General features: G+C 38.7%; 4 protein-coding genes and 2 long non-coding RNA genes across 8 annotated transcripts; 3 read left to right on the plus strand and 3 right to left on the minus strand.

The window, feature by feature from the left end:
• The first annotated feature begins 5,496 nt into the window (after positions 1-5,496).
• On the plus strand, positions 5,497-12,287 carry LOC146161237 (sodium- and chloride-dependent betaine transporter-like). Of its 2 annotated transcripts, XM_083383873.1 has the most exons (12): positions 5,497-5,718; positions 5,924-6,055; positions 6,205-6,445; positions 6,978-7,110; positions 7,913-8,047; positions 8,392-8,495; positions 8,654-8,747; positions 9,464-9,607; positions 9,817-9,954; positions 10,302-10,508; positions 10,901-11,077; positions 11,285-12,287. In XM_083383873.1, the coding sequence occupies exons 1-12, from the start codon at positions 5,562-5,564 to the stop codon at positions 11,354-11,356; spliced, it is 1,734 nt and encodes a 577-aa protein (XP_083239999.1). In that variant the 5' UTR covers positions 5,497-5,561; the 3' UTR covers positions 11,357-12,287. The 2 variants fall into 2 exon arrangements, with proteins under 2 accessions (XP_083239999.1, XP_083240000.1); XM_083383874.1 differs by lacking the exon at positions 7,913-8,047.
• A 4,640-nt stretch (positions 12,288-16,927) lies between these two features.
• Positions 16,928-97,073, plus strand: LOC146161238 (uncharacterized). Its single transcript, XM_083383546.1, has 47 exons — positions 16,928-17,092; positions 18,257-18,554; positions 18,775-18,903; positions 22,592-22,782; positions 22,965-23,128; positions 23,548-23,665; positions 24,539-24,609; positions 24,801-24,938; positions 25,546-25,865; positions 26,092-26,199; positions 29,147-29,383; positions 30,191-30,291; positions 30,641-30,681; positions 32,443-32,521; positions 33,955-34,086; positions 34,645-34,814; positions 35,837-35,978; positions 36,457-36,561; positions 36,916-37,023; positions 38,304-38,516; positions 39,142-39,276; positions 40,042-40,149; positions 40,712-40,822; positions 41,690-41,794; positions 43,077-43,217; positions 44,668-44,829; positions 45,176-45,337; positions 46,064-46,216; positions 47,430-47,594; positions 48,307-48,474; positions 49,299-49,466; positions 50,064-50,231; positions 50,908-51,075; positions 51,668-51,823; positions 52,668-52,835; positions 53,686-53,853; positions 55,092-55,259; positions 55,626-55,784; positions 56,423-56,572; positions 84,115-84,285; positions 86,322-86,489; positions 87,318-87,455; positions 87,894-87,983; positions 93,666-93,796; positions 94,251-94,359; positions 95,167-95,315; positions 95,894-97,073. The coding sequence occupies exons 1-47, from the start codon at positions 17,012-17,014 to the stop codon at positions 95,961-95,963; spliced, it is 6,855 nt and encodes a 2,284-aa protein (XP_083239672.1). The 5' UTR covers positions 16,928-17,011; the 3' UTR covers positions 95,964-97,073.
• LOC146161239 (uncharacterized) lies at positions 27,014-29,094 on the plus strand. Its single transcript, XR_014494637.1, has 3 exons — positions 27,014-27,607; positions 27,769-27,825; positions 27,912-29,094. It is a non-coding gene; the product is annotated as an uncharacterized LOC146161239 (long non-coding RNA).
• On the minus strand, positions 64,330-67,834 carry LOC146161240 (uncharacterized). Its single transcript, XM_083384462.1, has 2 exons — positions 67,524-67,834; positions 64,330-66,212 (listed from the first exon to the last, which is right to left on the minus strand). The coding sequence occupies exons 1-2, from the start codon at positions 67,703-67,705 to the stop codon at positions 65,087-65,089; spliced, it is 1,308 nt and encodes a 435-aa protein (XP_083240588.1). The 5' UTR covers positions 67,706-67,834; the 3' UTR covers positions 64,330-65,086.
• Positions 95,231-98,650, minus strand: LOC146161241 (uncharacterized). 2 transcript variants are annotated; one of them, XR_014494639.1, is made up of 5 exons: positions 98,531-98,650; positions 98,414-98,462; positions 97,759-97,808; positions 97,266-97,490; positions 95,231-95,292 (listed from the first exon to the last, which is right to left on the minus strand). It is a non-coding gene; the product is annotated as an uncharacterized LOC146161241 (long non-coding RNA). The 2 variants fall into 2 exon arrangements; XR_014494638.1 differs by lacking the exon at positions 95,231-95,292 and having other exon boundaries at positions 97,154-97,490.
• Positions 98,651-115,835: 17,185 nt separating this feature from the next.
• On the minus strand, positions 115,836-118,581 carry LOC146161242 (uncharacterized). Its single transcript, XM_083385117.1, has 4 exons — positions 118,356-118,581; positions 117,646-117,763; positions 116,810-116,924; positions 115,836-116,051 (listed from the first exon to the last, which is right to left on the minus strand). Exons 1-4 carry the CDS (start codon positions 118,579-118,581, stop codon positions 115,836-115,838), a joined length of 675 nt encoding a protein of 224 aa, XP_083241243.1.
• Between the last annotated feature and the right edge of the window lie 2,602 nt (positions 118,582-121,183).

A 121,183-nucleotide genomic window follows, 5' to 3' on the forward strand; every position in this document is an offset into this window, starting at 1 on the left:
TGCTTAGTCAAAGCAAAGATGAATATTCCCAAACGTCGAAGCCAGACCGGCCGATGACTGAACCGTGGCACCCAATCATCCCATTGCATGTTCTGCGGTTTTATATTGTACTTAGATCTTCTTGATCCAGTAGTGAGCTTAAAACTTATTCCCCACGGTTTAGGTCTTATTTTGTCAAGAAACCTAAGGAAATTTCGCTTCAGATATTGTTGTTTTATGTGTCTTATTGTGTGTCCCCACTCCTATATGCTTTTATTTTGTTTTGCAGTGTAAATAGATAATCTAAGAAAGAATACATTTTTCGCCGAATTTGTTTAATATCCAGACTTTGTAAAAATGGTGCCAGGTTTCAACTCAGATTACTAGATTTGCAGATACAAAACATGTGTATTAAAATCAGGGCCCCTGTAAGAACTGGGATTGATTGTAAAATATCGGTAAATAAGAAAGCGCGCCATGTTTTGTTCCAAACAAGTTTTATTACACAAACTTGTACCAGCTGCCTCAACGATTTGTTTCCATCAACGTGATCATAGTAATTTTCTCTCCCCACTTACCAATGGCTGGTAGGAGCCATTGGGTAATTTTGTGAGGAGTGCTTGTTGACCGTGTTCTTCACTGGCATATTTGGCAGAAACTCAAACCATGTCAGCTGTGCGAGCCTTACGTAATGTTCGTCTGGGTCTGCAAATCTAAATCTGCCCGATCACATTAAGGTCGATGCAGGCGTTGAGGCCGTGTTGCTGATAAAACAACTATAGACTTTAATTATTGCTGTTATGAATATTACCAAGGCAAATCTTATTTCGCGGAATCAATTTTGACAGCAACAAGCTAAATCAACTTCCGCAAACAATTTAGTTTAAAACAGATCGAAAAGAAACTAAAACAAAGCAATATTTAACTAGACAGGGTGTGCGGTCTTTGTATATTTTTCCAGGGGGCATAGCGCGGTTCTACTATATTATATCAGGGGGTATGGTGCGGTTCTACTATATTATACCAGGGGGGTACAGCGCAGTTCTACTATACTTTACCAGGGTGTCATTCCTTAGTTATTCTATATTCTTTCAACGGGTCTTATTTGTCAGTGTCCATATACTCCCAATGTTGTGCTTCCAGTTTCGGTGCTTTAGCAGGCAAAAGCGGATGTGGCCCGAAGTTGCGTGGTATAGGTTGGACATGGTGCACTTTTACAAGAATGATTGTCAGTGGTCTTAATATAAATTTGGCTGCGAAGCAAACCTATAACTTGTCTTTATAATTAAAAAATATTTGACAATTTTTTCTTGCACCCCTGTACGCCTCTCATTGGGGACAAAAGTCAATAGTGTGACGTAATCGATTTAGTTCTTTACAGCTATATACTCTAACCTAGCGGCAGAAAACCTTTAATGCTGAATTTGTTCATATCGCTTGCTTTATTCTGGCCGCGAAGCGTCTGGCTGCCTACTGTGCTTTTTTTGTCCAGCGCGTGCAACATTCATTGTGCGAAGTGGCTTGTCTCAGGGAAACTAAGCGCGTGCGACTTGCCTTTTAAAAAGAGGCTTCTCTTGGTAAATTAACTTATTGCTTTTACAAAACAACATATTTTACCGCCGCAGATTGAAATGAAAAATTGTGGAGGCAGTGTACACCACTCTGTTTCCAGTTTTTATTCTATGAATGAAATCACTTTAATTTCTATATTTTTGTTTAGTTGTTTTCCCCCATAGGTTAATTATTTTAAATTGAAGTTCAAAATTGGCCTGAGGAGCAATCTATAATTTGTCTTTATAATTGAAAACTATTTAACAATGTTTTCTTTAGTTTTTTAGACACCTCTAAACACAAAAACGGCCGAATTTTAATTTTACCCCCCTAAATTACTCCCCTTTTTTTCAAGAGGTAAATTGTTTATTTTAACATCAGCTTTAAATGTTTCTCTAACATTTGTAAAATTTTCAGATGTTTATGTCATTTCCTTCTAGTGTAAATATATCATTAAAATTTCCTAAAGTGTTGTGCATTTTGACCCCCCGGATGAAAAGTTCAGGGGTAAGGTTTAAAATGTTGTTACTTAGCATTGTATATGTCATGTAACAAAAAGTTTGGTTTGCTCTGTAAACGAAAAAGTTAAAAATTGCTTTGCATGTTCTCGCTAACAATAGCCTAAATTTAAGTGAAAATTTAATTGACGACAACGTTAATCTGCTTGTCTTGACATTGCCGGTAAGAAGTTGTTTCATGCATTGTTAGTTATGATTTGAAACTGTTGTTAACCGGTGGTCATTTTAAACGTAGCTAAGTGGAATAATTATATTCTCAGTGAAAAAACGTTGACGTAGATTCGAATGATTTATATGTTGTACTTATTGAATGTCCTGTACTTATTGAAAGTTGCTATGTTACGCAAATATGGCTTGTTTTTACTGTAGTGATTTTTGTTGCAGCGTTTTGGCGTCTGCGACAATTGACCAGTCACATGTTGCTTAGCGTGGACAGATCATAGTTGGTGTGTATAGTTGTGTTACTTGCTATGTGTTGATCTTGTGTTGACGCCCTTTCGTTGTCTTAATAGAAATGCGCTCTACAGGAGAAGGCGTGCGCCTGTTTACATGTTGAGCTGCTGTCTCAAGCCACGCCATTTAGTATCGGGCGACGTAACATATCTACATAATAAAAGAGAAAGTTTGTGAGATGTGTGTGTGTGTGTGTGTGTGTGTGTGTGTGTGTGTGTGTGTGTGTGGCAAGATGTTCGCCCAATGTTACGTCACACTCAATGCGATTTACAACATGGTACAATGTTACCATTTACAACATGTTACAATGTGATTTTATCATTTACCAAGATTGTGTTTAAGCATGTATCCCAGGCCCCAGCGTTATTATATTTGTGCTACATCACAATGGAAATGTTACGTCACACTCAATGCGGTTTACAACATGTTACAATGTGATTTTATAACTTACCAAGATTGTGTTTAAGCATGTATCCCAGGCCCCAGCGTTAGTTAATTTAATATAGGTATATTTAGAAGTTTTTGTGGACCCCCTGAAAACGTTTTACGGACCCCCGGTTGAGAACCACTGTTATAAACTATGTTAACAAACGTGTGCAACGTTCCAAGTAAAGACTTAAGTTTAACAATGCCAAATTTAGGCAGAGTTTGCAAAATATCGCGTTTGTTGTCGCAGTAAGTAAAAGATAGTCCAAGTTTAACGTATCCGCGCAAAACTTTTTTTCAAGCGCAATTACCTGCCGGGAAATAAAAAAATAAAACCAAGTATATTTCCTTAGTAAAGTAAACTTGTGATGTTTCCAACTAAGACTATTATGTTTAGTAACTTATTGATGCTTGTTACCGCGTGAAATTTAGGTAGAGTTCGCAAATTACGAAGAATTGAATTTTTATTTTTAAGCCGTTTGTTAGCGATAGTGATTGAGGCCAAAGCCTAATGACTTCTTACAATGTGTTTACCCACACAATACTTAGAAGAGTTCGCGAAAAAAGCTTTATTGCAGCAGTTAACAGTAAGCATTTGTTTTTTCAATGAGGATTTTTCTCACGTTTGACGCAGTTTAGCACCGGGATTACGTATTTGCTTAAATATGACGCCATCAAGCAAGTCTAAGTAATTGCTGCTGCAACCTAAAGTTTTACGTTTGGGAGTTATTCTCAATTGACAAATGTCACGGGTTTTCGTTACTTAAAATATGTATTACATGCTTAGCCAAATGTTGTGCGCAATAGTCGATTATTCAGTTGTACTATTTCAAAAACATCACACAGCATTGCAGTTTGGTTGCATGTCAGATCCAAGTTTCGCGCGTGCGACTTCTCGCAAAATATCTTGACGAAAAGGGTAAAACGTTTTTAAACATTTATCAGGCAATAATCTGAGTGACCGTTAAAATCAAGCCAAGTACGTTGCCTTGGTAAAAATAAAATTTCATGTGGCCCTTGGGGGTTCAGGCTTTCCACTAAGACTGGCCGGCAAAACCTTACGCCTTACTGTATATACCCTACTTAACCTGGGCAACGCCGGGTATTTCGTCTAGTTAAAAATAATGTACAAGTTTTAGTTATTTATTGTGTTGTTGAAACTTGGTGTTTTTCATTGAACGTTGATGGGCCGACGCCATTTTTTACTAATTTAGTGGGCCATGCACAAAAAAAGGTGTTTCGGGCGATTTTAATCGTAGAGGAATTATAACTGGCTTTACGGTCGAAACGACCGTTGGTGGTAAATCGCTTCCTACCTCATACTGTGGTTGTTTGAACAAACTAAAGATTTACATGCTAAAAGGTGACCCATAGTTGGGTCCACAATTTTTTTTTTTAAATACAATTTTAGATCGTTTTAGCCCGGTTTGTTTATTAATTGATTTTATATAGGTCCCTTAGGCCTTAGGGCTTAAGACACAATGGAAATAACAAATCCAACTGTAAATATGTCAAATTTAAAATATCGTGTCTTGTCAAACTTTTTATATCACAATGCAGAAAAAACGCTAGACATTTCGAGTCACACACGCTTCATGGAAACACGGTTTTGCGTTAGATGCGTTTGACGACGTGGAAACCATTCAAGGTGTTCGCTCCCATGAAAAGATTAGGTCAACACAATATTAAGAAGCGCTATAATCGTCTGGTCATAACTTACTAACGCAGGAGCCTGGAACCTATGGCTCGCGAGCCATGGCTCTTTTGGCGACGCCAAACTATTATTCTAGCTTGATGTGAACAAGACTGCACGTGGCCCAAACCCATTTCCAAACGTATTTTTCCCTTTTTAAGACACGACTAGCAATTTTTTCAGCGCTTCGCGCGAATCCTATTTGTCTCTTGGTGCCCATTTTTCCATTTTACGGAATTTCTTATTGTTTAAAAGGTCATTTTCGTATCACGGAACTCCGTAATCTACGTTTTGAAAACTTAGTCAATGCACGCTTAATAAGCCCTGTCTTTTAAATAAAACAAAATAAACCGCCCTATTTAAAGCAATATTTGTTCCAGAATAAACATCTAGAATTCTAGATGTTCAAACAAGTTATATTCGAAATACAACCAAAAGTATTGAACATTAATGGCTCCCTTAGATAAAACCAACCCCTGTTAACGAATACAGCTTGCTTTGCACAGCTGTGCTAGGATTAACTCAAATTAACATACGCGCTTAAATGTTGCTACTGGAAAACACGAAGCAGTATTTTATTTTACTTGCATTGGGGTAAAATTAAATACAACATGCTTTGTAAACCGCTACCTCCGGTTTAATCATATGGCGATGGGAGGCTTGCCTTTATATTAAAAAAAACGCTTACGTCTTGACATTTTCTTATGATCTCTTTATACTGCGTTTTCGAAGACAAGCGATAGAAACATTATTGTACGTATAGTATATCATTTAGGTTTTTGATCATAACAGAAGTTGAGCGATGAACAAAATAATAAAGTTTTAAAAGCTGTTTATAATTCTTACTTTTAAATATTTTTTTGTTAAACAGCTTTGATGCACTGAAGCTACTCCATAACGGTACTCTTGTATTTACAAATTTTAATACAAGTTTTATTAATATGAGTACCGGTAACAAAGAAGTAACTGACAAATCTGTAAAGTTCAAGCGTCCAAGTTGGCGAAATTCTTGGGACTTTCTGTTCGCGGTGGTTGGAAGTACAGTGGGTCTGGGAAATATTTGGAGGTTCCCCTACTTGTGTTTCAAATATGGTGGTGGTAAGTCGGCGTATTCCAAATTAGTCAAAGTTATTTGCGCAATAACCATTTTTACGCAGAAACACTGGGTTTGTGAAAACTGCCCGTCATATTAAATACTTGTAATTGGTGTGATATTTTGCCCACATGAATGATTTTTCTGGTAAATATTTTCAACTTAAAAAACAACAAAATAAATATGATTTCAATTTTTTCACTTATTTAGGAGCGTTTCTCCTACCCTATCTTTCATTTGCTTTGCTGCTGGGAATTCCCCTTCTTATTCTGGAAACTTCTCTCGGACAGAAACTGCAAGTTGGCCTTACTAAATGTTGGGGAACAGTGCCCATTTTTAAAGGTGAGCTACACCGAAAAGTGTTTTTTTTCCACGAATAAATATATACAAAGAGCATATAATATTTGTACCTGGTTAGAACCACTGCACATTAGCCAACAAATACTTACACTTAAAAAAAAAAAACTGACGATTTGATGTTTTGATTTCAGGCATTGCGTTTGCTCAAATGTTCACGCTGATGTACGCCAACGCATCTTATCCCATCGTATTGGTCTGGTCGCTGAAATACTTTATCAGCAGCTGCTATTCTACCCAGCCTTGGTCCACTTGTGATAATCCTTGGAACACGGAGCGGTGTGTTACGCCAAACAGGACTTTCCAATCTTACGAAACTAATGGTTCCGCTTTAGCTTCGAACAAATCAATTTCGTCTGGCGAAGAATATTGGAAGTAAGTAATAAAACCTCACTAGAAATGATTTTTGGGATAACATCATGGCATGTTTATTAAATTGCTAGATTTCAATTCAGTTTTGTTCACTTTTACCAGAGGTCGCCAAGTTAGGCCTGTGAACAGGTACGACCGTTGGCCTAAGGCAAACTCTGGCGGCCGCGGCATATTGCTTTAATTAGACTGAAACAAGAATAGTGTTAGTTTAGCAAAAAATCTACGGCTGCAAATCTAAACAAATTCTAATGTATTTTCGCAAGAAGCGCATGAATGACTTTGTGTATTTTTTATGTTTCCCTTGTTTAATTATATTCAAGTCCATAGAGATCGACGCAACACTTTTTATATCTGAAATTATAAGAAAGTTTAAAAAATGATGTGCAGCAACGCTAACCTTTGTAAAATAAATACATTCGATACGTTTACAAGTTTAATGTCCTTTAAACAGAAGGGTCAAAACGCAAAACTGTTGATACGGGTTTTGCCAATTTATTGCTTGACGTTGTTTAACTTGCTCTGCTTGCATTTGCAGCCTACAGGTTTTGGGTATTTCTGGTAGCGTGGATAAAATCGGCAGCCCACGACTAGATTTGACTCTACTACTGGTGGCCCTGTGGATAGCCATATACTTCTGCACGTTTAAAGGCATTAAATGGACGGCCCAGGTAAAGTTACATTTAGACATGTGCAATAATTTCGTAGCAGAGCGGATACCGGTGCTAATTGGTAGAATCGGCACTCGTCTGATATAGTGTGGTGGTATCGCTGTTAATTGGCAGCGATATGAATTTGTATATTTAGACCATTACTTGCCATCCTTTACAGAGTTTCCTACTTTTAAATTTTTGTATATGGCCGTATTTGTCCTAATTCTAAATAGAGAAATCAGGTGGCACTGTATAAAGACAAATTGTATTTTGTATATGGCCGTATTTGTCCTAATTCTAAATAGAGAAACTTTATACTTTTATACTTTGACCTGATGAAGCACGGTTGTGCGAAAGCTTGTCGAGAATCAAATACAATTTGTCTTTATACAGTGCCACCTGATTTCTCTACTTTTAAATGAAACTTTCATACGAAACAAAAGAAAAATTTTAGGTCATTTTTTTAACCTAGTAAACAACGTATGTGCAAAACGTTTTATGTATTAGGTTTGCTTATTTAACTAATAGTATTAACGTTATTTGGTTGTGGATCTGACGAATCAAAATGTTTAACAAAGTATCTAATAAATGTTATACTTAAAAAAAATGCTATTTAAAGTATCCTACATCTGTATAGCTATATGGGCTATATCTTATTCCGTAGGTTACCATCGTCCATTTCTCTAACGCATCAGCAACTATTTGTATTGCAATGACATGAACTATTGTTAAGCCTGCTACCTTTTTTCGGGAATTAGAGGATATAATAACCTCAAAAAGCATAATCGATTTAAATATTTCTTCGCTAACGGTGTTTTAGATCGTTTACGTGACTGCGACTCTTCCACTGATCTTTATAGTAATAATCGTTGTTGTGGGAGCAGTACAAGACGGAGCTCTTGATGGAATAACCTTCTACCTGAAACCGGATTTGGCGAAGTTGAAAGATTTAACGGTTGCTTAACGTTGAGAAATTCGTACCAATAATTACGTCAGAACATCAAGTTTCCAATAGTATTGTACCTATAGATGTTTTGTTATTTGAAAGAAAATATAATTCTAAACAAAAATTATAAAATACAATAGGCTGTCAATATCAGCAGTTTCGTTTTGAGCCAGAGATAAATGTTTAAAGGTAATCTAAAAACACGACAATATTTGGTGCATGCAACCTTTTAAAAGGGTTATTTAGTTGTGTTGGTTTCTTCGTCAAAAAGCAGTTTTTATTTTAGGTAAAATTCAACAGGCAAATCATAACATGAAACACTCTTACCAGAAAAACACTCGTTCTGTATGTAGGTTTGGGCGGAGGCCGGCTCGCAAGTTGTTTACTCCTACTCGGTGGCAAACGGCTGTTTGCCTATCCTCGGAAGCTACAACAAACGGAAACACGATTTCTGGAGGTTCGTATTTATCTAATAGTTTATGCTGCGCATTTTTTCAGGTATTTATCAACTAGCCCGGTCAGCCGGCCACTGTATCCTATCAGTTCAATGAAAAAATAGGTTTTTCAGGATTTCTGGCAATTTGACACTGTATTTAATAATGTTTGTTTTCAAAGGGATTCATTTCTGATCGCATTCTGCAATACGCTGACAAGTTTCATCAGCGGGTTTGCCGTGTTTTCAGCACTTGGTTTTATGGCGAAATATCAAGTAAGCACTGTTAGAATTTGGTTTTAGCACTTTAGAATTTGGTTTTAGCACTTTAGAATTTGGTTTTAGCACATTATATAGCTGCAAAGCTATAAAACTGTGACGTCATAAAGTTTTAAAATCACAACGTCAAATTGTAATACTTCATTGGCTGCTTTTAATCAGCTTCAGTGTAGCCTAAACCAGGAGTTCTTAGTCTCTCATAATTCGTCGCCTCTATGCCAAGAGAATATAACAATATAGTTACTCAAGGTTACTCAATTATAAAACATTGGAGCATAATGGTTGGAGGTTGTAGTAAGACGTAATAAGAATTATAAAACAGATTTGTTTTTTCTTATTTACACATGTTGTTTACTTTTTCATCGTGCTTGTTAAGGCAAACAAATCTCATCTATAACCAATCACAATGAATGCAATATTGGCTCTAGATTTTTTTAAATAATGATCAAGACAACAAATTAACCAAAATTTAATGACCTTTCTATACCAAACGTGTTTCATAACAATAATTCGGTACACAGAAATCTTAAACGCAATTGACGCGAAAGCCGAATAGGACTCGGACGCAGAAATAAGCTTATTAAAAGAATAATATATCTAAAATGTTCGCTGAATGTATTAGAATCTTCATATAAAATGTCTCCTACCATTTTTCTTAATCTTGTCTCTGGTGGTTCCTAACAATATCATCAGCGATAACCTGTGCGTCGTAGAACACTACAGTCGACCTCGTGGCTTCATCAGGACCAGGCTTGGCATTCATCGCTTACCCAGAAACTCTGTCTCTACTACCTATTCCGCAGTTCTGGTGCGCGCTCTTCTTCCTTACTTTGTTACTGCTCGGGTTTGACACTCAGGTGAGAAATAGTCACTTTCTACGAAAAGTCCTGGTCTAACCTAATTTAAATTAGTTAGGCAAAGCAGTTGCATTTGCACTTTTTTCTTTCAGCATACTTAAGATAATAGCATCTACCTTGACTAATGCATTCTATGAGTCCCCACGTCGCTTTGCAAACCAAAGCGTAACCAGCTAAATTGCCGGCTAAATTGTGTGCTCACTTTTCAGTTCGTCCAGCAAGAGTGTGCAGTCAGTTTCTTTATGGATTTTTTTCCACGAGTGAGAAAGCGTCGTTGGGGAAAGGAAATCTTCCACGCCGTTTTCTGCTTTTTGGCCTTCCTTGTTGGCCTTTCAATGGTATCTGAGGTTAGTGGTAAAGCGGTTTTCTTATAAAACAAACGACTTGTTTTAATTATTTAAACCTAGGTTTTGTAAAACGTTACCAGTTGCACAAAGGATCAAGTTACATCAAATCCCATTTAAAATCTAAATTTATTCTATGTTTCTAGAACGATTTTATTGTTTTTTTTTCCTTTCTAACCTTTGTTTTGCTGTTAAAAACATTTTTTTCACATTTTGCCGTGTCATTACCTCGTGTTATGCGTCAATAGTGAAACTAAAAAAAACAGTAGTTAAATGGAAGTTGACCACACCATTTTTAGGTATAGTGCAGAGTTCAGCGGCCTATTTAATGTAAAAAGTTTTACGTGCAGGGTGGAGTGTACGTCTTCGAGATATTCAATGGATACGGACTGGCAGGATGGTGCAAGTTTCTCATAGCCTTCTTTGAACTGGTGGCGATAGGCTGGTTTTACGGCATGGACAGGTACTGGGATGAAATGTCGTTGATGGTGGGCGAAAGGAGGGGAAAGTGGTGGATCAAGATATCTTGGAAATATCTGGGACCTTTGGTTTGCACGGTATGCGATCTTTAGTTATCAAACCACGTGTCTAACTGCGAACCACGTGTCTAACTGCGTCTGGACTTGAACCATTAATGAACACAAAAACAAATGTTTTGCCACTAACTAGGATTTTGAGCAAAGTGTTTGTTTAGACTAGAGACTTATACTTCCATTAAAAGAGAAACAAGGCATTTTTTAGTTTTATATTCCCAGAAGCAACTCGTTTTTAATAAAATATTTTTGATACACTAAAGTAGTTTTTTTCTATATACTATTAAAAAATAATGGTTTATCTTTTAATCGAATTCCACTGAAAAGCGCTAAATTTGGTTTAAATCTTGTAAAACACATTCACATCCAACAGGCTCAGTCTTTTAAAAAAATTGATTTTGGTCCCTGTAACGCAGGCTTATGTCGTCTACTACTTTTTCACGAGCGCTCCACTAAGCTACGGCAAATACGAGTATCCCGCTTGGGCGCAAGTCATCGCACATCTCATGAGTCTGTCCTCCGTCGTCCTTATTCCACTCTACGCAGTGTACAAGATAATCAAGACTTGGAACAACGGCGGAAACATTAGAGAGGTTAGACTCTGTTCTGTCTCGCGTTGCATTACCAACTAAGTTAATGTGACTTCTGTTTAAATATTGTTTTCGGTTAAGATTTTTACAAATCGTCCAAAATATATATGGTCTATTCACTTACTTTCTTGTATTAAAAATTTCCTTACTTTTGTTTGCTATGGTCGAAGCAAACGCTGCATTTTCATACAAAAATTTTTTTCTTTGCAGTTGTTCCGTCGCACATTGAACGATTCCGATGGTCACTTACCACCCTCAACCTTCAGATTATTAAATAAATAAGCATTTGGTGTAAAATTGTGTTTTTGTCACTTTCTACAAAAAAACATTTGATGTGTTATATATGTACAGTATCTACCTATGGATTTTAGTAAGACGATTAAAATGATATTAATGGTTTGTTTACTAGCTCGCGTTTGTTGACTGTTAAGGCGAAGTGCTAATTTATTGTAGTACACTTTTGTTTGAGATATTTGTTGATCTGTGTTATGTCCAAACTCTTATATAAAGCCTCGAAATGCTGTATAAGTTGATTTGTCAAGCAATGTTTTTATTATGCAAAATAAGTTATTTCTTTTAATCAAATGTCGTTTTTACCCATGCTAGCCTAAATTGATATATAAGAATCTCACTTATCTTTCAAGTATGTCTTAGCCAATTTGTGTGTCTCATCACATCTTTGTAAAGTAGCTTTTGTATTAAAAGTAACGCCTCTCCGATTTAAAACTTTAACCAAGTATAACATTGGGGTGTTCCTAATGTTACTTCTTTATAACGTCACGTTGTTATGCAACTTTGTGACGTCATCTCTAAAAAACGATATGGCCTTCTCGAAGAAAAAATCCTTAAACCATACGCTCGGTACCGAATCGACAATAAAAATTGTCAAACCAATTTTTCCGCCTCTTGTCCAGCGTAGTAATCAAGCCGTAAGGTGGCAACCAAGAGCAACTTCGCAGTATGCGTTTTGTGACATTCAGATGATCACCAGCCCCTGGAGATAACGCAGGTGTGGTGGTCTGCTGTAAGTTGTTTTTGGTGAGTTGCTTTCTTGTGAGCTGCTAGTATCACTGTTGAAACCTGTCGTGCGCCGTCAAATGCTTTAGTGTTCAACCAGAGTTTTGGTTATTCGAACCGCACTGCAGTGTTTTACGGGTGTGTATTTAGCAACTTTTTGTTGAACATAAAAGTATATCGTTTTATGATATTACAAACTTATGGATACTATGTGGTTTGTTTTAACAACGTTAAAGCAACGCTGCGTACTGTATGTGCTTGAAGTTTATACGGGATTTAGGTTACTTATCATCCACCTATTAATTCGAGAAATGGATTATGTTTGTGCACAATTAGCGATGTTGGGCTAAGAGCTAGATTTACTTCATAAACACAGTTAAGGGCAAGAGAGAAAAGATAATATCACTTCAAACATTTTAAGCTTTACTTCGAAACTTATACTATTTTTAGTTGCCTATATCATTTTAAGTAAGTTATTTGTGAGTTCAAAAGTTGACCATATCTAATGCATTACGCGTTAACGTGACTTTGTCGTGTTAGTACCTTGTTATGTTCCCAGTGGTTTAGGTTACATTCTTGCCTTCATAACCATGTAGTATTGCTCAAATATGTGCAAATCAGCAGTTTCTATAGCATTAAACTATAGCTATACCAGGCAGTCGCAAGAAACCGAAACGCTTGTATAAAGGCCTGGAATCAAGGCTGTCGTACAACTCAATGTAAACAACTATGGGCTGCGCGAGGTCGTCCGTGCAATGGCATGTAAAGCCGCGTACACGACAAGCTGGTTAGTAAATGTTTTACTCACCACAGTCGTCCAAGACATGAAAGGTTCGCGAGAGAGACTGGGGCGTGGCGAAATCGCGGCGACCGAAAAATATTCGCTGTCGCTTTTATATCGCAGTTCACCAAACCTTACTTAAAATTCTCGCTCTCGCTACATTTCCTGTTTTTTGTTAAGCTGGTCGCTCGAGCTTTAAACGAGACACTTCTCGCTGGTCACGCATGATTTGCTTGTGACAGTCCCAGTATTGGTTTTCCACTTGATTTAAGTTGGCATAGCCCTAAATCCGCTCTCAGATAAAACAAAAGTTTGCTCTTCTGGCAAATTTATTCCCCCTTGGTTGTTATAAATACAAGACAACCTGGTTTACCAATTTAGCACGACTGGACATATTTGTGTTGTTATGATCCGTTTTAATAATTTTTTTTTGTAACCAGGCAGGTTGTACTTTTGGTCGTGCCTTGGTCACAGAACTGGTTTAAATGTTAAAATGTCCTGAGTGAATGACGTGACTTATGTAAACGTATATTACCGCTTTTTACTAGTCTTTGTCACTCGGACAAAATGATTAACTACGCCTTTAATATCATATTTTTTTAGGAATATTGGTTATTAACCTCGGTTTTGTTAGTAGGATTACTTGCATTTTTGTGTTTTTAATACTAAATATTAAGCGGATTCTAATAAATTTGGCAACTTTAAAAGTTTAATATCAATGTCCTATGCTTAAGATCTTCGACCAATACTTCAGGTTTTAAAAAAATGATTTTACTTATCGTTTAAAAGTGCAAGCAACGTGTTGTGGTTTATTAAAGTTTGTCACATTGGTTTGTATGTTATCGTAAAATAAATCCTTGAACGATTGATCACTTGCTATGTCGTTGTACCCAGGTATATCGTATATAGCCGTAAGCTCTATATATTCTTCACTCGAGTTAGTTCCTCATCTGTATGCTTTGCGGGGCGCGTTGTGTGTTCAATAAGCTAAAAACACTCCTCGATTTTGTCGATGACGAAAATATATTGAGGTTTAGCCGAACATCCAGCACTTCGTTTTTCTGGCCGGCCTTTTTGCCCGGCGAAAAAGAAAGAAAAATCTTATATGCGAGCCTGTCATTCAACGCCTTGGGTGTGTTAATTGGGCGCGTAATGAAGCTTTCGTTTAATTTGAGCGAAAATCGATATGCCTCGCTGTGGCCGAGTCATGTATTATCGCTAGTTGGCCGAAACCTGAGATCGTGAATGGCAAGCTCGCGTGAGGAAAATCCTAGCCCACCCATGGGAATAGATTGGCGCGCGTTTTTGAAAGAACTTGTTTTGAATTTGCACCACGTGTGTTGGTGTGGTGAGGTGGACCGGCGACGCTGATAAACTTACCGTCAATCAACGTCATTTGGTTATTTTGTGTCTGACATACGTTGGTATGCATACACCAAGCGGAGATTTAACCTGTACAAAGTGGAATTTCTTTGAAGAAGTTATCACTGAATCTTGGTAATAAAAAGTCAACATTTGTTAGAATGTTAGCCGAATTTCCTTACTTAGATGGTAAATCGAATCATAGTTGAAGCAGCTTCAATCCAGTTAGAAATTCAAGTTCTTGTGATTTATGTCATCAAAATGACTTAAGCTGGTCGATTTTAATTTTAAAGGACATTGTTCGAAGATCGAATATTTGTTTTTCAAAACCGCGATTGAATAAGAAACAATATTTTGTTTAAAGTGTTTTCCTAATTTGATTTTTTTCAGTCTTAGTAATCCATAGTGAATTGCATTTAAGGTCTCACCATCAATGCTTTTTATACAAATATAAGTAACCATTTTTTTTGCAGAAAATACAAATCTTTTGTACCATGTTAAACTGGCTGTCAAGTAAAATGATTGTCATAATAGTAGTATCGTTTTTACTAGATGGCCTTATCGTTTTCTGTTTTGGTTGCATCATTGCGCAATCACGCCGACAGGGGCTCTATCATATCGGCCTACGTCTGTATTTGTTTACATCTGACAAACAGGGTTTTGCCGGGTCGGGAACTCGTCTTCTCTAATCGGTGGTAAACAGGCTGCAATTACATGAAGCAAGACAGCGAGCGAATCTGCCACACGCGAATCGTTCACAAAACCTGGTCTTTACTTTGGCAATGCCAATTACCTAACTCGTCAGGTCGAGGTAAAAACGAGGATGATGTATAGTTAAGGCCATATCTACCAATTTGGAATGTCCCATACTTCGTATTTTATTCCGATGCCTAGCCTGCAACACACGTTTAAAGAAAAAATTATTAGGCCCACTTGATTATTTGTTTTACCGAAATTGATTAAATTTCACATAAATTTTGTTTGGTTATTGAAACGGTACCAATACCAAACACACAGAATCCTATGTATGACTAATATATGTACCAAAAGTAAACAACCAGTTGAGGTAATTCACTTGAAACCAATTTTATCGGACACGCAGGATTGGTAAACATAAGAATTTTTTTAAACATCGACAAGTTTGGTCTTGGGCCTTCAAATTGTTCATTTTTTGTTTTTATATGACTTCTCAAACACGAAGGGTTTGCGTTTTTAGCAGGTCAATCAATGCCACTTGTTTAAGTTCTTATTTACTCCCAACGCTAATTCACGATTGAGTTTTCGGTAACGTTATCCCGCATTGACAAAATGACCTGAAGAAATCTACGCTTCAGTGGTTTCCCTTTCATCCAAAATGACATCATCGTAGAATTCCCAGACATCCTGGAAAGCAAATACGTCATCAAAACATGTAGCTTAAATGTGTCGAAATGTGAGATGTAGGCCACTACAACAACCTAAAAGAAAAAAATCTTGTGCGCGTCAGATTTTGTCGCCAATGATTAATACGAATACAATTACCGGCATTTCAGCCTTTCCGATCCAACGGTATTTAGAGCGGATTATATTTTGTTGTATAGCAAAGTATGCTTCTCCGGCCGTAGGCTACGCAGCGTTCCACCACTCCATTGCTTTTCTTTGCGGCTTAGCGCTTCGGCTGTGACGTAATCGCTGAGCTGCAGACTTACAAGTTGGAGTTGCCAGTGCGAAACCGATGGTTAAAATTCCTTGGTCGCCTTCGTTGTGGCTGAGCGATGTGCCGAGGCCAGTTCTTCACGCCCGTCCAATTGCTGTCCATTTTCTTGGTTACGCTCGAGTGCCCGGCAAATGACCTAGGCGACGTCCGATTACAAACTGCTGGGACTCAAGTCGCTTCCACAAAATTCACTTAACCGGCTGCTTTTAGATATTTACGATTTATCAATACAGGTTTACGGCGCTCGTAGGTATGCGAGCTATTTCACGGTGCTCGGTATTTTGAGCACAGGAAATCGAAGCCACCGTACAATTGTCGCGATTGAACGTCGCGCTTTGTCAAAGGCAACAAGTGTTTTTTTTGTTGTGTGTTTTCTTTGCAAGTGTAGGCGCGAAGGCCACCGATGAAACTTGGTTTGATATTAAGCGGCTAATTATATGTTTGTCGGCGAAATTTACATGTTTGGGTTGTAAAATTCGGGTCTACGTGTTGACTCTTTTACTGTCTTCTTCCAAGTTCTAAATGGAGGCCTAAGTTTGTGTTATCTTCAAACGGCGAAACAGCGGCGTAGATGTCCCGAGGCGGTGCACATTCTTTTATAGCTTTATTGAGGCATAAACGCGTCGCGGCGGCCGCGGGAGTCCAGAGAACTCCTTATTGTTGTTATGTGCAGTTAGTTAGTGCTTTCCTATCGGTTTGGTAGCTCCGCTAAGAGCTATTTGCTAATTGCGCTTTTACGAAGGGAGTTGGAAAAGGCGTGTGTTGACATTTCTCCAGCGGCAAGAAAGTACACTTCGTATTACATAGCTGTTATAGTATAATATAGGATTTGACATTGCTCGTGGAAAAACTACAACTTTTTAAAGTATGTTTCAACAGACTTGGGCGCTGTATAATAAAAACAAGTTGAAGTTCTCAAATCAGATTACAAGTTACTAATAATCACAAATTATATTTTGTGTTTCCAGTTTTAATTAGTGGGCATTTATTTGACATTTTAAAGTACTTCCTGCAGAAAAACCATTTGTTCCAAAGATAGTAGATGCATTGAATTGCATGTGGATTTTTTAGTTAATGGGACATGGAAACTATAGAACTGACACCTGAGCTTGTGTTTGAGCGAGTAAGTGAAGTGGGTTCTCCTCCCTCATCAATGCTGTCGGTAGGTCATGTTTATTTTCACTTGTACAATAACAAATAACAAACTCCTTGGTGTCTAACTGGTGGCTAAGTAAATAGCGCTGAATTGTAGGTTGTGTCACCCATTTTTTGAAAATTACAATAAGCATAGAGCATGGTAAATGGTCTTGAACCTTTGGTTTGGATCAATAATAATTACACTTTTTGAGGTATATAGTATTATAATGATGTGAGAATTTACGTAAGTGTCACAACGTGTTTAGCGGTAAATATATATTTGAATTAGTGTGTTATTTGCTTGCTACCCACACGTGACACATTATCAGGTAATTTACTTGCTTTTAACTAACTAACTATTGTGTTTTTCAAATGTAGTAAAACTGTTAAAAAAACAATTCAATTAGAAATTTAATTTAATAAATGTCTGCTGTCTTTTTAATGCTTTAACAATATATATATATATATATATATATCTTGAGAAAATAATTCATTGGTTCAAAATTATACTGATGTTTTTAGCTTTGCGAACAAGTTGATATTTTTTAACTGTTTCCTTTTTAAATTTGTCCGCATAATTTATTAGATGTGATCTCTTTAAGTTTTTTAATAATTCAGAAGCTGAGGTGGCCTAGCACTGCCATGCTTCCCTTCCCTTATACTAATGCATTGTTATTCAGATATTACTTAAAGTTATCTCAATTGAAAGATTTTCTGTTAAGAGACAACTTTATTAACTTGCAATTTATGTCTATTTGTGAAGAAGCTAATTTGTTGTTTTAACTCTGTGATTCTTTAACTCCTGTGAACTTTTTCAGTTTTGTTCACCACTTCACCCCCTACCACAAAATGCATTCAATTCACCTGTTATATCCCAAATATACATACTGATGTTTTATGTTTTTTGTACATTGTACCAAATCTACCTAACCTATATATTGCAATTAAAAAAACCTCCTTCATATGTATACTTAAGAGGATACAAAAATCGCTGAAAGCAAGAAATGTATCATCTGGTCTATTATTGGAATCCATGAAAATTGAATTGAAATTAAATCATTCACCCAATATTCACCTCTATCGTGCAAAAAATTCTTTAACCTTGGGGTGAACCATTAACCCGTTTATAAAACAGGTTTTTACTAATAGCATCTATAATTTTATAACTATATTTGTAATTGGTTTTCAGTATAATTCAGCAAGGGGCAGTTCACTGAGCGGCAGTGGCTCTTCCCGAAGACACACCGACACTATGCCTTCGCCACGAAGTGATCGTCACTCGCTCAAAAAGAGAGCACTTTCACCCCTGGCCTCGGATTACTCCCCAAGTAGAAACAAAACAGTGGAAGATGCAGTCCCGAAAGTTCGCCAGGATCGCGGATACTATTCTTTGGGTTCTGGGATTGCCAAGGCGTCAAAGCTTAACAAGGCAAAAGCAACCAAGCCTTCCGAATATGGAGTCGCCATTAGCATAAAAGGGATAAAAGGTGTTTTTTAGAAAAAAATTACTCTATTTTTTAAATCTGATTTTTATTTTAACATAGCAGAGTTTTTTTGTTTAATTTTATTTAACTTCCAACGTCCAACCCCAGTTTAACACATCAGTTGAAAGATTACAGCAACCAATTTGCAAAACCAACATTATATCCATCTAAATTTACCAACAGTATTTTGTTCTTACATTTTGTCCACCCTTATGTTCCACAGGCCACCCTTTTGTGATACTTGAAGATAAGGAGAACCACCGGCACATGGTTCCAGCGCCAGATCACCAGCAGGACTCTGCTAGTGATAACTCTGATAAGAAACTACACAACGGACATGTGTCTGAGCCAGGTTTGTGTGATTGAAAGTTTGTTTTGTAGGTGCTTGAATAAAGGTGGTCCTTGTAATCTACATAATTTCTAAATTACAGACAGCTGTGTAACTCAGCTAAATAATTAACAGTGAATTTGTAATTATGAAGAATCTCAAACAGTTCCGGTACTTACATATATTTTTTTTAGCATCTACATATTTCTAGATAAATATATATATGTTTATTCAAAGAGCCCAAATATTTCCATGCCAAAATTTTGCTTTTTCCATATAGATATATTTAAAGAATTGTATAAATTATTAAATTCTAATAAGTTAAATAATTAATTTACATAGCTATGTATATTTGCCTTGTTGAATATTTGAACCAATAATAATTGGATTTATCATCAGTATTTTATTACCAAATAGGTTTATTGATTTTTCCTTTGACTTCAAATAAATTGCGCCTGCCTACTAAACTAAGTGGTAAAAGATCAATAAAGAAACAGGAAATTTTGACAGGCAATAAGCTTCCTTAATTGGCCATATCTACATGAGAAAACCCAGCAGTGCAATCCATCAGACAAGCTATTTGTCAAATAAGTAAAGCTTATTACATTTATTTCCATGGCACACCTAATACATGATACAAGTTTTCCATTTATTTCTTTTAAGCTACATAGGTTTGACACTAATTAAATTAAAATATATATTTGTCACTTCACTTGTAATGAATTGTTGCACATAAATATGTAGATAATCAAATAAGATTAATTGTTGTCTATTGCTTATTGTACGAAATGTTTACTGCAAATATGCTTGAGTGTGGTCAGTTTTTAGCTGTTATGTTTTAAACTTGATGTTTAACCACTCTAATTATTTAATTTAGGAGTTTACATAAGTACTATTCTCAAATAAAATTCAATATAGATAAATCGTCGGTGTAGAACCAAACAGGGCTATGTCCAATTTTAATAAAAAATTTTTTTTAATTTTATTGTATTGGACATAGCTCTTTTAAAAAAATATATTTTCATAGCCTATATCTCAAGTTTATAAGGTCTATGTCAAAATGTAATTTCTCCCCCCAAAAAAAATTCAGATCCAAACTGGTCTATGTCCATGTGTGGACATAAACCAATGTGCTATGCAAAACATGTTTGTCTTAAAGTCCACAAAGTTTAACTTATTTTTGGATTTGGTGACCAACATTTGTTTACATTGTGGTTTTAAGCATAGTATCACAATCTACATAAATTGTATTTATACCATTTAATACTTATGTACACTGTACACACAATTGTCATATTGGGTAAAATCCGACAAATAATCTAAATCAGTGGTTTCCAACCAGGGTTCCGCAATTTTTAAATTGTTTAGCTAATTGAGGCGTGTTTAGTACACTGGGGTTCCTCGAGCCAGTTGAAATATTGCACTGGGGTTCCCCGAGCCAGTGAAATGTTTCCATAGGGTTCCACTCCAGCAAAAAGGTTGAAAAGCACTGATCTAAATCAGGCTTGTTAATGTTAACATAAAACATTCAGTGCCATGTATTAGGTACATTTTTTTTGTTTTTATATCTACACAAACCAAGCCACCCTGTGAGAAAAGATTAGCAAATTGAAAACTGAAGAAGTTATGCTGGCTTTTGTGTACGCTAGCCAAATTCCTCTATTGCAAAAAATCCCCAAATATTATCATGTGGGTCTTAGTTCAAACAGGTCTTGCGTTTAACAACTTTTTTTCTCGGGTTGTCAAGCCTTATTGGTAAAAATAAACAATACGTGAGACAACAGGTGTGGGTATTACCCTGGTTAAACAAAACTTGACTGAAATTTTTGTAATCGAACAAAAAATAAGAATTTAGCATAAATAAGTTTGAATTTAATTGATGATCCACTTCGTACGCATCCATATGTTTTTACAAATGTTGGATAATTTTTGTCCAGAAATAATCCTAACAAATCTAACCATGTAAGATTACTGCGGAATGGAAAGCACCTTAAAGTTGGAGTCAGAAACGAAAACGTCAAAATTAAAAAATAAGTTTAGGTTGTGAGACAACAGGTGTGGGTAGAATAGATTAGTGGTTCCCAACCTGGGGGTGGCATATTTTTTTTATTTGCGGTAAAACAGTCGTTAAATATATCTTAAACCGCAAATTTAGGTACTTGTGCATACTTATGGCTTAAATCGGGACATTCCGGATAATAAAATACATTTTTTCCGCCTTGGTACATGTGACCGGACTCAAAATTTCATTTGGGTTGTCGACTCTAGTTGTATATATTATATAATTAGAAGTAATGAAATTGGTTCTGGACAAAATTTTTCAAAATTTCAATAAATTTCAGACGCAAAACGTACATAATATGGTTCATGTAATTAGGTTTGCACTGTAATGATATTAATGCTAATTTGTTATGTTTTGTTCACTTATATAAAAGTTCAGTGTCAAAGAGAATTTTGTCGCTAATGGAAAACTTATGGAAAGTGAGATAGCTTTTATTTATAAGTTGGCAAACTTGTAACACTTTTTTATGTTGATATTATTTGGGTCGCAGTGAAAAATGGTTGAGAAACACTGCGTTTCATTTTCAGTTTGAATTACAAATCCTCTGTTAATTGATATAGTTTGAGTTTTTTTTCTTGCCTGTATTTTTTACTTTTTTGCCATTTTCATTTATAAATTGTGATATTCATTTTCAGTTTGAATTACAGCCTTCTACCTATTTACCTTTATTGTTTATTTACAATGATTTTTGCAGTAAAAAATATTTTTAGAAGAAATGCATGTGTATCTGTCGTTTGGTTTCACTTTACATCTCTGGTTTGCATCTTCCAGGTGTAAAATGTTTGTGACATATTCCCCCAACAACCCAGGTGTCCTCACGGGCGTCAGAGTGTTAATGTCAAATGTGTAACAATCTTATTGTTTAACTGGTCAGTTAAAAATACCATGCATAACTCTTTATTTACAACAACTGGTTTTGTGTTAGGCACCGGCCAGTGTTTTTTTTAAAAGGTTTTTGGGGGACTGAAACGGTCCCCCAAATTTCTCCAGCGGTTTCCCAAATTTTGGACTTGCAACTTTTTGGTATTTAAATGAAACACTTGCGGTCTCTTAAAACTACTTAGCGGTCACCTAAACCAAACCTTACAAAAACCCTGGGCACCGGTAATGTATTCAGTATTACTTGGTAAATGAAACATAGTTAATAGGTAGGTATAGTGTGATTAATGCGGAAATTTATAAGTGAATAAAAATTGTTCAACCCAAATGGCACGGAGCACCCATATGTATTTCTGAAGGTTTATTTACATAACAGCATTAAAAATTTTTTGAAACAGTTATTTACTAAAATATGGGGCTAAGTCCTAAACCAAAATTATCCATTTTGAAAAATTTTGGAACCAAATTGGGCTATGTCCAAAAAGGGGGCAAAAAAAAAATAAGGGGGGTCCGACATGGTATGCATTGGTAACCATGAATAGTTTCATTGGCATTGCTTTTGAGTGGATATTATAAAACAGACATAAACCGCTAAAAAAAACGTTTTGTCGTTTAACTCAAAACGTTGAAAATGGACATAGCCCAGTTTGGTTCTACACCGACGAAATATTCAAATGCACTTTATTAAAAGTATTTTCCATTGCCATTCTACATTTATACACCGACTAAGCTCCAATGTGTAAACAGTTGTGGTTTTGTTGTTCTAAGCAGAAGAACCTACTCCAAAGGCGCCGCCGCGTAAATCTGGAACTTTAGGCAAGGATTGGAAAAGCAAACAGCCCGACAACCAACGCAGTAAACCTGATGTTGTGCATGAACCGCCATCAAGGGCCAAGTCATTGACACGGCCCGCTCCAAAAACAAACAACAGCCCTTCTGAACCGCCAAACAGATTGGTGAAGGTAGGCAGACAGCTTTTTGTACTTTGTGGTATAGCTGCGTTTTGGGTGTTATAGCTGTATGCTGCATTAAACTTAATTTGGAAATGTTCTATGGCTATACACTACAGTGCTAGCCTATTTTAAATCAGCCCTTCCAAGGTTAATTACACCTAGTTTAGAAATCAACAGATATATCTTCTTAGCCATCAGAAATTAAAGCCCAACAGAAGGCAAACAAATCCCCAGCAACATCCAGTCTACACATGCGCTCTCCCAGAGCCAGAAATGCCCATGATAAGGGTCCTGCCTCAATTCGATCCAGGAGTTTGTCACCAAACCGGGCTCTGGCCAGCAGCAAGGCTAACAGGTTAGATTAATATTCCATACATTGCATGTGATTGTGTGTGATGTATGTTTATGTTAATTTATGTGTTTGAAACCTACCTATTTTTTTATATTAAAATAGATTAATTTATTTATAGGATATAACATATAATAGTATATATTTATGGTGTGACCCCTGAACTATATACTGTATATATATTGACTTGTTATAAAAACATATTCAAAAGTGTTTTATGTTATGTTAAGGCAAAATATAAAATATAACAATCTTGAAAAAGTTGTTTTTTTGAAAATCTACATTTGGGTGGAAATGTGAAGATTGCTTGAATGTCAAACATTCCCAGCATTTGTTTGCTTAAGGGCGCTGCATCGTTTGTTTTGCGCTAGAAGAGCTTTAGTTGTAAAGGTGTTCCCTCTCCCTACTGCAATGTTTGCATGTAGGTCAAGAAGCACGTCGCCACCACGAAGGGGCCGCAGTCGCACCGTGGACCAAAATAACATGCAACCTGTGTCCAACTTGATTGGGTTTTTTGAAACCGGCGACCCAAATGAAGTAGTTGTAAGTTAAGTTTACAAAATTCTTAGGAAAAAACTTAAGCAAAATATATAAACAATGGTAATTTACTGTTTTAATGTAGTTATGAAGCAAAGGTGACATGTTACAGGGTAACTAGCAAATTTATTTGGCCTGTTCAACATAAATGTGGACAAAAGTCAGAACTATATATCAATGTAATTAATTTTAGTTAAAAATATCCAGAAAATTTTCACTGGTGTTTTTACCTTATTCTTAACTTCTATGTGGTAGAAAAAAGGAAAAATTCACCTTAAACAAGATCTTTGTTCACCTGGTAAACTATCACTCACACCCCAACTGAAAGGGTGTGCGGTCATACTGTCATAGGTCACTTCTGTTACAGTCTGCCTATCGCTGACTGTACTATGTTCAGCCTACTCAATCAAAACAGTTTCCATCTGGTTGCCTTTCTTGGGCTGTTGCCTTTCTTGGGCTGTTGCCTTACCTTTGTGGTGTATTTTGATATTTTTGTTTTTCGTTGCTTTGTTTGGAAACACTTAAACACCTCAATTAATGTTTAGTGTTTGCTTTTGCCTGCAATTTTACGGTTTCATGGGGTAATCCTATCCAATTCCAATTCGGTTTTGCTAATGTTTACTTATTTCTTATGTTTGACGCTCTAATTTAGTACATTTTCCATTTAGATTTTTTAACACAACTTTTGGCAATTTTAACTTATTTTTGCAAAAATATAATATTACTTAAAACTATTTTGTCACATTTCAAGAGTTAAAAAAGAGAGTTTTTAGCAAAGTCAGAGTACAACATTTAAAGCAGTTATTTCATAAACATTTCAATTGCAATCGTTGTCATCAAGCCATCTAAAAAATATATTTTTTAATGCGTTTATTCCAGCCTCCAAAACCAAAGGTTGCACAGTCAAGACCTGGCAGGGTTTCCCAACGTCCAAGATATGAGAGCCCCAGGTAAGTTGCTTTTATTTCTTTTCCTGTAAGTTGCATTTCTTTCCTCCCATATTTTGTAGTGAATATTTAATTTTGAATTTATATTTTTCTTATGGTACCCTTTTTAATTTAAATTCAATATTTTTCCTATTTATTGTTTAAACATATTATTTTTTATTTATTTATTTTTAAGATTTTATAATACTTTGCAGCAAAAACACGTCACCCTTTGAGCGTAGACCTCGCATAGACAGCAAGGAGGTGGAGGTCACTCCAGCATCAAAGAAGACCGGCCTTACAGTTACAACAGCCACCGTTCCATCAAAACCAGGAACCACTCCTGTTGGCAGGTATTTATCTAGTTTTATTTAAGCCATTTTCTATTTGACCGATCACTCGTTGATATTTAATGAGGTTTAGTATATTGAAACAGAAGACTACTCTAGCAAAGCTAGCAATTCAGGTCAGACAATACTACAAGATCTTAAAAGATTAATGGTGAAAATAACGGCCCAAATAGACGTTAAAAGCGACATGCTTTATTTTCAAACGTTTCGGCAATTTCTAATGCCATCATCAGTGATATGAAGGCCACATCGGTTGCACCCGTTTATACACACTTTGGTCGCACCAAGAAATGATAAGAATGATAAAAAAGTGCGAAACAAGCGTCGCAAAAAGATAGATAAAAAGGTGCGCAGCAAAAAACGATCTTAAAAGATATATAAGATAATCGCCAGCAAAGGAATCGTCAGTATATCTTAATAAACAAATGCAACATTAAGTGATATTCAGATACATTAAAGGTAAACAAAATAAAGTAAATACAATAAATAAAACATACAAAATTATAAAATTGTAGTAACATCCGACATGTAGAACCCCTGACCAAGTATATGAAGTAAATATTTTTCTTGAATTGCAATTGTTTGTAAAAGATTTTCATCTTGCTGCTAGGTATTTTGCCCTCACCTCTCCAGCTACCAAATCTCCGGTGAAATCACCCTTCGGCGGAACCACCCCGACTCCCAAACTTGTTCCTCTGAAGAAAGAGGAAGCAGGCTCCACTTCATCGTCCTCTTCTGACACAGGGATGTCCACCGACGAGGGAACGCTTAATTTGCTGAGTGACGACTCACGCTCCTACCTGGATCGTGGAGGGGCGAATAAGTACAGCACCCCACAGCCATGGCAGCGACTTAGAACAGGCAGTAGCGGAAAGGGAGGTGATTCTCCTCCCAAAACGAGTGAAATAAATGTGCCTTCCCAGCCAAAAGGTAATAACCTAATCTTAAAAAAGTGTGTGCTTTTATTGTGCTAGAATACGTATTACCTATTTGTGCGAAGGCTCATTTTTCGTTTTAGGTAAATCATATGCATACATTCACTTGAACTGTGAAAATTTGTTTACTGCTTTTCATTTTTTCTACAACCTAACATAGAATGTAATATGAAGAACTCAAACAGTGAAAAAAAAAAGTTTATCAGTAAATCCCATCACAGGATTTAGACGGGTAAGCCCCGTTGTTGTTTCCCAACCCAAACAAAGAACTGTCAGCAAACAGTCCCCAACTTTCAGCTACACCCAACTACTAGTGCAGGATAGGACAGGTGAAGCGCTTTGCCGATAAAAGTGGCTTCAATATCACAGCTGCCCGTATTAAAACCTGCTTTTGAAATAGCTGTCTGACTTATGAATCACAGACGGCTTTGCTTTTATAAGTTGTTTTAATGCATAAAGTTGGGTTTTGTTGGTGCATGTTAAAACTACCAGAATTAATATTGCAGTTCTGAACAAATATAGTCAACACTTTGGTTGTTTAGTTTGTTACTTTCTAGATATACAAAGTGTTGATGTAAAACTTTTCTTAACATACATAAATTCAAACTGCTCTCGCCAACTATATTCCACAGATATTAATTTTCGCACCACAACTTTTTCTCATAATTTGTTCTACTCTGTTATGGCATGTTTGCATCGGTGTGAAAACTGACCAACTAACCCATGTACTGTGTTTTACTTTCTTGCTTGTCACTTCTCCCTTACAACACGGCTGTACAGTTGCCGCTACCAAAAGCTGGAAGGCGGTGGCTGAACGTGCTCTCGCAAAAGAACGCCATATTGTGCCGGTGAAAGTTAATCGCGAAAAACTGGCCTTGTCACGGTGGAAAAAGCCCCTTTACCCCCTGCTTGCCATGAGAAACTGGCATGAAATTGCATCCTTTTTTGACGAGTCCACTGTGACAAACAGCAACCAAATAAAGCGCTCTTGGCGCAGGGCTGCGAAACGCGCGCTGGCTGACGAGAAACTCGTGGTGCCGGTTACTGTAAAGAGAAGCTCAGCTGATAACCAAGGTTCTCCAATAACTGACTTAAATTTGTCTAATTACTTCTGAATTATTAATTTTTCTTGCCAGAACTACATAATGAAATAACACTTTGTTAAAAAAAGTATAAGCATGAAAGCTAAAAAATAAATTCATAGTTAAGAACTTTTTAACGTTAGCACAAAAAATGTTTTTTAAGCTCACTAAAAAATTCTTCGAAGTAAACTTCTTACATTTCCAAGCAAAACTTGAATGTTCACTAATACATAATATTGCATTTCCAACACTTTTTTATTTCAAATAATCCCCCTGTCAAAGCATTTGTGCTACTTCAGAACAACCAGAGCGTGTGACTCCTGTTCAAGAGGAAATTGTTCCTAAAACAGCAGAGAGTGACCCGTTGACTTTCTCTACTGTAAAAGGTTAAGATAATTTATCTTCTTGTTCAAGTCAAGTACTTTAATGTCTAATTCAAGATACTATAATGCTGCATATTAACAAGAATCTTTTATAAAGATTGTCCATTTTTAAAACCTTTTTAAAATTGTTTCTTAAAGTTCTCAATGATTGATAGGTTCAAAAATAACTTCCTTGTTGAATTTGGTGAAGCGAATGTCCAAGCCTACAATGACTGAACCAATTGTTGACAAAAACACTGGCAAAACACTTTTGGCTTCCCATTTATCTATAGGTAATTTATTCATACCATTTCATATAAGTACAACAGATTTTACAACACAGTAATTTGCTAATGCTTAATCCAAAACTAATTTCAAAGAAAATTATTCAAAAAATTTGAGTAATAAGTCATACAATCATTAGCTTGATACTACCCCTTGTGTTAAAATGTAGACTACAAAAGAACTTGGGTTGATAAGGAGCAAAGAAGACAATTTGACAACCAAAGAGGTGAAAAAACGCATATGCATTTAGGTTACTTTATAGCCCGGACAACCATTTAAACATTTTCTTTGTTGTTCCTTTACCTTACAAAGGTCGAAGGCCAAGGTTAAGGCAAATGGTCGAAGATCTCATAATCCCTGCAAAAGTTGACTCTTTTTCGCCTGTTTCTGAGTATTCAGAAGGTGACCCTTTGTTAGCCAAATTATTAAAGCTTGCAGTTGCCTGATTTCCTTGTGCTTGCTGTGTTCCCTTGTTTTGTTAGCAGAACTTTTGCAGATAATAGCTTTTGTATGTGATTTACCGGCGATGTTCGGGGTGATTTAGGTATGTGGCATGTTGGCTGTGGGTAAAAATTTTGGTTTGCTAAGGAGTAATGTATACTGTGTTTTCAACTCATATTTGAGGAATATTGGTATGAGTTCCAGTAATTGCTTCAAAGTTATTCTTTTGCTCAAAGCTGTTTATTGTATTTCTAGGGCCTTTTATGTGTAACATTCTGCAAAACATGTTCGGTGATGTTTCAACTAACTGTAATTATAAATCCATAGCCATGGCTGCCTTTGCCTGGTCAATAGCACATCTTTGTGACATTTTTTTAACCGGGCTAGCTTTTATAGCTGAACTCTTTTTAGTTTCTTCAATAATTTGTCAGACTTGATTTTTCTGCATGGGTAATTATTACATTTGTAAATAATTTGATTTATTGTGCTTGGAATGTATTTTAAATTGTAAAGATGCCTTACTACATAATTTTGCATGCATTTGCTATCAAAAACATTAATGACTTAATTTCTTGCAGCATTAATTGACCCTAATGAATAAGGCCTTTCTAATTACAGCTAAGAGTAATTATATCATTGTTGATTACTCAACAACATTGTTGGATCAAAGATGCAATCCACCGAAGTTTTGCTACTAAATGATACTTTAACTCAAATCTTGCCTAGTCCATCACGACAAATACCTGCAGACCTTTTTTACTTTAAGACATTGAAACAACGTCATTTAACCGCAAATAACTAAGCGCATGCTATGACAACAAGCAACGCGAAATGCATGAAAGCGCTTCAACTAGCAATAACGCTCTGAAATTAATGATTTCATCTTAAATTAAGTGCACATTTGCGCCGTCGTTGTTTAAAATCACTCGAGCGTTTTATAGCTAACGTGTTCATTTGCCCGCCGCCTAAATTATTCATCGCCGCTTGCAAATTCGAGTTGATAATAATTTCCCACCCGTCACTCGCATAACAAAACCTAAAAAGGGCCAAAAAAGTCTCCACTCCGAAGATTCGCTAACCCCGCCTTTGTGCCGACTTGCCCTTAGCCTTGGACAAACGGGAACCAGCGCCTGTGAGCGAGCGGGTGACGCGTGCCGACGGAAGGCAGCCTCCCGAGGCCTCCAACCGTTTCTCCTCCCCCTCTCCCGTTTCCTCCCCTCCTGCTCCTCCTCCTCCCAAAACCGCGGTGAGCACGGCCAAGATAATCGGACCCAGCCACCAGTTGCTGCGCAAAACCAGACGAAGGCGAAACGCCCAGCGACTGACCTCTCCCGGCGGCCGAGGTTAGAACCGCGCGACCGACCAGTCTTTTCGCGGGACGACGTAACGGTCGATGCTGTTTTTTTGCCATCTTTTTTTGTAGGCCGGCCTTTGCAAAAGCGTTCTGTTTTAGGAGCTACCCGGTCCGGATGCGACCGCGAAAAGAAACTAATGCCCTAAAAGTGTGCAACCAATTCCCTTTTTAATCATGGCTCCAGGACTTTTTTTTAAGAAATTTAATGAAAACCAACTGAAAGATCCTTGGGTAAAGTTCAACAAGCTTATTACGGAAATAAGACCGTCTTGCTTCTCTTGATCTGTCACTAACCCCCGTGTTATTAAAACATCGGTTTCCACCAATTTGTTGTCGCATATAGTATGTTGGATGATTTGGGCTCTAATTTTAGTTGTCCAGATTTTCGCGGTCGCATTCGACATTCTCTTAAAAGATGGCCCAAGTTATACTGTAAGTTGTGCGTCCCGCTATGGAATTCCGCCAGTCACGATTTTGGCATGATTTATTGTGACAATCTAATTGATGTCGCGCACATCGTTTGCCCTTAACTGCCGAAACGACGGTTTGCGAGATTTATTTTACTCTCCCCAATGACTGGTTTAAACCCTAATTTGTGTTTAGTCGTAGATTCTAGTTTTTCCTTTTTTCTCTGCAAATCTATGCATGAAATCTATATCTTCCGTTAATTTAGTGTGCCTTAAATTTTCCTGATTTGTTTGGTCTTTAGACATGCCCCTAGAAACTTAATCTTAATTTCTTTGCAATTTGTTGTATGCTTTGCCCTTTCGCTCTTTAAAACCTCGATTGTACTTAGCCTTAAGTGGAAGCGAGTGGAGCGAGTCCGAGTACTCGGATGCTGAGTCGCTCGGTGCCCCGTTACGCATCAGCGACGACGAAGAAGATGAACACAACCAGGTTTGTTCTTTTCATCGTGTTTTCATCGTGTTTTATCAAGGCTTTCAATTGACGCCAAAGCTGAAGATTTAGGGTACATAGATCCAACCTGTTAAAATTTAGAAATAAATACAGCCAATTGAATCGGCGCATGTTTTGCGAATTGGGACCCTCATAATTAGGAAGCTCATAAAGCAACTGTATGTACAATTTGTTTGTAAAATCGACGCTTTGTGGTCGTTATAAATGACTTTTGGGCCGCTTGTTACACCTAAACCAATTGAGTTTACCTAATTGACAGTATTTTAAGCTTTTTCATAATATTTTAATATCGTTCAACATAACAGTGTTCGTTTTTGTCACGTTTCAGGTATCCAAGGTGGAGACGGACGCCCCCTTATCGCCCACAAGGTAAACTAAAATCTATCGAAGCTATCTCACGGTATTCCGTTTCAATTTAAGTTGCGCTTATTTACATATAGACAGACAGAGTCGTCACGTCACGTCACGACTACTCACTTAAAACAAAAATACAGCTACTCAGTTCGATGTTCCGCTTCAATATAATTTCGTTGGGTTGTTTACTTTTCAGAAATGTATTTTTTTAAATCTGTTTAAACATGTCTATATTACATTTGAAGGGAAATCTGTAGAAAAATTCGTTTTGCGGGTATTATAATCCTGAAAAGCGGCACTACAAACACTTGTTAAATACTATTAAGTTAAAGCCAAAGAATATCGCTGCTAAACATACCAGGCGTCATTTGCAGTCAGCCACTACTGAGATAGCTGTCAGAATCGCGTCCTCATACCTTTGCGCACAAAAGACGCGACTAGATCAACAAGATTTCGTCGTGTCGACCGCGCAACTAACCATTGTGTGTTCGTCCCCATAACTTGAGTTTTCTTGTTTATCTTGGGCTTGATGCGCGTTTCATTACGTCAAGCTGAGGAAATGCTGCGTTACGTACTACAACTCGAAAACCGTGGTGCTATTTTGATTTTGAGCTTTGCAAGAATTGCTTCCCATTTCTGGTCTTGGTAGAAATGAGTTGACATTAGTGCAATTAAGTCATGGACTCTGGTACATTAAAAGCGAATAAAATTATCTTATGATAATTATTCATATTAATAACGATTTGGGCAGTCATTAATATTATTGCTTGTAAATAAAATACGGTTTAATGCAATTTGGTACTAATAGTGATAAAGTAATGCTGGTATTGTCAAGATTCACCATTGACTGCTGGTGTGTGAGTGCCCAGCATTTTAAATTGCCGTAACTAGGCGCAAGGCTCGGAGAAAGTGTTTATATTGAAAAAAAAAGCGTTTCGTGTTTAAATTCAAACATTTCCTTTCAGCCGGTTTTCGCGCGCAGCGACGTTGCTCGATCGATTTTAAAAATCAGTGTACACTACCCGCCTCCCCAATACACCTTTTCCCGGCCCTTACTTGCACTACACACTTGACAAGCACTCACAGCATCTCGACTTTGGAGATAATCGTTGCCGATTGCCTTGGTCGAGTGGCAATTGGCATCACTTGGCGGCCGCCTCTATGTCCCTCTTTCCTACTTTTGATATCCCTTTCCCAGATTTCAGTATCTATACTAGAATCGCTGTGTTCTCGTATACTTTGGTTGAAAATCAGCTTCTCTTTGCCAATTTTTTAAGGCTTAGTGAAAATTTTAACAATTATTTGTATACCATTTTCTTTGCGTTTTTAGTACAAATTTCCAGCAGTTGAATAAAGACTTCACCTTCCAATCATACTATGTTATTTTTTCTCAGAAAATGTTAATTCTTTTCTTTTTTTTCTGTTTTACCTAGCTAAATTAGGTAAACGCAGTAACGAGTAACGCGACATTTTTATTGTTGAATTAAAATTGACGGCTTGATTTGTTTTTAAATTGTATGTCATACTTTACAATGTTGTTATTTCCGTCATAATTTAGTACCATCTACACTGAACTTTCATGCGAACAAACAATTCTTCACCCCCGCCCCTCCCCTCCCCCAAAAACAATTATTATTGGGGGTCTTACTCAGTTCAAGTTACAGTCTCCCATAGGTAAAAGCGATATTCACACTTTACGTTTGATCGCATTCTTTGTTCTGTCAATCATGTACGCTTTGCCTTGTGTTTTTAACATCTTGTTTTATTACGTCATAGTACAAACAGCAACCTGGATGAACCACGACGGTCCCACAAGAAATCTTCCAGCATCGTATTTGGCAAGATCAGCAGTCAGGTAAAAACTCTTGGTGCGCTTTGATGTTTATGTGAAAGAAAACACAACTGCTAGAACATTTAGGGTCAGTGGTTAAATAACTGTGTTTAATGCCAAAATATTTGGTTTTAATTTGTCTATACCAGGGGTTCCCAACCTTTTTACGTTCTTGTACCACTTGGATGCTTTGTACTGTCACGCGTACCGCTTCTTGCAGAACAACTAATTTGCTCGAATCATATCTTTATATATGTTTAGCTTTATTCAACGCTATTTGTAGCTTAAGCTATAAAACAGTAGATTACATCTATCAAGAGCAATCATTTGACATAATTAACGCTCACTGTCCCACGGCGTTGTACGCTTTACAAAGCAACTGTGTTTCTTGTCGACAATCGACATGGCCTTTATTTTGAAGACTGTAACCATACGAAACAACAGGGATAGGTACGTGATAATGAATGGGCTTTGGGATGTTTTTTTGTAAACAAAACCAGATTTTGTAAAAAAAACGGAAGCTACTCGCATATCACAGTGGTACGCGTACCACAGGTTGGGAACCCCTGGTCTATACAATATGCATACCACGATTATTTGAAATAGTTTATTCCCAATTTGAGATTTGGTATATTACAACTAAAATTCAGATTCAGAATCTGTGGTAGTGCGAAACCTAGACTTGGTATACTAAAAATATATGTGGCAATTTGTTTAAAAAATTTAGGCAGCTGCCCGTTTATCTAACATTGTGTAGTTTTGCTGCATACATTTTCCAGTTAGTCTTAAAGTACTGGTTGTGCCTTATTGATTTGGAAATTATGAGTGTGTATAAAACATCTATTGCTGTCGTTGAAAAGAAAAAAAATCCGAACATGTTCCCCCACTTTTACTGTTTCATGCCACCCCGGCTCGAATAGTCATAAACCGACAGACAAACAAATATACGATATAACGTGGCTTGTTTCTACATTTGTCGGTAGAACAAAGACAACGCGATTCTGACAGAATCCATACTCGTTTGTGACCGCTTTGATTCATTTTAAGCAACGTTGTGAAAAAGGATCTTACTGTTAAAGAATCTGCCGTGTAAATTTTCCAAATGTAACTTAGCAAGCCTCTCAACGCCATACGCTGGGCATTTAAAGGCAACCGTGTGTAAAATTTTTTCAAGTGTAAAATTTAGTCTTTATTATAATGTGTTCTGGATTTTTTTCGATCAAACCCAAACTTTCATGCTTATTTAAAAAAAATGGTTTTCCAGTTATTTTAAAAATTATTTTTAAAATTAATTTTACTTTTTGAAAATAGTTCCAAAAACGTAAAAGCGTAAAGAAAGTTTTTTCCACTTCTTTCATTAACACGTAAACAAGTGTCCAGCTTCCAATATCCTTCCCAATGCTATTACTATTGCAGGTTGCTTACATATATATTACTGTATTAATCTGCTCAAACAGAAAAGCGACGATCCAGTGACGCAATCCACCGCCGATCAGCAGGAGAACTCCGCAGCGCCGTCGGTGGCCGAGTTGCAACAGCACATCGCTGAGTTGCGCGGCACCGTCAAGCACCTTCAGGAAACCGCAGACGTATGTAGTGGCATGTTTTTTGTCTTGTTTAGTGGTAATTAAGTCACATTTTATGTTGTTCCGACATTCTTAGGTGAAGTTTTTGAGCCTACTCTTTTTACTTTTGATTAAACATGTTGCAAAGGATTTTTGTTTAAATTTTTGGCAAAAAAACTTTTGCTTATTTGTAACTAGAGTTTTTTAACATTACTTGTTTGAAACTAGAGTTTTATTAGCTACAAATATAAGCGAATGTTATTTTCGCACCCAGACCAAACGTTTTCAATTCAGATTTCCATGATTTTAATTTCCTTTTGAAATCACGAACTTTCCTTTTTGAAATCGTGAGGGAACCTTTTCAATTTTGTGAACATCTGAAAATCGTTCAGCCCCGTTCATTTTTGTTTGAGGCCTTAACTGTTGATCCTATTTAGAGGAGAAACACTTACGTCCTGACTCAAATTTCACTCTAACAATCTCAAATATCATTCCTATAAATCTTGAAACTTTGAAGCGAATGCGAAATTATCATTCTTCCGTAAAAACGTCCTTGGAATTCATTTTCGCCTCTTTTTTTAGGACAACCTCGACAACTACCAGCAGATCAAGGAGCTCCAGCGGCGCCTGGAAGCGGCCGAACGAGCCAAGGAGGAGTTGGAGGACGAGATCGTGGAAGGGAGGAAAATGCTCCACAACCTGGAGAACAAAATAGATGCGGCCAACCGGGATTTAAAGGAGCATCGCCTCAAGTAAGTTTTTATTATCTCTGTTTAAAAGGTGGGTTTGTTACACTTTTGCGACTGCTGACACTAGCTCGAATAGACTACACAACGAATTAACTCCACTCTGAATTGTTGACTTCATCCCGAATTGACACCACAATTGGGGAATAGCCCTACAGGTTAACATTTTGTAGTTTTAAGTGGGGTGGGGGGACTTGAAATTTGTGTAAGAAATCGCGTTTTTGTGTTTTTTATCGTCAGTGGCTTTGTTATTGACGCAAAAACGAGCGACGGGCTAAACTTTTTTTTTTTGGATAGGTAAATCAGTAAATCAAAAATATGCCAAAACTATACACCTTAACTGGAAATTAATTTTTTGCTGCTTTTCAGGGTAGTGTAGGTTGATCATATGCAATATTATTAATCTAAACCAAATTAAGCACACTTCATTTAGGGGAAAAATTCGCGTGCATATGCATATTGGAGAAAGTTATAAGCAGAGCCCATTTCAAAACCGGAGGGAATTTAGTTTGAATATTGGTTAAAGGGGTCAACGGTGTGAAAAAGTTTGAGAATCACAGTTGTATAGGATAGTGGATTGGATTCTTTAACTGGTGACGGGTTACATTTTTATGATGCACCATTACATCATTTTGCGGTCGTAAGATTTCTCTTCAGTATGCGTGACCCGCATAAGTTCGTTTTGTCAACAACAAAACGCGTCCACCAGAACGCACGTTGAGTCGATGAGTAAATACCATAAAAATGTCAAAAATCTTGTCAAGTTGTAAGACCGTGCTGACTCATTAAGTTGTAACCCGTGCGAACCATACGCCGTAGGTTTGTTTTGTTCAACAAAAATATCGATTTTATCGAAAGTTATGGCTTTGATATTTTTATTACTAAAAAAATTGTATTTTGTTCTAAATCAAGTTGGTGATAATTAAACCTGCAGCTTGCTTGTGACACCAGCGGAAAATTTGTAGGGAAAAACTTAATGCAGTTACGTCTAGATATAAACTAATCCAGATTTGTGACGCACCTTACAGTGAGCGTCGCGACCGCATCGTGAAACAGCAGAAGGACAAGGAAATCAGTGAACTGAAATCCGAACTTTCCGACGTTGGAGACGAACTCGAACGTCTCAAGTCCGACTCTGCATCCAAGACCGACAAAGACGAGCTGAAAGAGGTTAATACTAATTCATGCCGATACCATTTTTGCTATTTATAGAGCAGTTCTTAAATCCTGTCAAGTTTGTTTGGGTTTCTCTGAAATGGCCAAGAAATTTGTATTATATATATTGTATATTGCATTTTAGATGTTGTTGTATAAAAAATAACGATTTGAACGTCTCTATATTTCTGTTTAACATTTTAGCTCATGGACTAATTTATTCATATGTAGGTATGACATAAATCCACGGGCAGATTGTTTTACTTTACTTGATTTATTAAATTTTCTTTCAATAGGGCTATTTTATTGAGAACCTTATTTTTCTATCGTTGTATTACACCGTTGTGTTTTTGTAAAAGCATTTTTTATCTCAGTTAACTTTAAGTTCAGACACTTTGTGCTCGATTTTTGTATCACCTGCTTTGTTGGTCTCCAAACCTATCTAGGATGGCCTAATATAGATTTTAACATATAAGTTTATATTCCAAAACAGGAACTAGACCGTCTGCAAAAGGACTACGACAACCTGTTGAGGGAACAAAACGAGCGACAGGAAATATTGAACAAAAGAGAAAATGAAGTCAACGCCCTGAAAAAGGTAGAGATCCAGGCTGCCGCTAGACGTACATCGAAATTATTCTTGATAAATTTTTTCTGTACTGCTTCTGGAAATCGAGAATCAACATATACCCAAAGTGGCTACATGATTTTAGAGAAACTAATTCTTTCTTAATTGGTCATATAAGCATTGCTTATTACAATGAGTTTAAAAGTCTAATTTTTTTAAATTAGCTTAATATGGTAAAAATACTTGAAAAAACATGTTGATTAGAGTTGTGTACTGACAATAACCATCTAGGATTAAACTTATAATTCTTTCTAATTGCTTCATTGTTGTGTATTCATAAACCGATTTTCAGGTAACTTAATGTTGTTATTTTTTTTCGTCCAGGCGCTCCGGGAAGAGTCGGATGCCCACGACGAGGAGGTTGAAATGATGAGGAAGATGCACGAGGACGTCCTCTCCCGACTTCGAGACGAGTTGGAAAACTTGCGACAGGTGATGAAAAGTTCGCTGCTTTGGCGCAAATTAGATCGTTTGTTGTTAAACTTCACGAGACTTCACCCAAAAAGGACGCCCGGGGGTGTTTGGGTTATAAGTGTCTTTGCTTTAAGATTTGTAAAATGCGTTTTTACTAAAACCACCGTGTTAGTTGTTCCTTGTCTTTGCCGGGTCTCATTTTGGGTTTCGATGAGTGTTTAAACCCCAAAACACACTGGTCCTTCAGTAGAAAGAGAGTGGCCCAAATAATAGATAAAAGATTCATTCTTTTATTAGCAAACGTTTCGGCAAGTGCTTTTGCATCATCAGTGCAGTAAGTGAGGCTAAGATAAAAACGAGTCACTATATAGAATATTTTATCTATTATTCTCTTTTTACTGAAGATTATGAACAGATCCGTGTTTAGTGTTCCTACATTGGTCCTCATCTGCAAATAGATTTTTAGTGAAAAAAACGATCTTCTATATAACAGCATAACTGTAGTATGTACCTTGTAGATGTGTATGTGTAGTTTGTAACGGATAGAAATTAGGTTACAACTGCTTCGGTAAGAAATCTATAAATTACCAATTTCCTACTTTCGGCCAGCCGGACTGTCTTGAGAAATGTCGATACCTGTTAAACACTAAACAGATATTTTTCAAGTGCTAAAATTGTTTAAAGCTTTTTAACAAATTTTTCCCCAAAAAAACTGTTTTTTCTGTTGTTGACGACGCTATTTAGTAAGGTTACCACAAAGTCTTTAAATCTTACTAAGTCTTTGAAAATTGTATTTATTTCCAAAAGTCTTACATTGCTTGAGTTAAGGTAATTTCCATCGTCCAGCTTAAGTTACGTGTAAAAGCCGCATTTGTTTGTTTTGCAATTATTATTGTACGTGTACGAGTTTTTTTTATTTTGGCCACTCTTCTACTGAATATTATGATCAGATCCGTGTTTAGTGTTCCTTGTACGAGTTTGTTTTGCAATTATATTCAAAAATTTTAGCGATCCGATTTGGGTCTTTAAAAACCTACCTTAAATTTTTCTTTGAACCAACAAATTTTTTTTTAAATTCAAATCACTTTTTTTTTTTACTTTTAATTTATTTGACTTTTTTCAGAAAATTGTTTGGCAATGGAAAATTTGATTTAAACGCTGATTTATTTACTATACATATTGTATAATTGACTATACATATTGTATATATAATACTTAAGAATAACAAACTAACTATTTTTCTTTTTATATTTTTTCTTTATATATTCCCAAAAAAACTGTATTATCTTTACCCGCAGGAGAGCGTCAGTGCTGTGGAGGCCCGACCCCGTCTCGAGGAGCAGGTGGCCGCTCTCAAGGATGAAGTCGATGGTCTCCGAAAGAGAAGAGGTTCAGACTCCTCCTCCCGGACCTCGTCCAGCTCCAGCTCGGAGGAGAACACTTCTCCGTACAAGGATCACCCGCATCACAACAACAAGGACGTCCTGAAACGCCTTCACAAAGAACTTAGGGTGAGATTTTTATTCCTGCGCACAGATTATATTTTTAACGTGTTCGAATTTATTTTCATTTAGGAATTTCATGACTTTTATTGAGCGCTTAAGATAAATAGCGATTTAATGTGCTCTAATCTCAGCGTTGAGGGCGCCTTCGCGTTTATTGGGAAGTACGATTAAATGTGTGCCTTTACGGCTAGTTTGCATAACTTTAGAGTTAATTTATGTCAGTATGTTCTTGTATTCTGGTCAATCTGCGCACAGATGGAACAGTTTTATCATTAATAAATGGACAAGGGGACTTTACGCTTTCTAAGGTTTTATTTAAATGTAGGAAAATGCTCTAAATAATTTCAACTCCACACTTACTACTGACGATATACGTGGTTGTATAAAATAATATAATCGGAAGGACCCCAATTGCTTTTGTTCCAAACGATGCTTTACAAAAAAGTCTCTTACCAAGCGTAATACTTTTTTACAAAAAAGTCTCTTACCAAGCGTAATACTTTTTTACAAAAAAGTCTCTTACCAAGCGTAATACTTTTTACAATACCACTTTCAACGTTTTACTTGGTTACTGTCTCGCAAATATCCTAGGAAAATTGCTTGTGTAATTACCCCTACCTATGCGTTCCAGGGCGAAGAATCCAAATCGGCCAACCTACGTCACGAGGTCAACTCGCTACAGCGAAAGCTGAACAACGCCAACGACGACCGCTACCACGCCGATCGAATCGAACAACTCACACAGGAACTCGCAACGACCAAACAGGTTTTTCTGGACCGGGGATCACTTTTCTTTTTTCGATTCGGCTAAAAGAGAGTCTGATGACAACAACCAACTTAACGATTAAGACGGATTTCAATAAACAAATCTGCGGTTCTGTTGCATTATGCTATAATGGTGGCCTACTCCGAGTAAAATATAAGACATGAAACCTTTTTTTGCAGCTATTCGGAAGTATGGTAGATTAGAGATTATGTTAATGGGTTTTACTTCTATCCATAACGACTTTAAACATACAAGCGCTTATCGTTTACTTCTACGTACAAAACTGTACGTAATATACTCGAAAATCAATTTACAGAAAAACAATATTACATATTGCATGTTTTAATTTACAAGGTTAATAACGCAAAAAATAGAACTTGTTAAATATTTAGTTATCCGGTGCGGTTAGTTCGTTTTCGAACAAAAAAATAATACCAATCTTATTTCGCAAGTGAAATATTGCCAATACTTAAAAAAATATTTGCCAAATATGCAAGTGAAATATTGCCAATGCGCAACTCTGAGGACTGTTTTTCTCTTTGATTGTTCGAAAAGATTACCGTTTAAACCCTAATAAAATGCTTCTCGTTCGCACCAGCCTATATTTTCTAAATACTAAATTTCTAAAGAAGATTTATTCTAAACAATTTTTTCGCTAGTCAAACATTACAACAAGTTATGTAAGTTTTTTTTTTATTATCTACAATAATTATTTTTCAAACCTAATCAAACCACCCTCTCGCTCACGTATCGCTTCATCCTCAGGAAAAGAAGAAAGTCGAGGGATCCCTCGCATCCCTGGATCTCCAGAGATCGACGCTGAAGAGTCAGCTCGAGGAGGCGAGGCAGGAGCGGGAGGACGGCGAGATCGAGGTGAGAGGAGGAGGAAGATAAAATCTCACGATCCTCGAAACGAGAATACCGGGAAACACATTTTGCAGTGTTTAAAAATAAATTAACATTATAATTTTAAAGATTTTGGCAATATATATTTTTTCAATAATAACATGAATTTCTGAAATGCTTCATAAGGGGATATTGGACCTTATTAAATCTTCTGCCCATCGTTTTACTGAAACAAGGACAGTTTGTTATTCTTAGGTTATTTTTTTTAAATTGGCATTTGGGCTTTAATTAATTAATGTAAGGAACTTTTTTGCCGCTAATATGTGCATTAGCCTGATAGCACATGTAAAGCATATTTAGAGAAAAATATCAAGCAAAACTAACGTAGTCTAGTGTTTCAGAAGACTCGAAAGTTTTGTTATGCTTTTTAATCTGCACAATTATAAACTTTTATCAGAAAATTCAGCCATATAATCTCGAAACGACACAAGGTCGCCTAAAACGCCGAAATTAAATTTGGTGGTTTCCAAAATAAATAGGAAAACTCCCATTATAACACGAACTGACGCCAGGTTTTGTTCGTACTCAGATTCGCAACCTCAAGACCGAGTCGACGCGACTAAAAGGTCGCATTATGGAGCTCGAGAACGAGGTTGAACGACTTAAGAAGGAACTGAATCGCACCAGAAGGAACCTAGAGGTAAGTTTGCTCCGTCCAAACGACTCCAGCTCTTAAGCTTTGAATATCAATGTGGAAAGATAGATTTCAAGTGTCGTAGCCTGATACAATTAGGGATGTTCGATACAAGTACCGCGACCCATCCGATACCAAATGACGTCATTTCTATTTTTCAACCATCAAAATAGCTGAAATTAAAAATTCAAAACCCCGTTTTTTCAAATTATTAGGTCAAAAAACCTATTATAATTTTCGATAAATTTACCTTTCCAGTTTGAATTGCTGTGTTGGATCGCAAATCATGTGTAATATTTCTATGTTAATTTGTTATCGTATCGGCACCGATACCAACCGAGTATCGGTCGAGTATCGATAATTATAATAGGTATCGGACGAGTCACTTAAAATCGGATATCGGCTTCTATCCGACATTATCGGACATCCCTAGATACGATCATATCTATCTGACGGATGATGTCTGGTATACTGTTCGTCAAACGGACCTTTTAACACCTGTATGTTGAATAAAAGCGAATTTATAAAAAAATACTATTTAAGCGCGATAATAATCACGCTGTCTAAAAATAACCCACCGCCTTTGTTTTCGGAGTAAATTCCGGCATTTTGTGTATACAAACACGGTTTTAGTGCCAAGTGAATTTTTGCGTTATAAGATATGTATAGAACACAAGCAATGCTGTTAAATACCTAGTATAGAGCAGGAAACATTAAGTAAACAACGTACCATTGTCTCATCACTACAAGACAGCAGCATCGTATTATAGAAAAGAGCATGATTAAGAACCCAGCAAATTTCGGCCGCATAGTCGCCCACCACTTAATACCATTCAAGTTTGGCTATCATACTAAACAACAAGGTTTACACAGGCGCAGGTGTGCGATCTGGAGCATCAAGTGACAGAGTCCGACCGTCGTATGTCGGAGCTCCAGACCGAGAAGGCAAACCTAGAGACGAGCCTGTCCGAAGCCAAGGTAGGAGAAGCTTACCGGTTATGCGGTCGTACTTTGAACTTAGGCTTTCCAGCAATGTTTTTGTGCCAATTTTCCACCGTTTTGAAGTATTACATTAATAATACCGATATGCCCCGTCATTTAAACACTGGTGGAAAATTGACGCTAAAATATTGTGAAAAATGCCTGTTTACGCTCATTTCATTCGGCAAAACTTCGATTTGCTCGTGCAAAAGTCTCAAACCGGCAGCGCTGTGCTGTGCATGAATGCCGTGCCGACTAATAACTTAGATATCGTTGCGGTGGTGCCCTTTTTGTCGTTTTCCAATGATTTTTTTTCTTCCGTTTTGGTGAATTTGCCTGGGTGTGATTTTTGTGCGGTGAAGTGTGTCATTTCGCGTGCTATTTTTAAGTACAACTGGGGCGGGTTTAAGGGAAACTTAAAAAAAAGTGTAAATTTAATAAAATATTTACGATGTAAGCTACAATAATACCAAACCTAACTTTGATTTTGTCATAAATTGCTTTTATCTGAATAAATCCGTTTTTATCAGATAAGCAAATCATTGAACAATATTAGGTTATAATAAACCATGACTTTAAAATAGCATGAAAGGGTCTTAAGCGAGGTGCTTGTTTGTTATAACTGAAATAGATTTTTCCAGTAATTCTTCAAAACAATGTTTTGTCATTTTGAAGCAATTGGATAATCGCACTTGCACATTTTCGCTATTCGCACTCACCTAATTATTTTGCAAGACAACCAATTGGTTTGGCACGAGTTCATATAGTGTTCAAATACTATCATTTTTTTCAATTACTATCACGTGTTTCTCTCTTGATATATTTGTAAAAACACAAGCCCTAAACGTATAAAAATTGCAAAATCGAGTTTTTGTGAGCATTATGCGACAAATCCGTGTGAATATCGGAGTGCCTTCAAAATGGTCTTGCACATTGCATTAAATATGAGACTTTTGGCGGTTTGTAGTCGCATTTAAAATAAATAAAAAATTAATAAAAAACCTTAAGAAATAAAAAAATGAATTAAAAACCTTATTTTTTTCCGAATCTCAGCACCAACTATTCAATTCCAGCTTCAAACTCATTCAAATTTTTGGTTCATATTTGAAATTCAACTTTTCCATCTCCATCATTCATTTTTAATTTGTAAAAAACAAAACGCCACAACCACAACAAACGTCGCGTAAGCCTTGTATTTGCAAAACAAACCCCAAAACTAAAACAACATCTTGCATGACCCGCCGCCGCCGCCCCTACCTCTAACCTCTGACCCCACCAGGTCGTCTCCGACCCGACGCCGCTGTCCCAGCAGGGCTTGCATGACCTTGAGCGCCAGAAGCGCGACCTTGAGCGCGCCCTGTCCGTCCAGACCGACCTGGCCGAGCAAAGACGGAAGGAGATAGCTGAGCTGACTGACGAGGTAGCGACCAGCTGTGACCGACTGCGTGCTGTTGTCACGGCAACCGACTGTTTTGTTTACCTTTGAATTTTCGTTTGTTTGCATGTGCTTGTTTACTAACTGCATAGAGGCGTGACTAACAAGCTGAGTTGTAACGAACGAGGAGTTTAGTGTCATTCTTTTTTTAAAATGCATTAAGAAAGACGACTGGCCATCTTAATTTAAAAGACGCCTCACCTCTTAAAAGCAATAAAATTTAGAAAACTAGATTTATTTCTTAAAAATTGCATAACTTTCTATATTCGACTAGATAACAAAACCAAGTAAAAACATTCCAATATCTCATAAAGCCTTCAACTTTGCAACGCTCAGCCTTAAAGCCAGCCAAGTTAATCTGCTGTAGCAAACCTTATTGCGTTTTGTTGTTAATTTGGCCAGGCCTAACGTGTAAAAGTAATTTGCATTATTTGAAAGAAACTGCGTGTCTGTTCGGAGTGCGCAAACGCACGTCACAGTTCGACCGTGTCCACCCGAACACCGACTCCGTTACAACTCTTACCTATAGTTTGGTGGTTTGCATGGCTTAGTTTTAACCGCACCTTATTTTGTGTGTGGCAGAGGTACGTAATACTTACAGTTATAGTTAGCGGCTGATATGGCAATATAGTATTGCACTGCTTGCATGCTGTTCGTATTGCGAAACCATTACCTTTTAACTCGAAACAAAATGAGCAAACCTAAACAATTCACATCTAGCACGTAACAACCCAACTTAATATCAAATGACACCACCCCACTGGTTTTGGTTTTCCCCGCTAAAATCTAGTTATCATTTAATCCCAATTTTTGCAGCACATTGGTTTGTATTTGTTGTTGTTTAAATTACTGTTAGTTTTAACTAGAAGTACAAATTATGTTGTAACGCTTTAGCTGTAAATATAACTTAGTTGTGTGAGTATACATTTTTATTTGTTAGGGCTAATTTATCAATTAACATTTGACCACGTTTGGCTGTTGAACAATGGTTTTGCGCTCGTAAGACATATATTTATATTTTGGTGCCAATTCGATTCAAAAGTAATTTGTGCATTTCAGCCATAGTTTACTATTCAATGCAACGTTTTCTACCTTGCAATAGATAATTATTAGTAAACATGGTGATTAAACAGTCGAAAGTAACGCGTTTCATCACTAAAGCCAGTTTTGACTTACATTCTAAAAAACGTTAACTTGTACTTTTAACTCAAAATAGCGCGTATCAGCATCGAAATGAATTACGATGCATCACTTATTTTTTATTTTTTTGTAAAATATATTTTATTCATATAACGACATAACAAAACGAGTGCGAAAAAAAGAGGCGAGGTAAAACATGAATTACCACTTAGCTATTGTTGTAGACGCCCCTTGGTTATACTTGCCTTTCGACGGCAAAAAATATTTTCCAAACCCTCGTTTACCGCTCTCACAGCTTCGCCGTTTGTCGACCACCGACGACGGCGAGACGGCCCAGCACCTGGAGCAGTTTAAGCGCAACGCCGCCACCGAGATGGACTCGCTCAAGGCCCAGGTCGAGGCTAAGGCCAAAGCGCTGCGCGAGTCGGACCGCACCAACGGCAAACTGCAAGAGGAGGTACGTTTTCTTCTTCAACTTGTAAAGTGACCAACTAATTTTTGGATTTTTTGCTATTCCGAACAACTTGGTGTTGCACGGAAACAGCTTCAAAAAAACAGAAAGGACCTTGGCTCCCTTTAAAATTTGTAAAATTTGTCATGCGAATTCGTCTAGGTTTGCACTGTTTTGCCTTTTTTTTTGCAGCGTAAGTGGTTTAAAGAAATCGTAACATTTGTCAAAATTTTCATTTAAAAATTCTCGAAATGGTAACAATATTTATCTATTTGATAGTTTATAGAGCGCTGGTTCAAACTTACAATTATGGGTTAAAAATCTCTTGTTCAACTTCTTCTTTCTCTTTAAGCTGCGACGCATGGATCTGGAGTTGGAGGAAGAGCTTAAGGAGCGCGAGAGCACGGTGGCGGAGTACAAGCAGGTCGAGAGGAACCTCCACGAGCTGGAAGCGAAGATCGCGAGGTCCAACCGGGAGAAGGAGGAAATGGAGCGCGAGATCAAGAAGCTTCAGGTACAGAGAATATACAGTGGTTCTCAATTTTTTTTTCCTATTCCTCCTATACAAGTGCAAACACTGTCAATTCCTCCCCAGCAAAAATTACAAAGTATACTACGCTAACCGTCTGAAAGTAAAGTTTGTTTGAACGTATATAAAGTAGTCGTAGGTTTTATTGCCATGTAAAAATGCCTGCATTGGTGTTTCCTAAATAGCTCTAACTGGGAACAAACAATAGGCTTATACGTAACTGTGAAGAAACAAGAAACAGTATACACTTATATTATGGGCCTAATAGACTCTTTACAATACCGATCATTACAATTAAAAATCTTTTTATTGCATATAATCGATTAAACACATTTTCCTCCCCAATTCTACCCTGGAACAAATTTCATTCCCAAATTTAACAATTTCTCTCCTTTTTCCCAAATTTAACAATTCCTCGGAAGCCAAGTGGCCCCCTTAGAAAACCACTGATCTATTATGTCTTTTAAAACACTGATACATTTTTTACCGCATTAAAAGATCGAAACCAACTTCTGCTGTTTTGAACTAAAATTACAATTAGCCTTTTCGTTGAAAAATTAAACAGTTTTACTTTTTTAACATAAATTATTACTTCTGCTTTGGATTTTAAATATTCAAAAGTGAGTTCCTTAGTAGTTCATTAATATTTTAAAACTCCTGATTAATAGCATTTTTCAAACCGACTGCAAACTGTTTCGTCACAATTGCCAGGGCATGCTGTCGCTGACCGAAGACGACCGATTGAACCTCGAGGAAAAGATCGACAGTTTGGAAGACGAGCGAAGGGAACTCAACCGGCAAATACACGAGCTTAACGAAGACGTCAAGGACAAGGACATGGAAATCGACGAACTCAAGTGCAGGGTGAGAACAGAGCAAGCATTTTTGTACCATTTTGTATGACTATAGCCCTTCAACTTTTCGGTTTATAAATTTACGTAAAGTATCATTAAACCTGCGTTAAGGATGCGTATTTTTTACAAGAAAAGGTAAATAATTTTTTTATATTATGAAATGTTTGACTTGTGGTTAAATTTGTAATTAATCGTAAAATATTTTTTTTTTAACAGCTGGCATCGGCCCAAAATGAAACAAAATTTTTATTTGTATGTTAAAAATACTTCACCAGCTATAGATTTAGTGTCGAGTCCAACTAGATCGAAAACATCAATACTCAGCCAGTAATTTCACTTTCCGGAGACAAGTATTCATAAAAAGTTACCACCCGAGTCGAGTCGTGTATATTATTATCAGCTTTTATGTACAATAGCAAAGTCCGATACTTTACATTTTAATCCGATGCTGATGCCCGAACAAAAAGTATCGCAATCCGATCTGATATCAATGACGTCATAACTAATATTCTCAAACCAACCAAATAGTTTAAATTAAAACTTGAAGGATAATTTTTCTCAGGTTATAATTTCAAAATTTTCTGTGGTTCTAAAAAATGTAATTATTATCAGTTGCAAACCTACTATTTTTTGATGAAGATTGAAAACTAATGGATCCGATCCGATACTGAAGTCTTTAACAGTGTACACGTACAGGAATTTATTAAAACACGCGAAGACCTAAACAAGTGGATTCCTTAATTCAAATAGAATCAATACAAAACAATGTTAATAAAACAGAAACAGAATCAGTAAGTTGAACATCATTGCCAAACACTTACAAGTAACTAACAATATGAGCTCCTACCGCGACAAGGTAGTAACTCCAATTGCAGTAAGGACTCTACAATGTCAAGGCACCATGTGCTCAGTGACCTTTGACCGCAAGTCATAGAATGATCACACAATTAAATAGGTCATAAAGTACTTAAATAAACATGCGGTTTAGCAAGCTCACTGTTAATCTTAACAAAGATTATACCTTTTAATGTAGCAATTACTGCATTGGGTGAGAAATCAGGGCCTAAAATACATATATGAGGTTAGTATCGGATCGGCACCGATACCAACCTAGAATGAGACAAGTACCGACACTAACACTTGGTATCGGGTATCGGCTCCAATCCGATATTATCGTACTTCCTAATGTACGATAATAACATTTGAGAACTTATAACGAAAAGGTCAACACGGCCGAGGCGCAGCCCGACGACGCTTCACGGCTGAGCGAGCTCGAGCACGATCGAAAAATGAGTCAGATGCAGATCTCGGGACTCAAGCAAGCGCTCGAGGCAAAACACGCCGAGGTCGAGGAGGTCGAGATGGCCAAGGGCAAGCTGCAACAGCAAGTGAGTAAAAAACTTAATTTGTTGAAGTCGAAGCTCGATTTTTTTAAAACAGCAATCAAAAAGACCTCAGTCTTGCATGACATTGTTCTATTCAATTAAAAACACGCAATGTGTTTATAGTGTTTAGAAGGGAAAAAATACAGTTTGCTTTCCACTTAGTCGATGCAAAATCGTTATAATAATCAACTTGGCTGCTTACATAACAACTAATACATATTTCTAAAAGCGATTGTTTTCAATTTGGGGACCACCTATTTTGAAATACGCAGTTTTTTTGTTTTTAAATTTTTAAAATCTTTTTTTTTGTGATTCAACAACATAAATAATATTTGTAACTCTGCTGTTCAAAATTAGTTTTCATGCGTCCTTAAATAACCGAGGTAGGCAATTATTTTTGACAGGGGTCGCAGAAACAGAAAAAATCTTGGAAGGGATGGTTCAAAAAGGGTATCAGAAATACACATAATATCAAGTGTGATTTTTTTTTCTATACAAAAATCCTTGAAATATGCTTCGGAACAGGTTTATTGTTCAGGGTGCCATACAAGATTATAATCTATTCTATAAAACATTCTAAAATTTATAAAGGGCGTAAAAGCTTACTTTTGCTTACTAAGGTTTATCAAAAATAAGCCGCAAACCAGATGAAATTGTTTGTCGAAGTTTAAGTTCTGTTATAATAACGTCTCCCTTCACCTTTCCTCTCTTCCAGTTAAAGGATAGCGACGCGCGATGCGAGGACGCGGTGAAGCAGCTCCGGGAAGTGGAGAAGAAGCGTCGTCACGCCGCCAAGGAAGCGGAGGACCTCACGATCGCGCTCAGCTCCAAGGTTGCTTCGCTCGACGAGGCTCAGCGAAAACTGCGCAGGCTTGACAACCAGGTAGGGGGGAGTGCTTGTGAGATCGAATGTTTTTAATGCACTCACGACCTCTATCTCCGTTAAGGTCCGGTTGGTTGATAACAAAACATGAAGCTGTTACTCTTTTTTTTACCTTATCAGTATGGTAAATATGTATTGTCGCATTCCACTCTAAGCGGTTGTTTTTTTTGATAACCATTTTTTTACCTAATTAATATTATTATTTGTAATTCTGTAATGAAACATTAAGTGAAGAGTTACGGAAGGTGTAATAACGAAAATATCCGCAATGTTTAATATATCCTTATATTTTATTTATTGCAAGGCTGTGTTATTTTACAATAACTTAAGTCCCAGTGAAGTGATTTGCAAATTAAGTCCAAGTGGAATCATTAAAAACGAAAAGTAATTTATAAGTCGCTGCATTACGATCAACAATAAATAATAAAATATTCAAGTCATGAAATTTGTGAACACGCTACATTCTGGGCGACATTTCGCATAGGTAACACGAAAAAGTAACAAATAGCGAGTTAACATTTATTACATCTTATAATTGGCTATCTTTACCCAACTTTACAAAAATCTATTCGATCAGGTAACCTTAATTTAAATCGAATGACTTAAATAACTGTCAGTTATTTGTCTAAATGGCTTTTAAGTCATTTCGATTCATTTTGCCCAAGTCATTTACAAACAAATATGTTATTGACTTACATTGGGGCAAGGTAGCCATTAAACTGCAGGTCAGTTTTCTTCCATTATAAATGAAAATCATAAAGCAGTGTGCCAATTGGCGCGTCCTAAAGCAATGTGCCGAATAACTTCAACTTGAACACATCCAGATGTCGGACATGGAGGAGGCAGCCACTCTTGCCACCAGCATCCGTTTGGAGCTGGACCGCGCCAAGAGGAACCACAATCAGGAACTGTCCCGACTCCGTGATGAGAACAAGGAAGCGCAGAACGCTCTCGCCGCTTCCGAGAGGCTCGTGTCCACCATGGAACAGGAGGTACGTTAGCTGGAGGTTTTACTTTAAAATGCATAATTTCTTTTTCGCTGTTTCGCAAACGATAGTACGACCCTCATTTGCGCAGCTCAGTTATCCTTTGTTGAATGGCTACTTATTTTCCGTGCTGTTGTCTTAGTACTTTCTCACTCTGTAGACTTTACTATTTCTTTTTCTTTTCGATAGAATATTATTGCAAGGCATGTTTATTTCCTTAATGATTTGTTTGATCCGTTAGATCATAAAGGAAAAAAACAAACGAACTCTTCTTGACTAAATTGCGAAAAATGGTGGATTTTTCATCTCAACAATGTTTTTTTAGAATTTAATGCCACAGTAAGGCCTTAAAACTAAATCACATAAATTGAAAGTTTCTCACCGCATGTCTTCTATTTTTGTGGAAATGAAAACTAATTATGGCTTATATATATGTATATACGAAAAGAAGTTCTTTAACTACGCTATTCTATTTTTAACCTAAGCTTTCATGTTACGAAATGCAAAAAGGTGCAACTGACATCAATGACGGTTTCAAAGATGCAAAGAAAAGCAGGAATATTTCTTTTTTAATTGAACATTATCTGTTTATTCGCTGCGCAGTTAAACGACTCCCAAGCGCGTTACGAGACGGTGGCAGCCGAAGCGATGGAGCTGGAGCGACAGCGAAGAAACGCAGCCAATCTCGCCGCCACGTCACAACAGGAAGTCGCCGACAAGTCAAGGTCACTTGCGCGCGCAGAGGACAAACTCGCCAAGGTGGAAGAGGACGTGAGTACAAATTTTGCCTTGATTTATATATATTTTTAGGTGAAAAATATATAACCTAAACACTTTAGTGTGTACGTTATTTTCCACTGAATATCAAAATTAAAATGTAGGTTTCTTTGAATAAAATGGTTTGTTTTGTTTAACCAAGCAGATATAAATCCTTCTGTCAACAAAAAAACTGGCGATGTTCTAAAAACAATTTTTTTTTTATATCTGAAAAAGTATTTTTTGATCTTATTACGCAGTCTAAGGCAGTGCTCTTCAACCGGTGTGCACGGTGCACCCTAAAATCCTTGTAATCTACCTTTCTGAAATATGCGGTATTTTTTGCCTAACTGTCGTGGTGCAAGTTGTACTCATGTTTTTTGTGCAAAGTTTGAAGATTCAATCCATGTTTTATGACATGCAATATTACTCGGGAGCAACCTGCAGCCGTAATGGAAATCTCACCGACAATGTATAAAACTTCAGCAGCTCAGCTCGGTTCAATTGACATGATGATATTGATATGCATTAAGATTTTTCATATCGATTTTTACCTCAGTTTACCTATTAAGTAAACAAGGTGCATGAGTTCGTCACAACAACTTTAAATTTTTGTTTAAGATAACCTCAATATCCGAATGATATGCGCATCGCTTTTTATTTCGTTAAATAACGAACCTGTATTTTGCAGCGCGCCGTGTCCGAGAGCCGAGTCGACTCCCTCCTCGATCAGCTGAGGAAGGCTGAGAGGCAGAGGAAAGATGCGGAGGTTGCGAGCGCCGACGCGCGATCATCGCTGGAGGAGAAGGAGAAAGAGCTCAAAGACGCCAACCGCAGGATCCGGAAGCTCCACAGCGAGGTAGGTGGAAGATAAACGCTTGATTCCGTGTAAGAGTTCCTTTTTGTGAGCATTAGTCTGGCTCGTTTTATTTCGGGGGATATTCGTGTAAATTAAATGCAGTTTGTTTTATTTAATTCCTAACTGTTCTACCTAACAGCTGAAAATCTACAAGCTAAATTTAACTTTTTTTTCTTGGCTTTGGATGCTTAGAAATGTCGTAGTTAGGATTTGTTTTATTGCTCGTTTACATGCTTAAAATACCAAACGTGGACACGACACTTTTGAAAATAAAATAAAAAACGCAGGACCTTTGTTTGCGCCGAAAAGAAGCTTGTATGGGCTTCAGTTATTTTTGTACAATGCAACCCTTTTTTTATCGTGTTGTACGTTCAAAAACTGCTGCTAAAAACCTACCCCGGTTACGGATGACAAACTTCGGATGAAATACAAAGTTTCACTGTTAAAACGCAGCAATTGTAAATTTCCACATTACAAATACGTAAAGTTCCCAATTCATCTCTAACTCACCCAGCTCGTCTCGCGCCTGATTTGTTTACTTTTAAAACCTTTCTTCTTTGTTACGTCATCGCTTTTTTCCCCGATCGCGCAGATGGACAACGCGAGCGACTCGCAACGCGCCATCGCCGAACTCGAGGCGTCGCGACGTGACGTCAGCAACGACGTTATCGCCCTCCGTGACGAGATCGAGGAGCTGAAGAGGAGATTGAGTGAGGAGGAGGAGAGAGTGGAGGACCTCAAGAAAAAGGTCGCCGTTAAAGACTGAAAGAGTTTAAATTTAGAAATGGTGTTGTCCGATAACGTTGGATCGTAGCCGATACCCGATAAATGGATTCCTTTGTTAAGTGTTAGTACTCGCCCGATCTTAATGCCAATTCCATACCAAAAAATGGGATCCTTTGTTAAGATCTGATTGGTCTTTTTGTAGTCTTAACTACCTGCAAAAGATCTGAGGATGCAAGGTTGTTAATGGCTTGGAATTATGCGTTTATAACGTTAGATCGGATCCGATGCTCACTTGTATCGGTACTCGTCCGATACTAATGCCAATCCCGACCCCTCAAAAAAATTAAATATTAATAACACTGCCTTTGCAGTTTTCATTTTTTTACTTATCTGGTCGAAGTAATAAAGTAATTTAGTATTTGGTATCGGATCTAATACTTTTGTTCAAAATATCATAATCGAGTATGGGTATCGCATATAACAACGAAGTATCGAACATCATAGTAGGGAATGACAGATTTACTTTAATAAAACATAACAGCACAGTGTATTGGGGATGCAGTTCTTTTCTGAATAGTGATAACATCTTTGCCATTTTGTGGTGTTTGTGTGTTTTCCTTTTGGTATTTGTCCCCATTAGTTGACCAAGGAAAGAGTAGTCGCCATTATTATGCCAACGTTATCACGTTTCATAATACGTAGGGTTTAACTGCGCGAATAGGAAATCAAAAATGGCAAACTAAAGTTTTCGTGACAACCTGGCCCTCGTAAAAAGGCAATAAAACAATAAGAGTTTTCCTCAAACAGTTGTATATAACTGCAAGTTTCCTTCCTAAGGTAACACAAACACCTTTTCCACTTTGCAGTTGTCGGAGAGCGACAAAGACCTGGAAAAGGAGAAGAAACGAGCGGAGGACGCAGAACGGGAGCGAGATCAGCTCCGGGATCAGCTCAACGCAAACCAGCAGGAGCTTGCCAATAGGATTGGCGCATTGCAGAACACACACGACCATCTGTGCAACATGGAACAGAAGGTGAGGCGTTTATGGTATTTTTCGGCTGCCCTGTTTATCTATACAGTTAATTAAAACTGAACATGGGGTGCGGGACAATATTTATTTTTATGGAACATTTTAAACCAGTGATTCCCAAACTTTGTGCCTCGAAAGATTGTTAAGTGTGCCGTGAAACTTTTTGTAATTTTGGTAAACAAGTTATTTGTATTACAAATAGGCATACACTTAAGCATATGAGACTTGATTACGCACTATGGAAAACAAAATTGATACTATTAAAGCATTTGCATATCGTTTTTCGTGCCATAGGGGCAATTGTACATGTGCTGTATTGTTGTTCTGTAAAGAGTGTGCCGCGATTTTTTTTAGATTTTAGATTTTTTGAGTGTGCCGCAAGCCAAAAAAGTTTAGAAACCGCTGCTTTAACCGTCGCGATAGCTATTATTCGATTAATTGTCTCCATGTTTTCCTCGGCGAGATATCGTGTGAGGCCAAAAAACATACCGAATTAAAAGTTAATGTTTGGAGTTTTGTCATACGTTTGGCTTGTAGTTTTGGCATTAAAGGCCATGACGAAAAAAAAACTTTAATGCCCTTTTTGCTTATTTTTATTTTCTAATAAAACTATATAGATATAAAACTAGCCACACTCCAATTTACTTATGTTTATTAAAAACTATTTGTTACTGTGTTGACCATGGGATTTAAATCATATTTTTGCCAAATTATTAAAACACGTTGAGCGAGCCAATTGAAAGTCTTTTGAAAAGCTATGGATTGCATTGATAAGTCTTTGGAAAATCATCTGTGAAATATCTTTAAATTTGCATGGTAACCCTGTAACAATGCTTTTCAACGTCTCCTTCAGATCAGCGACTTCGAGACGCAACGCGGCCGTGCGAGCGACCACTTGCGGCGCGCCGAAAGCGACAAGAAGGAGGCCAGGAGCAAGTTGGAGCAGCTCGCGAGAGAGCAGAGAGAAAACGAAGAGAAGGTTAGGAGCGCCGAGGAGGGAGAGGAGAAGGCGCAACACCAGGTTTGTTCGGGGCGAGAGAGTTTGTACTAAAATAGTAACTAATCACTATGATTTCATGTTTATGACAGATCGACATTCCTGTATTGTTGTTGATAGAACGATAATAGGTATAGGTTTAGTATTTAGACAGGATTTTAGTGAAATTACTTCTTTTGATTTGGCTTAAAATGTCAGTACTATCCATGACTAAATCATCTAGTAACACAAAAAATAAAATGTAAGTATTTAAATTTAGAAGATCTAATGTGGTATTTTATAAATAACATCTAAAACTATATATGTTTTGCTTTAAATGGTGTCATGAAGAAAAATAAAATTGTTAAGTGTGTAGTTTTGAATGTTTATTGGAAATATGTAAAGCAAAAATTGATTCGGTTAAACCTGCTGTTCTGCACCCAAGCATCAACTTCATGCAGGATGCCCTATTGAAAAATGTACCAAACATAATACAGTACTGTCGTGATTGTTGTGCTGCTGCACTTAATCACTGATTCATGTGAGCTTTAGCAAAAAGCGCATTAGAAAAGAAAAAACAGCTGTCCTCTTGCCCGCAAGCTGTTTGTAATATAACTAATCATGTTTCGATGGTGTTGGGCCAGAATCAAAGCTCATCATTGTACATATTAAAAGGAAGTGTATTATGTCAGTAAAACCTCCGTGGCCCAAAAGTCTCTCTGTTCGTCGTATAAATCTTCAGAACATTCTGAAGAATATTTGCTTTTATTCCAACTCATTGACGTCTTTTAATTGCAATTGTTGCGCCATACTTTTGTACCTGCTGGACGGCCGGTCGCCGACCTCGCGTGCACACACAACTTTTATACAAAATTTTATTACAAGAAAAGCCGCGTGGCGCGAACCTTAACGCTGTGCTCTTAACCAAAATGCGGGTTGCGCGTACGCTTCAGCTCGCTTGCTTATATAAATCGACCATTTCACAAGCTACTTCTAAAACAGTTTGCGCTGCAAACTAAGGAATGCCCCTTCAGGACTAAAACGAAAATAAGGCAAGTAGACTTCTGGAAACGAAATAAGGCAAGAAGTAAAGTGATGCAGCGAAGCAATGCAATTTCAACAAACACAACCAACATTAAGTTACCACAACGCAATAGCCAGCGACATAACTTTGAATTAACATTTTTTGTAATACAATGAAAATTAATGTTTCTGCCATATCGGGATTTCGCAGACGACCGCGAAGCAATATTTTTGCTCTTTCATTTCCTTTTCCCACTCAGGCGGACGTTGCTCTGAAGCGCGTGGACGAGCTGCTGGATGAGGCTGAAGTGAGTCGGAAGCAGGTCCTCCTCCTGGAGCGGGAGGTCGCTTTGCTCAAAGAAGAGCTGGAGGAGCGCGATGAGGACAAGAAGAAGAGCGAAAACGCCATCGACGCTCTCAACAAGCAGGTAAAACAAGAATATCTGCGACTGAGCAAGAATGCAACGTGGAACCTTTGGTGAAATTAGGTTTAACGTCAAGTTTAGCGTGTGACTTATTATTGAAAAAATGTCATACTATTTATTCTAAAGATGTTTTAAAAAGAACCAACTAATTTTCTTTATGTTGTGAAAACAGAATAAACGTGGCGTGATTAAGTATACTAAAATCAGTTCAATATCGTTGGCATTGCTACTTCTCTTTTGGTAAAAATGGAATGCAAATTTAAGAAGTTTCACCATTTCTGCACATCTAATATAAAGACACCTACGGGTTGCGGTCGTGATGATCATTTGGTTGTGAGGAATATATCAAAAGGCATTCCTTTATCCAAGGTCGAGTTGCTTCAACGCGAGATGGAACAGCGATCGGAGTTTGGCGACAAAAAAACCGAGGAACTAAAAGGTGAGGTTGCCGGACTCGAAGAAGAGCTGAAGACGATCGAAGAAGAATTGAGGAGGACAGAAAAAGAGAAGAACGATCTGGAGGACAAGGTCGGTTGTTAAATCAGAATCAAATTCACAAATTTTTAGATGTTTTTTCGTGGCTGTCCAGTTTTTTCGTGGCTGTCAAATTTCATGCTTTGATTTTGTGTAAAACTGCACAAAATACGTACTCCAAAAATTCACGTCGTTGCATAAAAACAAAGACCCGTGTATTCCAGCAAAATTATTACATAAACATCTTAACTTTTCAATCTTCGTAGAAACTTTTCGATCTAGTAGAAGCGGCTTATTAGGTTAAAAATTTGGTTTTGTTGTCGGTGTTTCTGCTATATTTAAACGTAAAGGTTGTCGTTGCTGTTAGAAACATTAAATTTGCCAAAAGTAAAAAAATAGCTCTATAGATTAAGCGTCAAATTTAGTTTTACCTTATTTTAACAACAGGGAGTTCTTAAGTGTGTAACTAAACGTAATGAACTAAATTTGTGATGTTCACGACATACTTAAAATATATCACTTTTGCCATTACTATTTGTCACATTATAGCGGGTTTTACTGAAATTTACATAAAGCTATTCAGTGGTCGCAAATTTACCTCTCGTTAAAAACTGCGCTTTTAAAAAAATACGAATTACCTGGTTCAAGTTAAATAAATGTTTTATTAAGGTAAATGTTTTTTGTGTGAACAGTTATCCAAGATGGAGGTCGACGGCGCCGAGCAGAGCAAGGAAAACGAGTCGTCCGTGAGGAAAGAGTTACAACAGCTCCGCGACTCGCTGGACGAGCGAACCCAGCAGGTCTACGCCGCAGAGGACACCATCTACCGGCAGAAGGAAGTGGTGAGTTCTCATCGCTGTTTGGTGCCACGGACCATGAGTTGCAGCTATGCCGAGGCGTGGCAGTGTGTTACGTGTTTATCAACACTTAAACACCCAAATTAATTAATTGCCATAAGCCAAATCTTAGAGTTCATTAAGTGATTTTACGATGTGATAAATAGGGTTTTAGATTACGCGTTTCAGCTTTCGTTTGCCAAGTATGTTCTTCAGTTACATAATATCACATTTGATGATGCAAAGTTTTCCGTATTGTTGTGTGAAAAATTCCTGAGTTTTCCTGCAGTTCGCCTCGTTTCAAACTTGACACAGTGTTTCAGGGTCAAACGGTCTTCTTAGCCAATATGGGCGTCGCTGCGTGATCCACCCGTCTATTTAACAGTGACCTTTACCGCGATCTAGATCGTAAAACTCTTGGGAGCAATGCACTCTATTCCGTTGTGAATCTTACAAAGGATTTAGGATAAAACGATTATAAAACTGACTTATTTACTCTTAGAGATGGTTTTCGCATACGAAACAGTTTTAACAGATAAATGTACGCTGCGGCTGTCTTAAAAGGACAAACTCTCTGCGTTACACTTGCACTGAATGGAGCAACAGATTTGTACATCAATAATATTGATGTTGCCTTTGTTTTTTAAAGGGTATTAATAGAGATATATAGAAGGTTAGTGATATTATAGTAGTAAAAATGTCTATTGCAGGATACTAGATGTGAACTGTAACCACAATAAAATACGATACATAAATTTGAATGTATTTAATCACACATGTAGCTTAAACTGTATTGGTCGAAGCAACGTGACACACGGCTATGAAAACATCGACCTTATTTAACAATTACATTTCCCATTCTTCGCGTCTGAATTCTGCAAAACGACCAAAATTAGTGGTTTTTTGAGGCGTTTTGTGATCGATTAACTGCCGGCACCGTTCGGGTTGGTTTACTGGCACGAGACACTGAAGGTGACTCCGCGCTACCCAATCACTCCGCAAACACATGTCGGCTTGGAATTTTCACGTGATTTCATAGGTTCGCCTTTTTAAAACCGGCACGAGGCGACGCTATGTCAACAATTTGAGCTCAAATTGTACAAGGTGATTCGGTAAGTTAATCCCCCATGCGGTTGCACGCTTCCGCTGCCGTGAAAACCCACAGTTCTCGGGGTGATCATGTACAATTTGTTGTTTGGTTAGTTTACGGAGCCGCATGCTTGAGTGCGGTTTCTCACTTAATTGAGTCTGATGTGATGACTCTGTCTGGTTGGCGAATTTAAATGAACGATCCCGTTTGTTTTAAATTGCGTTTTCAGTGGGCCAAATTAAGTTGGCGAAAAACATAACCTATTGAATCTAAAAGGCGAAGTTTCCACTCCTTTTAACTTTGAAGTATATAAAAAAATACCTGCTTTCGATGAGATGAATCCATCGATTGTTCAGTTCCGATCATATGAACCTCTTAAAGCAGGCTTTCCCGCTGCCTTTAGAGTGTTGGAACTCATCGAAGGGGGGCAACTGTCATGTAAGGTTAAGAATCGCTGAGTTACAGATTTTCCACTTACTGCTGAACCCTTTGTATCACTGTGAAGACCTGTTTTTTTTTAAATAAATGTACCTAAGTGTTGAGATAAGTGGCGGCGCGTCTTTCTTAAACGTTATTTTGCAAAGCGCAATGCGACTGATGTAGACTTCGTGGCGCCCAAATCGTATAAAGCCCTATGTATTTTTACCTTGAAGATATCATTTTTATATTAGATTGAAATTAGGCATAAATCCCCTCCCAAAGCTGTAGCTTGCTAGCTTCGGCATTGCTCACCCACACTATTTTTAATACAGACTTAAACAATACTTACCCATTTTACATTTCTAAAAGACTTGTACGCACCAATGGTAAAAAAGTGTTTATTCTTCTTAGCGTAACTGTAACCTCTTTAGTTTATTATTAACAGTCGACTCAATTGGCTTTATTGTAGCTTTTTAACAACCTGGATTTTAACGAATCGTTTTCCACCCAAGACCAACCAAGCTGCGTAAACCGAAACCCGGGTCGGGTTTGCCTGAAATTCACATATTTTCCGTGAACGTCCCAATCGCCATTAGACAACCGCTAAGACATCTGCGTGGGCGTTCGTATTTGTTCTTCCGCCCCATAACTGATTTATGGTAGGCTGTTTGCTGAAAAGCATAACCATGTGGGATGGGTTGTGCGACACGCTGGTAAAGTTTGTTGCAATTTTAGTTGTGACGGGTGAATAGTTGTGACAAACAATTCCGTATTGTGAGAAAAACGTTTTTTTTTGTATAATTGTTCTTAAAAAAAAATTACTACTTCAAAATGCACTTTTATCTGATGTCTAAAAAATAAGTATTTGTGTTTTATTTTTAATTATTTTTTGTGATTCAGAGAAATAAGACCGTCAACTACTAAATAAATCTATTGTGTGTAAACATTCTAAAATTAATTAGCTGTTTACTTCTTCAGAAAAATGTATGAACTTAAATTGTAGTAAAAAGTTGTAGCAAAAAATAGATGTTCAAATACAGTATATGTTTCCGGCACAGATGGGTTATGGTTCTCATAGCTTAAATTGCAAATTAGGCCATGAACCGTTTCGTTTTTACCCTGTGCTATATATACTTTTAAAATCTAATGATGGTCAAGTTAAGTCGTGTGCTTCTGTGCAGTTTGCAGCTTGCACGCATGATTGCACGCCGGCGACAAGTTTAAAAGTGCCTTGTTTCTATGGGAATCTAATTGCACACAATTGTTGCGGTTCCAAGTCGCTAGCTCTATTGTGACGAGAAAATTGTTGAAAAGATTTCGCCTTTCGAAGCAAAATTTTGAGCGTATCAGGTGCACAGGTTAGACATTTGCACGAATTTTGACGGCGACGTGCACCCAACTCATCTTTATTCAAATAAAGGGTGTTAATTATTGAGTGTGTTAGAAAATGAAAATATGGCAAAATGTTGAGCTGCACGGAAATTGGCTTAGTGTCATTACCGTGTACGTAAGTGTCCCTCGCATATAAAAGTCCCGGGTTCGTTTAACTGTTCCCCCGCATATGAAAGTGGTTCGCTCCTTTTGTAATCCTGATAAACAGAAAAATTCGAAATGTTTTTACGATGTTAATCCGATCACATGACGTTCTTGTTTGACTCCAAGGTATGCAAAGGTGGTTGTTCTATTGAGTATAGCCCCTCTGGCGCGAACGTACTGTTGAACCAGCCTCGTAAAAAACACCGCATTTGTTTACCACTAGAAAAATTCGAAATGTTTCAAGGTTTTTAATCCGATCACATGGCGTTGTTGTTCCCGTGATGTGCGTTTGACTCCCAGGTATGCAAAGGCGGTTCTTCCAATTGAGTATAGGTCGCCTGGCGAAAATACACCGCATTATTTAACGCTCCAAAGCCAGAAAAAGCGGGGGCGGTACAACTTTATTTTGTTCGATGCTAGGGCAACGTATTTGGCATCTCTGCAATTCGGAATGCGTTTACCTCAATGCGATTCATTACGCTCTGTATTCAGTCTTGCCAGTTGTCGGTTTATTTTTGCGTTAAGTTGTGGTCGAACTCATTGTTTTAGAAAACTGGGTTGCCAAAGAACTTCGCAGATGGCGCTTATTCTGCGGATTAAATTTGTCAAAAAACCTAATTTTTTAAGATCCAATTTTACACATCCTCAAGATAACTCTCTGTGGTATTTCACAACAGTTTTTAACCTTCTGATTGTAAAACAGCAAACAAACATTAGCCAAAGAAAAAAAATATCAAACTTTTATCTCGGTCATAAAGATCAAAACGGCGCTGATCTAGAATCCTACCACAGCGTTAAAACATTTAATAAAGCAACACGCAATATTTGGGTTAGGGTGTCGGTTGGTGTTTGGAGAGGGTGGATCAAGTATTAATATTTAATAATATTGCTTAACCTACCCAAACGCTAACCCTAACCCAAATAATGTTCGTTGTGGTAGGATTCTAGCCATGCGCCAAAAAGACTAAGGAGTTTTAACAAGTCTCGAAAGTTTTCCCGACATAGGACTTCCGCTATTGCGGGGCCCTTTCTTTACGACCTTTCGCGCGCTTTTTAAATATCCGAGTGGGTAGGCAAATGGCACCGAAAACAAAATCGCTTTTAAAGTCTACATTTTTCGAGTATTGTCCTTGTAGGCGTGTAGTATATGTGTCTCGCGCCCGCTTAGCTTTCACCGCGTTGGTCCCATCATCCTAACTTGTGTATAAGGTCACAGAGCGCGTCCCAGGCATACACATCTGGATGGCATTTACACCCGTCTTTCCCCCGCTCTAGCACCTGGCCAGGTCGAGTGGCCCTATCACTTCTTCCCTGGTAGTAGGTCTGGGGCGTGTTCAGTCTATGGGCCCTTATAGAATTTGTTCTCATTCCTGGTGGGCGGTTCTGCCAAATTGCATTGCGTGTTACCGTTCGAGTGTCTCCGCTATCTCTAACCTTTTAATTGTTCGAGTATTTGTAAACCTTGATTTCGTTTTGGGCTTAAAGTCGTCGTCATATTTGTAATAAGCACTGCGACAAAATCTCCGCAGTGCATTGCATTTCCGCAGCGAGTTGTGTCAGTTTTTATAACTCATTTCCAAGTCGTCGATTTTTTGTCAAACAGGTGCGCAGTTGATAATATTGCTCAAAATATCGGTGTAAAATTTTCCCACAAGTTATATTCGGGGCGCCTAAGCTTATAAAACCAGTATGTATGACGCGAAGGGTTGCTGCCAGAATTCCACAATACATAAAAATAAACGCAAACTTAAATAAACATACACATCAATTCGGTGTCGCACTTGTTTTCTCTAAACAAGGACTTTCGTTGCTTTGTATAGACGTGCGCATAGGAAACGCCTACGAGCCTGGGCTTGCGGCAAAGGTTAAAGCTAATGTGCGTTGGTCCACAGCGACATCGAAACCCAAGGTTAACGTCGAACTTGTGACGTAAATCGCATCGAACCCCACGCGTATAAAGGCAATTGGGGGTTAGCGACGTGAGCTATATTGTGAACGTTCGCTTCACGTTGATGTTTTCAAACCGCAAAGCTACCGACCTTTACGTCGTTATAAACCACGCTTCTTTTCAGGTTAACAATGACTGTGTAGCGCTATTTATGAAACCTTGACGTTTTCGGACTTCATTTTTCGATTCTCGTCGGAATTTAATGCATTTACATTTGGCTGGCATTTCAGCAGGCGACCAATCAGGCTTAGCCATTGACACACGTAAAACACGTTGCAAAACTTGTCCCTATTACGTCACGTAAAGCGCCAAGGATGCGTTTCGTCTGATAATGGAAAGTGCTGATTCAACGCAGTCCAAAGGCCACTTTCAGTTACGCAATATTTACTCTATTTAAGAATTCCGACTAATCAAATTATACCAAAAATATTGAAAAAATTCAAGACGACACACAAAGCAAACAAGATGAATTCTGCTGAATTTCCATATTCTACTTCATGACAATCCACCAATTAATGAAACTGCTGGCAACCTAATGCAGCGTTGCAATCCTGCTCGTTCGAGTTGTGGGTACATTCAGCCACGCGATACAAGTTCCAGTTGCCTTAAGTTACATAAATAAGTACACATGACGTATTAAACACATATTTGTGCGTGTCTTTCATACACATGACGTACTAGGAGTTTCGAAATCTACAGGACCGTTGCCGAGCCGAGCCGAGCAAGAAAGGCGAAAAATTTCGAAATCCGCACTTTTTAATATTGCGCCGTGGTTCGCCTCTACAATGTAATTGTGTGCAAAGGTCGCGCGAATATACCGGTCGCGTGTCGCAGCTATGTAAACCGCCGCTTCGTGACCCGGGCCTTGAAGAAACACATCGTATTGTTCATCGCGAGGTTCGGGCGCCCTTTGTTCTGTCGCATCTCGAACCGCGCTTGTCAAGCCTGGTCCACGACACTTTCCCGGCACACTTTGTAGGTGGGACAACGTTCTCTTTGACTATTTCTTATGTAAAAAAGGTGACCTTTTGAGTTTTTTTTCGGAAGGACGAAAAAATGGAATCTTGTCAGTGGGTGATAAATGTGGCTTTTTCGTTTCGTTATTGAAAACTAGGGTTCTTGTTGCCATTATTTTCTTGTTTTTTTTATAAATTAAAGAAGGCCTGATGGGAAAGTTCATTTTCAATTCCCTTCCATCGTTAAACTATTTTTGTTAGACCGGTCCCTAGTAGTTACGTCGCTCGACTGACGGGTGAATTGCGAATTAAAAATGGATCGTAATTTCAAGTTTCAAAAGTTCGTAACTTGCTCTATAACATTCTGCGCACGGTCGCTGCATTGGATAACTTTCCTCCTTGCCACGGAAACGTTCTCATCGTTTTGTTTATTCATATCAACGTGGATAGACTATATAGGTTGTGTTCGGGCGAAATAGCACGCGCAATGACAGCATTAAACCACCCTCAGTGTATTAAATCGCGATGACGCTGTCTACGCAACCTTTGCAATCGCTCTGTAATCTGCAAACGTATCGATTTCGCATTTGAAATGTACGGCCGCAATGTAAGCGATACCCTTAAATCGATTAATTTGGTTATTTCCCGCGACATTGATAGCGTCCAAAGTGCGCCAAAAATCGCTTCGTTCCTGTCACAAAACCGTCATACGTACGCTTTTGACGTCATCGGTCATTAATAAGTTATTTTTCGTTGTCTCGTTTTCATAATAATACGTTTCTACGTCGCAAAGGTAAACCCAAACCTGAATGTTTTGTGTGTAAAAACTGTTACCGCAACCTAAGATAGCTTGTAATGTTTATTGTTATGTTTTCCTAATTAAATGCGATTTCAGACATATAGTTGTATCATAATTAATTAATGGTTTCTTTAAGCGACATTTGTTTAATTTTAAAATCACTCGCCTTTGGATTCTACGAAAGTAATATTATTCTGTCAACGCAGCAACCAAACGATTGGCTCCGTAAATAATTAACTATAGGTTTTTCGACGAACTTTTCTTTAAACGGCACTTGTTAAAAAGTACGTGGTACGTTGTCAGCATTGTTTAACTACCTTTTAAAATTCTGTTCCTAAGATGTGCAAAAATGAAAAATCAAACTGTTCAACAAATTTTACATGACACAGACACAGACAGCACGGTTTGCTCAGCATTTGTGTCAATACACTTGCAAAAAATGCACACGAAAGTTAGCAGCTTGTGATTTTATAATGCATTAAATGAACCAAGTATAACTTGTATAGTTTTTCCCAAACCTAAGTCAGCAAACTAACTATCATACATTCTTTAGAATGAGAAAATTTGCTCATTGTGGTTGTGTTTTTGTACTATTAGTCCAACTTTTTAATACTGTAACAAATTGAATGTTACAATAAAGTTGAAAGCCCAGTAGAAAAATTAATTCAAGTTAACTTCTCCTAGTTTCGTGTGTTTTGTAGAATGTAGCAAGTGAATTAAAATGTGTTCTAATCAACTAGATATGAATGTCAATCGCGAACGTGGCGTCACTCGTAGAACTGTCGTGAAACTAATCCTGTTAGTGAACACATTGAAAATTCGAATAAAAAGGTACCTACTTTTATTGCTGCATCCTATCTATGCAACCAACTATTACGTCTACAAAAGTGTGCTAAGATAAACTCAACTTTCAACTACTGCAAATGTGGGATATTGTGTTCTTCTCAATTTAAAATTTTACGAAATCCGTATGTTCAGCCTCCTGTGTTATTTACAGAATGTGGCAAATTACTTGAAGAAATTTATTTCGTAAAAACTAGATAGGCTGCATTTTGAAAACGAATAAAAGGGAAAACGGAGACGAAGCAAGAAAGGTACAAAGCCTCACACGAGGCCCAACAGTTGTGCATTGAAAAGGGGAATGAACGAAAAAAACAAAAACAAGGATAAAGTTGAAGTAATCTAAAGCGTAAAGTTTCTTCTTTAAATATACCCTAGCGAAAGCGTGTTGTACACGAACAGTCGGCCATGTGTTTTACCCACGAGAATGATGCGATAGTCATTTTCAGGAGAAAAAACGATAGCAAGAAATACTGCAAACATATTATGAAGGTTGTGCGCGAACAATATGGCAGCAAAGTGAGACGAAACACAAACGGTTGGCAGTGGTGCAATAAGTCAAATGCTGGTGCAAAAAGAAAAATAGAACGACAAAACGCGCCGAAAGGACAAATTGCGGTAAATCAACCTTTTTGGGGGGTTTTAAAATCGATTTTCAGCCTAATTTTGCTGGATAAAAGCCAGATTCGAAGGCTCGCCGAAAAAATCTTAGCCAAAAAAACGGTTGTTAAAAAAACAGCAAACCCGGCAATAAATACGTGAGCAAACTTAAGCAACGGGACAGAGACCACACACACAAACGCAAACACGAAAATAAAGAAGTATGACAAATGAGTGCATCGCGGCGGCCGTATGTAGCCGCACGGAGAGTAAACAGTGTACACAACAACGGGGGGAGGGGGGCTTAAAGCCCGTGGGGGGCAACCGGCAGTTACGAGCTGTTGGCCGACAGTCTGCTGCGTGGCGTCGACGGCGCCGAGGCCTGTGTCGCCCGGTAAGCGCTGTCCACCGTCAGCGACGTCGCTTCGCTTTCCATGGCCAGCGCTACCTTGGGGCTCACGGCTGCTGAATTGTTGTTTTCCCGTCGCGGCGACTTGAGTCCGCCGTTGGTGGCGACTTGGCTGTTTTCGTACGGCCGGTATTCGCACTCGAGGTCGTCAAGATTGCCACCACCCGTCTTGCTGCCGCCTTTGAGGTAGCGCACGTACAGCAGACCGACCACTACGAGACAGAGCATGAGGCAGCTGAGAACGCCGACCACAATAGTCAGGTTGCCGATCTCCTTTTCAGCGTTGGCCAGCTCCGAGCCGCCGACGCCGCCCATCGTGATGTCGGGGTCGAGTTCCTCGCAGCGCCGCCCGCGGAAGCCGGGTCGACACTCGCAGAAGGGGTTCTCCTCGTCGTCGACAAAGTGCCGGCAGGTGCCGCCGTTAAAGCAGAAGTTCTGGATGTTGCAGGACACATAGTGCGACTCGAGGCGCGGCCCGAGAACCGTGACTTGCGTGGTGCCGCGTGCTGTCGCGCCGTCGGCGTTGCGCACCTGGCACGAGTAGGCGCCGTTGTGGAAGTGGCTGGCCTCCATGATCATGACGAAGCTGTTCTCCATGTCTTTGGTGTTCACGTGCAGCCCGGTCATCATGCGGTACTCTGTCGTGTCGATGTTCGAGCCGTCCTTGGTCCAGGTCACCTGCGTTACCGGCGAGCTGCTCTCGACGCGGCACTGCAGCAGCTTGATCGAACCGCGGTAGAAGATCGTCTTGCGCGGCATCGTCACCTTCATGGCGCAACTGGTCCGATCGCCGCCGCTGGAGGCGCACAAGCGCTCCCATATCAGCTGCCGGTGATTGCGGCGCTTGGAAGACACCGGCGCCTCCATGGCCCTGAAACTGCGCTCCTCGTCCGACGCCAGTGGCTTGAGCATGAGGATGAAGTTGTCATCCATGCGAAGCGCGTCGAGGCACGCAGCGGTCGGCTTGCTGTCCCCGGCCACCACGCCCAACTCGTCCAGCGCCTTCAGGCCGCCGTTGTGCTGCTCCCAGATGTGGTCAACGAGAAATCTGCCAAAACAAATCAGAGTTTAGTAATTTTTATGAAATTTCATGATGAAATATTTTTGTTCTATATTTGCTAGAACAGAAGCGAGATTGACGATTTATTTATTATGCGAAAAGGGCGACATAATGTTATTAATCTGCAGAAGCAGGAAAATACATGCTGTCAAAAACATTATTCGCAGTCCAGTTGGCGTAAATTGTTTTTAAAAAGGCGTAAGGAATCAAATCGACTTGTCAAAAATCCCAGTCGCAGAATTTTGCAGGCCAGCATGTGCATGTACAGTTTGTGATACTCGGGCCTTAAAAAACTACTAATGATTAAAAAAAACTAATGATTAACAGCGGCGGCGCCGATGCCAGGACCCAGGTAAGCTTTGCATCGCACCGAGGTCTCGTGATGTTTATTGCGGTGTATGTGATTGTGCCTGGACGTGTCGGGCTCCCGTCAACCCGGGTGGCCTTCCAAACAAGGCAACTATATCGCTGTCAGGCGACTTCCGGCAAATCGCCTTGGTCCTATGTTTGCTCTGCCAAGTGCGGGCCTCCTTAAAATAGCCGAAATTACTGCGGCTGTGTTATGATAACTATAGCGCTGCAGGGGACCCAAGGCACCGCACTGCGACAGTAAAGCGTGTTTGCCCGCGGGGCCAACGACCCGGCCTCCAGGGACGCCCCCCCCCCCCCTATTATTTTCGGCTCCGTCACTCGTCGGCGCCACTCATGTGGCACAATCGCCCCCGAGCCGAGCGCGCCCGGTAATCCGGCTCTACTGTTGCTTTTATCGCTATCTATATAAATGTGCAGATCGGCGGTAAGACGACACCTCTTATCTCCGCTGGGTGATTGTGGCCTCGCTTTTAGCGCTGAGTGACGCAAGGCTCGTTAGCCCGGCTTTTGGTCGGCAAACAAACCTCTTTCGTCGCTACGTGCCTTTGTTGTTTAAACCATGACACTCGAAAATTCGGTTTCGCGGGGTGGGGCGATTCCGTATGATTATTGCCTTGATTTATGGAAGTCTGCACTTTAATTTTTTTCGATCGGGGTTTGTTATAAGCGAAGCTCCCCCTTGCAAAAGCGGCCACCCGTGGACTTTCCTTGATGTTAGATTTATTGCAAAGGTTAACTCCAATCCAAAATAACTTAATGTGCCAGGCGCGACGCAAATGCAAGTCACCACCCACTTTCCAGCCTCATTACCCGCCCCTCCCTCGCTAATGGCAATCACGTCGAATTAGCAAAGCGTAATTAGATTAGGCGTGGGTCCAAAAAAAAAAAAAAATTCTTAAGTTCTCCCCGTGTTTTATTTTATCTCACCTGTACTTTCCCTTGTATAAGCCGATGAACTTTGCCTGAACCACCACGTCGCTGTCTTGCAACCGGCCTAACCTCGCCACCTGATTCTTGCGGTTCAGTTTTGGGATCGGACAGTTCTGTGCCTCGATGGCGGCCGGGCAAAGCGCCAGCGCCATAACAATGCTCGCGATTATCGTATACATATTGTTCGATATTTTGCTTGTTCCAAAGGTATCCTCGCAGTTTCGGCACAGAATCCAATTTTTGTTTTCTTTTGGCAAATTGAAGCTGCGCGGCGAATAAAATTAACCGTTTTTGCTGCTTGCTCTTGTCGTTTTTGACACTAATGTCCTCAACACCTGACGCTACGATTATATACCTGAGCACGGTCGGCAACCGCCGATTTTCGACACATTTTTTTGCCTTTTTTTCCACTCGTGCGTGGAGCCGCCGTCAGCCGCGTTTACTCTTGGCTGCTGAGGAAAAAAGGCGTGGAGCGGACGACGCTAAAGTATTCACAGCGTGTTCCGTCGAAATTCTGTTTGAACGCTTGCCGTTTGTTTGTTGGTACAACTTGGTGATTGTGGCTAGAGCTCGTACATTGAACACTGGGTTGTGTTGTTTAACAGCACTTTATCGTCCGCAATATGTGCATAGCAGCTGTTAACCTAACTTTGTCGTATACAAATAATTGTAAATCCAGAAGTCGTATAAAGACAAATTTATACAGTTTCTAAGCGTTCTCTACCTTACAATCGTGATATCTTGTTACAAACGTAGGTCAAGTTCAAGTTGGCCATCAATGTTGAACAAGTGTGATTGGCCGTAACGATTTTACTGAGAGTCGTGTGCTACTAATGCTGATTTCTTCCCAGTGTGTTGTGCCCAACAACCTTCCGAAACTACGAGGCGTGACGTCACGTCTTCTCTGAACCACGTGGTTTTCGCGGCCGCCGTCTCCTAGCAACGGGGATTGCGATCTCTTATTCCACAGCTGCAGCGGCGTACGAGCTTGTTCCGGTTTATGTACAGCACGACAAGCGTCGCTCTTTGATTGCGATTTGCAATAGGTCGAGATTACTTGTAACTTGCGACCTCTTATGACGTCAGAAACGCTATCGCGTGTCGCTGTTTCTCTGCCAAGAACAAGCGAGCGGCATGCGCCCGCTCTTTCATTTCACGTTCGGCCGCTCCACTACAAAACCCTAGTTTTCCTTTTTTCCTTCCAGAAATAGCGTGTGTTTTGGCGACGTAACTCACAAATATGGAAAGAACTTTTTAATAGCAGCTGTTACGCGGTCGAATACGCAATTACTGGCGGAAATCAGAACTGCGTTTCCCGTAACTTACTACAAAGTGTTACATCCCGATGTTTTGGTGGAAAGTTCTATGTTAAATCACTCGACACACGACGGTCCCGCGACCGCCGCTACTTGTGTTTGCGTGTACCTTCGGTTTACCTCGGGCAAACATTCCGCTTTTCGAAATTCTCCCTATAACTTGATCCCGCTTGTGTTTGAACTTCCTTTCGACGACCGACGAGATTTGCGACGCTGTTTGAAAGAGTTTAAAATCGGCGCGAAATCCTCAATACATAAGCGTTCGTCGATTTTTCACCTCTTGAAAATTTTGGTGCGATGTCACCCTGATGACGTGTGTAAGGGAGAAAGCGCCTGTGACGTAATACACGTCGGGTTGCTTAGACCCCTGCCGAGAACTTGTTAGGACCCTTTTTTTACATATGGTATGATGTTTTCATACGGGAAATTTTCGATCGTTGTGCAATAACTTGACTCGCAGAGGAATCGGAACTGTTTGCTTTTGTACCTGAATCTGGAGATTAAATTCCCCAATCTTTCCCGATATAGCTAATGTGATCATATATTGACCAATTGCAGGAAGTGATTTTAAGTTAAGTGTTGACGTACGCTCTCGAGATTTCTAAGCTCTCGTGTTTTCCATGTATTATTCAGTGTTCTGCGGATTGTCGGGGTTCTATCTTTCTAAGAAACACGACTTTTTGCCCCAATCGTAATCGTTCCTTGTTAAAGCAACGGAAAAGTTTGTAACGCACTGTTTTCCGAAACGTTGTACGCGGAATGGTTATATTAAAAAACGAATACCAGGTACAAAGCGGAACGTTTGTTCGATGGCACGATGCAAAACCGTAAACACCGAACGACGAGTGACCTATACAAACGCAAAATTAATTCTAAACAGGTATACATGATTACTTATTTTCATCCGTCGACCTTTAAAACAACTTCTCCGAATTCCAGTGTCATCCGCTATTTTTCGTCGCGCACCCCGAATTTTTTACACGACAATATGTTTTTCCAAATATGCTCGACTTGTGTCGCGCCCGTGCCCTTTCAGGTCGCGGCCTAGCACGCGTGCCTTCCCACCGCCTACACGCACGATTGCAAGCATCCCCAAGCAAGATTCAACGCCTGTACCCCTGGTTTTCACACCCCGGCCACCCAGTCGTCTGGGGGTGGCCCCCTTCTCCCTGTCTCCGGGTCGTGATGCGACGCAATGTGTTTGGATCGGTGACGTCACGCCGTCGTTTTGCCGTTGTCCGTTGCCTGGCTCACGCGATGTTGTTTTTTTTTGGCACGTGTTTTGCGCGTCCACCTGGGAAAACAACAAGGCCTCTTACTGTATAATAATAACTATATATATATATATATTTTTGCGTGTGTGATAGGTCGCGGCCACTTGCATTCCTTTGCCTGATCCAACGTAATGAACGCCCTGCCTATTTTAATGGCCGGCCGACGTTTTGGGGCGCACACTGAGGATCATCCCTTAGCCGCGTGGAATCGGACACCCGTAATAGCTTTACTCTTTCGCCGCTGGTCCCGGCTTACCTTGTGTAATGACGAGTTCCGTGTTGGGCGGGGCAATTTTGCCAGTCGTTTGAGTTTTTGTTTTTACATTGGTGGGAGGGGAGTGCAAGATAAATCGTGATTTGAGTTTTCGACAGAATTGGGTTGAAAGCCGTAGCCGTAACGCGTCACCGAAAGGTCGCGACTAAAATATTACCGATATTCTGCGAATTCAAAGCGGCCTTGTGATGTTGTTTGGACGACTGGAATGTAGAAATGCGTCTTTTTACAGCCGAAAGTTCTAGTATCGTCTTTGTCTGTTTAGCTCGACGCGCTTAACCGCTCACGCACGGTGACTGGGCACTTTTTGCATGACCCGACAAATTGCTGTCAAATATTTGCTACCCCCAACTTGGTATCGAATTACGTTTGAGCGGCTAAACGTAACTATAACGTCGTGACGGATTTGGCATTTTTACCTAATTTTGTTGCGTTTCGACGAAAGAAGAGGGAATTTGTCAAATTTCAATTAAAACCTTACCTCGTTGGTATAAAAATGTCAAGTGTTGACGAGCCATCAAATTAACCGTTGCCTTTGTTTGAACAAACAATGCAAAGATTTATCTTGGCTAAAATCAGGGATGTCCGAAATTATCGGATTAGTGCTGAATTCCGACTCCAAGTGTTATCAATATTGATCCGATACTCTGATACTGGCATTTTAGAGTTATGGTTCGCAAACTAGCGCAAATGTTTTCTCAAGGTAGCTAAACTTGAAAACTAAAGGCAAATGCAAGTTTTGCTTCTCAACTTGCAAAACGTTATATACTTGCGCGTTTTAATTTTATCCACTTTTCTTTTTGCTCATAGTGTTGTGTAATTTATGATTGGTTTCCTTTGTTTAATTTGCTATAATTAAGAAGGGGGGATGTTGTGTAATTTATTGTTGGTTTCCTTTGTTTCCTTTTCTTCGCTTTGCTTTACTGCTCTTTACTTCTCTTCTTACTTCGTTTCTTTCCGTTACACCTTTTCCGTTACACGACGTTTTCACTTGTAATCACTTATTGTTTTAGCTCTGAAGGGACATTCCTTAGTTTACAATGCAAACCGTTTTATAGCACGAGGGCAGTCATGTTTAGTTGTGGTATGAGAGGGTCACTGTTTTAGGAGCAAGGGAGCTAGTGTGCGCGCTATAGCTTCATTCGCTAAAAAAGAGTTGGCGTTCGCGCCACGCGACCTTTCTCCAATAATAAAATTTTAGAGTACAGTTGGCCAGCGGCAGGCCGTTAAGCAAAAATATGGTATCGGAAATACCTATGTTAAAATGGAGCATTACGATTGGTAAATGGCGGAATGAACAAAAAATATTTTGTGTTTGGCCATTGCCGCCGCAGAAGAGGTCTACAAACTCTACGTCTATATGCATGACAGAATGCGCGGGAAAAAGTCTCACTCTGAGTCTATATGTTTTCACGCACGCCGTCACGTTTTCCACAAGGGTGACGCAACGCAGCGACGTCACGCTCCCTCACCTTTGCCCCAAGCGTCGCGTGACGTGATGAACGGGGACCGGAAAGACTCCAACCGCACCCCGTTTAATTTTACCCCCGAAAGTTTCGGCGTCTGGCTCGGTCGTCCCGATTTAGGTCGAACCTTTTGCGTAGACGTCGTCAAAAATGCGCCGACGCTAAACTTTCGTCTGTTTGTTTTGACTGCATTCGACTGACAAAGGCAAATTCTCAGGGAAGGCTAATGCGGCGTCGCTTCGCGTATGTTGTTTAGGCTTTAATTGCTCATGATCCGTCAGCAATGCTTTAGAGATTAAGGGCGAATCCGCCGTTGTTTGAAATCCGATTTTTTCTCACTCGTGTGTGGCGCGCTATTGGGCGGCGTCAAAGTCAACACCGTCGCGATTGTTCGCTGCAAGCCCGAATGAAAATGAAACGTTTATTTACGACACTGAAGATTACACATTTAAACCTGGTATTTTGAATTTCCTGGTATTTGTGGGATGATGAGCTTGGCAACGGCCTTATCTCCCTGGCTTTGTTTTTTTGCGGAAAAAAGTGGCACTTTAAAACGAATTTTCCGATGTGTTTAGATTTGTTTTAACATTATTATCGTATTGTAAACATGTCTTTATACTACCGTTTTAGTTTAAAGTGTTTTACGGTATTTAGCGACGACTATATACTGCATCTACGAAACACCGTCAGACCTAACGCATTTTCAACACTTGCAAAGCGACAAGACAAAATGACACTCGCAAGTGCGTAGTCGGTGTCGCCTTACCAATAACGCAGTGAAAGATCGCTCAGTTCCATCGTAAACTAAATTGCCTTTGCCGGTATTTTGGGACTGGTTTTGTTGAGGATTTTCTCCCTTTATAGTTGGCGTTTCTCCTAAATCGTTGACCGCCGGCTGTATTTTTTCGTACCCTCATCGCTCACAAATTTCCGAGCCGCCTGTTTGCATTATGATCTCACGACGGAGTGTCGATTAAAGTGCCCATGTTTTGTTGCGTGCATGGGATCTTGCCAGGAATAGGCGTGCACATACGCTGTGGTTGGGCCAAACACGGGCGTCTACGTTTGACGCTAAAATTCGGTGCTTTTTTGGTCGGCGTCAAGTTTCCGCCAAGGGGCCATGACGAAAATCTCGATGTTCAAGTATCGCGGCAAACCAAAATAGTTCCATAACGAGCTTGTTCTACCCGCCGTTAATTTTCGCGGTACGGCGTAGCACGCAATCCCTTTTTCCCATTTATCGGTGATGTAAAGCACGAAGGTCCATTTTCGATTACACTTCAAAGCATATACTCTGCACACACGGAAGTCCATTGGCGCTAGCGCGTCAAATATAGAACAAATTGGGATTTTCGCGTGGCGATTGAAAGCTCACTTTCTCAAAAGCCCGACGCAATCGCGAAGTCCGCGCCCGGCGCATTTGCTATCGATAAGGCCACTTGACCTGAAAATATAGAATTGCCGAAGTTCAACGTCCCCGTTTATTAGTTCTCAAGCTGCAAACTGCCAACGAGGGGCATCGTTAGCGAGCGATATTGCGCATTTCTCACTCTGATAAGTGTCTTTGCCGCCATTAAAAATGAATGGTGGTTTTATAAATTGCCCCTGGCGAATATCGTCCGTATATTTCTGATCCGTATCGCATCCCTTGCATAGGTGAATATTCGTTGATTTCAGATCTCGTGCAAGCGCTGTAAAGCTCGTTGGTCAAAGCATTCCAGAAATTCTCGACTTGAATACGGTGACCCATTTCCTTTGTGCAACAACTTGTCTGCACGCACTGCGGTCAACTTGCACCGTTTCAATTGCAAACGAAGCGCATATTCTACGCCTCGTCAAGCTCGAAGCTTTTGCATATAGATTTTTAAAACTACTACGGGGCCACGTCATGTTTCGAATGAACGTCGTCGTTTCGGAACACAACTATAGCTGCCGTGTTATACGCGCCAAAGCGCGGTTGCTTTGTAATTTTTATCAAATGTTTTCATCAGAATGTTTGCACAGCTCGATATATCAGACGCCATGACCAAATTGGAAGGCACTGGAAAAGGCGCTAACTTCATGTGCTCGGAACGGGTTCAAGTTAAGGCCATAAAGCCCAATGCGTCATTCTTTACAAACAAAGTCAAGTTACCCCGGGTCGATGTCGTGCCATGTTGCTAGTCGGCCAATCCGCAAGGAGCAAATGTTTTAACGGGATTAGGAGCCGCGCGTGGCAAATGGAAACGTAATTCGTCTGACCCCTGCTTGCATTTTTGCATTTTGCTAGATGCACTTTTAGCGCGTGCTGCAACCATTACGATGAGATAGTGTTCCCGGTGGCTGCAAGATGACACATTAGGCACATGTAAATGTTAGTTTTTCGTAGTGGGATGATGGGACGAAGAATATAGAACCAAACTGGCAGCAATCGGCGTAACTTTGGTAACAGACTTATTTTGCAACATATAGTGCGATTCATATACCGCGCATCACTTTTTCGTCGAATTCCTATACTCGTCCTTCATGACGACGGTGTGACATTACTAATACCGAGTTCAAAGTACTCTGGACCGTCTTTGTTATATAATTAGCATTTTAACAGGTAGCCTGGCAGTGTCATTTCAGCGAGCCACGTCGGTTTCCCATTCACAGCAGTCATTAACCTCCTTCCTGGATAGAAATTGCCCTTTCTTGGCGTCAAAAACAAGTTTTCAGGTTCGGCGACGAAAACAGCGGCCGACATACTCTCGTCCGCACGAATGGACAATCGCCCCAGACCTGCGCATTGTCGCTGGTTAAGCCTCGGAATTCAGTGTTGAATGCGCGACCATAGTCCGGCGCTTATGTAACGCCCACAGACAGTAAGCGACTGGCAACTTTGGCCGACTGGTAAGGCGGCGTCGTGAATTATTCATCGCCGGTCAGTTGGCGCAAAAATCGCCGAACGGTCGCGTCACCGCCAGGTTATGACGTCGAACTCGCATTATTATTGTTATTGGCTAAAATAGCGACGCGGCGTAATGCGCAAAGCCGGCATAACTCGGCGGCAACACGATCCCCAATTCGATGCTTGTCGTTTTTTTTTTCGCGCGCTAAAGCCCTCGAACCGCTTTGATCCGTACATCGATATATAGCGGCAAACGTCTGACCTTTTAGCCGCTGTCTACGACCCTTCTTGCGAGCTGCCCTTTCTCCACAGAGCCTCTGAAAGCCGCCGGACTTGCAGCACTGTTCAATTGCCGTTCCCTCGACGTGATTCACATTTTTTCTCACAGCTTTAGTCCGTACGTCAAGGCACGACGCGATGTCGATCGTCCGCATTGGATTACTTCTAAATCCGTTTTTTTTATCCTTGAAAAACTCGTTTTTAAAAAAGATCAAAAAATGCGTCATGGTTACGCCGACCTTTTCACTAATGACTCGCACAACAGTCGACTCCTGACCCCAGCGTGTGACCTGGGAGTGTTATTGAGATTTATCACTATACAGTCTGCATTCCTCGACGTCGCACGAGTATTCTTGGAGAAACTTGTGTTTACCGGCCTGGTAACTTAACCACTAGTCAAGAAGTTGGTCGTCTTAACGGTATTCAGTCTACTACTCGACATCAACGTGCGGCTTTCCGCTCTCTTCAGGAGTTTACGAGGGAACTAAATAGTTCCGATATTTAGTGAACTTAGGTTTACTGCTTTCTTACAACTAACCAAAACAAACTCCTTTGTTTGCATGAGGATTTATTAGCTTCCCAGGGAGTTATTTATTCAAAAAATCAAAACTTTTGAAAAATGTTTCAAGGTACAATTTGACCAATCTAATGCTGTTGAGTTTCATTTTATGAATGGTTTCCAATCGACTGGTACAAATTTTTTTCGCTTTGTAAAAATGAGTGCATTTTCCATAAATTTATTTCTTCCCTGAAAAAATAAAACGTATATAGAACCTTTTTGCAGGGCCTTTCGTCCTTGAAACGTTTGTCGTTTATTAACTAATGACTCGCGCAAAACAGTCCACTCCTGACCCCAGCGTATGGCCTGGGATTGTTATTGAGATTTTTTCACTATACTCAACATGAATTTCTAAGGCGCCGGATGAGTTTAGGTGGCCAAACAATTTTACAATTTTTAGTGTGTTCTTTCATGAAGAAAAGCGGGCGTGAACTCAGCCGGAAAAAGAGGCTCGAACTTTGCGTTTACAGGCCTGGTGGCTGAACCAGTTCTTCATCAGTTGTTTTAATTGTCTCGACAATATTTAATCTATTGCTTGCCCAGAAACGTGTGGCTCTTAAAAATTATTTGATGAACTTAGTTTCACCGGGTTACGGCTTTTCTACTCTAATACTTAACCGAAACAACCTTCTATGGTTGCATGTGGATTTATTTAGCCTTCCTGAGTTATTCAATTGAACATTAGCAAAATATTAAAAGAATGTTTTAGCGCACAAACTGTACCGACCTATTACTGTTCAGTGACGCCAGGATAATTTAATAATTGTAGGAAAGAAATTTATTTTTTTATTATAAAAATGTGTCGAATGATACAAAATTTATCGCTTTCAAAAAATGAATGCATTTTGTACAGATGTATCGCCCCTTCATTAAAAACCTGAAAGACGGAACCTTTTGATATGGCCGCCTGTCCTTTATCCGACCCGAAATAAGTAGAGTTAAGCGTCGATACGATCTTCCCCATGATACTGTCATAACGTGCCATACACTTTCTGTAAACAAGTCGCGTCAACGACGAAAGCAATCGAAATTCGGTAATCGCTTGTCGTACCCGTGCTATTTCGGTTACTTTCCTAAGCGGAAATGCCTGCCTTCTTTGTAGTGTACGACAACAGGCGCATTGATTATTTCATTTTCGTCCCGACGCATCTAAATCCCTGTTTGTGCCGGATTTTAAGTCCCTGAATCCGGCGCAACTTCCCCGAAGCGTTTCAGCTGACGACAGTAACGCGTCGTTTCGGTTATGATTTATTGAAGCTCGCGCGTAAGCGATCGTCGGGTTTAGGAATCGAGCGCTATTTAATTACAGCGATTGATGCCGACCATCGACCGGATATTGTCAAAAAAAGCGCGCGAGCGACGCTAATTCGACGATTTGTTTGTTTTTTTACGCGTGTCGGTAACCTTTACTTCCGCTCGGCTCCTCCGACCCCCATCGCAAACGTCATCTATAGCTACGTTAAAGCGTCTTTTCGCTCTTTGACCACGAAAAGCGGTTGTGGTTACAGTCGTGACAATGACCGCAATTTCCGCCTGAAAGCCATAATTTATATATATTTTTTCTTAGTATCGAATTCCTGTAAAAGCCGCTTTGAATAACATGAGCGATTGAGCGTAAATTGTATTCAATATAGCTTACGTCCGAATTATAGGGCATTTCCAATTAGTTATTTTTTTTTAAATTTACAATCGAGAATTAGGCAAAAAAGAGCTGAAAGTCTTTATTCGACTAAAAACGATATCTGTTCTTTTTGCACATATGTCATAACGGTAATAAATATACTAACGTAAGTGTGCTTCTTTAAGTGGTAAACCAATGTGTTAAATACGATTTTTTTAATGTGAGATTGCACATCTTTCGCATAGTTGACCCCCTTTGTCACAACTGCATCAGTGGTTTATCAAGTATTGGGTAAAGAGTGCTTGCCTATTTTTGTGCTTTATTTTCGGCCTGCGAAAGTAACATATGCTTTCAGATATCTATATTTGGCGTCACTGGTTTTGAGACTATCATCTATATCGCAGGTATTAATAGCTTGTCAAAACATCGACGTCATTCGCGACACGTTTTTCGCGTTGTCACGCTTGTAACGCAACGTGACGCAATTTATCATTCGCTTTTTCTATGAAATGTGACCGAACGGGATTGTTTATTCTATATTATTTAATATCCTTCCGGCATTATTTTTATTATTTTGTTCAAGCTGCCTTCAATGACGTCACGCCTCGGATGACATGAATCGTGACGTAAAATGTCTGTGAACTTTGTCCGCTTGATGCCGTGCAACATGTCACGTCCGATGGGAACGTTAGCGACAACTATGACACAATTAATTGCTTGAAAAATTGCCCCAGTGTCGTTTCTTGCACCGCAAACCAAGTTGCGTCAAAGCTGGTGCTTAAGTGTCTTCGTGATAAGATGTTTCTTATACCCATAAGTGTGAACTTCTGAACTCGGTTGCTTTCCTCTAAGTTGGCTTGGCGTTATTTATAACCAAGATATCAAATGATACTTAACGTTGTTAACGGACTGTTGCTCGCTCCAGAGGCAGCGCTTTCCTGTAATTTACCGAGCTAAAAATGTTTGCGTTATTCGATCAAAGTAAAAAAGGTTTAAAAAGGAACCATATCCAAGTATACGTTGATTCAGAACAAAGGGGTCGGCTAAAAGTCTGCGGTCTATTTATGTATGTGTATACCCTTTTTTTAGTTTCCTATGGATCGTCCTTTTCTATACCTAATCGCAATTATTAGACCAGCACTTTTACGAAAATTAAACCGAATCTTTTCGCAACGCGAGCGAATAGATTTTTGCAGCCCTGCACTGGACAAGCAAAGTGAATCAACAAAGCAGCCGAGTGAAATCACGACCTTGCCAGATCAGCACGTTTCGGGTTCCTCGCCGCAAGGGAATTTGCGCGCAATTTACCGGCACTTTTGGTCGCGAAATGGCCGTAAATTGCCGGGGCCTGGGTTGAGTCAGCACCGATGCCCGGTCCACGTTTCCACTTGCGTTCTTTGCGCGTTAACATCGCTTTTCGGAATTCCGGCTTACCGCAAGTGTGCATTTTGGAAATTTAAGTTGACGTCAAAATTGTAACGTGACGTTTAAAATTTAACGATGGCGGGCGATTTTGTTATTAAAGTTGACTACCATATGCGTAACAACACCTGTTACGATCTAAGTCGGATTTGATAATTTTTGTTTTAAAATACTAAAATAGGTTCAACCATTAAATCAAACTTTTTCTTACACCGCCTGCTATAGGTAATAGGTATGTCCGATAATATCGGTACACGTTCTATACTACGGTTGTATCGTGGCCGATCCGATACCAAATTAATAAAGGAAATTTCAGCCATTATTTGCCATCAAACTGCTACTTTGAAAGGTGAACTTATTGAAAAAAGTGCGCTAACATTAAACTTATTAACCCTAAAACAACTTAACTTATCATGAAAACCTGAAACAAATTACTTTTTAATGTTTGAAATTCACTTATTTGCCTATTTACGTATAGTAATGACGTCATTAGGTATTTGTTCAGATCGCGATATTCTTTGGCCTAAAATATCTGAAAAGGTATCGGAATAAAATGTTCAATTTTGGACATCCCCATCGCCTACAAATTCTGTGGAAATTTTGACCTATACTAGCTTGGTAAAAATATTGAACGTTCACGGTTTGGTTCGGCAACCATCGCTAAAACCCACATAGTAATATCACTAATAAAAATGATGTCAAGCGACAGTGAATTACCGAAATACCCATTTCACAACGAAAGGCTATGGAACAGTTACGACCCTATGAACGACTTCCGCGGAGGAATTGGGTTGTTTTACGGGTGGTGTTGATCTGATCGTCATTTCCCGATCTATTGTTGTTTCAGGTTCGAAGCAATAAGGATTAGTGGGATTATTTCTGTCTCGGAATGCGAAGGTCGGATGTTTGCCTTCCCTCCCGCTACGACCGTTTACGGGGCGAACGTCGTAAATTAGTGCCCCCAGTAATGTCAGCAATAGAAATCGATTCAATGGGGTCAAGAATCCGTTGAGAAAAAGACCGTTTGGTTGCTACCAACTCGCGCTGTCAACAGTCCGAACGTCGGGTTTCCAGCTGCCAATAAAACTCCGGGTGATTATTGTTGCGTCGTTACGGTGAGCGTTGGCCGAATTTTCGGGACTATATCCGTAGCCAAATTTGGAATTCTATTGGCGAGTTTCGGATTCCGCGACGCGAACGGGTCGCCACTGTTTGACCGGCAGCGCAGCCAGGCACCAGCAGTCATATATTCGCTTCGTTTTGCAAGAATGACGCGCCCTTTTGGTGATGAGTATTTGCACTTCTCGCACGACAGGCTGGACAGTATTACACGCGTGATGTCATCGTGAATACTATTGTTCGCCACCCAACGCGTTTGCGCAGCCAAGACGCCCTTACTATCGTGTTTTCGAGCAATGTATTGTAACTGTATACCCGCCCCAAATACCGTCGGTTGCCTTTCCTTTTACCTTTCCCAAGAGCTACGTAAGCGTCATTTTTACGCGATTGTTTTTCTACGTTGCTTGGGAGAACGTAAAGGCGGCGCTCCTTTTTTACAATCTAAAATCGCCCTTTAATCGAAATCGGATAGCGTACGTAACCTTACGTAAGTCGTAACGGCGCGGAAAGCACGTCCGGAATTCGGGAACATGTTGGTTTAAGGTTTCGTCGAACTCAGTGCAAACGATTGTGTCCCTCCAAACACGCTGGCGCGGTCGTTAAGGGATTAGTTTGTCGTTCGTGGTGACCGCCCCTGTCCTGTTTGTGGCGTCATAAACCGGCAACAATGGCCGCTGATGTAACAGCTCGCTTGCTGAACTCGGCCGCGGTGTGATGGGGGTACGTGTGTTTTTGCACAAGCCCCCGTAAAACACCTAGACGCGATTCCAGTATAGAGTGCTTGAACTTTGACGCGTAATGGCTGTTGGGAATTAGGATTCGCTAAAAGGATTGTTCCAACGTTAAACATAGCTTGTTTTGGGGACCATACAACATATTTTTTTTTTTTTCGGTGGCCAAAACAACATTTCAACATACAATGACGAAATTCCGCCAGTTTCTGTATCTTAGTACATTTGTCAGATGAACGTTAAAAATTAATGGTTTAACAGTTTTCACTGATCGAGGTGCAAAATTGAACATTTGCAACGCTAAATGGACAATATAAAATAATAGACTCATAGGTTTATAATTTGTGCAAATTCATGTACTGGTCGTACCCTGTTGTTTTTAATAACCCTGGTTTGCAGAAACTTTAGAATTTAATAACTAATTTTCCATCAAAAGAAAAACATATACCCGCTGCTTTTGTAGCTCGATTTAGTTTAATTTAAATATTTGCTTCGACAGTTCGCCCGAGTCCTTCATGTTACATTCCTGGCTAAAAGTAAACAAGCGCCGGACAGAAGTAAATAACGTGCACTTGTCGCGTTCGATTTCTATTCCGTTGAACCCGCTTGATCTAGCCCACAAACACACATCACTTCCGCAATCCCGCTTTGTTGGGCCACGTTCCACACAAGGGATCAAAATTTCTAAGGGTTGTCGATTAAAAAAACGGCTGCACGTACAGCCATTCACCTGTAGAGCAAGAGCTGCGTTTGACCGTTAAATGTCGCTTAAATTTGCCACTATATCGCAGCAATACTACCACATATCCTTGCCAAAGTAACGTGGCCGCAAACGCTTTCGTCGGACAATAAGTCGTAACTAAAAAACTTTCAACTATTGTGAAAGTTTCATTATCTGCAAGTGTTTTTTTTTTTTTTTTTTTTTTTTTTTGTAAACAACTATTTTAAGCTTGCACAAAAACTAAGTAGAAATGTTCTCAGCATCACCCGATGTTTTTAATTTTTTAACAAAATATTATAGTTGAGCTGCTTATGTGCCTTTGTGTCAAATTGTTGCTTGACAATTTCACCTGCCATAAAAAGAAAGGCAAAAGAATGGCGATGTCAGTTTCCGTTTGCAAAGTTCTGCGGGCAACTTCAAGCTTGGCAGTTTTGTTGACTTATCATTTTCGTATTTGCGGCAGTGGTTCGCGCAATTACTTGTTTTGCGGTTTAATTTCCATCCTCAGGTTCATTGACGCAAAAGTCAACAAGGCTCTAATAAGGTTGACAAGATCTGCGGCTGTGCGCGCTCAGCACAGCACGTACAAATTCACCAGCTTTTCAACTGATTTGCGGTTGGCTGAGAGATTAATCTTTGTGCATTTCTTCATTCTTGCCTTTCTGATTTTTTTTACCACGCTCCAAACACGTGTAATGATACAAAGGGTAGCACGGTAATTTCGTTCATTTTGAACGATAAGGATCTTACCACCGATTTCGTCATCCATTGAAGCCCGGCCTCAGTCAAATAATGACTAGAGAAAACTGTCACATGACTGTTTATATAGAGCGTACGTTTTGTCCGGTCGTCGCCGTTTTGTTTGTTTTAACCGAATATAGCTTCGTTTTTGTCCAAAGTTCATATGTTTTTTTCAATATTTTTTAATTCAATTACCCTACATAAGTACAACCCACGTCACTGTGGTTACTTCGAAGAAGGTCCTCGTTTTTGGTGGAAATTGCTGGGTAGGGGTTAAACTTCCTGTTATCAACTTGCTTTGCAGTTTTCTCAAAACTGTAATGAAGCACGACTGACCAAAATCGTTTTCCCCGGTTGTAGACGCCAACATTGAACATTGTTGTGTAAAACAACGCACCCTTTAAACTCGTCTTTTTCGTGTTTTTCCCATTCACTGCGCCGCAAACAACGCAGTCCGCAGTCTAAAACAACCAATGCTGTCATCGAGTGCTCTTTTGCCAAGTTAACGAGTGTCGATAGGAATAGGAATGTTTTCTTAGATTTAAAAAATGTACTTGGACTGGTTTGCGTGCGATTTATTTGCGATAGCCGCATTTTTTCTTTACCTTGTTTCATAGTACTTATTGCGGAATTCACCATCACACTTTGTAATTTTATCATCCCAAAAATTAGTCGGAAATTTTGGTTGTAATTTTTGTCTTTAGCTTTCGCTGCTTATTTACACCTAAAATAATTATTGAGGGGCTTTAAGAAGCTTTAAAAATTTGAATCTTTTTGAGTGGTCTGATCTGCTTCCTACGTAAAAAAGTGATGCGACTTTCTTTCTCTACTATGTTTCTTAGGTTAGTTGTCAATGATACCTGGTGCACTGGAGATAAAGTTTATTAAACATAAAATCATGTTTAATGTTAGCGTTTCGTCTTTTCTGACAACCAATGCCTTTATTTGCTTACATGGCCATTATTTTTCGGTTCATGTTTCGCGAGGCCATGAAAGTGGCCAAACTACTTCCGAAAAGCGACCTTTGGACCCTACAGACTTGCCTCTTTTCAGTTTCGACGATCACGCCTAAAAACATTCCCCAAACTCTACAGGCTGGCGTGCGAATGGTCGTTTCACATGTTCCAGTCATTGTCACCCCTTAACCGCCAACAGGGATCCACGTCACAGGTGAAGGTCGCGACCTCCTGCCATAAAAAAACACCCCGATTCGCTCCGAGGTCTTTTTCTCCCAAGGCGCCTGACGCCCGTTGCCTAATCTCGGGAAAGCGCATGCAGGCCGCCGACTGTTTAAATATGTATCCCGTCCATTTGCGGTCGTGTCGGGTGACGGCTGTGTCTTATCTTAATACAGGCCGGAGAAAGTTTGCCCAGTCACAGGTTTCTCCGCGCCTCATTTCGACTGGCTTTTCTGTGTAAGGTGACGGGCGCATAACTTCGACCGTAGACGAACGTCACGTGTAGAAGCTCGCGTGTGCAAACGATCCAAATGTCCTGGCGTTTCCGTCGAACTTGTTCTGTCGCGAATTTGGTCAAAACCGTGAAGTTTTACGGCCAACCTTTGACGTCGTTTACCCAGCAATGTCTCGCTGTGTATTTTTGTGTAATTACCTGGCCGCACAATTTATTGCCGTGATATCAGTTTACAAGCTTTTCCAAGTGACGTTCTTTATGACAGTCTTTAAGAAAAAGACGTATAGGAGGAATATCAAAGCCCATATAGAAGTGGATAACATTTTGAACGTTTCGAAAATATCTTTATTTATTTTTAACATGGGAGTGGGGGAACGGGTTGATATTCCTACTACGTCCAACTCAAATCGCAAACAATTATGCTCCAAAAAAATTCAAGAAATGTTGGCTAACGGTTTCCCTCTGTTGTGTACAACTCCTTGTCTTGGTAATTTGGTGTGTAATTCCTAGTTTAGAGTGAAAACCAATTATATTGTATGTTCAGCAATACATAGCACACTACAAAACTATCCTGTTTCTGGTTGTTTGTGTTTGTCTGGTAAAATGTATTAAACAGATTTCTTTCAATAGGACATTCCATTTTAAGTTTTTGTGGGACATGTTGCCGATAAAAGTAGCCAGGAAGGGCATTTATATCCTTTCCATTCGTATTAAACGTGTACAACGTAATATCAACGTTTACGCCAGCCACTGTTCGCTAACCACCGACTTTTTGATTGACAGATTGAGGAGCTGACGTCGCTGCAGCAGACGGCCGAGAAGTCGTCCTTAGAGCAGATGGACGCTTACATGGCGGAGAGCGACAACCAGTTCGAGCAGCTCAAGTCTCATCTGCAGGAGAAGAGCGACCAGCTGAGGGCGGCACAAAGCGAAAAGGAAGGACTTGAGAAAGAGGTTCGATTTTACCATGCAGTGGATTTGTGATTTTTTGTATTGTGATTTTTTGAAATATTAAGACCCATGAATAATATTACTATATGTTGTAGAATAATAAATAACGGGTATGTTATTATTTTTTGTTCTATTCACCCGTAATGTATTTTTTAAGTTCTGGTGTTTTTAGCTTTATAAGATCTGTTGTTACTATTACTATATGTTGTCGAATATAATAAATAACGGCGATGTTATTATTTTTGTTCTATCCACACTTTACAATAATGTGGTAAAGTTTAAATCGACATTTGTTTCTCCGTTTTATCGTGATTTACAGTCACAGCCCACAAAAACATTGTCAAAATGTTAAATTTCGCTCCAAATTTTGTCATTTTTTTTCGTTACGCAATATGGTATGATTTCGAAAACCTTATATTATAAAAACGCCCGCGTTCTTACAGCTAGCTTTATACATAAAAAAATCTATAGATAAAAAACATTTTAAGATTGTCTCAGTGGCTATCTTTAACATAGGCATTAGTTGATTTTAGAAAAATAACGCCGTACTCTTTGGCGAACGGCAACACTTGCCCTCCAGTGAGCCGAAAACCGTGACGTCACAGTCAATGAGGGGCGCCTTGCACACGCCCCATGTTTGAGCCACGCACGAGGGCCGCCCCTGATTGCCTCCGTCGGGCGCTTTGAAGGATAAACATGGGGCTGAATCAGGCGGCCCGAAAATCCCTAAACCGCGGGGAAACCGTCGAATTTTGAGGCCGGTTGCAAACCGATTTGTGCCAATTTGCTGCCGCTGCCTTGTGATTACGGCTGTTTGCGTCAAACGGCTTTGTTCCTTGTGTCTAGCCGTGCGTGATGGCGGTATAGGCCGCGTTGGAGCGGACTCACGTTCCCGCGTCAATCCGCCGTTTTTGCGAATGTCGACGCTACCGTGAAATTTACCAGCCTTTGTGCGTCTCGCCCGCCGAGAGTTACGCAAAAATATCAATTTTACCGGATTTTCTTTGGAATTTGTAGTTATAGGAAGCTCGTATCGCTGTGAAAATAGATTTTGTCACGTTTTTCGCACACGTTCGCGGTTATTTTCAGTGAAGTAAAAGTAGCGGTTGGTGCACTGTTTCTTAAACTCGTTCACCTGCCGGCCTATCTTTTGCTTTTTTATCCTGTTTAAAACACAAAAATGTGTATAAACAATTCACCGTAAATTAATTACTACAATATTAAAAATAGTACTCACTAAACAAAGGTTGCCCCGTAATTTATTATCATAATCAGAATATCAAATGAAATGATAAGTTTAAAAAAAAAAGAACCAAAAAATGATTTCCCGGTCAAATAAATTTCAAATATATTGCGCCGACCTCTTCGAAACCTCCTCACGGATACCAGTTTTTGGTAACCACTTGATCAGAGTGAAACCGTTGACATTGCAACTTTTGTTTCTTTGTATAATTATTTTTAGGTGATTTCATTCTCATCATATCAAGCTCTTTCGCTTTACACTCTATAGTTGCAACATTATTTCCCTAAAGAAGATTGCCCGGCCCGAATAGGTGGTCGAAACGTTGGCACTTTAATAAATATTGAAAACTAATGGATTCGATGATTTGATACTGAAGTTGTTATTAGTGTGCAGAAGTTGATTAATAGCACTACAAAACAACCTTTATAAATGGCCGTATTTGTCTAATTCTAAATGGTGTAATCAGGTGGCACTATATAAAGACAAATTGTATTGAGTTTTCGACAAGCTTTCGCACAACCGTGCTTCATCAAGTCAAAGTAAAACGCAAGCATTTAAAATGCACGAAATAAAATTAAAATGCTCGTGCATCTTAAATGCTTTAATTTCTCCTTTGACCTGGTGAAGTACGGTTGTGCAAAAGCTTGTCGTTAATTTAATACAGTTTGTCTTTATATGATGCCAGCTGATTACCCTACTACAAAACAATGTTATTTAAACAGAAAAACAATGCCTGGTAGCAACAGCATATTTATACCAATATCCTTCACCAACTAACATTTTCGTCTTCACCCAGCTGGAAGCTCTTACCGTGGATCTGGAGCGCGCCACCTCGGACGCACAGAGGACGCGCTCCTCGCACCAGGAGGAGCAGAGGAGGCTGGAGGAGGTGGAGAAACTCCTAGAGGAGCTCGGGGATCGCTTAAAGGCCGAACAGCGGGAAAACGACGCTTTGCGGGAAGAGGTTAGTAGACCAGTGCTTCTTTAACTTTTTAAGTTTTGTTCACCCCTAGCATTTATCTCCAGATTTCATTCACCGTTGTCTAATAATATGTGTTCAGTGAACAGGTTGAACACCCGGAATATCCGTCCTGCTCGCATGCTATCATCCATTTCTGACGGTTTCACCCTTTTGGTTGGTTCACCCCTGCAAAAGTTTTATTCACCCTGGGGTGAACCGTTCATCTGATTAAGAAACCCTGGAGTAGACTATATGATAGCGTATATAGAGTAGAGTAGACTACATAAACAAATTTGAGAATCCCAGGGATATACTCTCTTCTTTATTTTTGTTGTTTAAATCATTGTGTTGTTTCACACTTTCATAGTGCAGAAAATTACAAATTATTTAAAAATAAACAAATGTGAAATTCCACTTTTTTGGTTTTAACGTGTTATGTAAAGTGAATGACCTGATCAAACGAATTGTTGTGTTAAGTTAAGGATCTTGACCCTGGTCAAGTTTTCAGTAAACGTTGGGTGGCACTATTAAAAAAATATTTGTTGGCCTTTTGGTTGTTTTACACTTAAAAATAACAAATTGGACGTTTCTAAAGTTAATATTCGGTTAATCGTCAATACTTTTGTTGTTATAATGTACGACGTAAACAATTTTCTACTAAAGCAAAGACCTCATTTGACAAAATTTTTAGTTTTGTACTATTTATGAATTTTTTTTGGCAGAAAATGTTAAGAGAATATTTATTATGACATGTGAAAAAGAAAAACATGTAATTTTTAGGTATAGTTAACGAAAATCGCATTTCTCAAAAAGCGACTTTTCTGTGCGCAGTTGTCGGGCCTCAAGCGAAAAACGAGTGAATCCTCCTCGGATGCAGAAGCCAAGGAAGAGGTGGAGGAGCTGGAAGCCAAGCTCCATGAGGCGGAAGAAGAAAAGGAAGACGCCCTCCACAAGTTGACAGTCCTCATCGTGAGTCCGACTAGTGCTCGTGTCTTCGTGGTCCCAATGTTGGTGTTTTTTCGGCATATCTGTAAAACCATATGTAAAACCTCCACGTATAGGATATATTTTCCTTCGTTGCTGATTTTAATTCAGCTCAAGTCTAAATTCAATTCATTTGCAAAACAACCTTTAAAAAAACAAATCGAAAGTCTTAGTTTATGTCCATCCTATGGCTTTAAGTCAGTTGCTCGGCATAAAAAATCATTAACTACTGAATCGGTATATTTTTTCGATTTCAAGAAAAATCTCGCCGCACACACTGAAGTCGAAGTAAGGTATTTGTATAAACGACTAAGGGTAGAAATGACCGTATTAAGTGAAGCTTTGATAAAGATATTTCAATTAGCATTTTAAAAACGGTAAACTTTTAACTTATATTATATAATTCGTCGCACCTTATCACAGGACCAAGTTGGTCAGCTGCACAACGAACTCGAAATGGAGAAGAGCCAAGTCTCCATCTTACAGGACGAATCGAACAAGCAAAAGCATGAGGTAAGTTTATTTGCTCCCAATTACGTATGATCTCGGTATCTATGTAAAATACTGTCGTTTGAACCGAAAATTGATTCTACATTATTAATCACTGGCTTTAATCCGGGTCGTTGGACCTTTAACGTCGCCAACAGCAGCAGAAATGGTTCTTTTAAACCGCGGATGATTGTACCGTGCCATAAAGGTTAAAATCGTTGGACATCTGCAAGAAACGTGTGAAAATTTAGTCCCTATAAACGAAACAATTACAACTTACTCGCAATGACATACAAAAGAAGAGATGATTCTTGTTAGGCCACATATAATTGTACTGTACTAGGTTAAAATGGTTGGATAGATGTTATGGAAGTATTCCTTATAAACGGAAGAATTACAGTTTACTCGCATTGGGTCCGCTATTCTTCTCGACGGGGCATATTTCTAAAGTTGTTTACCCGGACTGTGTTCTGCTCTCATTTGTTCTCTATTAGCGTGAAAGCCGCCCGCATTAAGTGGCTTCCGTTCGGTGTGAAATCTGGTCACGGACTTAACTATTTAAACAGTTATCTCACCTTTCATGGCTATATAAAAGTTACAAATAACCTAAATGAGTAATACCATGTGTATGGTATGTCTGCATCCAGTGGAGATATTTTTATATTTGAGAAACGTCGTTGACACAACAGCTTACTAAAAAGATATATATTTGGGAAATTTTGTCCCAACCACAAATCGCGTATTTTGTTACGTCACACCGTACACCCAATCGTCTCGTTTAATTTTATGGCAAGCAGTAGTGGAGAAAGTTAATTTCACGCGGTTGTGACTTACGCAAATACACCGCAATTCGGTCGAATCTGTTTTTTAGTCTTATAAATCGGGCGATTATTTTGACGTAAAAACATGAAATTTCGACATATTCTAACCTAAAAAATTTTTTTGACAAAAAATTGGACCTATCAGAAAAACAACTCATTTTTGTTTAAAGTACTGGATTAGTGTTGAGGCGTCGTTGGTCACATGATTTTGATTTTTACTGACGACCAGCAGAACCCAATTCAGTTTTCGGGTATATGCAAAACTCTTGCAAAAACAAAACCAACAAATATAAAAGGTCAAACAAAACAGGACGTTGCTTATTTTATAAAATTGTTAACAAAAGAGTGGTTGCAATATGAGGTAAAGAGATTTGCAAAAATTAGAAGACCAAGCATATTTATCGAAATAAAATTTGCACCGAAAAATAACACAAATACCGTTCAATACATTTTTCGAAATCAGATATACACAACTATGTAATGCAAAAACGAAGTTCGAGCTGAACCTAATGCGATGAACTAGGCCTGCGTGGTTAATTTCTGCTCGCGTATACCATACATTCCTCAATTTAAGATATAATACAGCTAAAATGTTTTTGGATGTAATTCAAAAGTAGATTTAATAACTAATAAACCTAATGACCATTTTAAATAGCTCATTACAATATGTTAATTTTCCAAACGATGGTTGTGCATTTTTTTAAAACGATTTTGACTTGAAATAATTTTGATAAATTTTGACCTCACGTGTAAAGTTTGACCTAATTTTGACTTTTTTAACAAGTCAAAAAATATTCGCCCGACTTATAATATTTGCAATCGTCAAAGGCACAGCCGCGAAGCAATTCTTTTTGTTGCTGCGCGATAAACAAATACATCCTGTCAACGCAAATTTTAACGGTTGCGTTTTAATTCTTTGCGAAAACCTTTCACCCAGATTTGCGGCCGCTCGCGTCCTTGCGGTCCTTGAACTGTGTAAGTGTGTAAACCATAACGTGGGGCGATATATTAAGCCGCCGTGGCCTTATCAAGCCCAATGTAAACATGCATTTCGTTGGTCGCTTTGTAATTTAGTCATTTTAAATTCGCTACATCCCGTCTCTGTATGTTTAACGGTTAAACCTTGCTGCAACAAAAGACACATTTTCTTATGGTTGTAAACCTTTCAAAGGGCGCGTTTAGGCTCAAATTAAAGTAATTTACTTATTTTGTTCAATAGAAATATACATTGACTGTATAGTTGAGTATAGCCTTTGCCACTGCCTTCAGGGTACAGTCACTTCGGTATAGTTTACAAGTTAAGAGAGACTAGGCCTTTGAGCGGACCTATGTTTTACCTAAAGAAACTCCCACTGTGAACAGTGTGATAACCATTTGCCAGTGCCGTGTACGAAAAATCGCCCATAGTCGCCACCCTGTATATTTGGCACGCAACTTGCACACTAAGACGCTATTTTCTGCGCGACGCCAAAGCTTCGGCTATTGGGTGGGGTCCAATAAAGAAGGTCGCGACGATGGCACTTGGAGCAATTGGGGCGTCGTCAGCGCGTTAAGTGCACCTCGTGGCCGGCTCGATCTGGAAATTTCGATATCGCGTATCTGACGCTTATCGCAAATTCGCTCCTCGTGCTTGTTTTGATAGGTATTTGTGCGCGTGTCGCCGTTTGCAGCCCCGTCCGTTGGCTCGGGCCGTTTCAAAAAGGAGATCTTACGCGCACAGATCGAAGTGAGATGCTTTCGAATCGTCTAAATTTAGCGCTATTGCCTTTGTGTTGACCCCGTGGCACCGCGATGACCGTGGCAGTTCTGTAAACAGTTGCGAATGTTGATAGTTTTTTCGAGGTATTTTCTCGCTTCAAACGCTGTTTTTCGCGTAATTGGGTGATTCACTCTATGACGCGTAAAGTTTATAGAGCGTGTGTAAACTTCAAAAATGTTTCTTTATTAATTTCGTCAACATTCTCGTATGATGATTTTTTTCCGGCAATAATACTGCCCAACATTAATACAGCAAGGGCACGCGAAACAAAAATTATTGTCGCCTTACAAGAAACTATTGTAACGAGGTTACCTTACTAAAAACAACCGTATTAGGATTGGTGATGAAGCCGTTAGCTCATCCAGTGGGCGATGATGTTTTTGACGACTTGATATCGAATTGGGTTGGTGATTAGGGATGACCGATACTTGGAATTTTATTCCGATACCCAGTATTTCGAATAAAAAGTAAAGCGATCCGATGCTGTACGAAATTACCTCATTACTTTGTTTAAACAGATAAAATAGATGAAATGGCAACGTTCGCAGGTACTTTTTTCTGTTTAAAAGGCCAAATTTTTGTTAAGCTTTAGCAAGTTTGGTTGCCTCAACTTGCAAAGTTATTTTGAAAATTATAATCGAAGTACTTGACGACAATCATGCTAAAATTCCTATTTTAATCTGGTATCGAATCGGCACCGATACGACCCAAGTACGTCATGGGGTATCGGCTCTTATCCGATATTGTAGGACATTCCTAGTGGTGATATAATTTGCACTAAAGGTAGGAAAACGTTGCAATATTAACGTTCGTTTAGTTGTTTCTCAAATATTATTCACGGCACACACGTTCAGCGCGCATTTTGTACAGCGACGTGCAAACCTCCAAGGTTGATATTCTAATTATAGCTAATTTAGCATATTTCACGTACACACCAACATACGCCTTTTCAAAACGCGTATAAATCGCATTTCGGTTTCTCGAAAAGGGCGCGCTGTAATCCCACGTCGAACAGGATTCACCGGCAAATTGAGAAAATCCTGCCTTACGGGTGGCCCGAGGTCCATATAGCAACGGTCGCCGAAATCGAAAAAGCTGATCGGGCAAAATCACTCGCTAACCGCAGCTTACGCGTCGATTCTACTACGAACATGGAAACGTCGCATTCGAACGCAGACGGGGTTGTCTGGCAAGCGTTCACACCCGCGCGGCACCCGACTTACTTCGCCGCAAACGCGTCCAACTGCGCCTTTGAAGAGCACAGTACAACGCAGGCGAGTTTCTCCCGCTTTTGAAGCACTCCTGCCTTCGGTTAGTCACCTGGGTTGTTGACCCGTCGACCGGCAGCTCAACTCGATTCACGCACATCGATGGCGTTTTGCGCACGCCGCCGCGTCAGTGCCTTTGTCGCTATGGGTGTTACTGCGTCTCGTTCGGTTAAGGTGAACAAACCCACAGAGGCACACTGGAAAGGCTTCGTTGGTGGAGTTTTAACAGTTTTATTCCATATGACAGTTTTTCAGAACTGGAGTGCCGTTTTTTTCTCTTAAAAGGTGCCAAGAGATATGTTTTGGTTGATATATATTTTTTCTTTGGGTGGTTTTACATTCCTAATTTTTTTATCCATTGGAAAGCTTTGGGTTAAAATTGTTAGTCTACTTCTAGGGTGTAATAACTTTAAAAATGTTTTCCTAAACGTTGCGTACATAATGCGTGTTGTTATAATGTAGATTATTGTCCATTTCGTACAGCAAACCACTGTGCGATATTGCTAGAAACGGTGCCGCAATCTTTTATCTTTTCTCGTGTGCCGCAACCTAAAAAGATTTGGGGAGCCATTGCCTTTTTCTATTGGACTGATTTTATTAGGTGCTGTTACGCACGATTCTTACTAAATGGGTCCGTAAAAAAATTGCGACCTCACGTAAACGGCCACAGCCATGGATCCACAATCCACACCCATGGATTGTTCCTGAAACTTACTCCCGCGACTAATGTTGCGTGTGAACTTAAACTCGCTCGTGCAAACGATTTACGGTCGTTCGACTCTCCCCACTCTAGTCTACTGCTCACTATGTAAACTGGCGTTTCCGCGCTGGGCACGCAACTAGTTTTACTCTGTCGCGAATTCCGTTCGTGTCTGAAAACTTCTATAAAGTAAAAGCTTCTATAAAGTAAAAGTGACCTTCGTGGTGACATTTGCGCAGCCAATGGGCGACGCCATCTTCTCGGAATTCTGTCTGCTTTGCTGTTTGACCTGTTTCCACCTGTCGGCGGTTGATTGACGCCCCTCGTCGGCCCGCCCATGTCAAATAACAATAACAGACCATTATCTGCAAGGTCTGTGCATTCCACTAATCGTTCCTTGTGTGTCAGTCTTCACGTTTTCTATATGGAAAGCGCCCGATTATTTCGAGTGTAGGCGTTGTGCGTCTGTTCAAACACTGGACTCAAGGCCATTGGTTCTTAATCTGAGAGGTACTTCCGGAGAAGAGACATATATCATTTTTTCGTGCAAAATGTTGTTGGGCTATTTTTTTCATTTACTTTTTCAAAACTTTTATGCACCAAAAGTTTTAGCAAAGAAAATGATGCTGGATGATATGTTGTTTTACTCCTAAACTACGCAAAACGTAGTGATCACATTTTGCTGTTATATTTCTATTTCGAATAAAACTTCGGTATTCAGTTTTAAAGGAGTTCTTAGTAGGGTTTGGTGGAAAGTAATTTGTAAGTCTGTATTAGGTAATATCCAACAGTGTTAATATGCGATGACTAGTGTTTATGCATGCACATTTTAGTTTTCCACGCACTGCAAGTCACAGCTCCTATAGTAAATCTGCTGCTCTACAAGGGTTACCTATTCTGATAACATTTTTTTTGTCTCGATTCCTTCTTTAGATTGCAGTAGTCCCTATAAACGACAGCATTAAAGTGATTTTTGGCTTCGTGGCCAAAATATATGATAAAACATATCACACAATGGCGGCATATAAAACTCCCAAGTCAACACATTACGCTTTTTAATATTACGATTCATGCAGTTATTTTAGTGTAACAATACAGTGAGTCTTTAGGGCGTTTGTAGCTAACCGCAATGCCACCTAACGGTCGCTTTATTCGCAGATCGAGCGCCTCAATGACGCGCTAGATGGCGCCAACACGCAGCAGCAGGTCTACGGGGCCGATGGCGAGCTTCAAGCCGCTATGGAGGAAAAGATCGCGAGCCTTGAAGAAAAGCTGCAGCAAGAAGCAAGGTGCGATTGTTTAGCGACGCGCTAACTGCCGAAATAGTACTGAGTACTTGATTTTTACGATATTTGGGTTGTTACTTGTAGACAAGGCATTTTCATCTATTTTTTTTTTTAATGCAATGAAATATATGACAAGAGCGCTAAAATTTTTAGATTGTCGCACTTTTTTATACAAAAGTCATCAATGAATAATGCACTAAAAAGCAACATTTACTGAACTGCACACCAAAATAATAAACTCGTTTAAGTTAAAAAAAAAACAATTAAACGTGTCCGTTTAAAGTTTCTCATTTGTTTTGTTGCACAATGATGTCAAGAAGAGCCATTTAATTATTGGGCAGCTGTACGTTATAAAGGTTTAAACGCACATACCAGTGTAAAATTTAAAGAAACAGATACATCCGTTGCAGTCAATGTTGACTAACTTTTTTAATTCTATTTCACGTATTTCGTGCAGCGAGCTGAACGCGATCGACACGCACCACCGCAAAACCGAGATGAAGTTGAGGGAAGTTTTGAAGCAAGCCGAGATTGAAACCGACAAGGCAAACAGCGAAAAGGAAATGGTAAGCACGTTTAATTACACGTGCGACTGTTGGCAGAAGAAAGATTGTTCAAATTTTTATTGCTTTTCGACCCGGTCTGATATTAAGGTATGTGATAAAGAATATTTAGCAATCGCTAGCTCCTCAAACATTTTTTTGTCAACGGCCTACAGTTATATTACTGTTAGGCCAAGGCGCAATCTTAAAAAAATCCCTACACAAAAAACACGGTTGTTTCGGCCAAAGAATTCAATTGTTTTGCATATTCCTTATGTAACTTGTATCGCAGTTCTCTTATACTTTTGCGTATCTGTTTCGAAAAAATGATTTTTTCAAGGTGGCCGAACTTTTATTTTTTATCGTAGGAGAGCGGTTGATCTGGTCAAATTAAAAACAGTAATTCTATTTTACTCCGAAAAACATCAAGTAAACGGTTCGATTTTAGGGTTGATGAAACGCGGTAGCCCTGTGCGCCGTTAACCATAAGCCAATTTGATAAAAGCCAAAAAAAACGCGTTCAAGTTAATGCATCCGCAGATGAGCATCCTCGCTTGGTATCGAATCATATCGGTATACTTTTTATCCAACATATTCTGTATCGCAATACAAATGTGCGGACGTCGCTATTCGTAAGCCGCCTTTTTATTTTCCTTTTCGCGACAAAAACTTCAATACTGTGCACTGTGCAGACATCGCTATGCCCTTATTAAATTCAAACCATTGGTTGTATTTGTGAAAACGTTTGCGACAGGTAGCCCCTATTCGCCTTTAATCGCAAGCCGAATTGATGAAAGCCTAAAAAGCGCGTTGTAAATTGTTCACTCACAGATGAGCATCCGCGCCATGTCGCTCAAGCAGCAACTAAACGAGATGGAATCGAAGCTTGCCACTGCCGAGGAGGAGCGACACACCCTGGAGGAAATGCTCCAAGAGGAGAAAGAGGCCAACTTCGAGCTGAGGAAGACAATCCATTTGAGGTGGGAGGCGAATTTATTGTGAAATTCATGTAACAATTTTTTTAGCAATTTTAGCTAAGATTTGCGTTTTCAACGCAGCGATATTTACTTTAAAATGAAATTTCGTTACAAAATTATTACTTTACAACTAAAGCTAAACGATAAAGCATAGCCTTGCTAATAACCTCGAAAATAGCTTTAGTTATGACATCATTTGGTATTGGAATAAAATGCAGGATTTAACCTATTGCCTTTATTTTAACACTACATTAGAAGCATTCGATTTTGGAATATTCGAAACCACTCGGGCATTAAGAACATTTGTTTCGCAGTACGACGTTGGCTGTCAGAACCAAAAAATAATAGAAACATAAAAGCAAAATGTTACACAAAAAGTTGAAAAAAAACATTGTTGGACTTGAGGCCACACAAACAACAGTTGCTCGCATAATGTTGGCCCCAAAAGTGTGGCTTATCAAGCTACAGACTCTTGTGAATTCGTTTGCGACAATGATTATTCATTTGTGACCTCTAAAAAGTCACCGATTCCCTATATCTATTGTGTGCATTATTAAAAAACCCTACGCCCTTTTTTTCAGGATGCCAAATTCGAATTCGAAACCCCCGGCTGCTGCAGCGCCGAGCGGAAATCTTTTCACGTCCGTCTAATCTAATCTGACCAATGCAAGGAAAAACGTCGCCGCCGTGTACTCGCCTGCCGTCGTATTTTTTTTGTAAAATTGCACTTTATTTACGTGGTAACAACCGCGGTTGTCTTTACTAACGTTTGTCGGCTTCTGTTTAATGTATACACCGAGTTTTACTTTAAATGTGCAAGTTTGTCAACTTATTCATCGGCGGCTCTGTTTTGCTTTGAAACCACGCTGACAATCGATTGTTAGTTGAACTCAAATTTCCAGCCTGTAAACAACTTCGCCGAAATGGTGTTTCCTTCGTCACCCGATCTCGAGCCAGTGTTTTCTCCCAGTTTTTTATGCACGCAAGTTCGGTGGGAATTTCCCGTTTGGCACTTTGCAATCCTTGAGAATCTAACTCGTCCTCCGGTATTATCAGCCTAATGCAGTAAAACGTAGGTGCTCACCTCACAGCTTTTTACCAACAATGCGTAATGTAATACATTATAGATAGCAAGTGTACTGTACATACTAGGGCTTGTTGTATAAAATGGATTATCAAGCCGGTACTGCCATTTTTTCCCGTGCAAGTCACGTATGTTGCGCTGCAAGCCATTTTAACGTTCATATTTTATCGCGAATAGTTTTTCGAATCAGTTCATTCGCTTTTTACTCTCCCATCATGCCTGTTTGTTTTGTAAATATAGCTTCGCCCAAATGTTATTATCAACCACTAACCGTTCTCGAAGGTGTTTCATTTGCTTTGTACAGCTTTTTAAGGTTTGTATGCACTCAATGATTTAATTTTCACTTGTCTGCCACAAGGACTGAAAATTATATTTGATGCAAGGTTATGACCGCCGGAGACAGTAGTGTTTCTTATTGGTCTGAAGCCCGATTTTTCATGAATATTATGAAATCCGGTGCTACGTTTGCGTGTATTTGCAGTATTGCGATTAATTTGATTGTTTGTACACACTGCTATTTTGTTTTTATATTACACTCGCTATGTAATATTTTTATGTTGTTAATCATCAAGGAGTTGTGCGCGAATCGATTTTATTTAATCACGGTGCGATCTTATTGTTTTACTAACAAGACCACAATAAAAATCTACGAGTGATGATTTTTGAAAATCACAACTAATAAAGAAACAAGAAAATATATCTGGTTAACAAAAAAAATTTAGTTTTTTGTTTGATAAACAACAATAAATGCACAGGGTTTTGTGTAAACTGATTGTATTTTTCACAGACTAACAAACCTAAATATTTGGAGGAAGAAAAATACAATAAAAACATAATTGAAAAAGTGCGGCAGTGTTTTCACTCATTACCCTTTTTGTCAGCATAGTGGACAAATGATGATGTTTCTGCCAGTCGAATGTTGTTGCATTACTGTTTAATAGCTGTCTTCCGGAGACATTTTAGGATTGTCAACATCAAGTATCAAAATTGGGATTTTGTGTTTGTAGTCGTTTGTTTATGTCCGACAAGATGACGCTTGTAACATAGGCCTGCTCCTTGGATTCATGGACCTGTTCTCCAAGACCGCTTTCATTCTGTATATTGGCATTTAATTTGCTAGTTTATGTAATTACTTTTGTCAAGATTTAATTGAAAAAATAGTATTTTATTATAGGATTTAACTTTTATTACTTCATGGTTGGTGGTTGTAGTACTAGGTAATAAGAATATCAAAGCCCTAAAAAAATATTTCAAACGGTCAAAATGATACCTACTTCTGTATGGGCTTTGATATTCTTATTAAACTTTTATTACATTGTTAAAATATTCAACTTGTAAATAAATTGTACAATAATTTCATACAATGGTTTTAGTGGATTCTTCTTGCTGGTGTGAATTTTTCCGTGTTTCACCTAATAAAATAATTTCAAATTGCATACATAAGAATGAGACATATCAATTTAAACATTAAAATATGCAAATTAGTTAATGAATTTCATACCAGCAAACCTAATATTGTATTGAAAAATAAACTTTGTTAAAAAAATGCATGCTTTTTAATTATAGTCAGGTGATAGAAGCAAATGTCACTATAGCAAACTCTCAAGTTTTGAAAAAATGAGCTATTTTTGTTGAAAGTACGGTACTTATGTTTTTAACACATACATGTTTTACTTTAAATAATCATCATTATGCATAAATAAAACATTTTTTAGTGGAAATTTTACTTAGATTTTTTAAATCTTAGTTTAATGGGTTTCATGATGTTGAATAACTATTTTTTAAATAGCTTTTTTATATTTTACAGGTTGTCTGTTAGGCATACAATCACAAGTGTGGTACCTGTAGCTATAGTTAAGCTTGTTTAAAATTTGGCTTCAAGATCTGCAAGTAAAACTGCCTTATTGCAGAGTTGATTTGACCAAGCAAATATATTTTGTGGGTTATGGAGGTTTAAATATTCTTCATGGACAACAACACACCATTTTTTTTAATAAAGCATTTACTAATCAATTACCATATTTGTTGCTTAAATGTTGAACATTTGAATTCACTTCTTTTCCACTCTAAACATACATTATGTTAATTAATAAACTTCATATTTAGTAAAGGCAAATGTTACCCCACAAAATACCTTTTTGTCCATTGTTTTATGTATGGTAAGAGAAGTTTCCCCCAAAAAATTGATCTCTTTGACTTGTCAAGTTATCAATAAAATTCAACTTCTACTTACAAACCATGTTGTTGTAATTCTAGGGAAAAAAACATGTTATTTTAAATCTTAAAAATATGAACATGTTTTAAATTAAAATTGCTGAGTAAAACACAGCATTGTTATTCAAACGGATATTTATTTGAAATAAACTATTCACCAGGACACCAAAGTAGTTCAGAGTGCAAGCGTTAAAGAGCGATTCAGTCAAATGGCCTATAGGCACTTGCTATTTACCAAAATCAATTTCTGATAAAATCATTAAAATTATTGACTTCACTTAAGTCTTTTGGGCCAAATGACTTGACTTCACTTAAGTCATGTTTTTACAAATGATTTGGGTTAAAATAAAGAGTTTTTATTAAGCAATTACTTATAAAATTGGGGTATTTATCTTAATTTTTGCTTATGAAATAATTTGCTGGCTCTATGTTGCGTTTATGTTATTTTTAGGGCGCTCTTTCACTATTGTACGTGAAAAGTTATGCAAAAAACAAAACAAAATAATACCGCATACCACAACGCATATTGTTAGGGTTAGGCTGCGGGTTAGCGTTTAAGTGAGGGTGGGTGAAGTAATATTATGTTTATTATTAATAATAACTTGACCCACCCTCAACCAAACGCTAACCCTAACCCAAACAATATCCGTTGTGGTATGCGGTATTTGAAGAAAGTTTTTTTTTTATTAATTTTCACGTACATAAGTAAAAGAGCGCCATTTTTAGTTGCTAATAATCGGACGAGTTTACAAATTTTAATGGTTTATTAATATTTTGGTTTTTGATCAGTGAATTGACTTGCTTTAATTATGACTTGACTTGGTATTTATTCGAAAAGACTTGACTTTGTAACACATAAAGCATAACGTCATACTTCATCCAAGTATTTTCTTTATTTACAAATTACAACCAAACGAAAAATTATATTGGGACTTTCCCTAAGTGAAACCAATAGTCGAATTATTTTCTTTGGATTTCGGTGAAGTTTTGTATCACTTTGTTTTTGATTTATCTACTATGTTACAGAAAAAAATCACTTCGTCTATCTGATTTTATTGTCTTATATGATTCAAGACAAGACAACGTTCGTTATAATGTATTTTATTTATTTCAATAAAAAAATATTTAATTTAGTATCTTCGGGATAACCATTATGCAATATGCCTACCCCAATTTCATTTGCCTTGTTAATTTACGTTGCCTTGCCTTTGACGGTGTTTGTGTGAAACGCCTACCCAAAACCACGCCAGTGACCAGTGACGTCGTTTGGCGTGAAATATTGTGGTGTTACAACAAAAAAACGGAATTCTGCCTAATTTTTCGCAGAATTTTAGCATATGATTTTGACGAGGATCTTTTGCGGCCACAAACTGTGGAATGTAGTCGATGTCCTGATGAATTTCACGGCTGCGTAGGTTGTAATTTTGTCATTCAAATATACTTGATTCTACAATAATATGTAGGCCTATCATTTTTGTGATCCATGTTAATTCATTCTAGAGATTTTTATTTTCATGAGGTTTCAAGTATTGACAGCGTGTAAACAACAGTAAAATAATCTAGCAAAGCTAGCAATTCAGGTCAGACACATTAACCAGATCTTAAAAAGATATATATATATTTCGCCAACTAAGGCATCGTCAGTATATCTGAATAAAAACAAACGCAACAGTATAAGAATGAGTCAGAAAACATTAAAGTTAAAATATGTTTTTATTCAGATATACTGACGATGCCTTAGTTGGCGAAATATATACATATCTTTTTAAGATCTGGTTAATGTGTCTGACCTGAATTGCTAGCTTTGCTAGATTATTTTGCTGTTACTGATCAGGAATTAAGGTCGACATTTATCTTGCAAGGGTCAAGGTGATTTCTATTATTCACATATTCAGTGCAACAGCGTCTAAACAAGTCATTTTTTAATGTTTTTGTCACAGCATATCAAGTCATTCTCAACAAATAAGAAGTCAATTCCAGGTCTTTGTTTACCCAAGCCAAGTCATGCAAGTAATTGCTATAGCAAGTTGTTCGTGTAGTAAAGTACGTATAGCGTCAAAATCAAATATTTTAAATTTCCAGCTTAATCACTATTTTACCTCCACTAAAACCAAAAAGGAGAAGCAAACTGTTCAAAGGAAAAATGCGACGAATGTAGCCCAATTTTCCAAATAAATATTCAAATGAAACACATTTTTAAATAAAAAATAGCCTTTGTACAAAAAGTCATGTCATTTAAAAACAATAAAAGTTGATTGAACTAAAAGTCTTAAAAACACTGTCATTCGCGACTGAGTTTCTGTGACTGAACTGACGTAGAGGTTCTTCACAGCATTTTCAAGGTGTTGAACGCAATGGTCTACCTTCAAGCCAATGTTTTGTGCCTTCACAGTGTGGACATAAATATATCATCTCACGTGCGTAACCTTTAGGTTTTGAAGAGGACCTTAGTTACCTTCATATAAACATGAAACACTAAAAACACAAGAAAAGAGCTTTTAATCGTGTCTAGCACCATATGTCAATGTGAACTTTGGGGTTCCACCGTCAAATAGTTACAGTATTATTAGGTAATGTTATAACGTAATTTTAGATTTTTCGTAAATGGTATTACTATAAATTACAGTACGGCTGAAGTTGCCTTGTCAAAGAATTTTTATAACATTATAATTAAGTTATAAGCGATTGGGCACTGCGACACAAACGTGTAGATTTAAGCCAGTCATTTAAATTAAATTATGGAGTAAGCTAAACGGTACGTTTGGACTATCAATTAGGTCATGTAAATGCTTAATTTAGATCGGTTGAATGTCATCTCTGGTAGGACTGCGTCTTACTTTAATTGCTGGTGGAATACAAAATGGAGATGTCTAATCATGAGAAACTAAACTAAAGCACAAAATGTTCGGCGCTATGGTATACATAGCCCTGGAGTCTGGTTGTACAATATCATTACACAGTTGGGGTCGGCAAATGTGTTTTTAGGAATAACTTCGCAAGTGCAAAACTTAATTGAAATTAATAATAAGTTTTGCACTTGCGAAGTAATTGAATTAACCCGGACGTTGGTGCATAGTGTAGCTGCATTAACTATTTTTCTCTTTAAATCGAATTGCCATTTGCCTATCCAGTGGTTCTCAAACTGGGGTCCGCGGTCCATTTGGGGTCGCGGACAAAAAATTGCTAGGGGACCGTTGCGTAAATTTTTAGAAAAAGTTTGACAATCACTGGCATATACGATAATAATAAGAAACACAGATTAGAACAGTTTAAAACTTAAAAAATAGTTTAAAAAAAAAAGAATACATGTTAATCCTTAACTAAACATTTTTTTATCTGTTTCATCATCCAGTTGAAAAACATAGACCTACTTTATGATTTATATAAATATAAGTTTATATTTTTTTGGTAAATACCATACGTTGGTTTTTTTTGGAGAACATCTGGTTTTGTAAGACAGCCTTCGCAATGTATAGGCGAATAATCACGACTAGCGAATCAAGTTAACATGTTACAGCTACACGGTTTACGGAATGAAATACCTCAGGAGCGCATTGTGTTGTTTATAAAGCAATACTTTTCAAAATATATCGAAGCAAGTTTTTTTGGCATTTCGTTTAAGCGCCATAAATCCGGTCACCTCGCGTCGACCCATCAAAATCGAATTACCAGCTTTCCGGGTGTCCGTCGTGCAGCCATCTGCACGGATTCTGCATCGGTTCGTGTTGGCAGCACGTGCGGCGCGCAGAAATACCGGTTCCGCCTGCGGCAATCAAAAAAGTCTCGGCTCAAATAATTGGCCTTTCTTCCGGAGAAGTTGCCGCACTTCTTTCTTGTTTATGTCGTAGCCTTCGCATATAAAACGGGCGGTCAGCCTTTGGCCAACTCAATCGCTATCGGAAGAAGGCAAGAAAATGAAGCTCGTCGTCAGTTTGTGTCTGACCTTTGCTCTCATATCAATCGTTCTGGCCGGAGGACCCTACCCACCACCCCCGCCGCCCATCCCACAAGGTAACTCACTTGTAAAACAGGTGCGCCACTTTGGCCGCACTACGGTTTTCTTAATGGTTTATGTCGTCCGTAAGGAAACTTTGCTAAACCACACCAAATGCGCGCAATATCGCACGCTAAACGTGGAAGCTATTAAAACTGAGATGCCGCTTCATTTTAACTTCGTACTTTTGAAATAATTATTGAATATATGATGTGAATGGTTTAATAAAACCGAAAGTTATTTATCTGTTTTATTATTATATTTTGGTTTTAATTGTTTTTCAACCTCTGTATTTCATCCCCTTCTAATATTTTGAAGTCCCCTTCTAATATTTTGAAAATTCTCGAACCGATATTTCAACTCAATCGTATCGACGTAAATAACTTTTAAGGGCATTACGCGATAACGACATTTTGATTTATTCATTGAACCAACAACGCATATTTAAGATTCTGTGAGTTTAAAATATTTTTTTTTAAATGAAGTAAAAAACTTTATTTACGAAAACGAATGTTAAGACTTTGTTTAACTTTTATATCGCATGCAAATAAAACTATCTTTTAAAGTTGCATCTGGGTGTTTGGTGCTTAAATTTGCCATAATTGGTTGTTATACGTTTTGCAGTTTACATTCTGCTATTTTTATGACATAAGGACGACATTTTATTGCACTTTAACATAACGTTTTTTTTTAATTAAGTACCTGAAAACACGTTGACGACAGAAGGTAGTTGTATTTATTAACTGTGTAATAGACAGGTACATTTTAAAATTCTTATACATTAATTGTCTTCAAAATGTGTTACGTATTCTGACTGCAATAAAACGATCGACGAATGTTAAACTGTTACAAATACACTCGCTTAGCCTTTACCGCCCACGATACGTTACACCAGTGGTCGGCAAACTTCTTTTGTCGCGGCCCAAAGCACTATTCAGATATTTGTTTCAACGAAAAATATTATACGGCGCCTCGATGCCCAAAACACTGTCATGCCATAACGTAAAACATACTATGAAAAGAAGAATATACGCCCGAAGCGCGAAAAAATTTGCGTTTACATATAAAGTTGACAAAAAATGTAGTTCGACAGGCTCTCAGGACCACATTTGGCAAGAGGGTCTGAACAACACTGAGATCATATAAACAATTCTTAGACACACGAACAAAAAAGTGCAATAAATGTACGGCTATCACGCGGTCCACAACTACATCATAACACTAATCTATTCAAAATTGACCCGCGGCCAACTAAAAATGGCTCTGCGGCCAAACTGTTTGCCGACCACTGCGTTGCACAGTGGTACACAGAAAATGGAGATAAATATATTATACGTATGAACAAAACTATAAGTTTCGCCCAGCAAGAATCTATGTACACCTATTGACGTCGACCCGATTGGTTACTTCGCAATCAATAAAACGAATTTATTATGACAGAAAAGTTGCCATATGTAAAAACCTACGATTGGGAACCTTGTAGGCGCACTCATATAATAACGCCCAATAGAACTTTAGGTCATCTGCTGCCGTGTCAAAATAGATCATGGCGTGACATTGCAGATTTTCGCTTATGTTTCTGTATACATCGGCTAGAATTAGCGCTATTTAGTGGCGATTAAGTGTGTTTAGTTTGGCAATAAATGCGAATTGCGGGAGTTTTCCGCAATCAATAGTTAACTTAAAGCTTTTTTTTCAAAAGGACAGAAATGACTATGGTACACAAACAAAGTCATTGCTTCAGGCGAATTAACTTCTCAGCACTACGCGACTTAACTCAACTCATAGCATTAGCAAGAAATCGGACGTTAATAGCCAGGAATGAACGTCACGCTCTACCTGTTTACAACTAGCTGTATTATTTAATTAGAAATTCGGCTTCCCAAACTAAAAACTTCGTGCCCCAGGCTTATTTGTTCCATTGAAAATGGTTACTATTTTTGTTCGATTCTCTTAACTCTACAATTGGTGAGGTGACTCACGTCGATGACCTTAGTTGACATGGTTTTCTAATTTAAAAAACAAATTCTAACACCTATGTTTAAATTTCGTATAATTTCTAGTGTACAACAAACGTAGAGACAAAAATAAATAAGACCAAACATACAGAAACCAAATTGACTGTGTCCAAAATAAAGTTTAATAAGTCCTTATTCGTTTTCAACAATGAAAGATGTATGTTCATATTAAAGACCTACAGGCTAGACCTTTTTAACTCCTTACTCGCTTACTGTGTTAATCAATTCCTAACAAACGTTTTATTTGGAGAAGTGTCCTTTATTGTGTACCGTAAAATACAAATAAGCCCTTTGAATTGAACATTTGCACTCAGCGATAGCAGTTATGTTCATGTTTAAAGTACTTTGATTCGTACACGATTTCTTAACAGCCGTGTGCCAATCGTGCACAAAATAAAGCGAAAACATTGAGTTGTAAAGTCGTTTTTAACAACTACAGTTTATGTTAAAAATAACTTAACTTTTCCAGCCAACATGCTCTTAGATTATAGAGAATCCCAAATGACGGAACGCTTACGATTTTTCAGGAGACTGTCCAACCGATCGTCCACCCCAGGTATGCCCCGTGCCGCCGTGTGCTGACAAAAAGTGTCCAAGCTTTCCCGGTTTTCGCTGCGTCAATGACCAATGTGGAGGTTGCTTTGCCAAGCTGTACGATGGCCCTGTACCACTGGACGAGAAACAGTGCAACAGTAGGTCTTGTTGCTGCTGTTTTTTGTTGTCCAAGAGACACTTTAACGATTACTTCAATTGGCGATGTCGTATATAACTAAATTGTTTCCCTTTGGTATTTCCTAAACTGTACCTACTCCACCTTAAATCAAAATAATCATGTAGCGATACTAACAATGTTCCAAATTCGCCCCACCTGACTGACATACAAGATTCTACATATAGGCCTACATCGTATTCCAATTGCTTAAGGATAGCATATATTTGTAACGGCTGATGTGTCCCGTGTCTAAGTTTATCTATTAAACATTATTTCCAATGCTGTTACAATATATTATGTCGTTACGAATACAAACAGACTAATTGTCAATTTGGCTTATCTGCAGGGTGCCCGTCAAACCAGGTCTACTATCAAAGTTTCAGGCCCTGTCTGAAGAGGTGTTATGGTGTGCCGAGCCATTGTCCTGACGGTTGTTTTCCGAATGCTGGATGCTCTTGTCTCCCAGGCCTATATTGGAACGGGAGAGAATGTGTGGCAAACTGTGGTTAGTGGCCACTCTTTATTGTTTTAAATTATTGTTTATTTAAAATATATATGGGACAACTTAAAAGCCTAGTTCTACAAACCATGATGTGTTCGGCCTTAAATAGTTAGGACTAATTTAAATTTTCTTTATAGTTTGCAAGCGAAGGATAAAATACATGCAACCAAAATCACTGAGGGACCTTATTATGTAGATGAAGACAAAATATGTTTTAAAAGTTTATACACTTTTAAAAAAATTTGTACTCAGGCTTTTGTTTTTGCTTTAATGAGTTGCAGGAATTATACTAATATTTTCTTTCTAAAAACAATAAAGTCGAATTGCAAACCCAACACGTGTATTTTTGGTCAGGCCCACATAAAAGCTGTTAACGTATCCCGTTAAACAGAAGTTCTCCTGACCTTTCGCGATAATTAAATTCAAAAACTGAGTTCAGAAGGTCGTTAGTCGTTGTGCCGGGACAGACGGAAATTTTCTGTTGACACCAAGATATTTTTAACCTAATTGATCTCCTGGAACCCAGTAATGCGCTACGGAAACGTCCAAATCTTAATATCCCGAAAGTCGGAGACGACTGGTATTTTTACCACGACTAATTGTCACGTTGTCTAGCTTCGGGTCTCTGAAAGCTCTTTGCAGCGATGAACGTATGCAGCTGCAATCGTCACTGACCTTTAACACAAACCATTTATTAATTGTGTATTGCCATGTACGTGCTTCACGGTGTAGGATAATATACACATGCGTCGCCTAACGAAAGTAGACCGCGTTGATATAATAGGCGCTCACTGATACTGAACTTTAATTGAAGGTCCTTGTCCGCCCGGAGTTGCTCTGGCTAAGTGCACTGCCGACCCGTGTACGAACGCGGTATGTCCCGCGTTTTCCGACGCCATTTGTAACAGCGATTTCTGCGGAGGCTGCAATGCAATTTTTACCTTGGGAGGCAACAAGTTGACCAACTTTGATTGTAACCCAAGTAAGTGAGAATTTAGTAACTGCTAATAAACAAGTTACTGGGCAAGTTCGTGTATGTGCCAAAATGACATGACTTATTAAAAAACGAAGGCGTGGTTTTATTATGGGTCTAACAGAAATCCCAAATTGATTAAAAGAAAACTGCTTTGTTTGTTACGGCATTTGTTCGCTATTGCTACAGGAAAAATATGTTGACAAATGACAACCCGATTAATTCTAAACATATCGAAATTAAATAGCCTTTCGAATTTCTAATGGTTTTGTTAAAAACAGATGTTTCCCTTTTCGTGACAAATATCAACCCTGATATTCCTAACGCAGTTACTTTAAGTGATAAACATATCTAGAACAGTTTCTCGCATCATTCTCTATTTTCCTTAGGTAGCTTTCGTTTTGGGGAACATAAGACGAATATAGGAGACAAACATTTTTTCGTATTTTTTACAAAAAAGTTTCAATCATGCTTTTAGCGAACTGTCCTCCCGGCTCGACCGTCGTCAATTGCCTGGTGAACCCCTGCGACGGCCACCACTGCCCGCAGGTGCCTGGCGCCAAGTGCGTGGCCAACTTTTGCGGTGGCTGCAACGCCGTGTTCTACGACAACGGTAGAAAGCTGAAGGCCGCCGAGTGTGTGACCAGTAAGTTTATCGTTATCTTCCTTATCTAAGGAATTTAATTTGTTCGATTGCAAACCCCTTCGAACTAAACGAGCTTAAGTCGTTGTAGACGCCAATGTCTCGCAATCCTTTGGGCGTGTAGGACGTTTCGCTCAAGAAATGTGTAGGACGGGATGTTTCATAGTGAACCAGCTATAGACTTATTTTTAAGCGTATTAAGTGTAGCTTTGCTAACTATTTTGGTGTAACATTTTAGTAGCTGAAAGGAGCCTACTCCCACACAGCAGTATATGCTAAATCTAGACAAAACTTTATTCCACATTATTCATATCGCACGGGATTTAAAAACCTTTAGGCTGCGATTTATAAGTAAAGTCTTAAATGAAATAATACAAGGTATCGAGTTTACACCTTATTTATGCAAGCTGCTTTGCGAACGGCATCAAACTATAAAAGACATCAACGTAATTAAAAACTGACAAGCCAAACATCGACTCAAACTGTCAAAATCCATCCAACGCAATTCTTCGAATTATACGCCAAACGACATCGTATCTTTTCAGAATGTCCAGGCGGGAAGACCTATCATCGCTGCAAGCCTTGCGAGAGCGATTGCCTCCCGGGTCTCCCGCGTCCCGAGCTCGGGTGCGTTCCCGGCTGTGCGTGCCCCAAAGGAACCTTCTGGAGCAAGAATTGGAAGCACTGCGTCAAGCGCGAACACTGCAGTGAGTAAAGTGTTTTTTTCACGACCGCTTTGTTACGATCATTTTTACAATCGTTGTATTTTTAAGTGTATTAGTTCTTATAACCCATTGTTGTATTAGTCGATGATTAGATTGCCCAGGTAACTCGAAATTGGATGCTAAAAAAGCCTAAGCTCTTTATTCTGTAAAAAAGTATTTACGATATTTTAAAACTTTATTCGGGTGCGCTTCTATGTTTCTCTCAAACCAACAGCGTCAAGGTATTAGTTCGTTAAAATAATTTCATCATAGAACTTAAGCATGATAAACGCTTATTTTAACTAAAGAATGCAAAATTCTTCCTAAGTGCTTCATGAGCTAGTGTTTAAAAAAATCCTAATACTTGACGCATAATGGGGCTTTAAGAAATACCATTTTTAAAAGCATATGTTTGGCAGGCTGTCCAAAGCACCAGATCTACCATGCGTGCAAGCCGTGTGGTAACGACTGCAAGTACGCCAACGACCCCCTCACATGCATTGCCCAGTGCCAACCCGGGTGTGCTTGTCCGCGCGGAACCTACTGGAACGAGGCGACCAAAAACTGCGTTCAAAAAGCCCAATGTGGACAAGGTTGGCGTTTTACGACAGCTAATTGGTATTAGTAAATAGGTAGTTAGTCGCTCGTCGGTCCTACTGTTGTTCTGTGCAAAAAGCAAACTCTTGCAGTCGTTTTGCTGTTACGACGCAGAGGTTGAGCGACGGTCTCAGTATGGCCAAGGTTGTGAGTTTGAAAATGATAGTAGGATAGGTTTTTCTAGCCTTGTCTTGTTGCATTTTTATCGTGAAATGGATAACTGGTCGAATTTTGACAACAGCACAAAACCACAATACTAACTGGTATGACACAGGGATAATACAACACTATATATTATAGTGATCTAGGCAAAAGCTCTGGTATTAAGAGGTTACCGCTAGACAACGTCTTACACTTTGTTTACTAATTTAAATTTGGTGCATGATTCAGAAAATACCGCTTTATTTACAACGGTTATTGCTTATATGAGAACAGTAGTTAGATAACCGGAACAACGCAAGTATGTCAAGTTGCAAACTTTGTCATACCGAGTTGACTTCGTATTCAAATTTAAAAACATCAAATTTAACCTTCAGGTTCCAGGGACATCGTTGGGTAGTTTGTCTTAGCACTTTATATGTATATCACTGTGGTATGACAACGTATACTTGTCCCTCGCGCACATGCAGAACTCTTCCTTCAGTTCAACTAGCATCCTTTCTGGGAAACATTCTATTATACAACTATTATGACAATTTAATTGATGTTTTTACTCATCTTTGGTACAACCAAATGCGCTTTTCATTTCATCCACACACATAGAACGAAAAGTCAATAAACTAGGCTGTAATATGAATAACGATATATTAGTTTAATTTGGGTTTGAAATAAAGAAAAATGTTATATTAACAAATTACTATTCATAAAACACACAATAAAAGGTTATGTAATTAAGCCAAGTTAACGTTTGCGCTTATTTGTGAAACTAATAACACCCCTTTAAACTAAAGTGTTGCAAATTAACGCGTATCCATTGTTTAGCAGTCGTTTGAATTATCTACATTGCCTATATTTTTCTTTGCAGTATGTATTTCCAACCAAGTTTACTTCCCAAAATGCAAGCCTTGTTTGAACGAATGTGACAAAAAGTTGCAAGTCTGTCCTGCCATCTGTCAATCTGGTTGTTCGTGCCCCCGAACTATGAAATGGGACGGCGAGAACTGTGTGCCCGCCTGTCCTAGACAGTGTAAGTTAACGTGACATGGAAAATCCAAAATCTAAAAATGAGTTTCTTGTTATGTATATTGCTTTCACATCCGTAAGTTTTCGAAATGAGTTTTACGCGATTGCTCTATCGCGTGATTTTCGGTTCTTTGAAACGCTACCAAATTATGTGTCTCAAAATTGTTTGATAAAAAATTCACAATTGGTAAGATATGGTATATATTTCTGTGCTTGTTGTCAAACAATTCGTGCGTGAAATCATTTGCCTGGTTACGTCAAATAAACCCTTGCGCTATAGAGCAGGGGAGTGTAAAGTGCTACCCGCAAAGAGATAATATGTGGCCCGCAAGGGGCTTTAGTAATGGCCAGGCGACAGAAATACTAATGGAGAGTATAGTTTTGCAGCCAGAAAAACTTACAGCTAAATAAGTTGGGTTTCGCCCAGTCAATTTGTCAAGTTTTTAATGCAAATCCATCGAGAAAAATTAATAGCACCTATTCTGGGTAAGATGTTGTCGGTTAACGAGTATTGCTTCAGTATATATGACCTGGCTTGGCATTTCCTAAACGTTACACGTAAGCAATGGGCATATTTTCCAGCACGGAATCACTTCAAAACTGACGCTAATGAACACTTATCAACTTTATTGAAAGCATTTTAGATAAATGGGACTGGATCAATGACAAATGCCTTTTACCCGCGCTCCAATTTGCACACACACTTTGGCCTGTTAAACTGACCCATGGGACTTGGTCTTTAAGGTGGCAATAACTAATAAAGGTATTTGCTTGTTCACAAAGTGCGATTTTGTGTTGGCACGTGGATAATCCGCGTTTTTTGGCCCGCCAGCAACGGGTACTTGCGACATTTCGCATTTCGCCGAAACGCTGTGACATATAAAATACGTCTAGGATCGGGATTCGCGATTTCCTGCACGTTCGTTTCTGTTTTTGTCATTGTTTGGCAGCATTGTAACATTTCCTTTTGTTTAGTGTGTCAAAAGAAAGGACAAGTGCTGCATAAGTGCAAGCCGTGTGGTCGAGAGTGCAAGTACGCCTACAAACCTGTAGCATGTACCTTGGAATGCAAGCCGGGCTGTGCCTGCCGCAAGGACTACTACTGGCACCCATCTAAAAATGAATGCGTCCGAAAGTTACAGTGTCTACCATCACCAACTGGTAAGATTTTTTTAAGGCAAAAGATTTTCAAGTTATAAAATGACACCAAATTACCAACTGCGGTAAGAACATTCTCTGAACGCAAAAAAGAAAACGCGTCTTAATGTTTAACAGAAATGCGTTAACGCGTTACTTATATTGCTTCACATGCGCGAATAAAGGCCTGCGTCGTTATTGCAATCCCTGCACTCGTTTTGTCTGCAAACAATTTACAGCCTTTGAAACTCGAAGTTCATAAATTGTTCTTCTTTTGGATTTTGTGCCGTGTTTTAAAACTTGTTTGTTTAATTTTATACCCTTAATCAATACCTTTAAACATCCTACAGCTTCCGAAAGCCTACGCGCAAAAAAGGCGTTGTTTAATGTGGCGAACTTACTGTAAGTTGACGAGATTAAACCTAAATGCTATCGCATTTACCAAAAATATTTCAGAATAAATATAATAATTTTCACCGGAAATATGTTGCAAAACTCGGTGTTCGGACTTATCCGTGAATTTCGTTTTATGCGAAATGCTACCTAGTTTTAATAGGTCGTAAACAAATGTTTACGTCGCAACTTGCTTTGCAGTTTGCCTCAGAAAAGGCCAAGTGCCGCATGTGTGCAAGCCATGCGACCGCGACTGTAGGTTCGCATACAACCCAATCGCCTGCCGCCAGCCGTGCAAACCGGGCTGCGCGTGCCGCAAAGACTTCTACTGGAACTCGAAGAAAAACATGTGCGTAAGAAAGAACCAGTGTCCACGCCCAGCAGGTAAGTGATATCAAGATTTCTAAGAAAAAAATAATAAAAAGAAAAAGTCTAATCTTCGCACTCCTCGACAAAAGTACAGTTATAGTTAGCGTATATAAATTAAACAGTAAACACTGTTACTAAACGCCGTTACTGTTTAATTTAAACAAGGCTTAATGCGCCACTTGTTCAGGGTGCCCAAACGGACAAATACCGCATCGGTGTAAGCCTTGTGGCCGAGATTGCAAGGACGCTCTCAAACCAACCAAGGTCTGCACTTTGGCCTGCAAGCCTGGATGTGCGTGTAGGAAAGACTTTTTCTGGCACCCCACTAGACGTACCTGTGTACGCAAGTCACAGTGTCCACGAAAACCTCCCTCACGTAAGTAGAAATACCATGTTAAAGATATTATTCCCCAGCAATTCACAATAGCAATTACATCTTAGGATAAAACCAAAATAATAAAGTAATGGTTAGATATGCGTTATCTAAGGTTAAATGTGATTAATCATTAAAAGGAGGTTGTAGTTGAGATTCGAACAGTGTAGGTGCTGTTTTTGAGGTATTTATGAACCTAAATTAGAAATATTAGGCTATTTGAAATGTTTTCTGTACAGTTTCTTCTTGACCTGCTACGTTTTGTAAAAGAAAATAGCTTACAGCGTTCAGGTTCTACAGGCTGTAGAATACTAACTATTATTAACTGTAGGGCTGCACTTTTTAAGTTAAATTAGGGAAACACAACTACACAAAATTATGTTTCTCGAAATTTAGTTTTTTCAATTTTAAATCACTGTTCTAGGCAGCCTAGTATAAATTAAAATCGCCACTTGATTAGTTTGCCGCAACGGACAAGTGCTGCATCGATGTAAGCCTTGTGGCCGAGATTGTAAGGACGCCTTCAAACCAACCAAGATCTGCACTTTGGCCTGCAAGCCTGGATGTGCGTGCAAGAAAGACTTCTTCTGGCACCCGATTAGGCGCACCTGTGTACGCAAATTACAGTGTCCACGAATACCTCCCTCACGTACGTAGAAATACCATGTTAAAGTGATTGTCGCCACAATAACTTACATCTTAGCATGAAACCAACAGATCAAATTCATTGTGTTGCTGTTGAATATGCGCATTCTAAGGTAAAATGCGATTCATCCTTAAACAAAATAATAGTATATGTATTTGGAATTCGGACAGTTTAAGATTCTGTTTCAGGGTATTCATCAAACTAAAAATTGGATTTTAAACTTGATTTATAATGGTGTTAGCACAGTTCCTGCTCGTCCTGCTAAACTTTGGGCGTAGAAAGCTCCCTGTAACAACATACAAACAACACTAAATTTCCGAGAACCAACGCACTGTAAAATACGAAATTTGTAGAACAGAAATTAATTAATTTAATTCAGGAAGATAATATTACAAAATTTTATTAGTTCTTCAAGTTGTTATTATATCAAAAAAAAAATTCCCGTCCCTAATAGGTTTAATGTCACTGTTCTAAATATTATAATATAACATTACCTTTTTCATCGCCACTTGTCCAGAGTGCCCCAGCGGACAAACGTTGTATCGGTGTAAGCCTTGTGGCCGAAATTGTAAGGACGCCCACAATCCGTTCAGTGTCTGCACTTTGGACTGTAAGCCTGGATGTGCGTGCAAGAATGACTTCTTCTGGCACCCGATTAGGCGTACCTGTGTACGCAAGTCACAGTGTCCAGGAAAACCCCCTTCCAGTAAGTAGAGAAATGCCGTGTTAAATTAACTTGCCGCCAGCACTCCACGATAGCTTACATTTTAGCATGGAACCAAAATATTAAACTCACTGTGTTACTGGTTAGATATGCGTTATTCAAGCTTAAATGTGAATAATTATTTAATAAACAAGCAGTTATAGTTGTGATTTGTAGAATTTTAGATTTAGTTTCAGGGTATTGATCAAACAAAAAATTAAATTTTAAACTTGATTTGAAATGGTGTTAGCACATAGTTTCTGCTTATCCTGCTAAAATTTTCATTAACAACAGACAAACAACGCTAAGTTTCCGAGGACCCTACCACTGTAAGACGAAAGTTATTTGTAGAACAGAAACATATTTATTTAACTTAGGAAAATATTATTACAAAAGCTTGGTATTTCCTCAAGTTGTTATTATTCCAAAGCTTTCCTCCCGACTCTAATAGGTTGAATGTCACTGATTTCAAAAATTATAAAGAAAAAAATCTCATCGCGACTTGTTCAGGCTGCCCCAGCGGACAAGTGCTGCATCGGTGTAAGCCTTGTGGTCGAGATTGTAAGGACGCCCACAATCCGTTCAGTGTCTGCACTTTGGGCTGCAAGCCTGGATGTGCGTGCAAGAGAGACTTCTTCTGGCACCCGATTAGGCGTACCTGTGTACGCAAGTCGCAGTGTCCACGAAAAATCCCCTCCGGTAAGTATAGAAATGCCATGTTAAACTAATGTGTCCCCGACACTCCATAATCTCTTACATCTCAGCTTGAAACCAAAATATTATATTCATTGTGTTACTGTTAAATATGCGTTTTCTAAGGTAAGTTTCGTTTCATCCTTAAAAAAAAGCAGTTATTCATGTAGGGATTTGAACAGTGTAGTATAGATGCTGTTTTTATTTTATAACCTAAATTGTGGATTTCGAGCTAAATCTAAATTTTGTCCGCCGCGCGGTGAGTGAAAAACGAATCCTAAATATTCTCGAGACTGTACCCTATGTGCCACCAAACAAATCATATGTTGCATTGTTGGAAATTGTTTATTCCTCCGTTTCTAAAAATCAGCTTAAAAAAAAAGATAATAACCTCTACACTTTGAAATAAATACATATATATGTACACTGTGCCTGTCACTTTATGGTTGTTAAAATATTTACGTCCGATAGTGCAGCAACCAGTTGTGTACTGTAGGTACACTTACCTGATCAAAATGACCGGTGTAACCAACCCCCTAGCAAAATCTTGACTATAAGGCCGCCTAAGCGTCCACCCGCTACTATAAAATCTGTTTTGACAAGGCACTGCACAAACTCCTTTTTTGCAGCACCTTTTTTAACAGGCGCTATTTAACTATTCGCAGTCGTGCCAAAATGTCCCCCCACCCAAGTCTACTCCAGCAAATGCATTCGTTGCGTGCCAAAGTGTCCCGGCCCAGTGCCAACCATCACTCCTTGCACGAAGCCCTGCATTTCCAGGTGCACTTGTCCCCCTCGAAAGTTCCTCAACCCCATAAGTCAGCGGTGTGTTTCGTTGGCGAAATGCCCCCGGGTTATAGGTAAGTGTTTAAACTGCACGCTGCTCGAAAAGCTCATTTTACTCCTGTAAATAATAAACAGAATCTATAAGAAGCACGACTTCCAGATAATTGGCTAATAAATGGTAGAGTTAATTGAACAAAATAGTTGCGCAATACTCGTTCCTTAGTCAGAATACTACTTTTGTTCTACGATACAAAGCAAACCTGATAGATAAACATTTTAATTCATAAGATACTTCGTGTTATCCAAGTTTAACTCGTTTCTGTTTTTAGGATAATCGTCAACAAAGAAAATATCAAGCAGCTGTTTCGACTCCTTTCTGTGGATCCAACAGACGACGATGTTTATTCGTTACACAAATTTCACCATCAAATATACGTCACTCAAAGCATATGTAACATGTCTGTAATAACATAGTGTTTTGAAGCAACCGACCTTCCAGAGAAGCTTAGAAGCCTTAGATAAACGTTTCGTTTATTCAGTGAATGCTACAGCTTTAATATTGAAAGGAGGTTATTTGCATATAATAAAACATCGAAAGACGTTGAATTCACGAGGCTGCAATGGTAATAAACTTACGTTTAGAATAACGTACACCTCTGACAAGGCTTTGCGTCAATATATGTTCATACTGAGGACCTAATAAAAAATGCTACTCAAATTAAATTGCGAGAACGAAAGTACTCTTTTGGACTTTAAAACAGTCACAGAACCAAAAATCCAAGAAATCACTCGATATGATTTCACACCTTTCGGTAAACGTAGAGCTTCGTGGTCAGGTTGTCGATGTTTTTTAGATGGATGACCTCCTTCATTTCGGCCAGCTCAGCCTCCTTGTTGTTTATTAACTCGTTGGTGACATCCTCGAGTTGCGCTAAGTAGGTTTCGACTCCGGCATGTCCTCTGTTCCTCAGGTTGAAAATGAGGTATCCGCCTCGCTTCACAAGCTTAAGCATGCCCTGTTGGTAAAAGCACGTAGTAGTTTTGACAAATGCAATGCGTCTCAAGGGCAGCAAACATCGACAAGTTTGTTGCTTTCCGAATAATGAACAACCCCAAAGTTAGACCACGAGGAAAATTAACGTAAGGCCTAATTACAAATTTAACAATTATATTAGACAGATGATCGTCAAGTAGGCCTATGTCTTTAGCTTGAACGCTTGGTTAAAAATGTTATATTTTTGGAACGACGTTTGTCCAACTTTTTTCGCGGCGACCCATACATATACTAAGCGCTACTATAACAGCAAAGCCAACTATCTTCACTAAATATTCTGTGGGCTTATAAAGTAAACAAACATAAATAGGACAGCAATAATAAATTAAATGTAATTAATATGAGCCATGACTTTTCCGTCCGCAATTGTCTCAAATTTTAGAGAAATCTCGCTGAGAACCAATCCTAATAAACCTAACCGTATATAACTAGTGCAGTTGACCCTCCAACCAAATTAAACGCCGGGCCAATTTTAGGTATCGGCCCATGGGTTAAGAAACAATGTTTTAGAACTTGAACCACAAAAAGTGTGGTTTGGAAATAAGCACTTCTAAGCTATGAATTACGTTTTAAAAAATATTTTAAAACATAAATTAAGAAACAACATTTTGATAATATTTTGCAAATAAGTGTTTTCTATAGCCAAAATACACAGCATATAGAGCAAATTAAGTGCTATCAAAACGTTTGATTTTATTCGTTTAATACAGTGATACAGACCTTAATAGATTGCGGCGGCAAGTGATTAGGATATAACGATCCCACACATGTGACAGCGTCGTAGGAATCTTCAGGCAATGGGATGTTTTCTTCTACCATGTGGCAAATGATTAACCTAATAACGAATTAGTCGTGATTAATTAGGTAAACCATTTCTAAGTTTTAAGTCCATTTCCCCCCTTTATAAATCCTTTTATGATTTTAGTGATAAGGTTAAAAGGTACAATAAAACGACAGGCAGACATGATAAATGTAAACGTTCTAGGTTATAATGTAATTTGCATAGGGGCGTTAAATTTTTCGAAGTTTCCTTTTTTAAGACCCAAATATTTCGCCGGCATAAAATGCATCCAGATATACTAAGGCTAAGCCAAACCTTCATTATTGATAGTTGCAGGGTATAAGGCGCTTTTGAGAAAAAAAATGTATCAACGTAGTTAAAATACCCAGAAAAACATGGACTTTGCCTCGTGCTCAGTTTATAAAAAGAGGTGGCGGGTCTTATGATTTACACTCGCGAAATTTGTCGCCCCTGATCTAGTTTAACAAAGTGTTGCAGAAAAATCAGCTATTTTCCATTTATTTAAATTCAGTTTCCTTAAATTTGTTTTTTACGTAAATAGTAGATGCAGAGATGTTTCACGATTAATAAAAAAATCTGTTTTCTTGTTTCGAGTTTTCAGCTTTTATGAAAAGTCTACAGCTAAAAAAAAACGTATTGAAAAACCTGTGAATTAAGAGACTTAATATTGCTTTGAGGTCGCCTCATTTAAACCTTTGACCATGCACCAGTAAGTAACTAAATTGCGAGGTTTTTTAATTATAAGAAACGTCACCTTAAAGCTAATTCTCTTTTACTTGCAACGCAAAGCATTTCCATGTTGGCGTCCAAAATGTCGATAATCCCTTTATAATTTCCAGTCTTGCGCAAATGAAACGGTACGATCCCAGTACCTTTTAAAACATAATATGTACCGGATGTGTTAAATATACTTAATTGTGATAAATGTTCTACGATACACTAATGCAGTGGTCGGCAACTGTGGGCCGCGGCCCAAAAGTAGGCATTTAAGCTATTTTTAGTGGGCCACTGGCTTATTTTTTAATATTTTAGTTTTTTCATGCAGTTGGGGCCGCGTGATAGCGGTACATTCACTATACTGTATTTTAAAAACAGGGTGCCTGAAAGTTTTTTTTCTTTTGCTTATAGTTGCATCACACCGTGCAATCAACGCCTATCTATAAGATCTATAAGATAGGCGTTGGTGCTATGCACCCTCCAAAAAATGTCAATAGCTCTTGAAATAGACTTCAATAGCTCTTGAAAAAGCATTTTGGGCGACAAATGCGTTTACCTACCACTGCACTAGTGTTTCAATTTTGAAATAGAAGGTTATGAAATGTAAATTGTTGGTGTATTTCAAATAAAAGTTCTGGTTTTGCTAAAGCCTAGGTAAAATTTTGTCTAGTAAAATCAAAATACGAACTTAAACAAGCTGCAAATCGCTACACAAAAACTTAAACAAAAAATGTCGCGTTCGTCTACCTCCCGCAACGTCTAGTACAGAGCTAGTCTTCGAATTGTCGATGTACTTCAAGCAGACCAGTGCAGCCTCGCGAGTAACAATCAAACCCTGGTCGACAGATTGCTGGTCGTATAACTCCGCCCGTCTCGTGTAAGCAGCCTGCGACTCTTCAAATGACTTTACCGCCAATCCAGAATCAGCAGCTTTCTTTGCCTCCACTGCAGGGTCGTTGCTACCTTTCTCCATTTTTTTGTTTTTATAAAACTGAACTAAACACACTTAAACAAAAAATGGTACCGTTACGCAGTTTTGTTTTGTGTTAGAGATTGTAAATTGAGGTTTACCAACTTACAAAAATAACCTGTAACTTGAAGAAAACTTACAAGTTAAGAACTTACGACTGATCAAGGTTTCGATTGACAATAAAGAACTTTTTATAACCAAAAGTGGAAGTAGATTATTTCAAACATTCTATATTAACATTTTCATTTGAAAAAATACCGATTCAAGTTTTGTAGAAATAAGTTGACTATATTTTCTGGCAAACTTCACACTAACTGCTCAATGCAAATTCAGCATTTTACTTCTTTCTATTGCAATTCTAGTGTAACAGGCATCAAGCCCCATTCGCTAAGGCATGTCTGCCATTCAACCAGCCTCCATAGTTTTAAGCGTTAAAAACTGCTGTTTATACCACGAAAATTTAACATTTACTCTTTTGCCCCTGTGCAAACTAACCTATCTTGATTGTTTCTACTGGGCCTGATTAAATTTGATTTTATCGGTCTCACAGCAATGCAACAAACCGCTTAACCTGAACATTGCTTCACGCAAAATATTGTGCCAAACGATAGTTAAAAATATTTCGTTGAAATGGTGTGATGTCGGTAAAAAAGGTGCTTGGGCGCGTAAAGAATGGCACGCACACACACACACACGTGTGCATACTGCAACCATTTCAAGTTAATCACGATTAAACACACACACGCGTGCGCGTTTGTTGATTTTTTTTGTCACTGTTTAGCTGTAGTAGGGTGTCAAATTGGGTTCGCACTTACGTAACGTTACGTTACGTGCTGTGGCGTATGTGCAGAAAAATGCGAATGGCCGCTCTGAGAATAAGTATACTGTATTAACTGGACTGTAGTTTGCAAAATGTTAAATATTAGGTTGGCTAGCTTGGTATTTTAAATTGTGGCAAACCTAATTTACTAAAACAACAACGCTTTTTTCCGCTTGTCTAGAATTCTACAATTTATCCATGTACAGAAACGAAACCAGTTGTCATAATAATTATATTATACTTAAGTCGCCCGAACCCAAACGCTAACACGCACCCTAACCGAAATAATGGGCGTTGATTTAACAACTACATTCGTTTAGTTTACTGTTCGGGTTCGTGTTTGGTGGGTCAAGTAATTTTGTATTTATTCTCCTAGTTTGCAATTTTTAATTTGACAACTGGTTTTGTTACTGCAACCAAAAACAAATCGATTCGATTTATACCAGCGACCGCTTTTTTGGATTAAGAGTAAAACAACATATTTGTTTAGTCCTACTGTTTTCTTACAGTTTCTCTAGCCTGGGGTGGTTAAAGCATTTCGGAAAACAAAGTAATTTGCTAATATAGTTTACGAGCCACACAAACTAAACTAGTTGTGTCAATAGAAAACGTAAGCGGCTTAGTTAAGAGTTTAACACGTAATTAAACAATTTATACTTATTTGCTGTTTATGTATAGCTTAACTTGGTTAAAAAAGTCTATAATGGTACTTATATAAAAACGTTGGAAAATCACTGAATTGAACAATTTTACGCAAACACGAAGAAAGATGCGCGAACCACATGTGGCCGAAAGCCTGGATTTGGATAACCCTCCTCTAGGTAACTATAGAACCTTGGTTAGTAGCGTCTTAATCAGTGGTTCTCAAACTTTTTCATCACCAATTCCTCTCCAGCAAAAAAACATTATTTCTGGTCAAACTGGGAAACTCACGACAAGCCGAAACAAACTAAGATACGACTCAAGGACACACTAATCAGCGTTGCGCTTATCGGCTGTGAAACATGGACATTAACGTATCACAAAAAATAAAATATTACTAGTTGTTTTGAGATAGACATCTGCTTGAATGCGAAATTGCAATACCATACCACCAAACATCAATCGATTGAAGTTAGGGCAAAAACCAAAAGCCTAATAAATAGGATTTTACAGTAAGAACATGCATACTTCGGTCATGTTACTCGACGAAACAGTCGGAGAAACAGTGCATGTAAATAAGGACGTGTTGCTGATCGCGGTGGCATGGGATATCGAAGGGAAGAGGAATGATAACATTAGAATCTAGAAGGTAATTGCAATGAAAGTCTTCACGATTTGACTATAATGCTGTTAAGGACAGAGTCATGTGTAACTATTTCTCATTTAGAATCGCCAAAGGACGACTGAAGAAGGATGAAACCTCGCAGTTGCGCTTCGTTTTTTGATACCTGAAGTCCATGTGTTAATCCCCAGTTCACGAACCCCTGTTGTATTCGTAGAAATCTACAGGTGGGTATAGTTTGGATGCGCTAATCGTCCTTTTAAATAACTTTTGTTACCCACTTTTTTTTCTTTTATTTTTCCACTTTTCTAACTGTTATCGCTAAAATCTCAACTGAGATAAATTCTGTTGTACCTTTAACGAATGTTTTTTAACTTCAAAAAGGCTTGACCTTATCATCACATCAGTAAACTTGAAATATAAACTGTTTGGTTTTTATTTAGCCTCTTAGGGGCGAAATACATGGACTAATAGACCATATATTTAAAAACTATCACATATCCAAAAATGTTCATAATCAC

The sequence above is a fragment of the Ascidiella aspersa genome, chromosome 3 (assembly GCF_963924565.1).
Source record: "Ascidiella aspersa chromosome 3, kaAscAspe10.2, whole genome shotgun sequence".
NCBI classification, from domain to species: Eukaryota; Metazoa; Chordata; class Ascidiacea; order Phlebobranchia; family Ascidiidae; genus Ascidiella; species Ascidiella aspersa.

Excerpts from the sequence above, each read along its gene's own strand:
- LOC146161237 (XM_083383873.1), top strand. The coding sequence starts at position 5,562 with ATGAGTACCGGTAACAAAGAAGTAACTGACAAATCTGTAAAGTTCAAG. Across the intron at positions 8,048-8,391 it reads CGAAGTTGAAAGATTTAACG|GTTTGGGCGGAGGCCGGCTC; the intron begins GTTGCTTAACGT and ends TTCTGTATGTAG. Across the intron at positions 9,955-10,301 it reads GCCTTTCAATGGTATCTGAG|GGTGGAGTGTACGTCTTCGA; the intron begins GTTAGTGGTAAA and ends TTTTACGTGCAG.
- LOC146161238 (XM_083383546.1), top strand. The coding sequence starts at position 17,012 with ATGGAAACTATAGAACTGACACCTGAGCTTGTGTTTGAGCGAGTAAGT. Across the intron at positions 24,610-24,800 it reads CCAAGATATGAGAGCCCCAG|CAAAAACACGTCACCCTTTG; the intron begins GTAAGTTGCTTT and ends AATACTTTGCAG. Across the intron at positions 37,024-38,303 it reads AGTTGGAAAACTTGCGACAG|GAGAGCGTCAGTGCTGTGGA; the intron begins GTGATGAAAAGT and ends CTTTACCCGCAG.
- LOC146161240 (XM_083384462.1), bottom strand. The coding sequence starts at position 67,705 with ATGTATACGATAATCGCGAGCATTGTTATGGCGCTGGCGCTTTGCCCG. Across the intron at positions 66,213-67,523 it reads TTATACAAGGGAAAGTACAG|ATTTCTCGTTGACCACATCT; the intron begins GTGAGATAAAAT and ends TTGTTTTGGCAG.
- LOC146161242 (XM_083385117.1), bottom strand. The coding sequence starts at position 118,581 with ATGGAGAAAGGTAGCAACGACCCTGCAGTGGAGGCAAAGAAAGCTGCT. Across the intron at positions 117,764-118,355 it reads TGTACTAGACGTTGCGGGAG|GTACTGGGATCGTACCGTTT; the intron begins GTAGACGAACGC and ends ATGTTTTAAAAG. Across the intron at positions 116,925-117,645 it reads AAAAGAGAATTAGCTTTAAG|GTTAATCATTTGCCACATGG; the intron begins GTGACGTTTCTT and ends ATTCGTTATTAG.